At 38.0% G+C, this 116616-nt stretch overlaps 1 protein-coding gene, 1 long non-coding RNA gene and 1 pseudogene across 5 annotated transcripts; 2 read left to right on the top strand and 1 right to left on the bottom strand.

The window, feature by feature from the left end:
• Positions 1–12981: 12981 nt before the first annotated feature.
• Positions 12982–26885, bottom strand: LOC309621360 (M-phase phosphoprotein 6-like). 2 transcript variants are annotated; one of them, XM_082408879.1, is made up of 6 exons: positions 26796–26885; positions 24792–24868; positions 21612–21724; positions 16386–16476; positions 14193–14287; positions 12982–13733 (listed from the first exon to the last, which is right to left on the bottom strand). In XM_082408879.1, the coding sequence occupies exons 3-6, from the start codon at positions 21719–21721 to the stop codon at positions 13601–13603; spliced, it is 429 nt and encodes a 142-aa protein (XP_082265005.1). In that variant the 5' UTR covers positions 21722–21724; positions 24792–24868; positions 26796–26885; the 3' UTR covers positions 12982–13600. The 2 variants fall into 2 exon arrangements, with proteins under 2 accessions (XP_082265005.1, XP_082265004.1); XM_082408878.1 differs by lacking the exon at positions 24792–24868 and having other exon boundaries at positions 26796–26864.
• A 77-nt stretch (positions 26886–26962) lies between these two features.
• On the top strand, positions 26963–58804 carry LOC309621361. 2 transcript variants are annotated; one of them, XR_014239967.1, is made up of 4 exons: positions 26963–27242; positions 34074–34238; positions 53707–53790; positions 57544–58804. It is a non-coding gene; the product is annotated as an uncharacterized lncRNA (long non-coding RNA). The 2 variants fall into 2 exon arrangements; XR_014239968.1 differs by lacking the exon at positions 26963–27242 and having other exon boundaries at positions 33759–34238.
• A 35523-nt stretch (positions 58805–94327) lies between these two features.
• LOC309621362 (thioredoxin, mitochondrial pseudogene) lies at positions 94328–96168 on the top strand (annotated as a pseudogene). The gene is made up of 2 exons: positions 94328–94339; positions 94624–96168. The product of its transcript is annotated as a thioredoxin, mitochondrial pseudogene (transcript).
• The last annotated feature ends 20448 nt before the right edge of the window (positions 96169–116616 follow it).

The raw sequence follows: 116616 nt of genomic DNA, 5'->3' as shown, positions 1-116616 counted from the left end.
GAAGGGACTGAAGGTCTAGAGTGGTAATGGAGGACCTCTCTGAGGAGGTAACATTTAGGCTAAGAGCAAAGGTTGAGAGGAATTAGTGGACATAATCATTTCAAACAGAGATTTTTTAAATTGAGTATTATTTCATGTATGAGAAACACACACACACACACACACACAGACACACACACACACACACACACACACACCCCTTAAGCACATGGCTCAAAGAGTTTTGAGAAATGAATAGAGCTGTGTAGCCCACGCTGGTGGGAGTAGAGATCAAGGTTCCCTTTTTTCCATATAGACATCCAGGTGTTCCTGAACCATTTGTTGAAAAGACTTCACCTTCCCCACTGAGTTGCTGTCATGCTTTGTAAAAAATTTACTGGTCATATAGATATGGGTCTATTTCTGGATTCTCCTCTATTCCATTGATATATTTGTCTATCTTATGCCAATACCATGTGCTTTTTATTTCTTTTTTCCCCCTCTTTTTCTGTCTTTTATTTTTGGCCTCCTTTTTTTAACTTGACCATATTCTACTTCAATTCCTTTGGTGGTTAGTCAAAATTTTAACAGGTACACTTAAGGGTTTTTTTTTTTTAAATAAATTTATTTATTTATTTTTGGCTGCATTGGGGCTTTGTTGCTGCGTGCGGGTTTTCTCTAGTTACGGCGAGCAGGGGCTACTCTTCGTTGCAGTGCGCGGGCTTCTCATTGCCGTGGCTTCTCTTGTTGCTGAGCACGGGCTCTAGGTGTGCGGGCTTCAGTAGTTGTGGCACACGGGCTTAGTAGTTGTCGCTTGCGGGCTCTAGAGCGCAGGCTCAGTAGTTGTGGCACATGGGCTTAGTTGCTCCGCGGCATGTGGAATCTTCCTGGACCAGGGATTGAACCCGTGTCCCCTGCATTGGCAGGCGGATTCTTAACCACTGTGCCACCAGGGAAGCCCCTGGTGTTATTTTTTAAACCAGATAATTAGACTATTTACAATCAATGCATATTTAAAATTTTTAAATAATTACACAACTTACAATCAATGCACACGTAGACTGTCCAATCAATTTTTGCTGATTTCTGTCCTCACTAATTCTTCTTACATGACGCAACCTTTGTCTTTATTTTCCTAGTTTCATTCTTTAATACTGTTTTCAGGGAGGGTCTGTGAAGAATAATAGCTCTTGATCTCTGGGTTTCTGAAAATGAATTTCCATCCAGAGTTCTATGCTCAAATGAGCTGTCATCACGAGTGATTCCATTTCTAAGCATGAGTTCAAGGTGTAGTTCCCAAAGGATTTATCTTATGGACAGCCTCACATGAGTTACACAGCTGTTTTCTGTTTTTTTTTTAAGACAATTTTTTAGAAAGAAGTTTTAGGTTCACAGCAAAGTTCAGGGGAGAGTACAGAGATCTGTAATATAACCACCGTCCCCACACATACACACAGGCTCCCCCACTATCCATATCCCCCACCACAGTGGTACATTTGTTACAAATGATGAACCTACATTGACACGTCATAATCACCCGAAGTACAGAATTTGCCTCAGGTCTTACTGATGTCATACGTTCTACAGGTTTGGATAAATGTGTAATGACATGTATCCACCACTGTAGTATCGTACAGATAGTTTCACGGCCCTAAAAATCCACTGTGCCCTGCCTATTCATCCACCCTTCCTCCCTCCCCTGGCAACCACTGATCTTTTGACTGTCTCCATAGTTTTGCCTTTCCCAGAATGTCACAGAGTTGGAATCATCCAGTATGTAGCCTTTTCAGATTGATTTCTTTCGCACAGTAACGTACATTTACGTTTCCTCCCTATCTTTTCATGGCTTGATAGCTCATTTCTTCTTAGCACTGAATAACATTCCATTGCCTGGATGGATCAGTTTATTTATCCCTTCACCTACTGAAGGACATCTTGGTTGCTGCCAAGTTTGGGGAATTATGAATAAAGCTGCTGTAAACATCCGTGTGCAGGTTTTTGTGTGGACATATTTTCAACACCCTTGGGTAAATACCAAGGAGCGTGATTGCTGGATCAGATGGTAAGAATGTATTTTAGTTTTGTAAGAAACTGCCAAATTGTTTTCCAAAGTGGCTGTACCATTTTGCATTCCCAGGCCACATGGTTTTGATTTCTGCTTGTTACTGGGGCTAAGTGCCCCTGGTGGCCACGGGAACATTTTGCCTTTTGTTTTCAGGTTTCGCTATATGTTTTTAAACTTGGGGCGTAGTCTGTATCTGTTTAGTCCTCCATCTTGGGCAGACTTGTTTACACTCAGGAACAAGCACTACCGAGACAGAGGACAAAGCAAGTGCACAAACCCTACTGAGGCGAGAGGTTTGGAGAGAAGGCCGTCTGATTGTATGGTCATAAGAGACTGAAAGCTAATAAGGTGAGATTACAAAGGCAGGTCTGAACCACACAGGGCCAGGGTAAGGAGTTTTGAATTTATTCCCAGTGTGGTGGAAAACCATAGAAACATTTTAAGTAGAGAAAGTGACATGATTGATTTCGAGATTTAAAAAGTAATTTGGCATTTATTGCTGGCTTTCTCATTCTCTTTACTTATCTAGCTTCTGAGAGCTCCTGATTTTACTTTCATATACATATGGCTGTTTCCACAGCCTCCAAGCATTTACATTTTGAGAATGCCTTCCAAAATATAAATAAAAGTTTCCAACATTAGTCTGCAGAAAAGAAGAAATCATGGTAAAGAACTGGACTAACACTGGGTTATAAACTGCATGACTCAAAGGAAGCAAAAATGTAATTTGCATTAGTTTTAGCCAAATCTTAGTAAATTAAAATGTATCAAGTAATTATTTAATAAATGCAGTGCAAGAAAAAGAGTGAGATGGAGTAGGGAAACTGTAGATTAAAAGAGACTTAAAAGAAATATCAATGAGTGATTATGTGGACAACTTATTTGGATCTTGATTTAAGCAAACTGTAAAAAAAAAATATGACATTTGTTAGATAGTTGAATTGGATATTTTATGATATTAAGAAATTGTTACTTTACATGTGATAATAGTTATTTTAAAAGCCCTTATCTTTTAGACATATATACTAAAATATTTTCAGATGAAATGGTATGACGTGATATTTCATTCAAAATAATATAGAGTGGGGTAAGTGGATGGAAGTATAAATTTAACAAGATGGCTGTAAGTAAGTTGTTGAAGCTGGAAAATGGGTACATGGAAACTTATGATACTATTCAGTCTACTTTTGTATAGATTTGAAATTCCACAATAAAAATCTTTGAAAGAAATTTGCCATTTTTAAACATTCAGTAAGAAATATGAATGTAATCAATACAGATTTTCTAGATAAAAGTCTGTGATCCTTCTCCTTTCCAATCATTCTTTTCTTGATTTTATGTATTATCTATCTATCTATCTATCTATCTATCTATCTATCTATCTATCTATCTATCATCTATCTGTCTGCCTGCCAATCTACCCTTACATTGACAATAACAATTGTTCCAAAGTCTGACTCAGAGTTGCTGTCTCAATTTGGGTTCCCCCAGAAGCAGACCCTGAGATGAGGGTTCAAGTGCAAGCAGTTTATTTTGGAAGTGCAGGAAACATGCAAACAACGTGGATAAATCTCAAAACATTATGCTGAGCAAAAGAACCTGGGTACAAAAAAAAATGTACTATAAGATTCCATTTATATGAAATTTTAGAACAAGCAAAACTAACATAATGTGGCAGAAACAGATCAGTGGTTGCCTGAGACAGGAGATCAGGAATTGACCACAGGGAGGAATGAGGGAATTTCTAGGGTGGATGGAAGCAGTCTACGTCTCCATTGTGGTGATGGTTACCCAGGTGAATACTTTTGTCAAAAGTCATCAAACCATAGATTTAAAATGGGTGCATCTTATCACATACACATTATACCTCAATGTTGACTAAAAACAGAAATTCCTTTTACCAGTTGACAGAGTGTCAAAATAAAAGAGACATATAAAATGACCTGACCTTTTAAAAGAGTTACTTTCAAAATCTTCAGCTTGAAGCCAATCTCTTCCTTGGCCCCTTCTCAGGGAAGTTCAGTGAAGAAAGAGCTTTCCATACTTCCTCCACCTTTTCATTTTCTTCCTAAGGAAGAAAGTATTTATTCCTCATCAAGGAAATGAAGAGTGAATTTATATTCGATTTTTTACATTCAGAGTTGATTTAATACGAATTAGAATTTTTGGACTAAGACAGTACTAATTCTAACACTTTTAAGTATTAAAGCCAATAAGCTTCCAACACGCATAATTCACATTCACGAGACGGCTTTTCTTAGCTTCATAATTATTACTTCCTCACACCTTTGGAATCACTGGCATCTATTTCGTGTCTTTCTCATTTTTTGTAATCTCTTCATCTGGGAGAAGTAAGCTCAGGGAGACTTCAGGCATTTCTTAGTTTTGCTCTTCTGCTCCCAGGTATAAACACTTGGAAACATAGTTTCTGATTTGAAAATTACTGACTGCCAATCCATGGGTGCTGGAGGGTGTTTTGAAACCCTCTGCCGCCACCCAGCTGTCTCTGCCTCATCATGAGGACAGATGTTTCAGCCTCACTTTCTTTCACCAGCGAGCCTTCTGGCCCAGTGGTTTCCTACTCGATTCCTGCTGGAAGCTCTAGGGCTTCTGCTACTTTTGCTACGGAGGATAGAAGCCACCTCAGAATTGTACATTTGGCCATATGGATTGTAATGTCTAAAAATCCAGATGCCAGCTTTCCCAGAATCAAGGGCATAGAGGCCATAATCTGTTGAACAGTTCTGAAATCAGCTACAGTCTTACCACCATCTTGTGCAATAACTACCATCCTGCGTAATAACTGGCCAGCCAGCAACCTAACATTCTGGGATTATTTGCCTCCCTTCAAATTTCTCTCCAGCAATATCTGCACTGCAGTTTATCCCACAGAGTTGATTTCTCCTGGCTAATTCGGAGAAACATGTTTTTTCCCTTTCCAAACCTTATTATCCAATTTACAGCGGTAGGAGGTATTCACAGGGATTCAAGAAAAGATTCCCAACCCTCTCACCTGTTGGTGGGAATGTAAATTGGTGCAGCCACTATTGAGAACAGTGTGGAGGTTCCTTAAGAAACTAAAAATAGAGTTACCATATGATTCAGCAATCCCACTCCTGGGCATATATCCAGAAAACGTGAAAACTCTAATTTGAAAAGATACATGCACCCCAATGCATGTATAGCAGCGCTATTTACAATAGCCAAGATATAGAAGCAACCTAAATGTCCATCGACAAATGAATGGATAAAGAAGATGTGGTACATATATACAACAGAATACTACCCAGCCATAAAAAAGAATGAACTAATGCCATTTGCAGCAACATGGACGGACCTAGAGCAGGGGTCCCCAACCCCTAGGCCGAGGACCGGTACTGGTCCGCGGCCTGTTAGGAACAGGGCCACACAGCAGGAGGTGAGCAGAGGGTGAGTGAGCGAAGCTTCATCTGCTCCCCATCGTTCCCGATCACTCGCATTACTGCCTGAACCATCGCTTGTATTACTGCCTGAACCACGCCCCCTCCCATCCCTGGAAAAACTGTCTTCCACGAAACCAGTCCCTGGTACCAAAAAGGTTTGGGACCGCTGACCTAGAGATTATCATACTAAGTGAAGTAAGTCAGACAGAGAAAGACAAATAACATATGATAACACCTACATGTGGAATCTAAAAAAACGATACAAATGAACTTATTTACAAAACAGAAATAGACTCACAGACATAGGAAAAATACTTATGGCTACCAAAGGGGAAAGGGGTGGGGGGGAAGGATAAATTAGGAGTTAGGGATTAGCAGATGCATACTACTATATATAAAACAGATAAACAACAAGAACCTACCGTATAGCACAGGGAACTACATTCAATATCTTGTAATAACCTATAATGAAAAAGAATATAAAAAAGAATATATATATTGATATATATATAAAATATATATAATTGAATCACTTTTCTCTACACCTGAAACTAACACAACGTTGTAAATCAACTGTACTTCAATTAAAAAAAAAAAAAGATTCCCGGGACTTCCCTGGTGGTCCAGTGGGTAAGACTCCGCACTCCCAATGCAGGGGGCCCGGGTTCGATTCCTGGTCGGGGAACTAGATCCTGCATACATGCCGCAAGTAAGAGCCTGCATGCCGCAATTAAAGATCCTGCGTGCCACAACTAAAACCCGGAGTAGCCTAAATCAATAAATAATAAATAATAAATAATTTAAAAAAAAGATTCCCGAACTCACTAGCAGCCGGGGAAATGCAGATGAGAGAAACAAAGTGCCACACCTCTTACAGATAAGATTGGCAAACGTTTTAAAGTTGGTATTTTCATTAGGTATTGCTGCATAACAAAGTGCCCCCCTTAAGATTCTTGGAATCTCTCTTACATAACAAAGAAGATCTAGGAGACATACCTTTAAATCTGACAGCTCAAAATCAGAAAATGGTCTACAGCTGCATCCTTGACTTTGACGATTTACCTGAAAATTATTCTAAGACCAAATTTTATTGACAACACTCCAGATTTGATCTTTGCGTTTTCTTACTTTGAGGACCTTTTGCTTGCTAGAAAGACCACCCTTGTCCCTCACATTTCCTCTAAATTCTGCTACAAAACTAAACAGTTCCTTCTGTAGTTCATCTCTCTGGCTTTTTAAAACCATATTTACCTATTTTACCATAGGCAGCCAGAAGAAGCCATTTGTTGCTTTTAATTTTCTACCTGGGAATTTCCCCAGCCAGATCTTACCAGATGGGGTGGGCCCTGGAGTTAATTTCTGGGAAGAATCAGCCTCAGATGCCTTGCATCTTCTGCTTGACAGAGAGAGTAGAATCTGGTGCCTGGAACAAATCAGAAGGGAGAAGTAAATCCCAAACTAAGAATTTTATAATTCTAACCTCCTGGGGAAGGTACTGAAATTCTACTCCATTACTCTTGAAACTTCAACTAAAGACTTTGAGTTTGTGAATATATGCCTGCAGATAGAATTATCTTGCAAAACAGTGAAGTATGCAAAATCTTTGAGGAGCCAATGTTTATTAAATAAATTCACAGAGAGTCACTAAAAACATTTATATGAGGCTAGGTAAACAGAAAAAAAATTTTTTTTCCATTCAATTCACTATTATCTTTAAATACCTACTTCTTTACAAAGCCCTACATGAGGAACTTGGTTTGGAACCAAAGAACAGTGAGGCATAATCCCTGCTTTGAAATTAGGTAATATATCATAGAATAGGACCTAAATGAATATGTGATGACACAGTTATATTCCAAGCAAGCACTCATCAAATAATTGCTTTTCCAATTTTTTTGTTAGCATAGATTGACATGTGAAATCTTTCTTAATATGGGATCACTAATATTGAGAATACCCTATTTATGAAATTAATCGTTTACGTTGAAAACAGATTATTAATGTGAATTTAACCCATACCATCTGGAAAAAGTAAATTTAGAAAAAAGGAAATATTAAAAAAATACCAGGTAGTACAATATAATTCTGTGAGATTCTGTTTGGGAAAAATTAGGGTCTTATGGGGCTAGGTTATTTTATGCCTGTTTCCCAATCCTAGTCTTTTGCTTTCCCCTGTAGTGTGACATGAGAGAAAGAGTGTGGGCTTTGAGTTCAGTAAATCTGGGTTCATATACTGCTCTATCACTTAAAAGATGTGTGACATCAGGTGAGTTACAGAATGTCTTTGTACCTCAGTTTCTTCATGGATAAAATGGAGGCAATAAATGATATCTCCAGCCCACAAGTCAGTGCCTGGCTGAGTGTCAGAACTCAACATTTGTTTAACAAACAATCGAATAATATCAGAAATATTCCCGGCACATGGCTGACATTTAATGACAAATCTTCGCATGGCTATTGCAGTGGTATGAGTAACTGCTTCTACCTTGCTTCATTTTCCTCCAGGTAACATCTGGGTCCTCCATTACCAGCTCCCTTCTTGGTTAAATACCTGCTAGGGTTTCTGATGATCAAGTGTGGGTTTGTGCTTTATACTCCTGAGGTAGCTCAGGTTTTCTGTTACCACGGACTCCAGAATCTGGCCTATGGCTCAAACAGCACACTTGTTGTTCTCCATTTTTAAGTTGTTGCCATCCCAATGAGGTTAAATGAGAATCTGAGGTGGGAGCAGCGAAGGTTCAAGGACCGATCCACTTGACATGGGTGTCACATGTGGTAAAGTGACATCAGGGACAATGGTCAGAGCAGAGGTCGGAGATGGGGACGTGGGTGTGACAGCCTGCCATGAGTGGGAGAGGAGGAAGACAAGTTGCTGGGAATCATAGTCTGCCAATATTTGTCAGGTTGTCATCTTCATTACCTGGATGGTCTTGTTTGATCCTGCTGCAATTTTGCAACAACACACGATTACCCCTGCTACTCATGGGCAGACAGGCTTTTCTCCCACCCGGACAATGCGGATGGAAGAGAAATTAGCAAGGGATACCATCCAGATTAAATATGCCTTAAGGAGAACAGTGTGATTTTGTACAAGCGTGTCCATGGACTCCTACTTTACAACGAATGTCTGAAGCCAGTGCATCTTTTTTCCTGGGGCAAGTGAAAACACAGGGCCACATGGAAAACAAGCTAAATATGCTGGAAGGAAACTCCAGGATATAAAATTGAGCTGCTGGCTTGGAAAGTAGTATCCTCTCTGTGTAAATAGTTTCTTTGTCCAAAGAGGGCTAAACAGGGTCCATTTAAGTGTTAATGACTTTCATGATGATTAAAATTAAAATTAGAACTTACCGTGTAGTGAGAGGCTTATAGCTCTATAAAAACTTACAGAGACACCAAATAATTTTAGTAAACTGCTTATGGAAGGCTATGCCTACAGGGAGAGGGGAGGTCAGACCACAGACTCTCTTTTAAGAAGTTGCCAACACACCTTGGACTCAAATGATAAGGCACCTGTGTGTTCTCTGAAGCCAGGACTGGGAAAATGTATGAGTGTTTCCGTAGGCAAGTGGAGAAACTGGTATCTTCATAAAAGACATTAAACACTGGAAGTTCTCTGGAGATTTTCTTGCAATTACTATTATAGCTATATCTTCTCTCCCTCCCCAAATAGCCCACTTTGATAAAGTTCGTCAACCAACTTGAATGTCAGCGAATGGCTGGTTGTATATGCATGAAATGATGATTATCTTTTAAATTGAATTTTGTATCCATTAGCCAGTGGTATTCAGTTTTCTTCCCCAAGATCTGGGAGGGCAAAAAGTTTCAGTCGCCTGATTTGGTGGCTTTGTCTCTGTGGCATTAACCGCTGAAGGGTCTGCTTCCAGCACAGGCAGCTCCCTTAATGGCTGGAGCAAACATCCCTGATCCCACTGGTGGCATCCTCTTCTTAAGTTGGGTGCATGCTTCCTCAGAGACATGATCAAGTGGTTATATTTTATAGTACGATTAGAAATAAACCTGAGCATTGTGAGACTGAATACACAAATGGACAATGGCCAGACCACATACAAAAACAGAATTTTGATTCATAACCTGCAGCAACCAGCCCAAGAAATCAAACTTTATAATAAACAACTCAGGAAGCCAGCCTGCTACAAGCCAGACTTGGCAGGAAGTCAGATGGTTATCTCCAGGGGCAATCCAGGAAGCTAAAAAATAACTTTGTAACAATCAGCCCCAAATGGTCAGGACTTGGTTAATAACTGACAACTTCCTTAATTTTTGTCCCAATTTCCAATTTGGGATCAACTAGAGAAAGTAAAATACGAGACCCTAACCAATGATTTAGGATACCCTGCTGCTAGCTGGCCGCCTATAGCTTTCCCATGCCAACAGCCTCCAATCAAGGCACGCCTAACCCTTCCCTTTCTCCCACTGTAAAGCTTTCCCACTCTCTGCCTGCCTGAGTCTCTGCTAAGGCACAAGTGATGGTGGCTGACTCCCTAGCTATACAGCAAGCTCAGAAGAAAGTCTTTGTTTTTTCTCATTTGGTTGGTCATTACTTCCATAGCCGTGTGGTTTAAACATGCTCTGTAGGCCAATTGGTTCCCAAATCCATTCATTTAAGAAACATTTATCAAAGCCTTCAATATGAGCCATATCCCTTGCTAAGTGCAGGAGTCAATAAAAAAAGGTAAGATATAGTTCCTGCCCTAGAGGACAGTAAGTAGCTTGACAACTAAGGGGATGAACATGAATGACTCAGCAACCAAGCCGATGGGCATTACTGTGCTGGGCAGTGTTCTCCAAAAAGTGGTCTGCTAACTTCTGGTTACATGAGATAACTTCCAGGAAGTGGAAAGGGTTGAACGTCCTTACTTTAATAGTTGTAAACTTGAATGCAGATTAGAAAAAGCAGGGTTTCAAGCCGTACCAAGCCCATGATTTCAGATATTACTGCTTTAGGATGAGTCTGTATCTGTCAAAACCTAGTCAGGAGATAAAAGCCACCCTTATTTTAACAGGGGAAATCTAACATAAACAATTGTTAACGGGGTATTAAAAAGCTAAAAAGGCAAAAAGACAATGCTTAAGGTTATCATGCAGGAAGCTGCCACTCTCAGGGAAGAGGCTGAAATTGTTCAATTTTAGAAGCTTGGAGGGCCCTGGAGAGCTGAAACTCAAGACCTCTGACAAGAAGTTGCTGCTCAGGGTCTTGCCTGGCGGTCCAGTGGTTAAGACTTCGCCTTCCAGTTCAGGGGGTGCGGGTTTGATCCCCAGTGGGGAGCTGAGATCCCACATGCCTCAAGGCCAAAAAACCAAAACATAAAACAAAAGCAATATTGTAACAAATTCAATAAAGACTTCAAAAATGGTCCACATTAAAAAAAAAAAGAAACTTAAAAAAGCTGCTGCTCAGTTAAAACCAGTGTCTCTGAGCTGAGTAGGGGGCCCTGTGGGCCAGGGTACCAGGCAGAAATCTGAGGGGCACCAAGTGTTATCAACAACTGTGACTTGAATGAACGCCAGCCTTTGCTGGGGTGAAGAGGTATTGTTTGGGGGGGGGGGGTGGGGGGGGGCAAAGGAAGAGGAAGCAAAGAGGAATCAGACAGGAAGGGCCAAGCCCTTTCTTCCCCCTCTAGCTTTGCTGTCTCCTTCTGGGCTCCATTGGCTGATCCTAGTAAGGAGGCAGCTGGCGAATGAGAAATGGTGTTTGCCTAGTGCCAGCCCAGCATCAAAAGCTGAGTATAGAAGAGTGTTTGAATCTGAGAAACAACAGGTTAATATTTGCAACAGTCTGTCCCTTGGGCCATTCAGCATACACGCACGCATGAACACACGCACGCACACACACGCTTCTAAACGTGATTAAACTTCCCAGAAGAAAAACTCCGTTTCTACCTAACAAATTGCAAACATCCTTTGTACAAAAGATGTTCTCACTCATTCTCCAAAATCCCAGCAGACATTGTATCCGTTTCTGGGAAACAGTCACACTATTCATCTTATCTCCTGTCAGTTACACCTGGACTTTAGTCATAGACCCATCTGAATATTCTATTATCTCAAGGCTAGGAACAAAGTTAACACTCTTTAAAAAAATGTACACAATAATAAGAGGAAGGAGGGGAGAGAAGTTAGTACACACACGCACCAAGGAAGAAAAGATGTGAAACTGCTCCGTAACTTGTTCCTGTAATTGGTCGCAAGGCTGTCAGGGTCGCAAGTTAATAACCTTCATTCTTTCCCTACACACTCCATGTTTCCTCTTTCCTCAGCCAGCATCTCAACTGCTCAGGGTTGACACCTGCCAGGGTGACCCAAGACTTCATAGCCTAAAGGGTTGAAATCGTTCCCACCTCTGAGGTTGTAGTTGTCCATTAAAATGTGTCACTGGACATGGAAGTGCTAACCACGATGCCCTGGAGAATGCTCTGGGTTTGACAGCCTTCTTCATCACCCATTGTGTAGGAACAACGCAAACGTCCCTGTGCTCCCAAGGTCACATGCACCAGCCAGGAGAGTAAACTTCTTTGCCCACTGACTTACTGGCAAAATGACCAGATTGTTTCAATTTCTGTCTTAATGGGACCACTGTTGTCCTCCCTGGTGGGAGCACACCTTCCTTGGGAACCCAGATCTCCAAACAATGGAGGTCAAAACTGTGAGTGAGAGGAGCCACTCCCTCTGCCTCTGTTGATTCCAGACCATACATTCTGACCATGATGACAGCAACAGCCCCATCTGAGTGGTGAGTGGTTCAAAACATAAATTACATTTTGTAAGATGGAGTGTTGTACCCCACCTAGGGCTGTGACTGAATCTTCAGTAGACCCTTCCACCATCCTATTACACCCACCGCTCCTGGGTGTTGGGGTATGTGCTCAGACCAGTGAATTCCAGAGGCACAAGCCCACTGCTCCACTTCTTCTATTGGGAAATGGGTTCAGCTATCGGAAGTAAGGCTGTGCAGAATATCATGAGGGATTCCATAAATCCATGGATTGTGGTTCCGGCGAAGCACTGTGAAAAACTTCGAGCTTCTGCCCCAGGATGTAGGGAGCCAGAAGGTGCACTGTCCTCACCTTCACAATGAATTAGAGTCAGATTAACTTCAAAGTCACAACCTTTTCATAACTCACCAGAGAACTGAGGTCACAGAGTAATCTGAATCTAAGGAGATTCAGAGAAAGAGGAGAAATGCACCTCATTTAATTGCTGGGAACATAATTAGATGAAATCAGTATTTCCTAGATGTCCTAGGTACATATCTCCAGATGGACAGACACACTTACACACTTAATTCCATGGGCTTCTGTATTTACTACTTAGAATAAGGTTCAGATTAGGAGATGGTCTGCTTGGTGGTAAATTCTACTGGGCTGAACTATCAAAAATCGATAATTGTTTTTGACCCATAAAAGGCAATTTCTTATGGTTCAACCTAATACATCACCATATTCTAAATTAATGGCTGTTTTTTAGAAGTTACTAATTGGACAACAGCTCCAATACTGAATTAGACTAAAATTATTATTTGAAAGTATAAGAGAAAGAAAAGTACATGAAAACAGGTATTTATTACAGAACAATTTTTTTCCTTAATTAATTAAAGGCTTTAAACAAAAAAACATAATTCCACACACTGACATTGACTTGGTAGCATGGAAATACTTCAGCCTGGAGAGGCATGTTTGTTCTTGATGAATTTACATATAACAAATTCTCATGACGTTTGATTCCGAAATATATGTATGAATTGACTTGACATGATTATAAACATATGGGCAATTTAAACACTGGTATTAGTTTACATGAGTCAATTCAAGGTCAGTGACTGGAGAACTATATTAAAAAAAATCTGAGATAAAATATTCTTTAGGAAGCAACCACGTACCTATGTATGGTTGAAGATCAAGGGTTAAAAATCCACTCTTGATGAATACCATTAAGCAAAGGATGTATAACATCCATCACACATCTGTTCCAAAAACAGCATGTTTCCAAAATTATACATGTCTTTACAAATAAACATTACAGCATTAATAACTATAGAGGAACCAAAAGAATGAGTTCCAAAATGTGCTAATTCTCACAAGGCAACCCTGAGCCACATGTTAAGGCATCCGTTTTAATCTTGGGGCTTTAAGAACATCTTCCTTGTTTTAATTGGTTTTATGTCTCCATTTTCATCTTCTTCATAATTGGCACGGTCTCTTTTTTTGGCAAACTTTTTCCCAATTGTCCCCACCAAGGTCTCATATCTGTTAAGATGATATACAGAACAAGTTTAGTTTCAAATAAAAAAGGTAGGAATCAAGACTTGTCAAGAATATCAAACCAAATACGCAACAAAGAATAAGAAAAATCAAAACTTTGATGAAAAGAAACCATCTGATTTAAAATTTATGAACTTCTCTATGAACGATTAAATTCTTCACTGTTTTTTTTTTTTTGGTTTTGCATTATCCTAAATAAATTGAGATGTATATTTTAGAATATGTATTAGAAGCAGCACTAGAAATAAGCCCTCAATTTGCCAGCCTTTGACAGGTATAAATCCGCCCCAGGCCATGTTAGAAGATAACTAAGCCAAGATGACCTCCTGCTGGGGTATTCCCTTCAAAGGTATGGCAGACCAGTCACCGTGTGGAACGAGTGCACATGTGAGAGCCAGTGAATGCTGGGCTCAGATTATAAAGCTGGTCCAAGGTAACAGTTACCTTCTAGCCATTTCTTCATCTGACACATCGAGCTCCACTGTTTCCTCTTCAACTTCTTCTGCTTTGTTCTTAGCATTCATCTGAAGCATTAATTTCTGAAAAATACAACAATGGGGACTAGCAGGGCTGGAAAAAGCTTGTTAAACGAACTGGTGTCAAACGTATTTGAAGGCAGAGACACAGAAGCCACAGAATCTACACGACTAACCAAAATTTATAAGGGATTCTCTATAATACTTTATTCTACAATATGCTAATAGAAGCCAGCTCTGAATTAAAAAAAATAATAAGACAAAGCTCCACTAGATTAGACTTGCTGTTAATGAGTTTAAATGTATTTTAGATCATAAATTTATTAGTTACTTGTATCTAAAGCAGGCACAGTGCTGACACACTCTAGTGATTGGGGGAAAGAAGAAGTAAACTTTCAGATACCCTTTGAACTTCCCAACTTTGGGCCAAATGGGAGAAACACTACAGTCAAGAGTAATTTTAAATGCAGTTTTTGGTGGTGGTTGGGGAAGGGGAGCAGCAAACTGCTGGAAGAACTGGAAGGCTGGCTCTGGTAGAACTGGGAGACCTTCCTCACCCCTGAACACGCGGGCGGATAACGCACTGACTGCCACATGATGTCCACGTGTCATGGGTCTCTCCTTCATTTCTTTTTCTCACGTTAACCTTTTCTTGATAGTTATCCTCTGACAGACTTAAAAAAAAAAAAGTACACTACCTTCTTTATCACTAGAAACACATAGATATTAAAAAATGTGTTCTAAGTTTACCCTGCTTATAATAAAGTAAGTACTCTCAAGTTGGTATCATTCTTTTTATAACCAGGTACCTTGAACTTTTCTCACAATTTATGACAGCTCAGATCTGGAAGCCAAACAGTTCAAAACCTTTTCCCAGAGAGAATATATTCAGTGTTACAGAGTGCCAGTAATGAAAGTCATTTTCTAATAACTTCCCACATCAAATCTGGAGGGCCAGATCAACTCCTTTTCCCACTGTATCAGACATACTTTGGAGTCCTTGCCCGCCCAATACCCTAGTCTCTGGGTATCATCCATTCATAATCTTTGCTATCTTTTTTTCCCTTTTACCCCATTGTCCTCTTTGTCTTCCTAATCTAAAGCTTTAAGCAGGCCCAAACAAGGAAATATATTAAAAACGAACACTTTGTGTTGATTCTGTGTAAAGTAAAATTAACACCTTAATGATCATATCCCCTCAAAAAAGGAAAAAAAAGAAAATCAACCTACAATCTTTAAATAAACCCTGGCATTTAGTTTGGTTAACTGTGGTTCCTATAAGCATCCTGAGAGAACTGGTTTTCAACCAGGTTATGATTTTGCTTGCCAAGGGACCTCTGGCAATGTCTGGACACATTTTGGGGGCCCACAGCTGGGGTGTATATATGTATCTAGTGGATAGAGGGCAGAAGCTAGGGACGCTGCTCAACATCCTACAGTGCACAGGAAAGCCCCCACCATAAAGAATAACCTGGCCCCAAACGTCAAGAGTGCCAGGGCTAAGAAACCGTGGCTTCAAGTGACAGTTACAAAACGAAAGCTTTATACCACAAACCTCCATGTGGTTGGTCAAGTACCTGACAGGATGGCTTTCAATATATAAGCCAGAGTTCTAATAATTACTTGTTAAACGAAGGTTTGTGCTTCTCTACAAACCCGAGGCAGGAAAATTAAAATGAACATCTCAGTTATAAGCTGAATATTTCGTTTCCAGACAAACTTTCCAAAGATTCATTTAAAAATCTATTTACAAGCTTGGATTAAAACCTGTCCATTAAAAAGTCAAATTACTCAAATTTTAAGTAACATTTTTTCCACTAGAAAAGATACATTTATAGATGCCAGAAAATAATTTTTTGTAATAGCATCATATGAATAAAATCCTGACATTCCTGCAAAAGAACTGAGGTAAAATTCTAACACTTAACAGTGGCACTGTCCAGGACTGTACACTGCTATATTAAATTATCTACTCAATTCTATCATAAGACTAGACTGCAATGCCTATAATTTCTTTAAATAGCTATGGCAATATTTCAAGCTTGTTATTTTCTATATAATGAGGAGAAATGGTATCTGGTGGAGAAAAACCTAAACCCAATTATTAGCAGAAAGAATTCAATTGCAAAAATCTTAAATGTGAAGCAATTATATTTAATACCTCAACCTCAGGATTAAATCCTCTGAATGACATTCTTCCATAGAGAAGATCTTCACATAACAAGAAACTCTGCTCTTCTATTATGAAACTCCTAGACGAGAAAATAAACCTGTATTAATACCATGACTACTTATAACAAAGCACAGCAAATAAAAGTCAAGATTTCCAATGAAAAATAGATCTTATGGTTCTCAGCGGAATCAAGTAAAAATACAGTAATATTACTAACCTAGGATTAGAAACAAAAACTGATTAATTTGGTCAACAAAAGCATTAGGAGGCAAGAGCAGCAGGGCACCTGAGTTTTCCAAAAGTGAAGCAAAGGTTCCTTGACATTTATACCCCCCACCAAGTTTTTATTAAATCTGCAGAAATTAGTGTCCTAGGTGGCTTTAAAAGAGTGTTTCACTTGGAGCTCTTCGCTATAAATAACAACTGGCCCTGGATGACTTCAGCAGAGAAGTAATTTATTATAAGGATACTGGTATCTCACAGAATCAATGGGAGAGCTGGATGAGCAGAACTGGAGAATGGGCAGAAACAGGGTAGCTAGGTGGTTGACTCCAAACCACACTCATGCTACAAAACCACCCTGGTAAAAATGACACTGCTGCTGAGAGGGCATCCAGGAGGCACTGTTGCCCTGGAAATGTGATGCAAGTGTGAATGTTTCAGTCTCCAAAAGGGATTCTCCCGTGAGTCACCAGTTTATGACCCCAATTCCAGGTAAGCATATCCGACTACAGCCCGGCAATCAACCATAAAGCAAGCCAGGAAAGCAAATACTTAGCCTTTATGGCAGATTGTTCCTTGTCAAGCAATCTTGCCCTGCTTCTTGTCAAGATACGCTCATTCATTCACTCACTCCGCAAACACTTGTTAAACCAAACTGTGTGCCAGGTACTGTTCTAGAGCTGGGGAGACAGCCATTACTGAGAGGCTCTGCTCTCATGGAGGGTATATTCTAGAGGGGGGCCAGATAATAAATAACAGACTTATACAATGGATAAACATGAAGAAGGTTATTCCACTCCTGGCCACAGTGGAGCAACTGGTACCAAACCAGGCCTCCGACTGTAACCAATGAATTTAGGCACATGTTCTCCTGAATTTTTTATTCAGCCTCTTCCATAAACTAGGGATTCCCTTTCAACTGGCCAATCTTGTTTCTTGTAAAGTACAGGTGATAAAACATCACCAATGTCCCCAGTAAATCATCTCCCTCAGGGAAGCACCATACATATGCATTTAAGCATCCACTTAAGTCAAGAGGTGGACCCAAAGGCCAGGAAAGGATTCATAGTAGGGCCACTGGCCCCTCAGAGGGTTTTCCCATGGGTTTCTATTGGCCCAAGAACTGTAACATTAATATAAAAAGGAGCATAAGTGCTTTGTTATCTACAGCATAGTTTCAATGATGAGCGACACTAATTCAGTTAGCAAATAAGGGAAATATTCATCTATTTTTGCAGATGAGAAACTACTGCTCAGAAAAAAATAAACAAACTTGCCTAAAGCCACAAATAATATGCACGGCAAAACAGGGCAAAAACTCACTGCTGAGAAACAATTCTCTATGGGTCGCTCTTATTTTAGCACACCTTGTGAGTGAGGCGCTAAATGCCCTTTTGTTCCGAAGTATCTTTTTAAGGATATATGCACAGTGAACAGCTTTGAAAGGCAGAGCTTTGCCTTCATTCTTCCTCTGGAGCAAAGCGCAGACTTGCTTAATGCCCAGTATAATAAAGATAAGGCCTCCCTTGGAGCCAAGGGCAAGTCTGTCTGCAGTCTAGTATCAAAGACTCAGGTTTCCCTAAGCTCAGGACTTTGCTGTGATGCAAACCTACTGTGGGTGCCACATCCTCCTCCCTGGGATTAGGGGAAATGATGCCAATGTGATGCTCATGCTGCCTGCTGTACTGTGAGTAATAAAGTCCTCTGTCTCTGACTCAGGAATCTCGTACCTTCCACCAGTATCCATGAAACTGTGGCAGGCTAACTTGTCAGTTTGTTAAGTAGGGTCAATCTCAGACCTCACAGTTCTTGAAGTTCACCAGGCCACAATGCACAAGCACGAGAAGCACAGGAGGCAAAAATACTTTTTAAACAACATCTTATGGCAAAGGAGTAATTAAAATGGCTATACTCACATCCTCTCTACCAGGGCACATCCTTTGCAGAAAAACCATATAGCCACAACACAGCAAAATCTTGGATCTGGTAAATTCTATTCCTAGAAATTTACACCAAGTATTTTATGTCAGGTTCCCTGGAAACAGACTCTGAGACAGAGCTACGTGCAGAAGTTTTACTGGTGAGTGCTGCGTGGCAGATGCCCCTCTATGGAAATGAAGACCGCAAGGCTGGGCTGAGGGAGAAGCTAACTTGCAACGTGGCTATGCCAAGACCTCACCCCCTACCAGGAACTCTAGGAAGCCCTGCAGTTGTTCCAAGCTGAGACAAAGAAGCCAGATCCTCAGCCCCCTACATATCCTGGTCACTGGCTAGGGGTGTCCTATAAGGGGAGGTATGAACACTGAACGGCCCTCACAGTCACTGACTTATAGCCCAGTGCAGCTGAATGGCAACCTCTAGACTCCCAGAGCATATACACCATGGACTCTCCAGTGTCACAGATAGCAGTAACCCTCTGGAATAACTCAGATGACAATACCAAGTAAAGATTCACAGACACAAATGAGCAAAAAGAGTGGGTGAATTTCATAATATTCAAGTATAAGGAAACACATATACTGCTAATATTTCTTGTGCTTTATGCCGCGCACTGTGGTCACTGCTTCACATACATTATCTCATTTACTTCTCCTAATGTAAGTGACAGATACTGTTATCACACCCAATATACAAATGACAGAAGACAGGTTCAATAACTTGTCCAAGATCCCAAGTAAGCAAGTAGCATAGGTGGGCAGCAAACCCAGGTCTGCCTGTCTCCAGAGCCCATGCACTTAATTAACCAATCCATTCTACTGTCTCCTTATTTGGGGTGTTAAAACACACACACCCCAGGGACATACCATCCATTGACCCCTCCAGATCTACTCCCCACTCTCCCCACCATCAATGCCTTGGGAGGCTGATCTGAATGTAATACATGGAAGGGCTCCTTTGCTGTCTGGAACGGCTGGCTCCCTTCCTATGGGATTACTTGGGCTGGCCGTGCCCTCAAGTAAAGGTAGCAGCTCTTGTAAGATGCTCTCTCCACACAGCCTGCCTTTAGATTCAGTAACCATTCCCTCCCCTTGATCCTCCAGGCCTGGAGTGGGAATTATTTCTACTATACAAGCCACCAAGGTGCTGCACTGTCCACAGCGGCTTCCCTACACCTGCTCACACTTTGGTGGTCTCTGTTATACGCTCCTCAAATTACCCAATTTGACAGTGTCATCTCTTCCTGCCAACATCCTAAACTGATAATTCGTTCCTATACATAAATAGGACACTGAATGAGGGCAAAAGGTTATTATTTACTGCTATGGCCTGAATGTTTGTGTCCCCCCCACCCCCAAATTCGTATGTTAAAATCCTAACCCTCAAAGATGATGGTACTAGGAGGTGAGGCCTTTGGAAAGTGCCTAAGTCATGAGTGTGGGGTTTCATGAAGGGGTTTAGGGCCTTAGGAAAGAGACCCCACAGAGATCCCTAGCCACTTCCACCAGGTGAGGACACAGCAAGAAGGCGCTTGCTATGAACCAGGAAGAGGGCCATCATCAAAACATGACCATGCTGATATCTTGATCTTAAAATTCCAGCCTCCAGAACTGTGAGAAATAAATTTCTGTTGTTCATGAGCTTCCCAGTCTGTGGTATTTTGTTATAGTACCTGAACAGACTGAGACACCTACCTCCCTAGGAAAGGAATCTAGAGGTCATTTTTCTGGGACTAATATGCTGTGCTGGGGGAAAAAAAAACAATACTGAAAACAGGATACAAACTGTCTTGCTTTTCAATAAAAGTAAGTAACAAAACATGTGGCAAAACTTTGAGCAAGTTTAGCCAAGGCATAAAATTAAATTATAGCTCCTTACCAGTAATGGTCCCTTCCTACCAACCCCTGCTCCCAAATCCATACCATCTTCAGCATCATCTTCTCCCTCCTCACTAACATCTTGCTTCCTCTGAGAAGCAAGAGAAAAGCAAGTTGAGAAGCAAGCAGAGAAAACAAAGTACCTTCCTTCCATTCCTCCTGGTGGGACGTACTTTCTACCTTTAGAGAAGGATGTCTAACCTTCCAGAAAAGATTCAGAAAAAGTCTGCCAAATGAACCATGAAAAACAATGTGTTAAAAAGAAAAAAATAAATTATAAGGTATGGAAAGGAAAGACATAAATGGGCCTGGAGACAATAAGCAGCATCTTCAGTCATTTGACAAAATTTAAATAAAACTGCCATACCACAGAGGTTACCAAGGTAAGAAAAGCATCAAGGAGAAATGATAAATAGCTTCCAGAAGAATTCAGAAGAATTAATTGATGATGTGACCCGTCACTCCTTCATTCAAAATTTATCATGCATCAACCAAGCTTAGAGGTGGAAGAGAAATGATCTAGTGTGTTATCCAGCTTCAGTAACGACTAGCTGGTGACCCTGGCCTAGTTACCCTCCCTTAAGCTTCAGTTTCATCAACTATAAAATGGATGGAAGGATAGTAGCCAGCTCTCAAGTTTGCTATGAGGATTAAATAATTAAGAGATGTAAAGTGCTTAGCCCAGTTCCTAGAACACACTATAGACTCAATTCATCTTAGCTAAGATGACTGGTATTAAGAGCAAAAATTTAAAAAAAAGAAAATAAACAAAACATTCTTGACCTGCCTTTACAAAGCTCAGCCTAATGGAGAACTCTGTTACTGAAACAAAACTGGAGAGGCTTGAAGAACACATCTAATGTTCAGAACTTAATATGATACAGAGCACGTTACTGATTCTCATAAAAGGTCTCCAGTTATTACCAGAGACATACAGGCTGGATTCCTTTATTCAATGTAAAAAAAAGAATGATGTTTGTTATAAATGACGGCCGAGGACCAATAAAAATGTATAAATCAAACTAGAACTCTTATAGACTTAATAATTAAAAAAAAATTTGCAAGGCTAGTTCAAGAAACTGAATAGATACTATTTCATGGGTTTTATGTCATGCAATGATCAATCGCATTTAAAGGGATTTCCCTTTGAATGTCCAAAGTCTCATAAAAAACCTACTCTTTCTCTTTAAGCTCGGGCAAATCCAAGTACCAGTGCTCTTCACTAATGATTTTCTTTTCTTCCTCTTCTAGTTGTTTCTTGGTTTCTGAGTCCAGTCCCCTTTGCATGAACTGTCAAAACGAAACAAAATCAGTGTCAGCAACTATTTTTCCCAACTTCCAGTTGAGGAAAACTCAACCTGCCCTCCCTCATTTCTCTGGGAATCCCGTCTCGTGGGTGGGGGTGGGGTGACCAAGCAGCTTAGCCCTGCCCTTGATGACATCACTTCAGGAGGGAGCCTGCGAGAGCACAGAAAAAGCAACATGTGTACTTCCTTTAGAAGACTTTAAAAGAGCTTTACCACATTTTAGTTTTTCTGATTTAATGAAACAGGCAAAAAACCCCCACTGTATTCAGTAAGTATCACGTTAAATATTTCAGTTTTACATAATAGCCAGTGAGCAAGGGCTAAGACAAAAGACTGATCCACAGAGCAGGACAGGCAGCTTGAGACAGAAAGTGAGGGGGGCACAAAGGAGAGGATGCTCAGTACTATCTGAATGTCTCTCTGACCTGGGAAGCCCATCGGCCTTCGCACCTGCTGACCTGGATTCGTAATGCCCTTCTCAAGTCCTTCCACCTGGCCAACTTCTAGCCCTTCTGACATAGGTAAAGCTACTCCAACTCTGTAAAATTGTCCCTGACAGCTGCAGGCGAAATCAGCATCTCTTTCCTAGAAGCTTCCCATGGCAGCTTCAACTAGTCTCAGGACATTTTAATTTCTTGAGTATCTGTTTTTTCTGAAGACCTTCAGGGCAGGGACTGTGTTTGGATCATCTCCGTCAGTACCAGCACGACGAATGATGCATTGTAAGGGCTCTGTGAACACAGATGGCAGCAAAGCTGTATCTGTAACCCCGCTGCTCTTCACTTACATCTATCCTCTGAAACGCTCAACTCTATGGCTGCCCTTTACTCTAAAATCTGCAGAAACTCAACTCAAAACAGGCCAGTCCTGCTGTTAGTCTCTTCCTAGCACAAACAATAGCTATATTTCCTCAGGAGACAGATGAACAAACCAAGAAGTTAACTGCAGCAAAATGATAAAGTATCAATACGGGAAAAAATAAATTCAGAAAACATCCAGGAGCATCCCAGAAGTTAGGTCTAGGGGTCCACTGGTTTCCATTAATCCCCATTTATTTCCCTTATCCAGGCTCCATATTACTTTCCCCTCTACTCCAGCACTTCCAAAAACACAAGCATTTTTAGGCATAAGGGCTTTACCAATGGCTACAAAAAGAAATGAAAAAACTTGAAAAATGTTCACAAATAAAATACAGTGATAACATCAAGTTCTGATGATGATGTAGAGAAACTGGATCACTCCTACACTGCTGGAGGGAAAGTAAAATGGTATAACCTCTGTGGAAAATAGCTTGACAATTTCTTACACAAGTAAACATACACTTACCATAGAACCCAGCAACTGTCCTCTTGGGCATTTATCCCAGGGAATGAAAACTTACATTCACTCAAAAAGTTATACAAGAATATTCACAGCAGCTCTATATGCAATAGTCCCAAACTGGAAAGAACCAAAATACTCTTCAAGAGGTGAATGGTTAAGTATATGGTACGTCCATAGCATAGAATATTACTCACCAATAAAAAGGAACTACTGATTGACTCAATAACCTAGAAGGATCTCAAGTGAATTACGCTGAGTGAAAAAAGTCAATCTCAAAAGGTTACACATTGTAATGATTACATTTCTACAACATCTTTGAAGTAACACAATTATAGGAATGGGAACAGATCCGTGGTTGTCAGAGGTTAGGCATGATAGAAGGGAGTGGGCGTGGCTACAAAGGGGTCGGTCAAGGGAACTTGGTGGTGACGGAACAATTCTGTATCCTGAATGTGGTAATGGTTACATGAATCTACACATGATAAACACTCTCACATACACCTGCCCCCACACACGAAGGAGTGCAGGTAAAACAGTGAAATCTGAGCAGGCTCTGTGGATTGTACCACTGTCCATTTCCTGGCTTTGCACTGTACTCTAGCAATATAAGACAGGGAGGTGAAGTGGGCACGGCATCTCTCTACATTTTTTGCAACTTCTTGTGAATCTATCATTATTTTAAATAAACATAAAAGAAATGTTTGCAATCTATCTGAAGTGTTTTGTGGTCCTCATCCTTTCACCTCTGTGTCTATAGCCTCACCACAGGAAAGAAGAACTGGCAATTTCTGTAATGCATACCCTGTACTTCCCACTCCTTCTGCCTCTGCTACTCAACATCATGCTTCAATTTTCTGCCTGGCAAAATATTCCTCTGGGAAGGCCCAGAGCATGTGTCCTTTGGGCCTTCCCTGACTTTTTTGGCCAAGCTCTTCTCAGGTCTGTTCCCATAAAAGAATACCTTTCCCTACTTCTAAGACAGCCTTATGAACACTGGCTCATTATGCTTTTTCTGCGCCTCCCAAAAGACTAAGATTATGAAGAGTAGACCATGTCTTTTGTTCATCTTGTATTACTGGTACTCAGGCATAACTTGGTACCTGAGAAGAACTCAATAAATTTTCTCTGAACGTGAGTCTAGACTTGTCTTATTTTTCCAGACTCCCTTTCTTGGATGGTTCTCTTTAAACCTAGATGCCTCATTTCATCACTTATACTCTTGGTGGTGAAACTCACCAATCCTGCCCAACTGCCCTTTTACCTCCTAATTTTAGTCAGGTAGATATTATTTATGGTATACAAAATACACAAACACACACACACACACATTCTGTACACATGGAAAGGACAGATCATCCTGTGAATATGAATCAAGCAACTCCCCAATTCTCCTGACTCTACAGCATCTAAGAACATACTCTAAAGATAGTGATTTAACTTTACTCACAACTGACGGCCTAGGGCAGGTCTCACAAACTAGTACAGTCCTTAGGCTGGATGTATATTGTTGTGAATAAAGCTTTACTAGAACAAGGTCACATTCATTTGGTTCTGAGCCACAATGGAAGAGCTGAGTAGTTGTAACAGTGGCCGTTTGGCCCACAAGACTAAAGTCTCTTTACAGAAAAAATTCACTAATTTCTGTCTTAAGAGTCCAAAAGAGCTAAAATCACAAGTAAGTACCCTCTCTACAACCATTCCATCATACTGACAGACCTTCCACCTACCTCCTTTACTTTCTACTTCTGGTCAGGATCACCCTCCAGCCCCCAGTAGCTGACCAAGACAGAGGAAGTCGAGTACACTAGAAAACAAATGAGTCAATATTAAATCCTCAGCCCTCTCATTCCTACTCTACAGTTAGCTCTGGCTGAACAGCTACGCTAGATAAGGAAACCTAATGCAGCTGCTCCATTGCTTCTCAAAGGATACCCCACTCTATCTGTATATATTGTGTCTCCTGCTATCCTGCCAGTAAGTTCTTTCTCATCAATGGCTGAAGTTGCTAACCCACATAGAGAACCTGGGTAATTTTTTTCTCTTTCCTCTGCTTCCAATGTCCAGTTGTGTCTTCCCCAATCACTCAAGTAGGGGTGGATAATTTTTTTAAGTTAACTTCTTCCTTCCTAATTCCAGAGTCAGATAGTTGGTCTGAGCCCTAATTACCCAGCACATCTTCACTTGACTTATTCCAAGAGCTAAAACAACTGCTAAAATCTTTTCAGTGTCTGCTTTGCCAATCCACTTCTCTGAAGCTTACATGATGTTACAAACCATAAGCAAAAACAAAAACTCTGTTCAGTAAAGATTCAAATTTTGCTAATATGCTTGAAAGAAGTACTTTAGAAATGATAAATAATGCTATGATTTACCCTGCACCCTCACTCTCCCTATTCATCCCGAGTTACACCCTAGCTCAACTCCACTCATGTCTTGCACATGCAACGTTTACTCTCCAGTCTTTCAAAACGTTATTCATGCCTTGCTTCCTTTCACTGGAAATTCCATTATTCTGTAAACATGACAGCTAACAGTCTGCATCTATGAGTGGTGTTCAGCGACAAGCAGTACAGATAGTAATTAAGAGCAAGGGCTTTGAAGCCAGACTGACTGAGTTTAAGTCCTGCCAATACTCTTTATTAGCTGTGTAACTTTGGGCAAGTTACCTACTTCTTGTTTCAGGTGCCTCAGCTGTAAGAGAGGGATAATAATCGTGCCCACCTCAAAAGGTTATTACGTGGATTTCACACGTTATAATATGCAAAGCACTGAATGTCTACCACATAGCATGTTTGCCACTACTATTAAGTTTTAAGGTTTGGGTCTTTCTCTTGTTTTAATTCCTGTATTAATTTCATACACCCTTGTCTTCCCCCACACAACTCCGAAATTATTTGGTTAAACTGATTCAATTTCAAATCTGAAAATCACTTTTCTTTCAAGTTGGGTGACATAATTCACTTTCACCTCAACTCTTAAAATTCTCTCCATTCCCACCATCACCTGAAACCCCTCACCCAGATCATCACTTCTAGCTGGTCGTTATGACTGCAGTTTGGTCCCTTGTCGGGTCTTTCTTTCACCAATGTATTCTCCACTGGACAGTTAAAGTAACGGTGAAAAGTAAAAAGCACAGCTAATGATACTTTCCCCGGGGCTCAACTGCTTCCCAATGCTCACAAGATAAAGAAAAAAATCCTTAACCTGGCCTAAAATTCCTTGCATCTTGTGATTACTGTCTCCTTTTCCAGGCCCATTTCTTGCTACTTGCTTTCCAGACATACTGAATGACCTCTAGTTCTTGGAAATAACGGATTTTGGGGGTTTTACCTCTCAGGGTTCTGAACTCGCTTTCCCCACAGTCTATGCCGCTATGCACCCAACCCTCCCTCCTACCCTCCAGTCTCTACTAGACGCCACTTTCCTCAGAAGCCCAAGTTCCAGGGGCTTCCGGCGACTCTAGCATCACTGCACTTAGTACACTGCATTCTAATTGCCTGCTTAGGCGTCTCTACTATCCGGCCGCGGGCTTTAAAAGAGAATCCGACGGATTTCTAATCCGGTTCCCAGTGCCTAACGCAGAGCAGGCGCTAAGTGAATGAATGACCGCGAGAGCTGGAGGTCCTCCGGGGCCTCTCGAATGCCCCCATACGCCCGCCGCCTCGGCTCTAACCACGTCTGGAAGACCGGGTACTACCGCCGCCCGACCCGCATCCCTCGCGTCCCCGCACCTTCATGCGCAGCAGGTTCTTGGACAACTTCGTTTTGCACTCGGCCGCCATACTGATCACCCCAGCCGCCGCGCTCCGCCACTAGGTCCGCCGCGCCTGCGCAGTGCTGCGTGCGCGTCGGCGCCTTCTACGTACATCACGTCGTCCCGCCCCGTGGCACCGCCCCCGTGTCTCGCGCTTCAGCTTGGCCCGCGCTTTTCGCGCGTCGCCTCCGGGAGCGCTCGCCTAGTGAAGAAGCTCAGGGGAGAGGCGCGGCCGCCAAAGCAGGAGTGAGAGTGACTTGACGCGGGGAGGGAGACCCCCAAAGAGGCCTCAGCCGCAGAAGGCCGGAGTCCTGGCCGCTGTCGGCCTTCCCCGAGGGCTTCGACCGGGCCCCTCAGGCCGCGCACCGGCTGAGCGCCGCCCTCCTCACGGACCCCGTCCTGCCTCGCCGACCCAGTCGCCCTGGTGAGACCTTTGAGATAGTTGCCACACCAGCCGTCGCCCCCCCACCCCCCGACCGTTTCTTTCACGTGTTTCTGACATGGCTGGCGGGCTTTTTATGTTCTGCATCACTTTACATGTCATAAGTTCATTTTATATTCTCGATAACCCTATGGGGCGGTCATTATCCCCTTGTTACAGTTGAGTAAACTGAGGTACAGGCAGGTTCCAGAACTTAGCCCAAAGCCAGAGGGAGGGAGGGAGGTGGGGGATGCACCCAGGCGGCCTGGCCGCAGAATGGCCCTTACAAACAGTGTTAAATCCACCTGTTAAGTGGTGTGTGCGTCTCTGAACCTAAATGATCTGTGAACGAGGAAGAACAGGAAGAGGTAGATGTCAAAGACATACGAGCATGAGAACATGACCTTGTTTTAATCCGAGGAATTACAAGAACGTTGCCAAGATGATACTTTTAATGCTCCGTGTACCACCGAAAGACAGTTGTCACACCGTTCACAGCTGCCACACTTTGGAAAACACCCAACCTAATAGCTTTTCAGCTGATAGCGTGCACTGTATGCCGAATTCTTATGCTGGGTATCCCACGTGTATTATTTTATTTAATCCTCATAAGAACTCTGAAGAAGGTATTTGTTTGGGAACCTGAGGCCCAGAGAGGTTAAGGGACTTACCAGAGTTTACACAGCTAGTAAGTGTTAGAGCTGAGGTTGACCAGAGAGCTGACACATGAATAAAACATGGCCATGCCCTGGCAGGTTTTCTCAGAAAGTCATGATAATGTGGTAAGTGGTTATAGAAACTTACTCATTCGCATGTGCATGTGAAACGCTGGGCTAATCTCTGAGCTACACTAGCGCGTAAAACCACATGACCTCCCTTTCCTGGAGCTGACATTCTGGTGAGTGCCATGGCAGAAAGAAAATGATGATGTGATAGAGTGAGTTTTAGGGTTACATTAGATAAGGTGATCTGGGATGGCTCTTGTCAGATGATATTGCCAAGGCTTGAAAGCTGAGAAAAACCTGTTGGATGAAGGGTTGGAGGTAGAGTGTACTAAGAAGAGGGAATAGCAACTGTAAAGGTCCTGAGATTTTGATTCGGGTTGCATTGAATCTATAGATCAAGTTGGGAAGAACTGCCATATTGACAACATTGAGTCTTCCTATCCATGAACATGGACTATCTCTCCATTTATTTAGTTCTTTGATTTTGTAAGAGTTTTGTAGTTCCCTCATATAGATCTTCTACATGTTTTGTTAGATTTATACCTAAGTATTTCACTTTTGGGGAATGCTAATAAAAATGGTATTGCTGGAGATTAATGTGAATTAAAAGAGATAAGGCTAGAGTGCTAGCAAAGGTAAGATCACAGGGTGCATTTTATGCTCTGTTAAATGGCACAAACTTTATCCTACGGAACTTGGGAACCACTGATTACAAATATTTAAAATTTAAATGGAATAAGAAGACCTCAGAAAAGAAAAAGAAAACATTTCAAGTATGAAGAGAAATAAGAGTTTAGTTACATAGCAGTCATGAGCAGGGCGTTTCAATAATAATTAATAGAAAAAACATTTTAAGTTTCTGTGTATCCATTTTTAGTTTTATTTTTCTTGTGTACGTGCATTTTCTAATATGCATTTTGGAATGTACACTGATTACGTATTTAAAATTGATAGCTTTTATCAAAAAATGTAAAAGAAGATCTTTGCAAATAAATAATAGTTACTTAAATATAAAGGGCGAAGTGTAATGATTTCTTTTAGTCCATTTTTATTTACTTGGAATTCAAAAATGGCCTGACATACCCTAAGTGAATGACTTATCTGCCTAATATTGGTAGATCTCCAAAAATTATATTAGTTCTCTGGGAACTTCATAACTATTTGGCAGTCTATTTAACTTTACATATCAAATACATTCTTAAGATAAATGTATCTTAAAGATACATTTCTCCATAGAAATAATTTAGGGAATGAAAATTTCATGTAACTGCCAATTATAAAGGAACACCAGAGTATAAGGATTTTTGAGATGACCTTGACTAAGCTTTTAGCTTTCCTATTTTCAACTGCTATCTTATAATATTTGGAGTATGCACCCCAAATTTTGTATTCCTTCATTGGTAAAACTTTAAGAACCGGTTTTGACTAGTCAGGTCCCAATAGATATGAACTGTTATAAGCATCAATGTTAGAAATATAGTCAATTAAGAACTGGGATTAAAACTAACTAAAAAGCTGTAGTGATGCAAATTTCCCAATGACTGATTCATACTTCATGCCACAAAAGCAGAATAAAAATTTAAAGACAGGAATAAAGTAGTTGTTCAGCTACCAGATCACATCAGCATTTTGATTATTCAGGGAGAACTTTTACTTGACTGCAAATTGGTCTTCTTTACTTCCGAAGTATGAACAATCACTATCACATATAATATCTACATGTTTAATCCTTGACATCTGCATGTTGTATTTGAGCTGTGTATGCCTGTGAGTGTGTGTGTGTCTAAGGACGGACTTTGGCACATTAATTTAGCTAGTTGAAAACTTTATTCATTTCTATTTCTATTGTACTAACAGACAAATTGGTTGCAGCTGGTCACAATTGCTTTTGAAAAGGATTCAATAACATACTGTTTCAAATACAAATGTATATAGTTGAGCAATGATTAAACAACTGTACCACTCTATCCATTCATAAAGTATTTACTGTGAGCATCAAGCAAAGAGAAATACGCATATACTAAAATTCTGAGTTTTATCTATACTGTTTATTAGATAGGTAGGTAAATTTGTGTGGCATCTGTAAATGAATGAATGTCAATACTTTTTCAAAACTTCATGCTGATAATGTATATATAACTTTGGTAAAAAAATATATATATAACCTTTCCTATTTTCATTGAAACTGAAACTCTCAAAAACCCCCCAAAACCCCACAGGCTTATTTGGCAGAAGTTGACAAGCTGAATCTACAATTTTTCTCAAAGGGTGAAGAAACTAGGATAGATAGAACAATTTTGAAAAAGAAGAAAGTTTAAGAACTCACACTAGTTTATTTCAATGTCACTATAAAGCTACTAATCAAGATAGGTTAATATTGGTGAAGCATAGATATGTAAATCAGTGGAACAAAATATAAATTTCAGGAGTACTCCCAACAATGATGAATTGACTTTTTCTAATTAATAAACTTTACTTTTGGAACAGTTTAGATTTATAGAAAAAGTAACCAGATAGTACAGAGAATTCTGATATGCTCTCCACCTTCCCCACGCCACATAGTTTTCCCTATCATTAATATCTTGTAATAGTATGGTACATTTGTTATAACTGAAGAACCAATAATGATACATTAGTATTAACTAAAGTTCATGATTTGCATAAATGCTCACTCTAAAGTCTTGCTATGAGGTTGGTGTTATCCTAAAAACAAAAGCAGAGAAAAACAATAGATGTAACAAAACTACAATTACAGACCAATATCCCTTAGGAATATAGACACACAAAAATAACAAAATTGAAAAAACCAATAAACAAAAACAAAAAATTTCATCAAAATACTACCAAAACAGATCCAGCAATGTATAAATGAATTGAACACCATGACCAAAAGAGCTTCAAGTATAGAAAAGTTTCAAGATTGGTTCAACCTAAGAAAATTGATCAATGTAATATACCATATTAATAGAATGAAGGAAAAAAACAACAAATGATCATCTCAATTTGATGGAAATAAAAAGTATTTGACAAAATCCAACACATTTTCATGATAAACTAAAACTAAAGCCAGGAATAGAAGGGAACTTTTCAACCTGACAAAAACATTTATGAAAAATCCATAGCTAACATCATATTTAATGATGAAAGACTTAAGGATTTCCTCCTAACATCAAGAACAAGACAAGTATGCCCATTCTTACCACTTCTACTCAACATTGTACTGAAGGCTCTAGCCAGGGAAATTAGCCAGAAAAAAAAGAAATAAACGGCACCTGATAGGACAGAAGAAATTAAAACACTCTATTCAAAGATGGCGTGAGCTTGTATATAGTAAATCCTAAGTAATCCACGGGAAAAAACTATTTGATAAAAGAATTCAACAAGGCTGCAGGATACAAGATCAAGATACAAAAATCAACTGTATTTCTTACATTGGCAATAAACAATCAAAATTGAAATTAAGAAAACAGTTCCATTTACAATAGAATCAAAAACAATAAAAGCCTCAGAAATAAATTTAATAAAAGAAATCCAAGGTTTATACATTGAAAACTATAAAACATTGTTCAAAGAAACTAAAGAAGACCTAAGTCAATGGAAAAACATCCTGTATTCATGGACCTGAAGACTTAGTTTTGTTAAGATGTCAATAATCCCCAAATTTATCTACAGATTCAACACAATCCGTATCAAAATCCAAGCTTCCTTTTTTGCTGAAATTGACAAACTGTTCCTAAAATTCGTATGGAATTTTTGGGACCACTGAGAAGCCAAAGCAAGTTTGAAAAAGAACAAAGTTATAGAATTCACATTTCCTGATTTTAAAACATTACTACAAACACACAATAATCAATAGGATGTGGTATTTTCATATAGATAGACATATAGATTAATGGAATGTAATTGAGATTTCAGATGTAGACCCTTACATTTATAGTCAACTGATTTTTAACAACAGTATAAAGACAATTCAAGGGAAAGCAGAGAATATTTAATAAATGTCTGTGCAAACCAGATCTCCACATACAAAAAGAATGGATTTGGACCCATACCTCTCAGCATTTACCAAAAATATATCAAACAGATCAAAGACATAAATGTGAGATCTAAAACTATACAATTTGTAGAAAATGTAAATGCAGATCTTTGTGACCTTGAGTTAGGCAATGATTTCATAGATATGAAACCAAAAGCAGAACAACAAAAGAACAAAATAGATAAATTGTACCACATCAAAAAAATTTTTAACATGTGCTTTAAATTATACTCTCAAGAAAGTATAAAGTTAACCCACAAAAATGAAAGAAAATATATGCCAGTCATATATCTGATAAGGGATTTGTATCAAGAGTATATAAAGTACTCTTAAAACAAAACAATAAAAAGATAATATACAAAGGATTTGAATAGACATTTCTCCAAAGAAGATAAACAACAGGCACATGAAAAGTCACTCAATATCTTTAGTTATAAGGGCAATGTAAATTAAAACCACAACAAGCACCATTTTACACCTACTACTATAGCTCTAATCAAAAGGTCAGAAATAACAAATGTTTGCTAAAATATGAAGAACTCAGAACCCTCATATATGCTGGTGGGAATTTTAAATGCAACAGCCACTTTTGAACAGTTTGATAGGTCCTAAAAAATGTATGCATAGGGTTGCTAAATGACCTAACAATTCCACACCTAGGTATACACCCAAGAGAATTGAAAACATATAGCCACACAAAAACATGTACACAAATGTTCATAACAGCTTTATTAATAATAGCCAAAAGCTGGAAGCTATCCAAATATTCATCTCTTGATGAATATATAAACACAATGTGGTATATTGATGCAATGGAATATTATCCAGTCCTGAAAAGGAATGAAGTACTTATCCAAACTACAATATGGATGATATTCTTACACCGATACATACAGATAAATATATATATATGTATATATATATATATCTAGGTCTATATAGTTATTTAGATATATGGATATAAATGTACACTTGGTCATAAAGTAAAATATCTTTTTCATTGTGGGGTCAAAATAAAAAAACATTTGAAAATCATTGTTATATCCTGGCTGGTACAAAAAACAAAACACAAAAAAGGAATAATATTCATGGCATGTGAAAATTATAAGAAATTCAAGTTTTAGATTCCATAAATAAAGTTTTGTTGGAACGCAATAAGGCTCCTTTATTTACATACTGTCTATGGCAGTTTTTGCATTACAGTGGCTAAGTTGCGTTATTGTAACAGAGAATGCACAGCCTGTAAAACCTAATATTCACTATCTGTTCTTTTATAGAAAAAAAACAATTTTTAAACCATGGATTAGACAGTAAGTACTTGGCAGGAAAGTGAAGGAAAAGGTAGAATAATACTTTGGGGAGTCTCTATAAGTATATGTGGATTTTAAAAATAATCAGATAAATTTAATTGTGAGACTTGAAACAACAGAAGACAGCAAATTTTAAAAAGAAGAATTCAGTTATTATTACACAAGTTCTTGGAATGTTAATGGTTAATTTTAAAATAATAAACACAAAAGGATAAATTTACAGTTTGTGTAAATATATAGATTTCTTGAGCAACTACTGTATTCTGAAAATTGTACTGAGAGAAATGAATAGGATCTATGCCTCAAGACTTATTTAATATGGTTGAAGAGTCAGTACTTGTCATTCACTATTACTCATAATTTGTAAATTTTGATAATTCCCAGGGACTGCAGTCACATGTACTGGTATTTGAGGAATGGAGTTACTTCCCCTTAAAACCAATAATCCCACTGAATTTCAGATTCACTTTACTATGTTGTTCTATACAAATGACTAATTTCTAATTATATGAAATAAAAATTATGGACAGAAGCCTATGAGTAGGAGTTATACACCCATATTCCCAGTAAGACTCATTCCCTGATCCAGGGGCCAAAGGAAGCTAAGTATTTTGAATAATATCGATTATGGTTCCCAATTTCTCAGTGACCCCTTCCTTCTCATGCTGTTGACTAACTGCTAGCTCTTTTGAAAGTCAGGATAGTTGTGGTCTCAGCAGGAAACATTTATTCCAAATCTTCTTCTCTGGTTCTGCCTTTCCAGGTTGGATGGAGACAGAGAAAAAGAGAAAGAATCCAGGAATCCAGACGATCTGCAGAGAACACTGTATTCTGTGCACATGCACAGGAGGTACATGGTGGCATAAGCCCTGGACTGGGAGGCAGGAAAATCTGCGTTCAGCTCCCTGATCATCATCTAACTAGTTGTGTAAGTTCCTGCACATTTAATTTCTCAGGACTTTAGTTTCCTACTGTAAAATGAGATTATGGTAAATGGTCTATATTTTTTAGCTTTAAATTTATTTTTGAGTTGACCATAAAAATATAACCCTTATGTTTTAACACACTTCATAAACAGATTCAAAGAATGTAACTTATCAACACCATAGTATACGGCATATGTGATAATGTTACACGGAGAAGTTTCTGCACATTGTCAGCTTATAATTCCAAAATAGTATAAATGAATTGTGAAGCACTGGTGGAAGTTTTCTAAGTATAAATAAAAGAGCTTTTATAAACAAATGAATGCATTGTGACAGGCTTGAAAGATAGGTTAACATAGGTCAAAATACCTAATCTGAAAGATTAAGTTTACTATCTTTAGACAATGATCATATTAGATGAATTTAGTTAGGGTTTTTTCTATTATCATCCATAGGAATATAAACTTTACTGTAATTTCTTGGTTCTAATTAAAATGGAGTACAATCATCCAAAATCCAAAGCTACATTTAATCATCTGAGCTATTATTGTTTAAGGCATTCTGAGGTTCTGAGATCCTTGATAATAAACTTCTTAGGAATAAAAGGAGAAATATTAGCTTCTACATTTTAGAAAATTTGCTTCATGTTAGGCTATAGGAAAATTACTGGTATACATAATTTTCCCTCCATTGAACTGCAACCTTAGGTCATAAATGCATGTTTTATTAATAGTATTAATATTGACTAGATAAGTCTATATAATTAATTTGCATGCTTAACTATTCCCTCCCATCTTTCTCCAAATTTTGCATTTTCCCCCCTTATGTACTACTTTGAAACCTTCATTAATCTTCATGATTTTTTCTTTTCTATAATCTTTGGTTGAAGATTTTGGTTCTTAATCTTTAAGAACTGTACCATGATATCTAAGATTGTCCATCTATTCTACATCATCTTATATTCTTTTCTCATGTACCTTGTTTTTAAATCCTTTTATTGCTTGCTACATATTTGACCTAGAATATAGCTTAAGTAAGTACCAACCTCTCTAACTACTAAGACATTTACTGCTTTTATTTGAAAATATATAAGAAATTTCTCTCTTCAAAACAGCACGTTCATTCAAATTTAAAACCATGGAAAATGCTAAATTTACACAAGTCCAATAAAGATGCAATGTTGTAAGTCCTATGAAAAATATGAATCTGATTTTGTAATGTCATTAAGGAAATACTATCACAAAAACAGCATCAGGTGTGGCTGCAAGGCCATTAAAAAAGTAATATGCCAGGAAACATTTTTAGTAGTTTCATTGTCTAAAGTTAAATTGAACACTTAGTCATCTTGTGCCAGTAATAGAATTGTTCAATTACTCAACTAGAAATACTTATATATATGTATACACACACATTGCATAGTTTACTGTTGTGCATTTTATTTTATGCTAATTATAGCTCAATAAAACTGATAAGAAAAAATATATGAAATTACTGGAAAACTAAATGAAATTAAAAATAATAATATACTAATTGTTAAAAAATCGCTGTGTAGTATAAACTTAGGAAGACTAATATCAGGTAGAAATTTCTTTTTTTAAAAAAATGGAATTTCAAAGACAAAGGAGTCTTCCACAAGACATTAAAGCAAATGAAAGATAGGATTATATCTATGAGAGGGTAGTGAGATTTACAGAGGATAATACAAATGTTTAATTAAACTTTTATTTTACCTAAAAAGAAGTGAACCCACATATTTACTAGGTACTCATTATTAGCAGTTGACAGAATCGAATAAAAATAGTGTTATAATTTCTGAACTCAGCGTAATACAATGATTAAGAACAAGGTGTCTGAGGTCTGGTGACTTAGTTTTAAATATTTGCCCCAAATTCCCTAGCTCTGTGATTTTGGACAAATTATTTAATCTCTCTAAGCCTCAGGATTTTTATTTATAATATGGGAAAAACAGCAATACGTACTTTTGGGATTTGTGGTGAAGAGTCAAAGACAAAAAATACATAAACTACTTAGCACTGGGTTTGTTGAGAATAAAGGCTAACATATTTTTAATGGAAATAAGACACTGTGTTAGGTTGGGAAATGTTTACTAGCATAGTCTGTGTAGTAATATGATGAAACTGTATTTTTAAACATATTGCTTCACAACACTCCTCTATGCTAGGAAGCGATAAATGTAGCAGTGGGGAAAAGAAAAAGTAAGTAATTTCCCCATTAAGTAAAGTTCATATCAATGAAGAGGTAAATTTCAGTAGAAACTATAATATCTCTTGTGACATCAACTATATGTGTTTTCAGTGGTATGATAGCCTCTTCCTTATGAATGATATCTAGGCCATGTTCCTTAAAATCCCTCTGTGCAGTAGCCCAGTCTGATAGAATGAAAAATGAATGTCAAACTGCCATGAAAAATAAGAGTAGTGAAGAAAATCTGAGCACTACATGCACTAGGTTTTGCTTAAAGGGCATATAGAAAATAATTTGACATAAATATTGATATGTGGAAAACATTGATATGTGGGGAACTGTATTAACACAAAGCATCAGACATAGGGCTGCTAGATTTAAACAATATTTTGCTTTAAAAATGAGAAAAAAGAGGAAAATTCTGAAAAGGGAAAAAAAGCCAAAGCAGAAACTGATCATTTTGGAAAAGGTCAACAAATAGTGCAAACAAGACCCATGGCAGACTCTGAAATTTCCCATATGGGAAAGCCATTCGTATGTGCAGAAGTATCAACAGCTTTGAAGTTAAGTAAGAAGGATAATTATTGCTTTAACTAGATACATCTCCAAATGAAATCTAGGGTGAAATGGAGCTATTCCTTGCCATAAATTATAGGGACATAGTTCTCCTAGAACTCATGGTTCCTATGACTTATTTTCAGGTTGCTTCACAGAAACAGATTGTTGAATATACTTACTCATTTGCAGAGGTCTCAACAAGTCAATTCCACAAAATAATAAATACACAGAGAAAAAAAATAAAAGAGTAAATTGAGTTTCAATTTTTAATGACATGCACATCCAACTTAGAAGATAGTTAACCATGCCCTAAAAATTCTGTGATTTCTTGATATCATTAATAAAGTCATACTCAAATAACATTTTCTCATTGAAATTGTTGTTAACCTGTCTTTTCTTTCATCATTACGTATACTTCAGTGCCCATCAGGAACCCTGCTATCATCCACATTTTATAGTCATGGTGAACAGATTATATGGCAGTGGAAGATGATATACTATATACCAGCCTCCCTCTCCCTACTTTATTAATATATCGGAGACTAAGCTAGTTCTGACACATTAGCAGGCTCTCAGAACACATATAGGTTACTAGGTAGGTGAACATTAGATCTGGTGATTCTTCTGACATGTCAAAGCTTCTCTTTAAAGGCTTATTCATCTAAGTTTTCTCTCATAATCTATTTATAGGACTCAAAAGAGACTTTGATCAAAAGTGGTTGGATCATATCTTTAACAGTGTGAAAGTTAGATTTATTTTTTACATCTGCTAAACTGCTTTTTCATATACACTCCCCCAGTGACTTTCACAAGCATCACTCCAGTGCATATACCAGAGACTTCATGCTGCAAATACTGCTCCTTGTGCTTGAGGCAGAGATTCTACCACTAGGAGTCCTACTCAATCACTTGATAAGTATTAATATGTCAGCCATGAGAAGGCCTAAGACCCTTGCCATTAAATTCCAGGTTGTTTGTAAGGCACTATAGGGGGATGTATATCTTTTAAAGAATATGGGCAATATGTACATCATCTGAGTTAAATGAACACCATTTATACCCACGGATATTAGACATGTAGAGCCAGGAATATTAACAGAAGAGCTCTTATTAGATGTCAGAGTAACAATTGCCAAGTACCCCTGTAGTAGACCATTATGCCATAGTTTCCTGAAAATAGCCTCATGTCTTAGTTTCTTTCTTAGCTCTCCATTTTCCCCTTGTGAGCTATCTTCTATTTATTTGACACAGTTTATGTAATCTATCTCTACACTTGTTCTTGCTCTGTTGTCAGATATTAAGTGGCCTAAGCCACTTGACCTCCTAGTTCACTACACCCAACTTGCGACTATCTTATTTACTTGGACTAGTTTGGAGTATTTACTTGATTATTTACTTGGATTATTTACTTTATCCTGACACGACCAGTTCCATTCACCTTCACTTATTGCCAAGGTCCACTTTTTTTAATGTGGTTGATTTTTATCTATATTTCACAAGAAATGTTGTAGATTATAATTCATGGGGTAAAATGTGGAGTCTGAAAAGATCATGAAACACCATGGAGCATACCCAAAAGAGGAGAACAATTTTAGGTTTATACTGCTTCTGTGAAGGAACACTCTAGATCTTAATTGAGTTCACCCTAGGTCTTAAATACAAAGCCAGAGTTCCATGAAGAATGTCAGGGATACTGTTCACAAAAAAGGGGTAATGTATGTAGCACAGTCTGTCAATTTCACATTCTATCTCTTTGGCCTACACCTCAGGTAGTTTTCATAGAGGACTTAGACATACCAACAACTTCCTGCATCTCTGCTCTGGAGAGATCTCTGGCCATGGGAAGATGCTAGGCAGTCACACAAGGCAAGCTTAAAGTGCATGCAAGATAATTCACTGGAGCTCCTGGAGTCCCAGGGGTTGTAGGTAATTTCTCCAACTTTTATTTGCAGGGCAAGGGGTTATATATAAGTTCTTCAATTCCCTGCCCCTCAGTAGTCAAATTCTGTGGCATGTTTTGCACAGTGTTTTAGCGGCTTCTGGTGATATTAATCCCAATTGCCAACAGGGGTAACTTGCTCATTAACTCATCTTCTATTGACTTGACTCCATTCATTTCTCACTTCCCTTCTTTCTCAAGTAGTTCCAGGGTTCAACTCACAAAGAGATTTCTTGTATCTAAATTCCTGTGTTAGTATCTATTTATGGAAGAACCCAAATTAAGATAAAACATAAGGATTTGTTCCCCAAATTGATCATATTTATAGTTCATGTAGTCTAAATTGTTACCTAGTACTAGGTACTTTATTATTTTGACCTCTGCCTCAAGAGGTTAGAAAAGTAGTTGGAATATACTTGTTTAAATTAATAAGATACCATGTATCTCATACTAATTATTTATATATATTTTGTTGAAAGACATTTAGTATTTCCTCTTAGCAGTTTAGAAATTAAATTAAGGTTGTACCAGATTATCTTCACCCCATTGGCCTATAATCAGATAACAAAAGGGATCTGATTGTCAGTCATACTCACACAATATCAGAGACTTTACCTGATGTTATGAGTTGAATTGTGTCCCCCCCCCCAAAAAAAATATGTTGAAATCCTAACCTCTAGTACCTCAAAATGTAGAGACAGTGTCATTGCAAATGTAACTAATTGAGATTTGGTTATACCAGAGTAGGGAGGCCCTTAATCAAACATAATGAGTGTTCTTATAAAAGATGGCATGTGAAGACACACACAGAAAACGCCATGTAGTAATAAAGGAAGACAATAAAGCTACAAGCTAATGAATGCCAAGAACTGCCCACAAACCATAGGAAGCTAGGATGAGGCAAGGAATGATTCCCTTATGTCTCTACCAACACCTTGATTTTAGACACCTACCTTTGGAATATGTTTCTGTTGTTTTAAGCCATTCAATTTGTGGTACTTCGGCAGCCCTAGGAAATTAATATACTTACTATCAAGCTATATTTAAGAATTCAAGGATCCTAGTAATCACAAGGCACAGGCAAATAGAGATAAGTCCAGGTCAGGTACTGTAGCACTCCAGGTCTTTTCTTTCCATATCAGACACACTTTGACCAGATTAATATAGAAGTATCTAAGAAATATATGGAGCCACATTCATAATAGAGAAGGGAGCCCCTCAGTCATCTCCATTTTATACTTAAATATTTAAATAGCTAATGTGATTTTTCCAGGGATCCATGCCACATAAATTCATGGATTCCAAGTGTATTTACTTCAGGCACACTAGACAAACTAGGTAAACCCTGCTAAAACGATTCCACAGATAACAACTCTCCTATTGGCAAAACCATTAAACAGTTTGTCTGCAGATCTGTCATCAGCATGTTTACAAGGTTTGATAGAGCTTTTCCCCCCAGCAAAGGGATAGAGGAGATTCCTGACCTGCTGCTTAACCATTTTTCTTCCAACATAATAAAAGTATATTTATAATGTTTTAAACTTATTTTTAGCTCTCTGTAGATTTTCAAGATAAATTATTGGTTAATTAAAGGAAATTATAAGGAAGATAGTATCTGCTGTATTTCTGCTGTATTCAAACTTTTTTATATTATTGTTTTTTAAATGCTTCATCTTTAGTCTTAGGGAAACATATGTTAGAAAGACATGATTTTACCACGCAGTCACGTAGTCTTGAACAAGTTACTTAAACTCAGCTTATACTTTCTAAACCTGAAATGAGAATAACTAGTCCACAATTAAATTTTAATTATTGGGTACCGTGAATCTCACTATAAATGCACCATATATTAGTCCCTTCTTTCTCACCTTGGTCTCATCTCAATAATTTCTAGCGTCTCCACTCTGTCGTTTTAAGGTATACTTGCTGGATTGTAGACAGTATTCTCAGTGTAGATACTTCACATTTTGGTATTGTGTGTTGTTTTGTTTTTAGGAATAAATTTTCATAGTGCTTTAGATTTAAACTGAGAGTGAATTTCAATGTCTTCTTTGCATGCTATGTTTAAAAAAGTGGGAAAAAGCATTAAAATCTTCAAATATAGCTTTAAAATGTTGTTTGATTCATGTTTAAGTACATATTAGAAAGATGCAAAGCAATATAAATAGAAATTTAATCCTGGGGATAATAAAGAAGGGCTTTAATTATTATAACAGATGATATGAAATTTAGATAGGTTGATATATTTTATATATTTAAAGTGTGCCATTTATAGTTCTGGATCAGAAGAGTGGCATCATTTTTTAACAAAAGTTAACTCTTGGGTAAGTATCTAGCTGGGATATAATATATCTATTTCATATGTTTAATATAATTTTTTAGTTTAAATTAAATTTCAAGTCTGCATACCACAGCATATGTGTGAATACATAGTGTTCATATAACTGTGTGACTCACAGAATTTTCACAAACACATCAGAGCCAATTTAGTGGCTTTCTCCTGGGCTATAGTCCTCAGTTACACCCTGAATAGAATTTAAACTCTTATGCTGTGTGTCTTTCTTTAAGTCAACATACCTATCCAATAACTCTCCAGGGATAATCACTTCTGAATTCTAAGAGTAGAGATTAATTACAACACTTTTTGTACATTATAAATAAATAATTATTAATAAATACTCTTTTGTACCTGGCCTTTTAACTCAAGATTATGTTTGTGAGGCCCCATCCATATTTTTAAGTGTAGTCACTGTTCTATGTGGAATGTTTTGTTTGTTTATTTTTGCCATAGTCTTTTCATGCTTGACTCATTCTTATCATTCAGGTCTATCATGAAAAGATGTGATTTCAAAGGAGATGTTTTTAAATTCATCCAGTAAGTACTTACTGTACTTACTGTTATTGGAAATCATTTTGTATACTTACTTTTTATAATTTATTGAGGTGTAATTAACAAAATAAATTTCACATATTTAAAGTATAATTTTGACATAGGTATACACCTATGAAAACGCCAAAACTCCTCCATGAAAACATCATCTTTGAGGGGAGATAGTGATAGAGAAGGAACATGCAGGGAAGTTCCAAGATATGGATATTATTCTGTTTCTTCATCCAGTGTTGACTGCATACTTGCCTTTGTAGAGTTTCACTGAACTGAATACTGATTGATGATTTGTGCACTTTTTTCTAGTGTATGTTATATTTCAATTTTCAAAAATTATGCTCTGATTTGTCTTCAATCCCTATGCTTTCTTTACTTGAATCTTAATGTCTATTTTTGTGCAGTTCTTTTCTATACAAAAGTATTTTTCACATATTTATGAATAAAGACTCAAATCTTCCAGGCATTATAACAGACTCATGGAACTGCATGTTTAACTAACTCAAGGGTTAGATTTTAATATAAACAGCAATCTACTGTTAACCTAACTTAAAGCTGCATGATCTTACGTAGGAGTATCAAGAGTTAAAAGATTTTTTCCTGATTTATAAACTGAAGATTTCAAGTGACTAAAATTCCCTTAAAAATAATTTAAATTTTAGACAGTTTTTCTTTAAAAGACATACTAATTAGATCTCTAAAAAAGAACTAAAATACTGGTTATATTTTTCTTGCAAAATTCCTTATGTCTCGTGAAGAAATACCTTATGTTTCAGCATCCACTGAGTTCATAAACACCTCCTGAATGTTTTCACACTATGTAATTGTGTCATGTGAGAAAAGCAGTCCTTTTCACCCTTAATTGTCTTCTAATGTATGCTTACCATATGGCAAGCTGCTGAGTATAACAAAACAGTGATGCTAATGCTCTTTTATTTTATAGAAATCTGACAGTAAATAAGTCAATAATAATCGTAGGCATTCTTTAAGTAGAAGGGGTGTCTCCTGTCACCTCTCCAGAAAGACTACCAAAATAACCCACTGACTGAATATAGATTTATTGCTTACTGCAGAAAGGCAGTGAACTATCTTGACAGTTTTAGGAGTACTTGGAACAGAAAGGTCAGGACAGGATATTTATAAGATTTGGGGGATCCAATTAAAGGGGGTCCTTTCAGTGAGAGGGTATACTTGAAATTGGGTCAAATTTGTAAAATAATAATTTATTAGTAAGGGACTCAGTTGGGATTGTCGAAGTGAGCCTTGATGAGCCCATCTGAGAAGTCGATGGCTGTGAGAAGAGACTTGTACTTCAGGAGAGCTAGTGAAATATTCTATGCTTTGGGTGTCTGGATTTTCATGAAGTACTTAGAACAAACTTATCTGTAAATTAACCTTCTTGGGTAAGAGTTTCCTGGAAGAGCAAAATAATGTTAATGCAGACTGTTGGACAGTAATGTTAAAACAGACACTCAGCTTTCATTTCTCAAGGATTTTAAAGAAATTTATACTGAGAAATAGCTTCACCAATTATTAAAAATGCTCAAACTTACCACTAGTAATATGGTATAGTCCTTCCTAGAAATGCCACATGTTTGAGATGCTGAGAACTATATAAAATAGTAACTTAGTCAATAATATGAAAAAATCAAATAATTTAATAGTTAAAAGCATAAAAGCAGTACTAAGTACATGTAATGAAAAAGCACAAAATAATTTTACCAAAGTGTTCCTTGTAATGATTTTCATCATTTTCTCTTTCCAACATTTTATAAATTTTGTGATATTAATTATTTTAAAATATAGATCTTGTCTTCAGAAGGTTGTTTCCCATATTTACTTTTGTCTATGTATTTCTCCAGTTTATCATCTTTAGAGGTATCCATTTTTTTCACATTTATTTTACTTAAAATAGCAATGCATCTTACAAGTTAAGGTATTTAAAAATTACTATCAATCTGGCAGCACATGTAAAAAACCTATTTTCATTATCAGACTCAGTGGTGTTAAATTTGTTGAAATATTGGTATGTAGGTATATTTTAACATTAAATATTCAGGAATTCATTAAGTAATATCATGGATAAAATTTGAGGTTATCAGTCAGTGTTTATGGAACGAGTAATTTCAAATGCAAATTGATAATTATAGCTCAAGTAGCACAAAATACATTTTTAAACTAAAAATTATTTTAAGAAGTTAACATCAATATTTTTATTCCAAATATTATATGGTTTCTGAATTATGAGTTTGAGTTTCTTAAGTTAATCCATCAATTCTAGAAAAAAATATCCATTATTGGATCCTTTTTCGATTGACCTTGGCCTTAAATTATGTGCTTAAAGAGATTTCAGCATTTAAATGCTCATTGTAAATTAGATTACTGAAGCACAACATAGTGTCTTATTTCTGAGCAATTATTTTTTCCAAGTTTTCTACAGGAAAATTATTATTAGCACATTCTATTTTCCAAATAATTTGTCCTTCAAATTTACTGAGTTTAAGTACTTTCTTTATTAGTTTGCTTAATCATTTCATTCATCTTACAATCTAAGTGGAAGATACTTGAAACCAAAGGACTTAACTATATCTATTTGAGGAGAGATGACGGCTAGCTCAGTTCTCTTGGGTGTGAGCTCTGCATCAATCTTAGAGATTATTCCCTCTAATATTCACTTGAAATGGCTTTTACAGATAAGCAAATACCAGTAAAGAAATTCCAGGAATTCATTAGTTTGGTCTTCATGAAATAAATACATTATGTTTTAGACTTCAAATACTCATCTCATGCTCAAGGATAAAAATGAGTTTTTATCACCTCCTATCAGATGAAGACACATTTTTCCTTTTATTAATATGAGCAGTTGAGCTTTGACTCTAATATGTCTATTTTAGGATGTATACACAGCAGATAGTCTCAGCATATCTGTTCTATATTTATGTCTCTTCAAAGTTATCCAAATATTGTCACAGTGTATTTAACTCAAACAAATAGACATTTAAAATAAAATTGAATAGTAATTTTATAAATATTATGCTTAAATAATTTACAAAGCCTTAACTAATACAAAATTTTTTTAAATCAAGTTTTAGGCTTTAACTTGTCTAAATTCTGTTCTGTTTCTCCCCTCTGATTATGATTATAGAACATAAATTCTGTGGAGGGTATGTAAAGCATATAACTTATATGAAAGTTTTGTAAAAGGTTATTAAAAAAAACTCAGATAACAGAAATACAGTACTGCTGGACAAAGAGAATCAGTCATACTGGTGATACAGAAATTGGCAGTTATCACAAAAATGTTAGGACTAGTGATATTTGAATTTTAAGGCATTTCATTCAAACCTATCCTCTTAAGATTATTGAGGGACAACTGCAGCAGTTTTCAAATGGCTTTTCCCCCTACAGCCTGTTTTATATACTATCTTCTGAAACAGTGCTCATTATACCACTGACTATTGTAGATGCTGAGTAGTTTTCTAGTGACTGGAAACCTAAGTACAAAGAACCAGTAAGGAAAAAGTATATAGCAACAGCTTACTTTTCCAGACACATTTCTTCAATTTCCTTGAACCCAGTTCTTCTCCTCTGCATTATTCAAAGTCCACAAACATACCCGTCAATTCTCAGACTTGCTGCTTTCCTTCAGCACACAGTAATTTACATAAAATCCTACACTGGCCAACTGAAACCCATTTTGCCTTCACTTGCCATCTTACATGGCTTCTTCTATGCATGCATGCATTCCTTTATCACACAAACGCTTACTGAGTGCCAGCTATGTATCAGGCACCATAACCATCCTAAGTGGTTAGGATTTAGATGCATCAGTGAGCAAAATTGCCAAAGATACCTGGATTTGAACAGCTGATATTCAGGCTAGAGTAAACAGAGAATAAACAACAGGTATGATAAACAAGTAAATCATAATTATTAAGAAGGTAAAAAAATTCTATGGAAATTCCCTGGCAGTCCAGTGGTTAGTACTTGGCACTCTCACTGATGGGGCCCTGGGTTCAATCTCTGGTCAGGGACTTGTTGAATACCTCTGAATTAGCTGTTGATTTTTAAAGAAAATATCACCCACAAGCCACACAACGCAGCCAAAAAAAAAACACACTATGGATTTATATATATATAAGGGAAAAGTATAAGTAGGAGAAGGAGTGCTGAGGGAGGGCAGAAGCAGATGGAATTATTAAATCTGGATGTTCAACGCAGGTCACTGAAAATGAGACATTTGAATAAAATACAGAAGAAAATAAGGATGTTAGCCACAGGAAGAGCTGGGACCGTATCCGTGAGGAGGGAGCTTGCCTGGAATGCAAGAAAAGGCATATAGGCCAGTGAATCTGGGGTTGAGTTAGCTTACCAGGGTACTAAAAGAAAAAGCCAGAGGGGTAGGAGTGCAAATCTACAGACCAATGAGTGAAATGGGGACAAATGCACAGATTTATCAAAGGAATGAAGTTATCTGAGTTATATAGTTAAGGGATCATGTAGGCTTCTATGTAATTCTTTGGGGAAAGGAAGGCAGGTAGAAGCAGTAAGGTATGAGGAGCTAGGAAGTTACTGACATAATCAAGAAGTCCCATTACCCCCACGAGAAGAGAGATATTTTGGATATAATGGGGAAGATGAAGAATAGTGGTACTGTAAATGTTTGGACAATAAAGCCAAGAAGATTTATTCTATGAAATTTTCCCAAAGTCTATAGATACACACTTCTGTAACACTTGTTTCATATTGCATTATAAAATATATCCCAGCTCTTATTTTTCTAAATATTTTTGTCACAAGTTTGTGTCTTACAAGGGCAAGAAATATCTAATGACTTGTTGAATACCTCTGAATTTGCTTAATATTTTGAAGAAAATATTACCATAGAATATTTTTAGAGCAATTGAAATTAATACTATGTAAACATTTCTGAAACACAATGTTTTCAAAAGTATGTGTATACATAGAAACATATATGTATATAAATATATACATACACATGTACATATACATGTTGGGGAAATGTATGTATATATATACATATACACAGATATGTATATACAGATATATATATATATATATATACACACACACACACATACATATATACATGTATACGTGTGTATATATATATATATATATATATATATATATACATATACATATTGTTGGGACATATAATTTTTAAAAAATCTCTTCCCAACCTAGAAAACTTCTTCCATATACGTAGAAGAGAAAGAAAACAATTTTACTGTTGAATAAGAATTAAATCAGAATGTGATGTACATCACAGGTAATCCACTAAGAGATTTTAGAGACAATTTTTATATAGCCAAATGGCCAACCATCACATATATGTTCTCAAGATAAATAATAAATAGTCCTCAAGTAAAAGGATTTAACAGCACTATAGGTCACACACAATTCATCTGGTAATTGGAATGACCATCTGTGTTAGGAAATTGGTTTTATCTAAAGGAAAAATAAATTTCTCATATCTTTATGACACTAATGTCATACCTAAGTAGTTTTGCAACTTGGAGAGAGGCATCTACCCAAATTAGGCTCCTTCCTTCTCACAGAAACTTGGAGATAGTGGGGCTAGCTTCCTTGAAGATTACACTTCAAACAGATGGCTCCCAGGTCCTTGAGAAGGCATTCCTGGATCTTAAAACTGGCAATAAGCTTAATTAGCTTTTACAAGATTTATATATATTTCAAAGAGACAGTGAAGAGTTTACACATTTTCTAAAGTAAATGAGCTCAGAAAAAGGAGGGGAGAAGTCTCTTATTTATAACAGGAGAATTAAGCATTTCATTTTTATTTGTATTTGCTCTTGTGGCACACACACAAGCACACACAAACACATAGACCAAAACATAACATTGTGTTACACTAGCTCCTTCAAGAAACAGACACCAAGATAAGATTAAGTGTGCAAAACTTTATTAGCAAAAATGAATGTGAGAAAAAAAGGAAGGAGCTTGGAGAGCCATGATTCTGAGATGCAAGTCTGATCTCAAATGCAGGAGTGAGTGAAAGATGGAAGAAAATTTGGGTGCAAGCATCTTAGACTGATCTCAAGTGCTAAAGAATTGTCATGGAATCTTGGAGTCAAAGTCATTTATGAGGTCACAGGATTTCCTCGGACAGGCCTACCATAATATTCCTACCATGCTCAGGCACTGGCTTGGAATAGCTCATCAGAAATCTAGTTGAGGCACAAACATGGTAATGGATTTCAGAATGCAATAGTTTGGAACGTTGCTCAATGATGTTTGCTGTGGTCAGAGATCTGAGAGGCATATTCTCATGGCCACAGCATTCATATATTCATTTTTCATACCATTTTGGAAAATCCTTTGAACATTTATATATTTTTTAGGCTTGGGAATCTGGATTCCATGATAGAGGTTATTCTCATTGCCAGATTTTTTAATCTGATTAGTCCAAAAAATGATAGTTGAAAGAATACTTGTGCCCTGAAGATATTTAGTTTATCGTTTATATATGTTATATGTCTACTGAGAAGAGTTACTTGAAAGTCACGATTTATTTATTTATTTATAAAATAAACTTATTTATTTATTTATTTTTGGCTGCGTTGAGTCTTCCTTGCTGCGCACGGGCTTTCTCTAGTTGCGGCGAGTGGGGGCTACTCTTCCTTGCGGTGCGCAGGCTTCTTATTGTGCTGGCTTCTCTTGTTGTGGAGCACAGCCTCTAGGCACGTGGGCTTCAGTAGTTGTGGCACGCAGGCTCAGTAGTTGTGGCTTCAGGCTAAGAGTGCAGACTTAGTAGTTGTGGCATACAGGCTTAGCTGGTCTGCAGCATGTGGGATCTTCGTGGACCAGGGCTCGAAGCCGTGTCCCCTGCTTTGACAGGCAGATTCTTAACCACTGTGTCACCAGGGAAGTCTGGAAAGTCACTATTTAGAGTCAAGGAAAGTATCTGCTTTATTGGATGCTGTTGCAGAACAACAGTTTTCTTGATTATCATTTTTTATTCACATTCTTTTTTGCCCAAAACCATCACTTTAAATTTGTTCTACCTGGAAACATAAAGTAAATCTTGAATCTCTTGACAATTACAAAATCCAAAAATCTTTTAAAACTGAATGTATTTGTCAGATTAATGCAAAAATCTTTGGATGGCAAAACCTGACGTGTATTTAATGTGAACCTATTTAGTGTTTTTGTTTATGTCACTTGTCGATATTAATGTTTTGCTACACAAATAGTAATGTGTTTGTGTTAACTTTGCAAATTGTCAACTTGGCTTGACTGACCTATGTTTCCCAGAATTCCCACCAGTGGTTAGGACTCGGCCCTTTCACTGTGTGGGCCCAGGTTTGATCCTTGGTTGGGGAACTAAGATCCCTCATGCTGTGCAGTGCAGCCAAATTAGAAAAAAAAAAAAAAAGAAGAAGAAGAGCAGTTTAAAAGAAAAAAATGGATGAGCCACCAAAGGTGTTTCTCCACAGGATTTGAAGGGCAGAAGTGAAGCAGCAGCCGTTTTGTTTTTGTACTCAAGAGGTCAGGACAGAGACTATTTGTTGACTTTCCTCATTGGCCTGTGGCAGCTGCCTGGCCTGAAATTAAATCCACTTTTCCCAGAATCCTCCTTTCGTTTCTCTACTTCTGGGTCATATGTGCATTTATCTATATGATAAAAGATATCAGCTTCTTCTCTAAGATACTCTCTTCATCAAGGATGAAGGCCGTGTGAACTGACTTTGGTTCCAGTCTATTCTCATGGGTTCTTCTTCCGTTTGTGGGTTCCAGCTTATCCTGGCTTTCACTCACGTTACATTCATTTTTAATTCCTAACTGCCTGCCTTGTGAACTTTAAGCACATATAAAATAGGAAAGTATCACACTGTTGAAACAGCTCACAGAATTGTGTGAGGTCAAATCTCTGAAACAAATTCCTGCAAATATGTATGCATTTAAGTAGCAACACAAGTGATTCTATTTCTCTGATTGAACACTGACCAGTACAGAATTTGGTATCAAGAGTGGTTCCAAAGAAACATAATCTTAATTCATTCTATGTTACCTGTAATTGGGTCTCTGATCTTATTAGATTTAAATATATTAATACCTATGTTTTCAATTTTAATTGAATTGAATTTTATTTTTTTCCCCTCTGGTTGTGTAGATTTTTAAAAAAATTTTATTGTCGTATAGTTGATTTAATGTTGTGTTAGTTTCTGCTGCACAGCAAAGTGAATCAGTTATACACATACATATATCCACTCTTTTTTAGATTCTTTTCTCATATAGGTCATTACAGAATATTGAGAAGAGTTCCCTGTGCTATATAGAAGGTCCTTATTAGTTATCTATTTTATATATAGTAGTGTGTATATGTCAGTTTTAATTTCAGAAGGGACATTTATAGTCCACAATATGCAGAGGCAAAACAGTTCTGTAAGTTATCATTTGTAGATATTGTGAAAATAAATAAAGGTAAACCTCATTTAAAATGGAGTCAGGAAGCCCCTGAAGGGAGAGCTCTCATGCACATACCACTCATTGCAGCCTGCATAACCAGTAGGAAGAAGGAAAATAAGACTTTAACAAGGTCTGTTCGTATAGAATTCTCTGTATAAAGTTTTCTCAGTCTCAACTTCTTAACTTTGATGATAAGAATGTTACTTTTCTTCTGGTACAAGGGAGAACATTTTTCACAAGGGAATTTAATCTCCCGCTTTTAAGAAAAAGAAGGAAATGCCCCAGCAGCATTTCCTGCCCCAGCAGAAACGCACTAACCACCACTTGCAGCCAATAAGAAACTGCTGCAATCTTGAACTCTTGTTCTTCTTCAGTGAAATTTCATTCAAAACAACCCTCCCCAATTTCCTTCCAAAACCTAATAAAAGTAGACCTTCCCTCTGTTTCTTCAGATTTACCTGACTCACCAGCTTGCCTGTCTTGAATTGCAATTCTCTGCTATTTCTGAATAAATCCATTTTGCTGGTAAAATAATGGGCTACTTTATTTCTGTGGTTGATATTATTTGGTAATCAAAAGTGAGAGCCAAAGAAGACCCCAACAACTCCTAGGCACGTGAGCAAACAAATGCTAGTAACCACAAAGCTCATTGAGCTCAGGGCTTTCTCCCTAATCCTGGAGTTTGAGGGTCTCTCCTGGATCTGAGCTCCAGTCTCTTTGCATTTTGAGCTCGCCAGCTTTATTTGGGATCTGTGTTTATGAACCTTCTTGGTAAGTCACTCATTCTGTTCAAAAGAGGGAAAAACATGTGATTTCTGGTATTTTAGAACAGCTGTTGGAAAACAGGACCCATCATAATTAAGGTGTTTTAGGGAATCCAAAGGCAAGATAGGATCCACCTAGTCCTTGGACCAGGATCTTGTGCCTTTCTGAAAAAATGGATGAACTTTTGGATAATTTGGAATTATAATGGCCATTCTGGGGAATCTTTATTTTATATAAAATTTATAAGGGGCACCCTTAAAAAAGAGTATCCCAAACCTCTCAGAGACAATGGAATACATTCTTTGATTGGTACACAGAAGCTTCTAAGACAAAATGACTTACAGCATGCAAATAAAAAATCTTTAGTAAAAAACTTTGGCCATCTGAGCAAGTAAACTTAACTTACTGAATCTGCCAGAAACACAATTTGGATGCAACTATTCCTTTGAGTTTTCTACCTGAGACATGGCTAAAATTATTAAAAACAAAACCTGTAAGATGTATGCGTCTGTCTGTATATTATGTAAGTCTATATGTGTATAAGTATATAATATTTTTCTACCACTAGGTGGCATTGTCAAAATTAATTTGTAAAGAACACTATTTAATTGGCCTAAAGAAACATTAAGTGTTTATATAAATCAAGTATACTCTCAGAAACACAGAAACTAACCCAAATGTTTTTTTGAGTTCATATGATCTGAGGTAATCTTTGAGAAATAAAAGTTAGCTTAAATTTGTTGGTTTAATGAAAAAGGCATGTCTTCAGAGTCATCAATATTGAATATAATGCAAATATACAACTTTTTCTACCTGGGTTTACTGATAAAATTAGGTTGTGCTATTTCTGTCACAGAATTTGTCAACAAGAAAAACAACTTAAGATGATGGTTAACTATTTAATATCTAACCGAAGCATAGTCGCTAAAAACAAGTGTTTTAAAAATTATAAATAAGATAAAAGTTTATACTAAGTTACATTAAATAATGGATATTCATTGACTATCTAAATCATTTCCAGATAGGATGGTATACTGAGATACTGATTGCTAAACATAAATTTGTCTAGTTTTGGCTTTTTAATTTTTGCAGAGACAAGGGCTATTTGGGGCTCTTAATAAACATGTTTTATGCCACATTGAAAAAAGATTATTATGAGGAAGAACATACTTCTAAAAATTTTTTAACGTATTTATAATTTTTCTAATCTACTGCAGGATCCTAACATATGAGAGATAGTTCACAGTTGCCTGCTTCCTAGTTTTCACTGGAAAGCAAAAATTACAAATAATTTAAAAGGTTGAGAAAAGAGCTCAGAATACAAAATAGACCAAAGAGAAAGTGTCAAAACATATAGAGTAATAAGCGTAAATTAACTCCACATAAACTGTACGTACTGATGATGAAAGAATTCAAAGAAAGCAGCTAGTGCCGCTTTGGAAGATGAGAAACAGTGGAACTCCCATGAAAGCATTTTCCTGTGAGAGGATTTACTATAACTTTTCCTGTGAGAGGATTTACTATAACTTCTTGTTTTTCAAACTGTGTTCACATACTACTGGTTAATTATGATACACTTATTACCTGTATTTGTCTATATAAATAAATTGATAATATGTATCTTAAATTTTATCTATAATTTATAAATAGATTTGTTATAGATTTATTTACTATCCATATATATAAATAAAAGAGAGCAATTTCATAAGGTGCAAAACAGAATACATACATGGCATACACTAAAAATAGGAAATACATGTCAATTTATTAAACTTTTTTTGGTTAGTTTGTGATCTTTTTTTTTTTAACATCTTTATTGGAGTATAATTGCTTTACAGTGGTGTGTTATTTTCTGTTTTATAACAAAGTGAATCAGCTATACATATACATATATCCCCATATCTCCTCCCTCTTGCGTCTCCCTCCCACCCTCCCTATCCCACCCCTCTACGTGGTCACAAAGCACTGAGCTGATCTCCCTGTGCTATGTGGCTGCTTCCCCCTACCTATTTTACATTTGGTAGTGTATATATGTCCATGCCACTCTCTCACTTCGTCCCAGCTTACCCTTCCCCCTCCCCATGTCCTCAAGTCCATTCTCTAGTAGGTCTGCGTCTTTATTCCTGTCTTGCCCCTAGGTTCTTCATGACCTTTTTTTTAGATTCCATATATATGTGTTAGCATACGGTATTTGTTTTTCTCTTTCTGACTTACTTCACTCTGTATGACAGATTCTAGGTACATCCACTTCACTACAAATAACTCAATTTCATTTCTTTTTATGGCTGAGTAATATTCCATTGTATATATGTGCCACATCTTCTTTATCCATTCATCTGTTGATGGACACTTAGGTTGCTTCCATGTCCTGGCTATTGTAAATAGAGCTGCAATGAACACTGTGGTACATGACTCTTTTTGAATTATGGTTTTCTCTGGGTATATGCCTGGTAGTGGGATTGCTGGGTCGTATGGTAGTTCTATTTTTAGTTTTTTAAGGAACCTCCATACTGTTCTCCATAGTGGCTGTATCAGTTTACATTCCCACCAACAGTGCAAGAGGGTAAACTTTTATTTTTGTTACTTAGATGGTTTTATATATGTAAGTATATATACACATATGTATGTATGTATATACATAATATACACTATGTTTCTTACTAAGGAATGATTCAGCATGATTGAAAGCTACTGCTCTTCTACCACAATGAACTGAGCCACAAAATGGTTTGTGCAGCCAGCTGAAAAGGTCAGTTCAAAAACAACCACCCTTTCTGCCCTGTTCAAACTCAGTGATAATTCCTCAAGGTCAGACTGCAATAATTGTTTAATATGCTCATACCTGTTACCTGATCTTTTCAGATTTGTAGCCAGGCAGCAACCTTTGTATAAAAGAAATTCTCCCATTTCTTATAATTACTTGCAAGGCTGGGAATTCTGGTAGTGGTTTCCCAGATTTATAGATCTGCCATCAATTTGGAAGTTGTCTTCCCATTTTTCAAATCTTTATTCTGTCTACTCAATTTAGGACAACGCCCTTCGGCAGTAATGTGGGGATCCTGTTGCCTCTGTCTGTTCATTCATTCACTCTATCAGAGCAATGTCAGGATGAAACTGTAGACAGAGGTAAGACAGTGAATCTCATACTGTAATTTCCAAAAGTATATGCTTTATTTTAACTATATTATGTAGAAGGAATTTACATTCATTTAATATAGTGAATAGACAGTTATTCTCTCCTATAAGAGTAAATCTGTAATTATTCTATAACAACTACCTCGCATCATTTCTTTCCTAGATAAGCTTTGTAAGTTTTTGAAATTGAGAAGATAACATTTGAACTAATGAAATTGAAATTGTCAGCAAAAAAAAGGAGGAAAAAATTTTAAATACAAACCTGATTTGTAAAAGAGCTAAAAGGTTTTTGTTTTGTTTGTTTGCTTTTACAAAACTACTAGAAATAATAAGGATGAAAGAAAATGACTGTATATGAAAAGTAGGATATGAGTTTTCAGTGAAAGAAGGTATAAATAATGGAGATGCATTTTTGATACGGGAAAAAAAATTTGTCCTAAAATAAAATGATTGCTCCAGAATAAGAAAAGAAAAAAAGATAGGACAAAAGCTAAATGGATATAGAAAGTTGTAGAAGGTTTGTGGAAAAAGAATCCTGGGAAGGGAATTTTATGTATGATCAAGCTGAATAAGATTGAACAAATTGGTTATAAGGGTTTTTAAATTAACCTTTAAGATCAATAGTGTACTTAGATAAAACCGGAACTTAATTTTCTTTCATCTGCTAAAGAACAAAGTTTCGTTGGACTATTATTGGTCTGCTCCTGATATAAGAAAATCTTATGAAAGATTTTTCCCTACCTTTATAAGTAATCTGCTTAAAAGCAAAGATTTTATGTTTTACCAACTGTGCCTCACACTGTTTACACAGGTCTTTGATTACTTAAGGAAACTAGTCATCTTGATAATAAAAGAGCTAAGTTTTGCTCTACATTTCTGTGGAGCAACCTTCTATGTTTTCCTGTGAAGTCTTTAATTGTTGTTTTGGTCACCTAGATAACTAAGGATAGTTTCACAATGACTTATGATCCTATTTGACCAGGTGTTTTGAAACCTTTTGGTATTTGACAAATACCTCCCCCCCCAAAAAAATCAAGTTGTAAATGAAGTCTTTTTGACCTCCAACTAACTTTGGGATGTTCCAGAGGGCCTCTGGAACATCTCAAAAGATGTGTTCTCTCTCCTTATAAAAGGAGAGATGTTACACTAATTAGGCTTAATTGATTTGTTAAGTTATGTGGGAAACATTGTCAAATAAGTGATGCTAAACCTTTATTAGATTATATTTGTGTAGACATGTTATTAATATAAGTATTCCAGAATTGTATGAAAGTCCTAGAAATCTGATATGTTCTATTATCACTTGTAATTCTAGTTATTATCTTAAAGTGTTATGTGTCACAGAAATAACCAAATTTCTTCATAAATTGCAATTCTCATCAGATCTTTAACTGTGGCTATTTTAAAGTTATTTGTTCCTTACAGTTATTGTTTTACTCTGATGCTTTTACAAAAGTGTCCTTGCACAAGTGCTTCATCTACAGAGAAATTCATGGAAAGGGCTCTGACAGGTATTCTGGAATAGAGCTTTCTGATAACTTTTCTAATCATACCACTGAACTGGGTAAAAATTTTTGGAACTCTCATGGAGAAACTGATGGCTTCATAAAACTTCCAACAAAAGATTGAAATCAACAAGAATTAGTTACATGGGACTAAATAAACTGAGGAAGATGGTTATAATTTCTTGTATGACTTTTTATTTGAAATTGCTGATTTTTTTAATGTTTTGATTTATCAGATTTAAGAAAGCTTTTTCTCTTAAGCTATCTATGACTTTCAGCAATTTGATAAAATGTACCTTTGTAAACAAAGATGAAGCATTTACTTTTTCTCTCTGCCTGATCCCTTCAATATTCAGAAACTGTCAATGAGTATTTTTCTTTTAATGTCAATACAGTTGTTTGCATGAGTTTAATAAGAAGCTGTTCTCCTTGAAACAGGAAACAATTGGAAATATTGGCTATATTATCAAGTCTTTGACTGGAATGTCATATTTGAGAAAGCTATACATACACTCAGATACGACCAATTTTAAGAAACTGCCTGGAAAAATCACTCTAGTATCTTGCTTACAAGATTCCAGGAAAGTATTCTTTAAAAGAGCTTATGTGGTCACTTACTATTCTTGCTGCATTTGGGTCAATAATCAGGCCCAAATTAATTCAAACAAATGAGTTCTACTATGATTACCTTTGACAAAAGGAGGAATAATTATGGAGAGAAAAATTGTTTGCACGTTTGTAAATATTAGATTCTTGTCCTGTTAATTGTCTTTAAGGTTTTGTTATACATCTGTAAGCTGAACTAGACCCTAAGCTTTTCGGTTTCCTCAGGTATCTGACTACAGATTCCCAAACTAAACAGTTCCCCATTTTCTCACACCTTTCTGTTTTGGAATCAATAAGAAAAAATGCTGCCCTATATCTCCTTGGAAGGGACTATACAAGGTCCTCCTCACTACCCAGATGGCACCCAAGCATCAGAGACTCAAGCCTTAGATACACAGCATATAGCTAAAGAAGGCTCCATCTGATATACAGTCCTATGTGCACTGGGAACCTTCAAATCAAATTTACCGGGAATCGAAGCACATGACCGCTGAATGAGATAGCTCTCTCAATATGACCTTACCAGGCCTGTTTACTTTTTTCCCATGGTTACTTCCTACCCTAGTCTCTCTCCCTCCTTTTCTCAGACAGACAATGCTCTCATTTGTATTTCTCAATCTATTACAAAAGGATACTTATCTAATTGTTGGGTTTGCCACCAGAAACTCCCATCCATTAACAACAGTGGTGACCCTTCAGTCCACCCTGTAATAAATTTTTTCACTTGTCTCAAGTGCTTCCTAATTTCACCCAGCATCCCCTTGATATCAGCTACAAAGTAAAGCTTTTGAAACCTCCCATCGATCCACCCCATTAAGCCTCCACAGCCCCTTAAATGGGAAATACTAAGGGAATATATGACTCTGAGTTTGCCTCCACAGGGAGAGCCTTTCTCCTTTGGGTCAGAATAAGTGCCAGTGAACACATGATCAGAAATCTCTTTTTGACAGCAGGAGAGCTGGACGATTCCAGAGCCAAAGCAGTAGCAGCCCAACAACAATCACTTAATTCATTGGCTAAAGTAGTTTTGGACAATTGTGTAGCCCTTGATTACCTACTTGCTGAACAAGAAGGCATTTATACAATAGCAAATACCACAAGTTGCACACGAATAAATACCTCTGGAGAGGTAAAAATTTAATTACACATGATAAAGAAACAAGCACAATACAAATTGGACTAGTCATGTTAATTTTAATTCTGCTTTGCATAATTATTTTTAAGTTCTGTACCTGTTGCCTGTCTATCCTTTGTAGAAATGACATACTCATTAGATTGATGCTAGCTTCACACTTCTGAGATGATCTCCAATGTTTATGACCTTGAAAGGATATAGACTTTAAATGGGAAACAGCTGAAAGTTCTCCCTCCTGTCCCTCCTTGTTACTAAAATGGTTTCAAATCACAATGCGCTTTCCCTCAGATGGGAGACATGAAAACCAAGAAAGGTCATTCCTGGCACCAAGGGATAAAACCCACTAAATATGTACAACCTAACTCTTGACAAGCAATGCTTTCCAGGAAAAAGCTTGATAAAAAAGGGAAAATGTGAAAATAAATAAAGGAAAACCTCATTTAAAATGGAGTCAGGAAACCCCTGAAGGGAGAGCTCTCATGCACATACCACTCATTGCAGGCTGCATAACCAGCAGGAAGAAGGAAGATAAGAAGAGTTAACACCTATCCTTCTGAAACTACTCCAAAAAATTGTAGAGGAAGGAACACTTCTGAATATATTTTATGAGGCCACCATCACCCTGATGCCGAAACCAGACACAGATATCTCAAAAAAAAAAAAATTACAGGCCAATATCACTGATGAACAGAGATGCACAAATCCTCAACAAAATACTGGCAAACCGAATGCAACAAGACATTAAAAGGCTCATACACTATGATCAAGTGGGATTTATCCCAGGGATGCAAGGATTTTTCAATATCCACAAATCAATCAATGTGATACACCACATTAACAAACTGAAGAATAAAAACTATATGATGATCTCAATAGAGGCAGAAAAAGCTTTTGATAAAAATTCAACATCCATTTATGATAAAAAAAATCTTCAGAGAGTGGGCATAGAGGAAAAATATCCTGACATAATAAAGGTCATATATGACAAACCCATAGCTAACATCATACTCAATGGTGAAAAGCTGAAAACATTTCCTCTAAGATCAGGAACAAGACAAAGTTGCTCAGTCTCACCACTTTTATTCAACATAGTTTTGGAAGACCTAGTCACAGCAATCAGAGGAAAAGAAGAAATAAAAGGAATCTGAATTGGAAAAGAAGTAAAACTGTCACTGTTTGCAGATGCCATGATGCTGTACATAGAAAATTCTAAAGATGCTACCAGAAAACTACTAGAGCTCATCAATGAATTCAGTAAAGTTGCTGGATACAAAATTAATATACAGATATCTGTTGCATTTCTATACAATAATAACAAAATATCAGAAAGAGAAATTAAGGAAACAATCCCGTTTACCATAACATCAAAAATAATAAAATATCTAAGAATAAACCTACCTAGGGAAGCAAAAGATCTGTACTCTGAAAACTAAAAGACAATGATGAAAGAAATTGAAGATGACACAAACAGATGGAAAGATATGTCATGTTTTTGGACTGGAAGAGTCAATATTGTTAAAATGACCAAAGTACCCAAGGCAACCTACAGTGCAATCTACAAGGCAATCTACAATGCAATCCCTATCGAATTACCAATGGCATTTTTCACATAACTAAAACAAAAAAATTGAAGATTTATATGGAAACACAAAAGACCCCGAATAGTCAAAAAAATCTTGAGAAAGAAGAACGAAGTTGGAAGAATCCGGCTCCCTGACTTCCAACTATACTACAAAGCTACGGTCATCAAAACAGTGTGGTACTGGCACAAAAACAGACATATAGATCAATGGAACAGGAGAGAAAGCCCACAAATGAACCCATGCACTTACAGTCAATTAATCTATGACAGAGGAGGCAAGACGATACAATGGAGAAAAGACAGTCTCTTCAATAAGTGGTGCTGGGAAAACTGGACAGTGGAATCTAAAATATGACACAAATGAACATATCCACAAAACAGGAACAAACTTGTGAGAACAGACTTGTGATTACCAAGGGGGAGAGGGGTGGGGGAGGGAAGGATTGGGAGTTTGGGATTAGCAGACGCAAACTATTATATATAGGATGGATAAACAACAAGGTCCTACTGTATAGCACGGGAAACTATATCCAATATCCTGTGATAAACTATAATGGAAAAGAATATGAAAAAGAATATATATATGTATAACTGAATCACTTTGCTGTACATCAGAAATTCACACATTGTAAATCAACTATACTTCAATAAAATTTAAAAAATTAAAATAAAAGATGCCTTCTTCTGTATTTCCTTAGCCCTAGAGTCAAAAGAGACTTTTGCTTTTGAGTGGCAGAACCCTACACGCAATAAAAACAACAATACTGCTGGACAGTCCTGCCCCAAGGTTTCAAAAATTCCCCTACCATCTTTGGGGAAACTTTAGCTAAAGACCTAAAAGAGGTACATCTGGAAGAGGGAGCCCTCCATCAGTATGTAGATGGCATCCTGATCGTCAGCCTTACTAAGGAGGTCTTTGACAAAAATGCTATAACTGCTCTGAAACACCTAGCCCATAAAGGATCTAAGGTGTCCAAGAAAAAGGCTCAAATATCACAGACTTGGGTGACCTACCTAGGCTTCATTCTCACAGAAGGTCAGAGAAGCCTATCCCAGAAAAGAGAAGAAGCCATTTGTAGCCTCACCCCTCCTAAAACTAGAAGACAGCTTAGAGGTTTCTTGGGGATAGCCAGGTTTTGCCATATCTGGATCCCTAAGTATGGTATAATAGCTAGGCCTCTATATGAAAAGTTGAAAAGGAAGGATGATGATCCTTTTGAATGGAATTCAGAAGGCAAAGGGGCCTTTCAAGAATTCAAAAAGCAATTATTTCAGGCCCCTGCCCTGGTCCTCCCAGATTTAGCTAAACCCTTTGACCTTTACATTCATCAGAGAAGGGGAATCGCCCATGGAATATTAGCTCAAAAACTGGGACCTCTTAACTTGGGTGGTGTTTGTTTTTCTAAACAGTTAGCTTGAACCACTAAGGGATGGCCTCCTTGCCTACGAGAAGTAGCTGTTACTACAACCCTGCTAAAGGAGGCTGAAAAGTTAATGTTTGGTCAGCCAGTCACTATATGGACTCCCCACCAGGTTCGAGTAAGTTCTAAGGGAGCAGAAGGCCATCCCCTGGAAGGTCTATTCAAGTTCAGACTATGCTTATAGACAACCCAGTGGCTACAATAAAAATATGTCACATGAGAAATCCTGCCACCCTGCTACCCATGGAAACAGAGCCCCTGGAGCATGGCTGTATAGAAACCACAGACATGATCTATTCCAGTTCCCCAAACTAGGAAGCGAGCCTCTCCTGAATGCCAAAGAACAATGGTTCACAGATGGGAGCAGTTTTATGAGAGAGGAAAAAAGGTTGGTGGGATACATAGTGACCTCCCAGACCCAAGTCACAGAGGCAAGAAGCCTAACCCAGGGGACTTCTGCCCAAAAGGCAGAGCTGATAGCCCTCATCTGATCAGAGGTCTCATCTCTGGACCAAGAAAATCTTCAACGTTTACACAGGTTTCTCGGTATGCCTATGCCACCTTACACATATACTGGGTTATTTGGAAGAAAAGAGGTATGCTTACTGAAGAGAATAAACAGGTATAGCATGGCTTAAGCATGGCTTAAGCTTAAGTTTAAGCTCTTAGATGCAGCACAGCAAAAAAAAGGTGGCAGTGATTCATTGTAGGAGTCTCAAAAGGGGGATGCAGAGTTATTAAAGGGAAAAAACAAGGCAGAAGCAACTGCCAAAAAAGTGGCCCTAGAACCAGTCAGTAACTTGTCAACTACCCTCATACCTCGAAGGCTGGATCCATTCAATTATTCCCCAATCTACACAAAGGAAGAATTAGACAAAGCCCCCAAAGGCCATGGATGGCTCGTTAAGAACATGGGCCATGATTCTTCCCCCAAACTGAAGCTTGTCAAACCATCAGGGAAGCTCATCAAGGAACTCAGTATAGGAGGCAAGCCCTTAACAACTGGTTAGCTGAGGTCATCGTAACTCCTGTCATGAAAAGTATAATTAGTTGCATAGTTGAGACGTGCTTCATCTGCATAATGACCAACTCCAACACCAGACCCCCACCCCCACCCCCTCAGAAGCTCTCAGATAAGGCCCATTCAAACCAGAGGGACATATCCTGGAGAAGGTTGGCAGACAGATTTCACCATCATGCTGAGAGTACCAGTCAATTTCAGGTATCTCTTGGTGCTAGTAGACACATTTTCTGGGTGGATAGAAGCACTCCCTGCTAGAACTGAAATGGCAGCTGAAGTGGCTAAGGCATTAAAAGAAGTGGCTAAGCCTTAAAAGAAATAATTTCCAGGTTTGAGCTCCTAGAGTCCCTACAAAATGATAATGGTCCAGCATTTGTGTCTCAAGTGATGAAAGAGATAATGAGTATCCTGGGAATAAAATGGAACTTTCACTCAGCCTGAAGACCCCAAACATCAGGGAACGTAGGGCAATGCAATGAGATCTTCAAATGGGCCTTAGCCAAGCTATGTTAGGAACTTCAAGAAAATTGGATTAAGTTGCTTCCAATTGCCCTAATCTGCATGCAGTTAGCCCCAAGAGATAAGTTAAATCTAAGTGAATTTGAACTCATGTATGGTAGACCCATTCCCCAAGCCTAAGGGACACCTTAACCCCCTTGAGCCCCCTATACCTCAAGTATGCCTACCAGGTAGGTGAAACCATGAAAGCTCTCATAGAATATGGTAACTTAGTGCTGCCTGCACCCACTGACCTGGCCCAACACCCCTTCTGGCCAGGAGACTGGGTGTACCAAAAAAACCTGGAAAACTGGCAGCCCACAATCAGTTCACTCCTAAGTGGAACGGACCACACTTCGCGATCCTAACCACCCATTCTGCCCTGGAATTGCAGGGGATTATTCCATGGGCACATCACACTCAAGTGAAGGGGGCCCCTGAGCCCCAAACTCCAGAGTGACAACGTGGGGCAATGGACTCCCTTGACTACTCATGTGAACCTCTCTCTGGCCTGAAGCTTCTTTTCCAAAAAACAACAAAAGTGTCACCAGAGATATTCAGTCCTTGGCAGTGAGCCTCAACATCAGGGCATACTTTTGCCTACAGGCAAAAGATCTAGATACCCTCATTTTTAAGAAAAATTTGACATATGACCATTATTCTCTTGCTAGTATTTGGGCTATGTGTCTTAAATTGTCTGGTGTCCTTTGTCTCCAAAAGGTTAGACAAATGGTAGTCCCTCAGGGGTAAGAACAGTTAGGGCTGAGGCCTGGTGACAATCAAACATATCTAAAAGTAGCTGGAGAGAAGTTCTGCTTCTCTACCCGAGGTTATGAGGACGCCCCAGATCAGCAAGAAGCAGATACAGACGACAGACTTCGCTCCCTCAGAGCTCCTCAAGAATGAGGAGCAGGACAAAAGACACAGGAGGGACTTTTCACCAACAAAGCCCATTAAAATTCCTGGGAAATAAAAATAGAATCTGGGTAATAAAATCTAACCTTTTTTTTTTTTCCTTTTCCTTTGTGCTTCATCCAGTTTTACTTGCTCATAGGGGGCCACATGCGGAGGCCTCACACCTGGCACCTCAGACAGGGTTCCTAGTGTGAAACGACTATGCTGACACGTCAGCTCAGGTCGGGACCTTGTACAGAAGTGCTGAGCACAGCACGGCAATTCAAGATGGCGGTGGCAGGCCACGTCAGAGACGCCGTGCTGGCACCGCCACGTGGAATGTGAGCAGTGCAGCGGTGCCCATCAGGAGAGAACTCCGCTCCCTCCTCTCCCCTCTGACAAGAACCCTGTAAAGCAGCCTGCTCACAGCCTTTCGGGGAGAGTGTGTCCTCTAGAGCTCAGGCTTGCACCTCTCCACTCTTTGATCAAAGAATAAAGCTTTCCTTCTGAACCAAACTCTTTCTCATTCTATTGGTTCTAAAGACACCAAGCAGGAGGACACTTTTTCGGGCCTGACTCAAAAGGGTTGGTAACAATCGCACTTATTTGCTCTTGCACTTATACCATCACCATGAGAAGAACATGGCTGGGCTAGCAGCCTGATCTCTCCCGGTATGGATGGATCCTCCTCGGAAAAAAGACATGTGGAATGAGACATGTGGATGAAAGAGACATCCAGGATCACCCTAGATCAGGTGACCTAAGCCAGCTGTAAGTATGAAAATTATCTTAACCAAAATCATCAGAGCTGCCCAGCTGAGTTCAGACTAGATCAGTAGACTCTCCACCTATCAGCAGAGGCATGAAAAATGACTATTTAATGTTGTATGCCACTGAGATTTTGAGGTGATTTGTTATAAAGCAAAAGCTAATGAGTTCAGCAACATTTAATGACCAAAATTAGTGGAGTAACATCTACAGCATTCTCATGGGAATAAAGAAATTAATATCCAAGCTATTTGTCTTTTACATAAAATCACTACAGACAAATTACCTGAACATGCAATATCAAAGAGAATATTGTTAATATGAGACTTCTAAGAAAAGACAAAAGGAGTATTTCTTGTCATTCAAGTAAAACTTTGGAAATTTTAGCAAAATAAATGCCACAGGTTATTTAATATATTTAATTAAAGATCCTAGGTTCTCTTTTAGTTTTTTAAGGAACCTCCATACTGTTTTCCACAGTAGTTGTATCAATTTACATTCCCACCAACAGTGCAGGAGGGTTCCTTTTTTACCACACCCTTTCCAACATTTATTGTTTCTAGATTTTTTGATAATAGCTATTCTGATCAGTGTGAGGTGATACTTCATTGTAGTTTTGATTTGCATCTCTCTAATGATTACTGATGTTGAGCATCTTTTCATGTGCCTCTTGTCCATCTGTATGTCTTTCTTGGTGAAATGTCTATTTAGGTCTTCCTCCCACTTTTTAACTGGATTGTTTGTTTTTTTGATATTGAGTACCATGAGCTGTTTGTATATTTTGGAGATTAATCCTTTATCTGTTGTCTCATTTGTAAATATTTTCTCCCATTCTGAGGGTTGTCTTTTTATCTTGTTTATGGTTTCCTTTGCCGTGCAAAAGCTTTTAAGTTCAAGTCCCATTCCAAATGTAGAATAGTTGGCTGGTGGGAAGCAGCAGCATAGCACAGGGAGATCGGCTCAGTGCTTTGCGATGACCTAGAGGGGTGGGATAGGGATGATGGGAGGGAGAGGTCCAAGGGGGAGGGGATATGGGGACATGTGTATGCATATGGCTGATTCGCTTTGTTGTGCAACAGAAACTAACACAGTATTGTGAAGCAATTATACTCCAATAAAGATCTATTAAAAAAAAAAAAGATCTTAGGTTCTAAAACCAAAATGGGATAGGATGAAAGAATGAAATGCATACATTACAAACACTGACAATGTGGAAATGATATGTCTAAAAGAAAGAGGGAGAAAAATAAGAAAAATATATAGGAAAAAATAAAAATGCTTAATGCATGTCTCATTTATAATAACTGAGTCAAAGCTGACAAAACAAGTAGTAGAAATCTAAACTTATTCAAGAATACAGAAGTAAACTCTAAGAAATATAATACTAGCGGCAAAAATTAGGAGACGAAGCTAATTTTATTTTTCTTGTAGCAAGGATCTGATAGCTACTGTAAATAAAAAGGAAGAAAGTAGATATATAAAATCCTAAGTCTAAAGTTATGGAAGACATCTCTCTTGCCCTGTCTCACACTTTCTGAGCCTATATTTTACTCTAATTATTGCTATGACAACTAGTTTAATGCCGTTGTAACCAGATAGGGCCTTTTCCTCAGTTTTACAACTATTTCTTTCTTTCTGTTCCAGCACTGTCTCTGAAATCTACAGTTGTGTTGTGATTTTTTGTTAAACTAACATTTATTAAGTAGAACCCTGAGGTGGTGGAGGGTGAGCCAAGTTTCAATACAAGGGAAAGTAAAATAGAGAAGGTTATTACTCACAGGTCCTGGAGGAGGTCCATGGCCTCAAAGGACCACACAGAAGGTAAAGGCAGGGTGCCGACAGAGAGCTAGCAGCTGTACCTAAGGCACACATCTTTATTAGGATCCCTATTAGGTGGAGTGATTTGGAGTTTTCTGACTAAGAGTGAATTGGTTAATTCAAGCCCCAAAGAGTGGGGTTTTGGTAAGCTCAGTGGGGGTCTTTTTTTTTTTTTTAAGTATCTGTTGGGTGTTTTCAAGAACGTTCAGAAAGGAACATTGACAGTTACTTGTGTTTTAATTCACATTCATGTTTTAAACTTAAACTAGATATTCTTGTAGATCTTTTTATCTCAAATCTATTTTGTGAGTGAGGGTCTTCTTTAAGGGGTGCACAAGAGGAAGGAGTCAGAAGGCAGGAGAGACTGTTTATCACCAGGTGTGCTGGGGAACTCACATCAGGAATTTACATTTACTTATGGCTCTGCCAACTGTGATCTAGGGAATGTGGGAAAGTCCCACATTCCCATTCAAGGCCCCTGCATTACTCTTGGCCACACAGAGTGGACGCCAAGGCAACAATATTATAGAGTAGTTTAACTAAACTCTAAACAGGTTGGGACTCCTGAGAAGTCACAGGACTCTCACTCATTGAAAATCTGGAAGTGTTCAGAGGTTAACAGTTAGCACACCCGGAAGCAACTGCTTGACCAGTAGGGTTTGAGTGTTACTAGATGTATCTTCAGAACACCCTGGAGGAACTGAGCATCACTGCCCATTGCTGTGTGTATTCTTCCCGTCACTCCTTGTTTCACTCTTCCCAAACCCCCACTCTTGTTCCCTAGGATCAATTTCCAAAACAAACCTGCATGGGAAGCCCTTGTTTTATATGCCAATTTCTGATGGGAATCTAGGCTTAAAAAAATCAAAAGATAAGCACTAAAACAAATATATAAATATGAAAATTTTGTGATTATATAGGGAAAAATGTGACAGTTGCTGTTTATGCTACTGTGGTTTGTTACCTACTTTTGTAATTGAAGGAAATGCTAAATTTAAGGTCAAGGTTAAGAAAAACTAAAAATATTTTACTCCCATCCAACTTCATGGACTCACTGAATTCCATCTGTGGAACTCTAAGTTAAAAACTCCTGGTATAATAACTATTTGATTTTCATAACAAACCAACTCATGAGTTGATATAAACTTTAATACTATTAAAGAACTTAACATTGCTCACTCTAAGGCAATTTTTATTATGTAGGTAATTTTTAAAGGACTCTGGTTCATCTTTTTAATAACATTGATCATATATACAAAGTGCATCTACGTATTTTCTTAAGTATATACGACTTTGAAATTTACATAGGACAGGTTTTGCTGTTCATTATTTACAGAGGGAGGAAAAGGCAGCAAATGAATTCAACACTTGTCTAAAATGACTTGTCTAATAAGTGCAGGAAGCTGGCATAGACCCAGGTTAGCAGAAAAATTCCTTGCCATAGGTGGGTACAGCACGCTATGGCGTTTTCATATCTGGTATAATATCCTAGATAACCCACTTAACTATATATACTCTTTGAACCTTATTTACAAATTGAAGATGATATAATCCTTTTACAAAATCATGTTGTAAAGATTAAATGAAAAAAATCATTTATCAGAGTGTTTTTATTTATGCAAGACTTCTGAGAGTATAGAGGTGGTCACTGTTTTAAAGAAAATATTTTATTGGTGAGATGAGAAACCTTTACATGAAGCAAATGGAGGACTGGAATTTGTATAGACACTGAATGTGAAAAATGTGAATAGCTCATTAAATAGCTAGTCATAGTCAAGTCTAGACAAAGGAAACTATCTCCACCTTCTCCCCAAAGAACTAAAGTAGCCTAGAGAATGTCCTTACTGGAGAAAGTTAGATAATCCCTGCTCCAAATAAAGAGAGGAATGGGAAAAATGGGCTGACAATGCAGGCTGAGTTCCCCCACATTCACCAGTCAGAAAAGTTGTTCCTTCTCCTCTAAAAAAGATGCCCTGAATGGAATACTCTTCAAGTTAGGAAAATGCAGAATTGGGGAATAAGCACGCCATCTATTAAAAAATGGGAATTTTCAAGTCACTTCACATATGTAAGAATCAGATCAGCATTACAAAGTGAAGTAAAACATACTAATATATATTAAATAGCCGAATGAAACAGGAAATGAGACACAAGAGAAAGAATTGGTAGAACATTAGTATCATAAACCAAGATCAAAGCAAAACTCAAGTTCATTATTTCAATCCAGTCATGGGTAGAAGAGGAAGATAGGGAGGACTTAAAGAAAGAGGTAAACTTGACATACAGAGGACATATAAACTATTAGTGTGATGGTGAGTTCCTAAATGATGATAAAATAAACGTCCTGATGGAACAGTAATTTCACTGTAGTCTGAGCAGGGCAGTGATTTTAGCATGCAAGAGAAATTAGAAAACATAGAATCTGGACAATGCAGTTAATGAACTAGGAATTTATACATGAGATTACAAATGTCACAAACCCAACCTCTGATAGTTTACAACACAAGAGCCAGATCAGATAAACAGCAAAGTCGAGTTGATTCAGAGTCAGTGAAGTATAAAGAAAGGCTCCTTTCCAAGAGCCAGAATTTTGACCATATTTTTGTAGAGTTAGGGTTTTGTTTAAAGAGTTAAATTGGTATCCTTTGTAAGATAGGGCAAGGAGAAGAAAACAAGCATCTTTGACACTAAATAACACATTTATATTTTAAAATCAAAGAACTTCAGGTTTGGAAATGTCTTTAAAGGGCATATTCAATTCTTGCATTATGCAGGACTGACTCCAAGTTAAAAGAACATCATTGTGAATTGAAGTCTAGAGAAGGCATGAAATGAGTTCTTAAAAATAAAAACCTTTGGCTACATTAAAATAGCTTTTGAGTTATTTTTATATCCTGACTTAGCCAAAGAACTTCCAACATCAATAGATATAAAGGACTCAGGTTGCCATCTAACATTTTTCCCAATTGAATATGCAATGATAAATTTCCTTTTGATAAAAAGTTAAGATACTTTCTTAGATATGCTCCATTCTTCATAAGGTATAACTTACTAATCATTTAAATAGAACAACATTCCCATCAATCCATGTCATTTTAAAAAATGAATTATGTCAGCTGCTCTCAGTAAAAGGGACATTTTACTCAAATTTGTGTTTTTATATATAGGCAAAGTAAAATGAACAAGGCTCAATTATATCTATGCAATCCATTTTCCTTAAAGTGGAGGATTATGAAGGAAATGAATGTCTAGTCATATAATATCTTTTATGTTCTGTATTCAGAACAGTAGAACAAAGACTTAATAACATTATAATGGTTGATTAATTGCAATTATTTGATATTTTCATACAAGCACTATTCAAAAGCAGAGTATAAAGAGAAGCCGGAATTTCTTGGGTTATTATGTTATTCATTGTGATATAATAAATATTGATAATAAATGTGTTCTTTGTCCCTAGTTCCTGACACAGAGCTTCAAAATCCCTTGGAATTTCCTAAGTGATAGGAGTTCTTTTGTTTTTCATAATGAGCCCCTTTAGATCATACTTGAATTTATGCTAAGAGATGACTCATGGTGAAACTTAGTTTCAATAGTTTTGAGGGAAAGGTTGGCCATGCCAGAAAGACCAAGCACTTCATTAGAGGGTTGAAACTTTCACTTTTATTCCTCAAACTGTAAATAGGGGAGTGGGACTAGAGATTAAGTTCAATCACATGGTCAATGATTTCATCAATCATTTCTAATTAATGAAACCCAAATAAAATCTCTGAATACTGAAGCTCAGTAGGTTCTGGCTTGCTGAACACATTGATGTGCTGGGAGGGTGGCATACCTGGATGCTACAAGCAGAGGGGATGGGAGTTCTGCACCACCTTCCTCCCTTGAGACCTTGCCTTACTGATTTCTTCCATTTGGGTGTTCCTGAGTGTATCCTTTATAATAAAACTATAGTCATAAGTGTAGCACTTTTAGTGAATTTTTTCTAGTAAATTTTATCACCTGAAGCAGGGTCATGGGAATCCAAGAATTTGTAGTCTAAAGTAAGTGTAGTCTTGTTGGATGCTTTGCCATTTAACTTGTAGGACCTGACACTAACTCCAAGGTATTTAGTGTCAGAACTGAATTGACTTGCAGGACACTCAATTGATGCAAAGAATTGGTGACAGTATGTATTCATTAATGTTAGATCATATACCAATATTTTATTGTGGGCAAACAAATATATCTTTGTAGGCATGCCAGCACTTAACAATTAATTTTTTGAAAATAAAATTGCAGGTGAAGAAATTAACTCTGTACTTGGCATATCATAAGAACACAGAAATAATGACATTTTTATGGGTTGGAGGAAAGTCCAAAGACCTCACATGAAAGAGCATAAAATGGTCTCAATAGGATACATAAGAGAAAAAAAAAAAGCACAGCTAGTGTAAGAGGGAGACACAATGTTAATGGCTTCCATGCATTGTTTTACATGCATAGCTTTATATTAGCATCACCTAGGGAATTTTAGAAATACTGCTTCAAAGGATGCACTGAAAATCAAATACATTGATTCCATGAGAACCAAACATGTTTAAAATGTCCCCTAGTGATGATTCTAAAAATTCAAACTTGAAAATAACTGTTCTAGAGGCAAAATGTATATCCTATAAAAATCAAGAATTATACTTCATCAATCATCTATCTAAAATACTGGATGAAAGAAGATTATTATATAAACCAAATATTGAAGAAAAACAACTTTGAACATAAGTTTCTATAATAAATCTTATGTTAAACTGGATACATACTTTCTTTAAAGTGCACAAGACTCAAATACATTATCTCATAGAAACATGCTCTGAAAAAAATTGCAAAAAGTACTTCAGCTGAAGTAAAATTAATCTAGGAGGAAGACATTATATGGGAAGCAAGATTAATAAAGATTTTATTTAGATTTACTTTTATCTAAATTGACAGAACACATATTTAAGTTTAAGATAATTCTTAGATTGGATTTCAAAAAGCACTCAACAATGTGTTGTTTGGAAGTGACACAAAGCAAAAGGAAAAAAAATTAAGCTTAAAAAGATGTATACAGAGATATAAGGCAAATGTGGAGCAGATACCCCAAGAGGGCAATTTCATATCAGATAAAATATAACTCAAGATTAAGAATAACATAGAAGATTAAAAACAAATAGCTAAAAGAATAATTTAGTAAGAATATATTACATTTATAACATAGTCTTGATATCTGTAAGACAAAATTTGTTAGAAATACAGAAATTAATTATCCTAAAATAGTGGTTTCATCATAATTATCTTGAGAACTGATAGATGTAACTGATCAGAATAATCAAGGTGTTAAAAATGTGACTAAAAGAATAGAAATAAAAGGAATGTTTTTTTAATAAGATATGTACTATGTACTGCCTTGGACACATAGATTATTAACATTGACATTAAAAATAAAAACATTGTATAAGAAACACAGAAAGTCTCAATAAATCCCACAAAATCATTATAATCAATGATTACAAAGAAACTGAACTCATAAGCAGAAACATAATAGCTTGCAATATATGTTAATGTATAGATATGCTAGTGTCATGTTTTTAAATAACTCATAGCTTATACAGGACAGCAAGAGAAATTATAAAATATTTAAAACAAAAAATATTAAAAGTAATAAATTCCAAATTTCCAGACTGAATCCAAAGGGGTCATTGAAGAACACTGAGAGAGAGAAAGGGAGGGGGGGAGAGAGAGAGAAATTGATTTTAATGCTTTCATGAGAAAAGGAAGAATGAAAATAAAGGCAGTAATAGTGCACATTAAAAAAAACTTAAAAAGATGAGTACATCATATTCAAATAAATAAGAAGAAATGAAATAGGAGAATAATTTAAAAAATAAAAAATGATTATGTGATAAAACATTTTTTCTTTAAAATCTAATAAATCTTTGGCAAGACTGATAATGAAAAAAAGAAGAAATAATCATGTATCAGAGTTGCCTTTTTTGTTTGTTTTTGCAAGGATGAGAAATTAACAATGAATGAATTAAGTATAAAATATACATTGAAAAATATGGGAGAGTTCACAGAATTTACTTAAAGCACAAAAGAACAAGACTTAGAAATGAATGGGATAGAAGAGTCTAGATAGCAGGCAGGCCCACAGATTCGATTCTGCTGCTGTCAACACTAAACCCAAACAGCTACAGCTTGTATCACTGGTGCCAGTCCAAGATACTGGCACAACTGCTAAAGCCCTAACAGTTTGCCCCTCAAATTAATCACTTGGAGAATGAATCCTTTGCTTAATTTACTCCCTTGGCTTTCTGGCTCCTTATTCATAACCTACAATTAATGCTATTGATTGGATGAGGCTTCACTAGGTCAGGTTCACGTGAAGGAAGGGCAAGCAAGACTGAAAATGAAGTACCTGGAATTTCCAATATCAGTAGTAAATGAAAGAGGTTCTGCTTTCCACCTTATCAAAAAATAGTTTTTCCATAAACCTCACGTCTACGCTTCATTATCTAACAGAAAATATGTTTCCCAACAAAATATATTCAAAATTTCCTTGCTTTCAGTATCTAGAAACAAATCTCGGATTTTTAGGTAAAGGAAAGTCCTTTTCCCATTCTGTCGTGATTTCAACTGGATTATCTGTAAACAGTAGCCATGTGATATTGTGATTTATAATAAGACATACATATTTGGTCTTTGTTCCCTTTTCTGGCACAAAGCTCCTATATCCCTTATAATTTCCTGAGCACTGAGAGAGACAAAGGTATCTTTTGTTATGTTAATGAGGTGACTAAATGTTGGGGGCTGGTTGCTAGGAGAACCAAGCACATGATTAGAAACTTGGAACTTTCAGTCCCGCCCCCCGACCTCTGGGGAGGAGAGGGAAGAAGACAGGGAGATTGAATCAATCTCCAATGGTCGATGATTTAATCTATCATGCAAATATAATGAAGCTTTCATAAAACCCCAAAGAGAGTTTGAAAAACTTCCAGATTTGGGGATTTGGTGAACACATGGAGATTTGGGGAGAGTGGTGCCCCTGACAGGGCATGAAAGCTCTGAGTCCTTTCCCCATGCCTTGCCCTGTGCATCTCTTCCATCTGGCTATTCCTGAGTTATATTCTTTTATAATAAACTGGTAATCTAGTAAGTAAATATTGCTCTGAGCTCTGTGAGCTGCTCTAGCAAACTAATAGAACCCAAGATGGGTTGGTCAGAAGCACAGGTGACAATCTGCACTTGCAACTGGCACCTGAAGGGAGGAGTAGTGGCAGTCCTGTATAATTGAGCCCTTAACCTGTGGAATCTGATGCTATCTCTTGGCAGATGACATCAGAACTAGAGTGAACTGTAGGATACCCAGCTGGTGTCAGAGAATTGCTTGCTGGATGTGCTGGAACCACCCCCCCCTTTCCTCTCTACCCCTGCCCACGCCCATTGGCATTGGGTGCAGAATAGGAAGCCAAAATTGGTAATTTATATACCATGAACATATTTTATATAAAACTGTGTATACAAATGGGAGGAAAGAAAAGTGAAATTTATTTTAAATATATAAATATATTTTTATTACACACTTTGGAAGGAAATATATTCAGATATTGCTGTCCTTGTTTTTACGTATTTGTCAGGAGGCTGTAGGTAGTACTAGTAATTTTCCTCTTCAATTGTCCCTCAAGGCCACTCTTGAGGTTAGCCATAACACCGACACACTAACATACCTCTCCACATCTGAGTATGCCAGCATATTTACAGAATTCTCTGTAAAGCAGGCTTGATTTTTTTTTTTTTTCTTCTCTAACAGATATTCATAGAGGGAACATCCCATGTGACTATAGATAAATGCTGAAAACGCAGTAGCAGTATAGCAGATGTAAGCATACCAATAGTTAAGCCCAATGTCTGTGCACCTTCTTTTGCATGGCCCTTTGTGATAGTGGAATCTGCTTGTGTGCCCTACTTTTTGGCTTGATGATAAAAAAGCACTAGTTTATAAATAGAAACTTGGATTATACGGTCACCTGAATTTCCATAATCAGATCTTTGTTGTTTAACTGGAAACAGAGGAAGAACATTCCTCAGAGGTGAAGCAGTATATTGTCAAAGAGGGTATCATTTTGCTCAAAACCAAAATCCAAACTGGATTTTAACTAGGGATGCTCTAAGGGTCCTCACCCTTGATGATCTGGAATCTTTAATGCTGGCACTAGTATTTGTGATTCCCAATCTGCTTCTCTCCATCCCCACTCCCAGAATATAATAAATTTTTAGTTTAAATTTTGGTAGAGATGTAGCTTCATATTCTTGGCCCTTCACATAATAATACTCCTTAGTCTAAGGGCTGGAGTTGTTCAACATATTTATTCTTACTTTCTTAATCCCACCACCCTTCAAATACAGCTCCCTTTTTCTGCTCCTCTTTAGAAAAATATTTTTTGAAATAGTTGTCTGCATTCACTGTTCCTGATACATCTTCTATTTTCTCCTGAACTCAGTTTAACTGACAACAAAAAGAGTAAATTTAAGGATTAGGAATTAATTACACACACTCATCTGAAAAACTTTATATTGTTCAGGTATTAAAATACTTCAATGACTCCCATTAATTTTAAGATTAAAGCCAAACTTTTAAAAATGACATTTCAATGCTCTTAAACTTTGCTGCCCAAAATATATATCAAAATCAATTTCTTCCCATTCTTTCAATTGTTCTATGAACTTGCTATAAACAACCACCTGCCATACATTTCGAATGCTAACCTTATTACATTCTCTGCCATCATGCTTAATTTCTATAATTCCTATTTCTCCCTAAAGTTACAATTTATATATTGCAATTTATAATAAGAAATATATCTTTGATCTTCATCCCCATTTTTTGCAGAGCTCCTAAATCCCTTGTATTTCCTAAGTGATAACAGCTATGAAGGTATCTTGATATTTATAACCCCTTTCAACCACACCTGAGTTTATGTTAATGAGGTGACTTTTGGTATGCCCCTAAGGATAGGGGTTGGTTACAGTGATTAGAGGATTGGAATTTTCAGTTCCACTCTCTAATTTCTGAGGAGAGGAGAGAGACTGAAGGTTGAATCAATCACTAGTGGCCAATGACTTAGTCAATCATGTCTGTGTAATGAATCCTCCATAAAAACCAAAAAAAAAATGGGGTTCTGAGAGCTTTTGGGTTGGTGAACAAGTGGAGATTTGGGGAGAGTGGCATATTCTGAGAGCATGGAAGCTCTGCGTCCCTCCCTATATAATTTGTCCTGTGCATCTTTTCCATCTCTCTGTTGATTTGTGTCTTTTAATATCAGTTGTAATAAATCAGTAATTTAGTGAGTAATTTGCCTTCCTGAGTTTTGTGAGATGCTCTAGCAGATTAATCAAGCCTAAGGAGGTGGTCATGAAACCAAGCAGCACCCTGTGGGGCTCCTGGACAAGGAAGCCTTTCTGTGTTCTCTGTTTCTTGTTTGTAGGGAATAGACTCCAGCCTCCATGAACTTCCCTGAGTTCTGAAGGGCAGATTTGAACAGTTGCTAATCAGGGAAGGGAGGGATGCAGAGACAAGGGAGGAGCAGCCAAGAAACAACAGTGCAGCCTTGGGGCAGGGTCCTGGTTCCTCCTCAAGTGATGCCCATAACAATAGCTTTAAGCTCTTCTGCAGAACTAAAACCCCTATCAAATGGAGGATGTTAGCATTCTTCATTCCAGAGAAAAGGTCACAGTTTGATAGCCTCAAGAATCAAAGAAGCTCATCAAGAGATGACCTGAGGACAGATTAAAGGAACCAGAAAAGCTCATCAGGAGACTACTTGAGACCAGATTAAAGGAGTGCAGGCCCTGCCCACACCCTGATCCTTATAAGCAACCCCGCCCTTGAACCATTGCTATAAAACTCCTCATCACATCCTCCTGGATTGGGACCCACAGTTTTGAGAGCATGAGCTCACTGTGTCCCTCTTTGCCTGGCAAAGAAATAAAGATATTTTTTTCCACTTCACCCAAAACTCTGTCTCCGAGATTTGATTAGGCACCATTGCACAGAGGCCGAGTTTTCAGCATCAGTCATGGGAACCTCTGATTTATAGCCAGTCAGAAACACATGGACTTGAGACTGGTATTGTAAGCAGATAGGGTAGGGTAGGGGGTCCCCAGAGAAAGAGAACCAGGTATGGCTTTCCTGACAGAAGAGAAGCCATTTTTGGCCTAAGCCATTTTGTGATCTAAGCCTGCCTACAATGCTTGTCCTTGGACAGGTCTCAGTAATTAATGATCTTAAGAGAACAAAAGAATGCAGAAACAAACAACTGTTGTCATGCAAGAGAAGTAAAAATAGCAAAGATAATATATCAGTTGTAAAGACTCTCAGTTCTGTTTCAGTGGTAAAGATTAGCCTGAAGCACTCAACCACCAGATCAACTGGAACTTAAGGGATGATGATGTTGACCTTTTCTGACCCTCCTGACTTCAATCAACTAAAGCTTGGACTCTGTCCACAGCCCAGGTCCCTCCATGAATATGCATGTACCTTTAGCTTTAAACTTCTCCAATTTTGCTGTTCAGGGAGACACTGCTTTAGGAAAGATTCCCAGTGTTCTCCTTACTTACTTCAAGTAATACATCCTTCCTTATCCTGATCTTTGGCTTGGTTATGTCTTTTGGCTCAACACCCACCAAGAGGTAAACCCAGTTTTTGGGTAACAGTAACTGAAGTGGAAGACAGTCCTGTGGTACTGAGCACTTAACCTCTGAAATATGATGCTATTTCCAGGTAGATAGTGTCCAAATTGAGTTGAATTGTAGGGCACCCAGCTGGTGATGGAGACTTGCTTGGTGGTGTGGGGAAAAAAACCCACACATTGGAATTGGAATCAGCATTGTTACATATCTAACTTAAAGCATATGTTTCCATAGAAGCCTGTAGTAGCCCTAACCCTGCATTAATTATAATTTCTTGTTTCCATTTTTATTTCTCTCCATAACAACAATAGCAACTATAATTATAAATAAAATCTTAAGTTGGGGTTCAATGTCAATCAATTTTCATTGCATGAACTAAGGAATACATTTGAGAGGAATTTGATTCTTTGATTCATCTCTTTAATTACACATTTGTTCATACTGGTTTCATGTACTAGGATATATACTACATATAAGAAAACCAATACTGTAAAAATTAAATCTGTGTGTATTTTGAAATGCCACCTTCTACCTTGATGTGTGTGTTTGTGTGTGTGTGTGTGTGTGTGTGTGCACATGATTATATAGAATGTGGTGATCCTCAAGGCAGGGGAAAGCATTTTAAGTCTAGAGGAGGGGTAGGTGTCTTCTTCTTGATTCTACTGTATCTTTGTCTCTTGTCTTGGGGAATCTCTGTTTTCAAAACTGATTTGGAATCTAGTTAACATGAAAATCTGATATTCAAAATAGGGTTTTTCAATTGCAAAGTTCCAGGGGACATGCAAGTAAATACACATACATATCTCCTGCACACCTCCCATAAAGAAGTTTATCTTAACAGTTTTGTTGTGGTCAGCTTTGCTTTTAGTAAGAAAATCAATAAAATCTACAAAAACAAAACTTACACACTAAACAAAAATGACAACAGTTAACAAGCACTTAACTAGTAGCTAGGCTCTGTACTAAACACTCGACATTTATATTATTGTAAGAATAATTGAGATAGTAAATGTATTATTTATATTTAGGTTTTAGTTTGAGGAAATTGAAGCTTTCAGGTTGAGAAACTTTCCACAGATCACTCTTTTAGAAGGTAGTGGAGTTAAGTTTCTAATTCAGGCAATTTACCTTCAGAGCCTGCAAAACTGGTAACCGTATTGTGTTCTCTCCTATTAGACAAGACAGAGCATAGTTTCAGGTACTAGGAACAAAGCTGGGAAACCTTTATGAACAGTGAGTACTGAACAAGTGAAAGGGGAGGCATTTCCAACGGTGTTTCCAATTGAATGAGTGCCATACAACAAGTTTTACAGTTCATTAGACAATACATCCTAGCTGATTTAATTATCTCCTCCCTGATCATTTATTTTTTCCATCATGTTTTCACCAGAAGAGAATATATTTGATCTTGTATGAATAAACCATTTTATCAATAGGATGCACTACAGACAAAAGGTTTAGTTGATCTAGAAGTAGTGCATTTATTGGAATGTTAACTTTCATCCAAACTTGTCTTCAGTTAAGTACGTGTAAAACTGGATCTGCAGATACTCTTTGTCAGCATTTCATTTGTGAGTCAGTGAATCTATAGAAAACATTTATGAATTCAATGTTCAGTGTTTATGCATTCACTTAATTTTATATTTTACCCAATTTATCATGATATACTAAAGGAAACAGAAGAGTATTAGCTTCTGTTCCAGAGGAATTAGAAATGTTAATATATAATTATAATGCAGTGTGATGAGAACCATAAAAGAATAAACACAAATAGATGAGTAGCTAAAAACATCTGCTGGAGAACAGAAAGTAAGTCTAATTTTTTAACAAATAAATTGGCATCAATTTTCAATGAAATGCTACACACGAACAAGTTCCCCCACTACCTCTCATTCCAACCGGAATTCAACTGATAAATAAAATATCTGATAAATATAGGAAATGTTTAAGAACTACTGGGCAAATATTGAGTTTATAAAGACAGCATTTCTTATTAATCCTGACTCATTTTCTCTTTCTTATAAATCCTAGTTAGCAAGATAAGTTACACTTAATTCTCTGTCTGTTCCTGAAATCTAGGTGGAAACGTGGACTGAAAAGGAAGTATTTATTTTGAGTATTTGGATGACTTCATTAGAATAAGAATCTGTTTTTTCGATGCACAACTTAGAAAAATAGGTGAATTTTTAAGTCCAAAGAGAAAGAACTTACTTTTTTAACTTTTTATTTTATATTGGAGTATAGTTGATTAACAATGTTGTGTTAGTTTCAGGTGTATAGTAAAGTGATTCAGTTTTTTTTAAGTGGCTGGTAATTTTGGTATCTCTATAGAATGACACAATCAAGATATTGTTTTGTTAAAGCTAAAAAATCATTTGGCAGAAGCCAAGAGAGGTAATTAGTGTAAGTTCTCTTTAAACTAACAAATTTATAGGGTAATGGTCTTTTTGTGAAAGAAGTTCCTTGAGTGATATCTGAAAGCATTTGACTGAAAATGTGTACTATGCAATTTATCAATTTATGTTAATTTATTCAGCATATATCAAATATAGAGGTTGTTTCTGATTAGTTTGCATTATAATTACAACTTTTGATTTGTATAGACTTTAAAAGCCTTAAAAATAACTTTCTCATTAAACATTCTGATATACATGAAAAGAAATTGCAGTTTAAATTATTTTAATGCAGTTTGAAAAAATATAATAATATTTATATGAATATTACTAAATAGTGATTTAATACTACTTATTTGAAGGTATGTAAACTACAGTCTTACCATGAAATATGATCTTATTAAATTATGATAGACTAATAGTTTAAAGAATAAATCAATACTGTTTTTATTTTAAAATTTTGATCAGTTAGCAATGATGAAATATTTTTTTCCTTTTCATTGGTTATTTATTGCTCTTTCAAGAATTGTCTTTATATATTTTAAAAATTATTTTGTTGGGGTGACTGAAGGGTATTTAATTGATTTATCATGTCTCTTGTAATACTAAGATCATTAATGATACTTTTCTAGTATTTCTAGAAAGTATCTAGTAATGATACTTTTCTAGTATGTATCTTTCTATTTGCCACTTTACTATTTATCATTTACTGTTTTAATCATTTATATGGTGCTTAATCTAGAGATGTTTTCACTTTACATAGTTTACCCATCATTTTTTAGTTTGGAGTATTTTTTAATCCTTATAATTTCTTATTCTATATTTAGTTAAATTTTCACTAAAAGTGTCCTCTACCTTCAAATTTAATTTAGTTATATATATTTTTATTAAATATTTAATCTATTGGAATACTTTTAGTGTCTGGCATAGCAGAGACATCACTGTTTGGGTTTTCAAACTTTATTTTTCTATAATTTTGATACCTTACAAATATTTCTTCTATTGCTTCTGTTTTCTTCAATCCGCTATTCCTACATGAGATCTTCTTCTTATCATTTCCCATTGCTAATATGCCAACTGCTCTCTTGCTGCAAATCTGTTTATACACATGTTGACTTTTCCCACTGTTAGGAGGGTTAACTTCTAGAAAATCAAATCAGATCATTTAATTCCTCTGGGGAAAATGTAATAGCACCATTGGCTCTTCATTAGCCAAAGAATAAATAGCCAAAGGGTTTATCTCTTAACATGGAATGTAAGGTTCTTCACAATATGATTATTCAATTACCTCTCTGGAGAATATTATTTCATTTTTGTACCCTATATAGCAAACATGATACATATAATATCATTCCAAAATGTGCAAATGCTACTCCATGTTTTTGGACATTGTCTTCCCCCTGCTTAAAATGTCTACTACAACCCATTTACAGCTTTCTTTTCTGCTTGCAAAAGGCTACTCATCTTTCAAACCTGAATAAAATATCACCCCTTTTGTTAAAACCAATAGCGACATTCTTTTACCCTTAAGTAGTGCCTATTCCCTTTAAGATATCAACTAATATTTGTTTAGCACACCATGCTATATGTGCAGCATTTTGCTAAAAGATATAAAAAACTGAAGGTAATTCTAATATATTGGCAATGGCATACATGGAGCATGACAATTTCCAAAATCAGTTGACCCTTACTTTCCTTTATGAGGTATTCTTTTCAAAGTATAAGTGAACTTAATATATATCTGGCCTCCATTAAGTTGATTCACTTCTTTCATGAATGTAAATGTAGATACTGGCTAAGTTCACCAATTCTATAGAAAAAAGTTAGGTTGATATTAGCCTATGTTTAAAATCTAAGTTTCTCAGAAACAATGATTACAATTTCTCATTAAAATTCTATACCTCAAGAATGTACTTAGGCCCATGTTCCCACACAATCTCTCTTTATATGTTGATAGGCAGACCACATACTTATATGCTTATTTTCTTCATAATGTCTTATTTGCTGGATATTCTGGAGATACTTCAAATTCAACATACCCCAAATTGAATCTAGTCATTTTAAATCTCCAACTACTTCTTTTCTCTTTTGTGTTTGACATCATGAATCACAACATCATTTACCCTTAGACACCAAATCTTGAAACCTTGAAAGTTACTTATATTTGACCCATTTTCCCTCCCTCTCATCTTATACAACACAATCAAATAATCACCAAATCTTTACATTTTCTCCAGTAGTATCCTTCTAATTGCTTTCTCTGCTTTAAACCCTGCACCCTTACATAAATTTCCTCTGAGTAACCAGAATTGCTTTCCTAAATGACTAGCCCTACCAGTTCTTCTTACTCCTGTGGTGCTGTCAGGACTAGGTCTTTCCCATCTGGATACTCTCTATACTCAGAAGAACACCTGTAATATAGGAATAGTTTACAAGGGGCATTGGAGGTATACTTAGTATCAGAAAAGTATACTTTAGGAGTGTAATTGCATAAGACAAACATTTTATGAATATTAAGAACCAGCATGGACTGTGGGGAACCTCTGGAAAATCTTGGCTATTAAAAAAAATACAACTCACAGTAAGCAATTATCCAAAAATCTTCTCTCAGTGTTATGTTTGGTGAGGATTTCAAATCACATTCCCAGAGGTGGGACAAAGATGGTGGAGTAGGAAGATCCTGACTGCACCTCCTGCCCAAGACACACCAAAACTACAACTACATACAGAACAATTTTCTGAGAACAACCTGAAGTCTAGCAGAACAACTTTTCTACAATTAAGAATATAAAGAGAAAAACATATTGAGATGGGTAGGAGGGGCAGAAACACAATCGAGTAAAGACCCACACCTCCAGCAGATAACCCATAAACGGAGGGGATATCACACATTTGGAGGTCCTACCTAAGGAGTGAGGGGATTGAGCACACATTGAGTACCCCAGACTTGGGGACTGGCACTGGAAAGATAAGCCCCCTTAACTGGTTTTGAAAACTAGTGGGGCTTATGACTGGGAGAGCTGGAGAGCTATAGGACCAGAGACAGCGCTCTGAAAGGGCTTGCACACAAACTTACTATCCCGAGTTCCAGCACAGAGGAAGCAGAATGAAAAACACCTCATAATCTAGCTAGCCTGCAAAGACCACCCTAATATAACCGCCAGCCCATACCAAGCTCTGGATCCAGCCCCCACCCCAAGGTGATGGCCCCCAGCATACCCTGGAAGAGGCTCTGACCCACACCTGCTTCAGCTCCAGCCCTCCCACCAAAACCATTGAGCACACGTGGTGCATAGGTACAGTCCTACATAAGAATTCACCTTCAAGACTGAAGCTGTTTTGCCTAATTCATAGAAAAAAACACAGAAAGTCAAACAAAATGAGAAAACAGAGGAACCTTTTCCAAAGGAAAGAACAAGATAAAACCCCATAAATAAAACCTTAATGAAATGGAGGTAAGTAATTAACCTGATAAAGAGTTCAAACCAACAGTCATAAAAACGCTTACTGAACTCAGGAGAAGAATGAAGGAACAGAATGAGAACATCAACAACAAATAGAAAATATAAGAAAGAACCAATCAGAGCTGAAGAATACAATAACTGAAATGAAAAATACACTAGAGTGAATCATTAGCAGATTAGATGATACAGAAGATCATATAAGCAACTTGGAATACAGAATAGTGGAAATCACCCAGTCAGAAGAGCAAAAAGAAAAAAGAAATTAAAAAATCTGAGACTAGTTTAAGGAACCTATGGGAAAACATCAAATGTATTAATATTCACATTATAGGGTCCCAAGAGGACAAGAGAGAGAGAAAGTAGAAAACATATTTGATGAAATAATAGTTGAAAACTTTCCTAATCTGTGGAAGAAAACAGATCCCCAGTCCAGGAAGCACAGAGAGTCCTATACAAGATAAAACCAAAGAGATCCACACAAAGACACATCATGTTTAAAGTGTTAGAAGTAAGGGATAAAGAGAGTATTTTAAAATGGCAAGAGAAAAACAAAAAGTCACATACAAGGGAACTCCCATAAGGCTATCAGCTGATTTTTCAGCAGAAACTCTGGCCTGAAGGGAATGGCAAAATATATTTGAAGTCCTGAAGGAAAAACCAAAGACACATGGAACACTGTCCATGTAGATCACATGCAAGGCCACAGAACAAGTCTCAAGGATATTCAGCAAGTTTATCATTCAGAATTGAAGGAGCTGTAAAGAGTTTCCCAGACAAGCAAAAACTAAAATACCTTATCACTAGTAAACCAGCCTTACAAGAAATGTTAAAGAAACTTGTCCAAGAGGAAATAAAAGACCACAACTAGAAATATGAAAATATATAAAAGAAAAAAAATCTCACTGCTAAAAGCAAATATATAGTAAAGGCATTGGATCAACCACTTAAAAAGATAATATGAAGGTAAAAAGACAAAAGTGACAAATTCAATTATAACTACATTAAGTAGTTAAGGGACCCACAAAAAAGATGCACAATATGACATCAAAAACAAAATGTGGAGGGTAGGGTAAAAAATGTAGAGCTTTAGAACAGGTTTAAGTGTAAATGACTATCAACTTAAAGCAAATCTATCATCTATCTATCTATCTATCTATCTATCTTTCTCATGGTAACCACAACCACAAATCAAAAACCTACCATACATACACAGAAAAACAAGGGAAAGGAACTCAAAACTAACGCTAAAGAAAATCATCAAACCACAAGGGAAGAGACTAAAAAAAGAAGAAAAAAGACCAAAGAACTACAGAAACGACCAGATAAAAAGTAACAAAATGGCACTGAGTACATACATATCAACAATAACTTTAAATGTAAATGGACTGAATGCCTCAATCAAAAGACATAGGGTGGATGAATGGGAAAAAAAGAAAACCAGACCCATTTTTATGCTGCCTACTTCAGAGCTAAAGACACACACAGACTGAAAGTGAAGGGATGCAAAATGATGTTCCATGCAAATGGAAACAAAAAAGAAAGATGAGATAGCAATACTCATATCAGACAAAATAGACTTTAAAATGGACACTATAACAAAAGACAAGGAAGGGCATTACATAACAATAAAAGTCAAACCAGGAAGAGGATAGAACATTCTTAAGCATATATGCACTTAACATAGGAGCATGTAAATATATAAAGGAAATATTAATAAAGGCAGAAATTGACAGTAATACAATAATAGTAGGGGACTTAATGCCCCACTTACATCAATGGCTAGATCATCCAGACAGAAAATCAATAAAGAAACATTGGCTTTAAATACCATATTAGACCAAATGAACTTAACAGATATCTACAAAACATTTCATCCAAAAAGAGCAGAATATACATTCTTTTCAAGTGTACATGGAACATTCTCCACAACAAATCACACACTAGGCCCCAAAACAAGTCTCAGTAAATTTAAGAAGATTGAAATCATATCAAAGCATCTTTTCTGAGCACAATGGTATGAAACTAGAAATCAACTACAAGTAGAAAACTAGAAACAATACATTTGGAGACTAAACAACATACTACCCAAAAAATGGGTTAATGAAGAAATCAAAGAGGAAATAAAGAAACATACTGAGACAAATGAAAATAGAAACACAACTTTCTAAAATCTATGGGTTGCAGCAAATGCAGTTCTAAGAGGGAAGGTTATAGAGATAAAGGCCTACCTCAAGAAACAAAAAAAATGTCAAATAAACAGCCTAACTTTATACCTAAAGGAATTAGAAAAATCACAAACAAAGCCCAAAGTTAGTAGAAGGAAAGAATTAATAAAGATCAGAGAGGGAATAAATGAAATAGAGACCCAAAAAACAACGGAAAAGATCAACGGCACTAAGAGCTGTTTGTTTTAAAAGATAAACAAAATTAACAAACATTTAGCCAGACTCATCAAGAATAAAAGAGAGAGCACCCAAATATATAAAGTTAGAAATTAGAGAGGAGAAGTTACAACTGATATCACAGAATGCAAACAATCATAAGAGAATACTATCATGCTCCCTGACTTCAAACTATACTATCCATACAAAGCTATGGTAATCAAAACAGTATGATACTGGAACATAAAAATAGACACATAAATCAATGGAACAGAATAGAGAGTCCAGAAATAAACCCACTCATATATGGTAAATTAATCAATGACAAAGTAGGCAAGAACATACAGTGGGGAAAAGACCATCGCTTCAATAAGTGGTGTTGGGAAAACTGGACAGCTACATGTAAAAGAATGAAACTGGACCATTTTCGCACACCATATAGAAAAATAAACCTGAAGTGGATAAATACATCCATGTAAGACCTGAAGCCATAAAACTTTCAGAAATAAACAAAAAACACAGGTTTTACACTGTTTGACATTGATGATAGCAAAATTTTTTTGGATCCCTCTTCTTGGGCAAAGACAACAAAAGCAAAAATAAACAAATGGGACCACATCAAATGAAAAAGCTTTGGGATGGCAAAGGAAACCATCAACAAAATGAAAAGGCATTCTACTGAAGAGGAGAAGATATTTGCAAATGATATTTTTGATAAGAGGTTAATACTCAAAATATATAAATAACTCATATAACTCAATATGAAAACAACAAATAATCTGATTTAAAAATGGGCTGAGGACCTGAATAGGCATTTGCCAAAGAAGATATACAGATGGCCAACAAACACATGAAAAGATCTTCAACATCACTAATCATCAGGGAAGTGCAAATCATATATTACCTTACACCTGCCAGAATTATCATCATCAAGACAACAACTAAAAAGTGTTTGTGAGGATGTGGAGAAAGGGGAAACTTCCTGTTGTTGGGAATGTAAATGGGTGCAGCTTCTGGAAAACACTATGGGGGTTCCTCAAAAAGTTCAAAATAGAACTACCATATGATCCAGCAATTCCACTTCTGGGTATTTATCCAAAGAAGATGAAACACTAATGTGAAAAGATATATTCACCCTTACGTTCATTGAAGGATTATTTACAACAGCCAAGATATGGAAACCACCTAAATATCCATTGATAAATAAATGGATAAAGAAGAAGTGGGGTGTGTGTGTGTGTGTGTGTGTGTGTGTGTGTGTGTGTGTGTGTACTCAGCCATAAAAAAGCATGAAACGTTGTCATTTGCAACAATGGATGGACCTAGAGGGTATTGTGCTAAGTGAAATAAAGACAAATACTTACAAAAAAAGACAAATACTATGTTTTCACTTATATGTGTAACCTAAAAATACAACCAATGAACAAATATAACAAAACAGAAATAGACTTATAGATACTAAGAACAAACTAGTGTTTGCCAAAGGAGAGTGGTTTGTGGGGATGGTCAAAATAGGTTAAGGGGATTAAGAGATACAAACTACTAGTTATAAAATAAGTCACAGGTAAGTCATTTTCAGCCCAGGGAATATAGTCAATAATATTGTAATAACTCTGTATAATCCATATTAAAATATTGAATCACTATATTGTGCAATTAAAACTAATATTATATTGCAAGTGAACTATACTTCAAGAAAAGTAGAATTATTTTCCCACCCAGTTGCCAAGGCTATAATAATTGCATATTTGTTATCAAAGAAACATTTTCTCTTTTTAATTCTAAATTCAAATTAGTTTTTGTTTAGTAATGCTATCATCTTTTGTCAAATATGGCATGATTTAACATACCCTCTCCCCACTAACTTTAAATTGGTTGCTAAAGCAATACAATAGTTTGTATGGTGGATTTTTAAATTTATAGCTCATTAATATATTCTATTTATATAGCTATTGTTAGAAAGAATACATTTAACATTTTTGATAGCTTTTTCATTTTTTTTTTTACTTTCTTATATTTTATTTTATTTGTGCCATTTAGACATATTCAAAGGCAAATCCCAGAAAATATTAAGTTAAATTTGAAGTCTCAGTGGGAAAAGCATTTTAAAATGCTACTTGAGGAATTAAGTCAGACACCCTTTGTTTCTCTCTCTAGTTCTTTTATGTTTAAAAATATGAGACTAATGAATGAATAAAAACTGTAGTTTAGTTTATGATTCCCAGACACTCATTGTGACTTCCTTCATCTTTCTTTGATCCTTAAGAATGGCAAATTTATTTAAATTGCTCTTTTTTAAACTCATTTTATCCATTTGACACATCCCTTCTTCTTTGATATACCGACCTTGTTTATATCCTTAAATATCTTCTAAAATGAACAAGATCAAGCTTGCAGTATTGTGTTTAGATTGTAATTATGAATACCTGCAATTTTAGGATCTGTGTTATAAACATAATTAAATTACTTGAAAACTTCTCTTTAGCTTCATGTTATGACTTGTATTTGCTTTCCTTTTCCGATTTAATGGATTATTGGACAGAAAACCACAATCCTAGAAAAAAAAATAAACTAAGCCAAAGTTCAGGGCTTATGATGAACTGATGTTTTTCTTTTTCCAAACTACCTTATTTTGCTATGATGATGTATCCTTAAGAAGCAAAGCTGCCTTGTCAATAAGAAAATTCTTAATAGGCTGACCTTTAGTTTGTGGAGGGCCAGAACTGAAATTCAACAGGTTACTTTTCATCAGTTAAGATGTCATTTTAAAAAAATTGTGAAACAAACTCATGATTCTGGTAGATGTTTTGTTCAGTCGAATTTAGGAAAACCTGACAGGAGGCAATGCTGTCAAATTTTAATGGCTTCTTGAGCCTGAGTGACAACACGACGTTTCATTATAAGTAGGTCAAAATTAGGTTGTCACTCAGTGGCAACACAAATAGACACCACAATCCCTAGCACATATATCAGAATGAAATCAGCAAAACTAAGAAAAAAGAATTAATGTTATAGATTTATTTCTGCTTCCTGTCAATAATTTATAAAATTGTCAGAAGTAGAGTGCTGTAAACTAAAAAAAGTATAAAGCAAGATATAAAGATATTCATAATTTATGTATTTCTGTAAATGCTATTTAAAAAAATGATTAAATTGACAAACTCAGAAAATGTAGAGATTATTTTGTTTCTCAACTGTGGGAGAGATCTTAATAAGTTTACAGTTAGCAGTAAATTTTATTATATTATTAATATATTTTTTAAAAATTCCATCTTCTCCAGTTATTTGGTCAGAGTCAGAAAAACGAATATATTTATTAACATTTTATGAAGAAAGAAAGTTTACAATTTTGGAATTTGGAATTGTTGATGAACAAAGGCTAGTTTTTACTGCTACAGTAGTTTGTATCGTTATAGTAGTTTGTATTGCTATAGCAGATATATTTTTCTCCTGAATACCCACTTTTCTGCCACCTCCTCTCCAAATTTCTCTTTGACTTAAGACCAAGAAGGAATAGTTAAATTCGTCTTTATCTTACTGTTACTCAAAATTATCCCTCAAGCTCATTCTTATTCAGCTTTGTTTTTTCCCAAGCAATATTTTTCGTAATGACAATATTTGATATCAAGTAACAAAAATAGACAGCTGTAAGCAAATGCATGTATACATACATGAATATATACACATAAATTATATATAACTATATGTAATAGTCCAAGAAAGCCAAAATAAAAATAAAATCAACATAGACTCCACTCAGTTTTTAATTTTGCACCTGTAGTTACATTGCTTTATTTTCAGCTTCTTCTCGTGGTTTTCTTTTAATTAAAAAAAAAAAAAAAGTATATGTATTTTCTATTCTCTGAGGAAAATAGAGAGATTGAGAAAAAGTAATCATCCACAATCAAACCACTGTAAAGATTTTGCTGCCTTTCTGTCCAGTATTTATCATACCCTTTCATTGCAATCTTTGAAAATTCCTTTGGTGTCAATTTGCTCACAACTGAGTGGCAACCTCATGGGTAAATTCAGCTTTCCGTAACAATTCATAGAGTTGAATTTGCTTTGTTTGGGCTTGCAATGTCCTACAGACCAAACAAGATTGAGAAATGAAATATTCTAATTGCATTGGTTTTGGATGTGTGCTAATGATGTATCTCCATTGATTTTACTTCTGCTTCAGGTTGACACCAGCTGTGCTTAATTGATAGACATCTAGTGCATTATTTGGGTACACTAGAAAAGAGATGCTTACCCCAAATAAAATGTTTAGGTGTTTCCTAAGAGTAATCCTAACATCTGGTCATTCCTAAGCCAGAAGGAGGTGTACTTCCAATTCTAATTACAGAAGTTCAATGACTTCTATTGTTTCACCACCATAAACATAGCTATATCCAATTTATCTTCCCTCCCCGTTTTTTTGCTACTCTATGTCAACACAGATTGTGACCTAGAGTCGGTGGCAGTAGAATGTAACATGCTCTTTTATTGAAAAATGATATCGTTTGTTTATGTTATATCCAACTAAATGGAATAATTCCTAATTATTTCTTAATGTCAATAAATGAGTAAAAGAGCCCAGTGGTTCAGTTAGGGACATACATATCTTCAAAGAGGAAAACAGACTCTACCTCATAGATGGTTAGAACAGCATGTCTGTACAAAGAGGGAAGGGATTGCTGGCTGCCCTCTTTAAAGACAACCTGCCTTTTGTTCTTTTAAAACACCAATGTGCCATGAATAGTTGTAAGTGCTTTATAAATATTGATTAATTTAATCTTTCTGAATACACTGTGGTAATTATTATTATCATGAATCAAGAATATAAACATATACAATAAAATGGAAATAATGTTTAATTCTATTTATCAGCTACTTTTCCAGCTTCTTCCCTTTTGGAATTGATTTTCTATATAACCCCAGGACCATCAAAACATCAGTATTGGCTATTAGAGAGAAAGAGAGGGAACAATAGGCATTTTTTTCTCGTAGGCTTAATAGCAAAGAGTAATGAAAGGGAAAATACATGGAGTCACTGGCTTTTGAGATTTTATCTAAAACACACCACCAGATTTTATTTATGTCACAATGTTGACAATTAGACTTTGGATTTATTTTGTTTTCGTCTAACTGAGCCTTTTTAAGTCATTTCAGGTCAAGTCAGAGAGAGTATAACATCATTCCAACATCACAGCTATATGATGTGGCTGTGTGTATGAGGATGTGTGTGCATGCGTGTGTGTGTGTAAATGTGCTTTCAGCCTCTGGTGCTATAGCCTCTGGAAGCAGTAATAATACATAGTCAAAGGTAATCTAGAAATGTTTTATGTTTCCACAACTTCTTATATTGAAAAAAAAGGAATTTTTGAATTTTGTAGTGTATTGTAGACTAATTCACATAGTTTCGGGATTGATGGACAATACCCCAACACGCACACATACATACATACACACACACATGCAAACACACACATACCTGCTGGGTTATTTCCTAGGAAGGGTAATTAAACATATTTTCGCATATTTAAAACATACTAGACCTATATTGAAGTCAGCAAAGAAAATGTGTGCAAACTGATATACAAAGTTTTACCAACTATCCACCAGAGTTTTATTAGAATTTTGGACACCTAAATTTAATGCATAACATGTATTTGGAGAATAACCACAATGGTTTGGAAGAAGATTCAAAAAAATAAACTTAATAGAAATGATTTCTTTTAGCCTCAAGAATATAGGGCTTTGAAGTTTAATAATAGTTTTATATTGTAAAAACCCAAGTGTTTTTTGAAACATAATAGCAATAGATATTAATTGTCATAGGCACTTCAAAAACTTCTTTGTCCACGTGCTGTCTATTGTTCTTTTTGTATCATCCAATGTAGTTCAGTTTATTAAGTAACATTTTTTTAATTGTATAGAATAAAAATTTCTTAGATTCAGACAACTCTCATCATAAAAACCTGACGATAACACCCAAAGTGGGTTAGTCTCTGACTGCAAAGAAGGTCCTACGTATATTTAAATTTGAGGAACTATCTTCTTTACTAAGTAAATCAATTTAATAATACAATATGCTACAGTGGTAATCAGGACCTTCTCCTGCCCAGGGAAATGGATTTGCCTTTGTGATGGTTAATTTTATGTGTCAACTTGTCTAGGCTACGATACCCGTGTGTTTGATCAAACACCAGCCTAGATTTTGCTGTGAAAGCATTTTTAAAAACATGATTAATGAGTCAGCTCTACCCACCACCAGAGCCTCCCATCAAGCCTCTTAGATAACCTCAACCACCAGAGGGCAGACAGCAGAAGCAAGAAAAACTACAATCCTGCAGCCTGTGGACCAAAAACCACAGTTACAGAAAGATAGAGATGATGAAAAGGCAGAGGGCTATGTACCAGATGAAGGAACAAGAAAAAAACCCAGAAAAACAACTAAATGAAGTGGAGATAGGCAACCTTCCAGAAAAAGAATTCAGAATAATGATAGTGAGGATGATCCAGGACCTTGGAATAAGAATGGAGGCAAAGATTGAGAAGATGCAAGAAATGATTAACAAAGACCTAGAAGAATTAAAGAACAAACAAACAGAGATGACCAATACAATAACTGAAAAGAAAATTACACTAGAAGGAATCAATAGCAGAATAACTGAGGCAGAAGAACGGATAAGTGACCTGGAAGACAGAAAGGTGGAATTCACTGCTGCGGAACAGACTAAAGAAAAAAGAATGAAAAGAAATGAAGACAGCCTAAGAGACCTCTGGGACAACATTAAACGCAACAACATTCACATTATAGGGGTCCCAGAAGGAGAAGAGAGAGAGAAAGGACCAGAGAAAATATTTGAAGAGATTATAGTCGAAAACTTCCCTAACATGGGAAAGGAAATAGCCACCCAAGTCCAGGAAGCGCAGAGAGTCCCATACAGGATAAACCCAAGGAGAAACACGCCGAGACACATAGTAATCAAAGTGGCAAAAATTAAAGACAAAGAAAAATTATTGAAAGCAGCAAGGGAAAAACGACACATAACATACAAGGGAACTCCCATTAGGTTAACAGCTGATTTCTCAGCAGAAATTCTGCAAGCCAGAAGGGAGTGGCATGATATACTTAAAGTGATGAAAGGGAAGAACCTACAACCAAGATTATTCTACCCGGCAAGGATCTCATTTAAATTTGATGGAGAAATCAAAAGCTTTACACACAAGCAAAAGCTAAGAGAATTCAGCACCACCAAACCAGCTCTACAACAAATGCTGAAGGAACTTCTCTAAGTGGGAAACACAAGAGAAGAAAAGGACCTACAAAAACAAACCCAAAACAATTAAGAAAATGGTCAGAGGAACATCCATATCGATAATTACCTTAAACGTGAATGGATTAAATGCCCCAACCAAAAGACATAGACTGGCTGAATGGATACAAAAACAAGACCCATATATATGCTGTCTACAAGAGACCCACTTTAGACCTAGGGACACATACAGACTGAAAGTGAGGGGATGGAAAAAGATATTCCATGCAAATGGAAATCAAAAGAAAGCTGGAGTAGCTATACTCATATCAGATAAAATGGACTTTAAAATAAAGAATGTTACAAGAGACAAGGAAGGACACTGCATAATGATCAAGGGATCAATCCAAGAAGAAGATATAACAATTATAAATATATATGCACCCAACATAGGAGCACCTCAATACATAAGGCAACTGCTAACAGCTATAAAAGAGGAAATCGACAGTAACACAATCATAGTGGGGGACTTTAACACCTCACTTACGCCAATGGACAAATCATCCAAAATGAAAATAAATAAGGAAACAGAAGCTTTAAATGACACAGTAGACCAGATAGATTTAATTGATATATATAGGACATTCCATCCAAAAACAGCAGAGTACACGTTCTTCTCAAGTGCGCACGGAACATTCTCCAGGATAGATCACAATTTGGGTCACAAATCAAGCCTCAGTAAATTTAAAAAAATTGAAATCATATCAAGCATCTTTTCTGACCACAACGCTATGAGATTAGAAATGAATTACAGGGAAAAAAACGTAAAAAAGACAAACACATGGAGGCTAAACAATACGTTACTAAATAACCAAGAGATCACTGAAGAAATCAAAGAGGAAATAAAAAAATACCTAGAGACAAATGACAATAAAAACACGACGACCCAAAGCCTATGGGATGCAGCGAAAGCAGTTCTAAGAGGGAAGTTTATAGCTATGCAAGCCTACCTAAAGAAACAAGAAAAATCTCAAGTAAACAATCTAACCTTACACCTAAAGAAACTAGAGAAAGAAGAACAAACAAAACCCAAAGTTAGCAGAAGGAAAGAAATCATAAAGATCAGAGCAGAAATAAATGAAATAGAAACAAAGAAAACAATAGCAAAGATCAATAAAACTAAAAGCTGGTTCTTTGAGAAGATAAACAAAATTGATAAGCCATTAGCCAGACTCATCAAGAAAAAGAGGGAGAGGACTCAAATCAATAAAATCAGAAATGAAAAAGGAGAAGTTACAACAGACACCGCAGAAATACAAAGCATCCTAAGAGACTACTACAAGCAACTTTATGCCAATAAAATGGACAACTTGGAAGAAATGGACAAATTTTTAGAAAGGTATAACCTTCCAAGACTGAACCAGGAAGAAACAGAAAATATGAACAGACCAATCACAAGTAACGAAATTGAAACTGCGATTAAAAATCGTCCAACAAACAAAAGTCCAGGACCAGATGGCTTCACAGGTGAATTCTATCAAACATTTAGAGAAGAGCTAACACCCATCCTTCTCAAACTCTTCCAAAAAATTGCAGAGGAAGGAACACTCCCAAACTCGTTCTATGAGGCCACCATCACCCTGATACCAAAACCAGACAAAGACACTACAAAAAAAGAAAATTACAGACCAATATCACTGATGAATATAGATGCAAAAATCCTCAACAAAATACTAGCAAACAGAATCCAACAACACATTAAAAGGATCACACACCACGATCAAGTGGGATTTATCCCAGGGATGCAAGGATTCTTCAATATAGGCAAATCAATCAATGTGATACACCATATTAACAAATTGAAGAATAAAAACCATATGATCATCTCAATAGATGCAGAAAAAGCTTTTGACAAAATTCAACACCCATTTAGGATAAAAACTCTCCAGAAAGTGGGCATAGAGGGAACCTACCTCAACATAATAAAGGCCATATATGACAAACCCACAGCAAACATCATTCTCAATGGTGAAAAACTGAAAGCATTTCCTCTAAGATCAGGAATGAGACAAGGATGTCCACTCTCACCACTATTATTCAACATAGTTCTGAAAGTCCTAGCCACGGCAATCAGAGAAGAAAAAGAAATAAAAGGAATACAAATTGGAAAAGAAGAAGTAAAACCGTCACTGTTTGCGGAAGACATGATGCTATACATAGAGAATCCTAAAACTGCCACCAGAAAACTGCTAGAGCTAATTAATGAATATGGTAACGTTGCAGGATACAAAATGAATGCACAGAAATCTCTTGCATTCCTATACACTAATGATGAAAAATCTGAAAGAGAAATTATGGAAACACTCCCATTTACCATTGCAACAAAAAGAATAAAATACCTAGGAATAAACCAAAAAAAAAAAAAAACTGGTAAATGAAAACAACATTTAAAATTGTGTTGTCATTAGAGTATACACAAAGTAATTGAAGCTGTAGGTATAGAAGTGGTTGCCTTGAGAAGACATGTATAATAAGGAAAGGAAGAAAGGAAGGAAGGAAAGAAGGAAGGAAGGAGGGGAAGAAGGAAAGCAAGAAGGAAGGAAGAGAAGGAAGGGAAGGAAAGAAGAGGTCTTCAAAAATAGGGAGATTTAAGTGGCATTTAAGTAAACCTGCCAAAGGGAGCAGTGGCAATCAAGGGACCTGAGTATTAATTAGGAATGACTGATCACGTGAGTCCCATGAGGGTAGGGATCACATCTGCTTCTCATTTCTGGAGCAGAGCACCTAGCACAGTACCTGGCCAGTAGATGCTCCATTCGCAATTGCCCAGTGTTGTCCATGGGGCAGGAAAGCTACAAATACCATTGGCTGCGGCAACTGGGTGACTGGGGATGTGTGCAAGCTGGATGGCAGGCAGTGAGTAAAGAAATGAATAGGGAACAGAAGTGCCCTTGACCGGTGGGGAGGGCCGCGCTGTGCACCCCTCTGCTCTCGCTGCAGGGAGATGGCTTAGCGACTTCTCCTGGGGAGGTTCCTGGCCTCCATAATCTGCAGGAAGCCCTCTCAGAGTCAGTGGGCGCCCCTTGCCTCCAGGGCCCTGCAGACCCCACAGCGCAGTCCTAATAACCTGACAGTAACACCCAGCCAAGCCCAGTCAATATACACCACCAGAGTCTGTACAATGACCTTTAACATCCAGGATGGACCAGACTTTCAAGACTGAGTTGTCAACAGTGAGACACCAGTGGTTGTGGATTTCCATGCACAGTGATGTGGTCCCTGCAAGATCCTGGGGCCAAGGTTAGAGAAGGTGGTGGCCAAGCAGCATGGAAAGGTGGTGATGGCCAAGGCGGATATTGATGACCACACAGACCTCGCCATAGAGTATGAGGTATCAGCTGTGCCCACCGTGCTGGCCATCAAGAATGGGGATGTGGTGGACAAGTTTGTGGGCATCAAGGATGAGGACCAGCTGGAGGCCTTCCTGAAGAAGCTGATTGTCTGACAAGCAGGGAAGCGTCCTGACTGCCCCTGCCCACCTGGGCCCCGTGGTCCCGGGGGACCCAGATAGAACTCATAGCCCTTCTGTGCCGGCCCTTCCTACCTCCTCCCTCTGCCTGGCCCCTGTGGGTCCGTGCTTTGGAGACCAGGCCTCCAAACACAGGAGCCTCAAGTGCTCCCAACCTGGCTGACCGCCAGGGTGGCCGCCCAAGGAGCGGTGCCGCCACCGAGCTGGGACAGCCGTCTCCTCACCCACTCTCTGCTCCTTCTAGGGCTTGTTGCCGTGCTCCCAGGATGCTGGGACAGAGTCCCGGGGCCAGCCTGCAGTAACAGCTTGGTCTCCCTGCTCCCTTCTGATCTGAACCCCGGTGCCTGGCTCATCTGCCTCCTGCATTTTTCTTTCCTGCTGCTGTTTTGTAAAAAAAAAAAAAAAAAAAAAAAAAAAAAAAAAACAAACAGAAGAAGCAAAAAAGAAACCCAGGGCTTCCCTGGTGGCGCAGTGGTTGAGAATCTGCCTGCTAATGCAGGGGACACGGGTTTGAGCCCTGGTCTGGGAAGATCCCACATGCCGCGGAGCAACTGGGCCCGTGAGCCACAATTACTGAGCCTGCGCGTCTGGAGCCTGTGCTCCGCAACAAGAGAGGCCGCGATAGTGAGAGGCCCGCGCACCGCGATGAAGAGTGGCCCCCGCTTGCCACAACTAGAGAAAGCCCTCGCACAGAAACGAAGACCCAACACAGCCATAAATAAATTAATTAATTAATTACCAAAAAAAACAACCCATAGAATACAGTACCAACAGCGGACCCTAATACAATCCACGGTCGTTGGTGATAACGATGTGTCAATGTAGGTCCATTTATTGTAACAAATGTACCACTCTGGTGTGGGATGTTGATGATGGGGAAGGCTGTGCATGTGTGAGGGCAGGGGGAGTATATGAGAAGTCGCTGTACTTTCTACTCATTTTGCTAATGTTTTGTTATTTGTAATTTCTTCTTCTAAAAAAAAGAGGATATTAAAAAAAAAAAAGAAATGAGTTATCAAGCCATGAAAAGACACGAAGGAACCTTAAGTGCATATTGCTAAATAAAAGAAGCCAATCTGAAAAGGCTGCATACTGAATGACTCCAACTGTATGACATTCTGGGAAAGAAAGTAAAAAGATGTGATAGTCAGGGGTCAAGGGTCAAGGCGGGGTGAGGAAGTGATGATTAGGTGAAACACAGGAGATATTTAAGGCAGTGAAACTATTCTGTAGGATACCGTATTGATGGATACATGACATTATTTGTCAAAACCTACGGAACTGTAGAACACAAAGAGCGAATCCTAATGCAAACTATGGACTTTAGTTAGTAATGCTATATGAATATTGGTTCATCAATTGTAATAAATTGTAACTGCACTAAGGCAAGAGAACTAAGAGAGAACTAAGAACCGCACTAAGGAGAAACTGTGAGTGGGAAAAGGAGAGGATATATGGAAACTCTCTGTACTATCTGCTCAATTTTCTTTTTTTTAATTTTATTTTACTTTTTATTTCTTTATTTTTGGCTGTGTTGGGTCTTCGTTGCTGCACGCGGGCTTTCTCTAGTTGTGGTGAGCGGGGCCACTCTTTGTTATGGTGCACAGGCTTCTCATTGTGGTGGCTTCTCTTGTTGTGGAGCACAGGCTCTAGGCGCACAGGCTTCAGTAGTCGTGGCACGCGGGCTCAGTAGTTGTGGCTCACGGGCTCTAGAGCGCAAGCTCAGTAGTTGTGGCACATGGGCTTAGTTGCTCTGTGGCATGTGGGATCTTCCCAGACCAGGGCTCGAACCCGTGTCCCCTGCATTGGCAGGAGGATTGTTAACCACTGCACCACCAGGGAAGCCCTATCTGCTCAATTTTCTGTAAACCTAAAACTGCTTTAAAAAATTGTTTATTAATTTTGTAAAAAGTGCAACCCATGGCTTGACCAGTTCTGTATATACCACTTTCTCAGGCAGTAAGTTATCTTTGCAGAGCGCCTTTGGGCAACAAGCAATGATGCAGCATAGCCCACATAGACAGAAGGGTTTTGAAGACAACAAGCCTTCAAACTCATCCCCCCACTAGAGTGTGAGCAGGAATGACAGAAGGGGGAACAGAATGTGGTGTGTGGAACCCTGGGTCCCCCTTTTAGCTACAATCAAGGAGTCACTGAGCACATGAAGGCAGCCTCGCAGGGGTAGCACCGCTCTAAGAAACAAGCGACACTTCTGACTTGTTTTACCCAAATAACTTAAACAAGCAGATAATAACCAAGTGATTCATCCTACATGATCTTCAGTTTTCCCATTGATACAACTGACAGTATTATGCATTATAGATGCTGCTGTGTTGTTTTCAAGCCTTCCTTGAAAGCCTTAACAAAAACGTCAAAACATCCTCGCATATGATACTGATGATAAGGAAGTGGATATGTGTGATCACATATGAGATATCTTATTAAGGAAAGTGTGGGAGGGTTCTTCTTTAGAATATTTTCAAAAAGCTCTTCTAAACACTAGATATATTTTTTATTACTTTTACTGCTGTTATTCTCCTACTTGTTACCTGAAGTTTCGTCTAAGGACCGCAGGGGTTTTCTTAACCTTACAAGTAAGTTTCTGTTGAGTAGAACCTCGTCATGCTACTTGTTGCTATTGATAGAGTTTGTTAAGCCAACAGTGAAAGCAATCTGTCCTCTCAATGCATGGTAGCACTTCAATACTGGAGATTCTGTAATGAATTTTAAAATCAGAGATGAGAAGCATTTCCCCCACCCACCTGGGATTGGAAAGAGAAAATTCAGTAAGACAAAACAGGATGCAGAGCTTAAGAAGTGGGTTAGAGCCCACGACGTTCTAAGAATCACAACTGTTGAAGAAATATTAAGCAGACCAGAAAATTAGTGAAATGAGTCCAGGTTGAGTGAGACTGGATGCTTTCCCCAAGTCCCACATGGTAACTGCCTTTTTTCTTCTGTAGGGAGAGAAAGAATTGGGAAGAGATTTCAGATTTCTAGAGATTCACTTGAATAGTTCCTACTGCACTGCTCACTGGGACAATATTCTTTTTCCTCCCCAAGGTGGCCATATGCAGCAGCAGTTCACCCCATCCATTCACTCTCATCACTTAGAATGGAGCTGTCCCCATGCAAACATCGAGCAATGGCACCGTGAGAATTGAGAGGCTCATGAAAGCAAGGCTGATGGGAGCCCTGGGGTGCACCCCCAAACTAAAAGGACTCAGGTTGCAAGACCTGTCACTTAACAGTCACAGCAGGATATAGTTTTGGTAATTGAAGCCTAATTTGGATTGTGTTTTTGGAAAACGATGACATTAGTTTTCTAAAAACTAGAAAATTTTTTAGGGGGGAGTGGTGGTTCTCTCCAACTCCACTTTGAAGCTAAAATGGCAAACTGTTTAGAATACAAACGTTTTCTTCCCGTGGATTTATGTAGTAGATGTTTCAAAATGACTGGCAAATACATAGAATTCATACAAAGTTAGAGGCAAAAGGGTGCTCCAGAACCCTCTGGTTGAATCTCTTCACTCTATAGTTGAGGAGAATGAGGTCCAGAGAGGCTAAGTGTTATGCCCAAGGGCACACAGCTGGCTCACAAGATGAGACTTGAATCCGGATTGCCTATGTACTGGCCAATGCTCTTCCCTCTCTACTGTGCTCTACTTCCCAGCACCACAAGAGGACACCTACTGTGTCTTGCAGAATCTAGACTATTTTTTGAAAGCTTGGAACTAAACTTGTGACTAATTAGAATACAGTGTTCCACCACCTTTCAGTCACCAGCTAAAATCCACTGCTCCCCGTCGCAGCACGCCCGAGGCCTTCTGGGTAACCAAAGAAAGATTATTGTCTCAACTCAGTTCTCTGTGTCTAGGTACCCACAAAATGGAAATCACTTTACCTGGGGAAGAGCAAGAGGACAAGATGAGATGAAAAGGAAGCATGTTTAAAATGGATAAAAGGAGGCACTTTTTTCCTACTACACACAATTGAACTGGGGAACTCACTGCAGCAGGATATTAAGATCAATGGTGAAGATTTGTGTTTTAAAAGATTAGACATTTCACATGCATATCATCAACAGCGACACTCAGTGGGATGAAAGTAAGATGGATGAAAGTTCTCAAGCTTCAGTGCGTAAGCTGATCACCAACTGGGTCAGGTGAAAAGAAAACAAGTTGTCGACTGGATTAAAATTTCACAGAAAGGCAGATCTGGGGGGTTCCAGTCATTGCTGCTGTGTAACAAACCACTCCACAGTACTGGTGTGAACCAACAGGCATTTTATTATGCACATGGATACGGTGGGTCAGGAATTTGGAGAGGGCACAGCAGGGATGGCTTGTCTCTGATTCATGACATCTGGGGCCTCAGTTGGGAAGACTTGAACAACTAGGAATGACTTGAGGTTGGGGGCTGGAATCATCTGGAAGCTTCTTCACCTAACCTGGGATGACTTGAAGGCTCACTCAGCTGGGACTGTCAAGTGGAGCATCTATATGTAGGTGTCAAGAGGGAGTGTCCCAAGAAAAAGCACTTCCAAAAAACAAGTGTCCCAAGAGACCCAGGTAGAAACTACACGGCCTTTTATGACCTATCCATGGAAGTTTTAGAGCATCACTTCCAACACAGTCCATGGGTCAAAACCGTCACAAGCCCCCTGAGATTCAAGAGGAGGAGACTTAGGACCTCCTACATCCCTCCCCTATGGGGAATGGCAAGATCACATTGCAGAAAAACCTGTGGGATGGGAGAGGTTTTCGCAGCCATCTTTGGAAAATGCAATCCCCCAGGGAAGTGGTGGGTGATGTGAGGTTACAAGAACACACAATCTAGTGGAAAAAACTGACATATGAACAGAGAATCACAGTACAATAAAATAAATTTCAAGGTAGTTATTTCCCCCTCTTTTACAAGAATTCTTTTTCTTTCCCTTTGATAAGAGTCATCACATTAAAATTTTTTCATTCATTGTCTGTCTTCTACTAGATTGGAATCTCCATGCATTTAGTTTCCTACTGTAACCCCTGTGCCTAAAACACTACCAAGCCCAAAATAGGCACTCAATAAATATTTGCTGAAAGAGTATATGAGTAAAGTGCTGTAATAGAGAAGTAGTGGGAGGGCTGTGGGAGTACAGGCAATAACAAAGCACTCAGCTTGACAGAAATGACATTTGAGTGGGTCTTGAATGCTCTTGAAGGATAAACAACAATTTTTCTGGTGGAAACAAAAGGGAATAAATTTTTCTCCTTAAATCTCCTCCAGAGACTTCATTAGCCAAGTTTAAGTGGGCAGATCTCATCCTAAGTGTACAGACTGCATGTAGTAGTTACAATGTTCTTGGTTGCAAGTGAAAGAAAAGAGGGACTCAAACGTATTAAAAAATAAGCAGCGTATCGTATCACATAACAACAAGTCTGGAGGCCAACAGTTCAGGCAGCCTCAATGCCATCCTTCTTCACTGGGTCAACTTAGCTCCTTTGTGGTTGCAAGATGGTGCCCACAGTGGTAGGCATCACAGGCAGACAAAACAATACCCAGCAGGGGAGAGGACTACTTCTCCTTTGGAGTAAGATCTTTCCCGTAAGCCCCTGACAGACTTACCTCACACTGGCCCCCACACCACGCCTTATTGGCTAGAACTGTGTCCCATGCACGTAGGTAACCTAAACGCTGATAAGAAGAAGGGGAGAAACACGAGCGGTTAGACTAATCACGTGTTACTCCTTGGGGCTTGACCTGAAGCTCCTGCCTCTCCTGAAGCACAGGGCTATGCAGAAAAGGGTGGATTCCCCAACAAAACAGAACAAAACAAATAACGGGGGTTTTGTTAGGAAGGAAAAAGGGGAGATGACTCCTCGGCACATAATCAACAGTGTTTGCAACATTAGGCTTGGGGAAGGTTAATGTTCTGTTTTCTTTGTGGATGACTATTACCTAACAATTTTATTTATTCTTTTTCATGCTTTTTGCTCCTTTCCTTTCTCCTCTGCGCTAGTAGTCAGTTGAATAAATCAAGCGCTGTATCAACAGGAAAGAGTGTCATGTGTACAGTGTACATACGAATCTAATTAATCAAAAATATGTTGATTAGACGTGAGTGCACTTTCAGGTAAAAACCTTGATTCAGATGCTTCTGATAGCATAGCCATGCCCAGCTGTTCACCACTTGAATCGTGCTCTTTCATGGCCTTGTGCCCGTTACTTGTGCTGATTCCTCTGTCTAGGAAGTCCTTCTCAGTTTCCTTACCTATAGTGGATACTAGTGATTGCCTCTCCAGCGTCCATTCTATCCTTCTAGTAATTTGCTTGAAGAGATGGCGAACTGCCAAGCTACTTTTTTCAGACTCCCTTGCAGCTAGGGTCTTGATCTGAAATAAGTTCAGTCAATCAGGTGCACTTGTGTAAGATTTGGAGGCAGATGCAAGGAGAAGGCATCATTCTGTTGCTGTTGCTGTTGGCCAGCAAGGTTTGAGCAATAATGTTAAGAGGCATTTAATGCTGTTGGACTCAATGTCCTGTTTCAGTGTCTAGTCACCAGTTTCATGGGTGTGAAGAGCCCTTGCTGCAGCACCATCCCAACTTCTGGAACATAGCTACTGTGGTAGGCCCGTGAACTCAATAGCCCAGGGGTACCCCCCTGACTTCTGCCCCTCCAGCTCATCAATTTTGTAAGCCTCTGTTTGGTTCTCAGTATTAAATATTTCTCTGTTTGAAACACCTAGAGTGGTTTCTTCCTGTACTAAACCCTGACTCATAGATCACCTAATTCATATTCAGCCTTCCAGGCACAGCCTGGGTCTTCCCTGAGCCACCAGGTTGGGCCAGGTGCTTCCTCTGTGCTCCCACCACGTCCTGCCTGGTAAGCCCATGCCTCTTCATCTTTGCACCCCTGGCACCAGTGTTTGGCTCACAGCATGTGCAGCAATCAATATTTACCGAACTGAAGCTCCCTCTGCCAAGATACCAGACAGGTCCTGAAATCTAGTCTAAAGGGTGCCCCACCTCATGCCTGGTCTGCAAAGCCCAAAGAACAAGTGGCTCTAGACTTACACTGGATTCTAGATGAATCCAGAGCCCTCAGCTTTTCCGTACTTTAGTCCCCCACACAAGAGGCCACACCAGAATTGAAAATTTGACCTGGTCCCCAGGAAAAGGATGATAAGGAACAAGGGAAGTTGCTTATCTCAAGAGTTACCATCTGGTGGTTTTCAGGACCCTCTACTGCTGGGCCTACAACGAGGCCTGCAATCAATGGCAGCATAGTCTTTGGAGCGAGGAAAACCCAAGTTGGAAGGTGTGTGCCGTTGTGTAGCAAGTTACTTTCTGAACCTCAGATTCTTAATCTATAAAATGGGGTTGATAATATCAACCTCACAGGATTCTTGGGGGTAAAAGAGATTATATATGTAAAATGCTTAGCACAGTGCACGCACATGGGAAATGCCCGATACCCATCAGTTACTGTTACGGCCACCATTGTTGTTGACTGTGCCATCCCTGTACCACAATTCTGTTACATATTTTTTACTTCATATACATATACTTTCCTTCAGCCCAAACAGACTCACATGCAGTTAGACTAGAACGTACTTCTCTATACTTTCTCCCGAGGTGTTCCATTTTACATCATGATGTGATTAACCCTTTTCTGCAGAAGATCCAGCTAGGCCCAAGTTTGGGGCTGTGCTGAGGAAATAACAAAACCATCTATGTCAGTGGCTCTCGACCCTAGCTGAAAATCAGGATCACCTGGAGAGCTAAAAACAAAACGGCAACAAAAATAAACAAATAAAACGAAACCAAGAAACAATGTCTGGGTCCGTCAACCAGAGATTCTGATTCAGTAGGGCCCAAGCATCAGTAGATCTTAAGGCTCCCCAGGTGATTGTAATGTGCAGCTGAGAGCCATGGCTGAGAGTGGGAAAGATTAGCGCTTCCATCGCCTCTGGGAAAGAAGAAAGAAGCTCTTACTTTTCTAGAATCGCCACCACAGTGGAGGAGGGGAGAGGACTAAAGATTACAGTTGAATGATTCCACTTATAATGTGAACAAGGCATTCTTATTATGAACCTGGATAAATGACTCATCATGTTAATCCTCTGATTAGTGTCTGGGTTTCTCATCTAGAGGTGTCTGATCTGATGAGAAGAGGAGTTATCAGAAATGCTCTAGGACATGGAAAAAGCTAGCCTGGAAATACCTGTGAGGGATTTCAAGTTGGCTTGTGGGTGTCTGTCCTGTGCCAGCCCTGTGCACACTCGCACACTTGCGGGCTGGTTGCTGATGTCAGGTGTACGCACTTTGATCCAGGGCAAGTGAAATGATCCCTGCTTTGGCATAAAATCTAGCTAATATCTAAATGCTAGAGATAGCTGGTGACAGCTGGGAGTGTGCTCAGACATAAAGTACAGGCATACCTCATTTGATTGCGCTTTGCAGACTTTGCTTTTTCACAAATTGAAGGTTTGTGACAACCCTGAGTTGTCAGATGATGGTTAGCATTTTTTAGAAATAAAGTATTTTTAAATTAAAATATGTACTTTTTTTAAAGACAGAATGCTCTTGCACACTTAATAGACTGAAGAATAGTGTAAACATAAGTTTTATAGACATTACTGGAAAACCAAAAAATCCATGTGACTCACTTTATTGTGATATTTCCTTTATTGCAGTGGTCTGGAAGCAAACCCACAATATCTCTGAGGTATGCCTGTACATCTAAAAAATGTAACTTTTTTCCCATTATTAAAGTGATACACAAAAGAAAATAGAGTGAGAAAACAGAAAAATAGCATGAACCCAGTAGAAACTAATAACAGACTTACATAGAGTTACGAGGTGCTAGACATGGTTTTAAGCTCTTCACCATATAAATTCATTTACCCCTCACTACAACTCTATGAGGGGTAACTCCACTTTACAGATGAGGAAAGAGGACCTGGAGCTGTTGTGTGACTTGTCCAAAGTGGCAGCTAGTAAAGGAAGAGCCAAGGTTTGGACTCATGCTGCATTTAACAGGGTAGGGTCAACCTCAGAGATATATATAGCTCATAAGGTAAGCTTTATCCAAGGATTCAATGCCACTTGCTAAAGTTTAAAAAGTTAATCTCAGTTGCCATTTATTCACCCATTTATTTCACAAATATTTACCAAAGGCATCTATGGGCAGCACACTGTTCCAGGCTTGATTATCAAGATACTGAAGAGTATACAGAGGCTACCTGTCCAGTCATTCCTATAGCATTGAACTCTCAAGTGTCTCAATATGTATAATCAATACAAGTATAGTAAGATTAGAAATGCAATAACTATTCTCTGATTACAAAATCCAAAACCAATACTTCAAAACTTTCAAAATGTCACAGTCTTACTAGATGGAATGTTTGGCACGATCCTCCGTATTTTCATCAATTAATAAGTACACCTTGGACAGTAATTTAAGTTGAACCTCATGAATTCCACTTTGTAGCAACACGTTTAATATAACAGTAGTGTCTTCAAGTCAGAAATTTGGTGTTTTTGGATGGATGGATGGATGGATGGATGGATGGCTAGATGGAAGGATAGATGAGTGAATTAATAGCTAAGAATGCCTGGCAATGTTCTGGTTGCTTAAAAATTGCATCTTTAAAAATAATTCAGTGTTTTCCAGTTTGTTAAACAATAACTATGACTCAGAAGAAAATTGTGATTTCTGTCCTTTCCATGGACTAAATATGTAACTTCAAGGAAGCCATTATGATGCCAGTCCCATCTGATTGTTGTGAGGATCAAATGAGCTAACTGAAATGAATTATGTAGCACCCTGCCTAATACATGTTAAACAGCATATTTTAAACTGCCTTTAAAGTGAAATACTATATGCAGAAAAGCAAAAATTCAAATGATACAAAAAGCTATACAATGCAAAATACGTTTCTTTTGGCCAAGTTTTCCCGCTACTATTACTACTATTATTAGAGATCTCCAAGCAAAAATAACATCTCCCTGTTGATTAAGAAGGGAGAGGTTTACAGACTAGGAGATACCATCCTTTGAGTCAGAACCAAGTGAAATAACACATGTATTCTGGTTAAATTCCAGCATGAGTGATTAACATTCTCCAACTTCAAATAATTTTTATTATTAGCCAACACTTGTCCATCCCCAATAATACACATGTTGCATACAGGCCACAGAATGAGGCAGCCTCTCTTGGCATGGTCACAATCTGTGCATACTTTCCACTGAGGGTTTCCCTTTCTTTTTGATTGCTATTCCATAGCTTTCCAACTCCCACTACTTTCAACCCTGGGGTGTTTGCCGACACTGAGTGCCAAGTAGTTCCAAAAACACCAAAACAATATAAGCACCTGTAGAATCCCAGGGAATGAAAGAGGTAAAGTACATTTTAAACATATTTATTAACGGTTTTAATGTTTGTGAAGAGATTTATATTTATTTCTTTTAACTTTGAGGCTGGGATTAATACACGTATTCCTCATTATTTCTCACAAAGTCTTGTTGATAAGCAGGAGGAAGAGGGCTATTCTGCAATTTTGTCTCCCAGTCTGTGGAAGTGGGATCCAGGACACAAGAACGACTCAGCCCTAAAGTGCAGTCCTGAGTCCCTCAAGAACTCAGGCCCTCCTGCCTTTTTCCCGCCTTCTTCCAGTAGAAGGAAGGGGTGGGGGGAGCGGGAAACAATTCAAACCCTCTTTGTAAGCGTGTGAATGAATTTCAAGAATGTTAAACACCTCAGTCTTCCAACCTAATTAGAACATGTAGAAAAGAGGCATTTTTAGGACATTTAAAACTTGCAGAGTAATAACCCATCTGGAGAGCGCCACAGTGCGTCCCAGTGGTCGAGGCGCCCAGCAGGTCTTCGCGCGGGCTCCCGCAGCTCCGTGCGCTCCGGATCCCCGGCGGCGCGCGGGTGCGCAGCTAAGCAGCGGGTAGCCCCCGGCGGTGGGGGGGGGGGGCGGCCCCTGCCCATCACAGAGCCCGGAGCCAGTGTTGCTTTTCTCTGCGGGCGACTTCGAACTGCCTGGATTTTTAACCCGATAAACTGATAAAGGACTAACATGTCTGGAGTCTTCCAAAGACAGAAAGAAAATCACTTTCTTGTCGCAACAGTAAGATTTTGTTACGAAATGCAAAAGTAAAGGTTAAAGCCTGGGAGATAACCGGTCGCATATGGGGGGAGGGGGGAGGAGGTGGTAAAAACTGTGGCTGTCGCGTCCCAACTATCTCGGTTCGAATCCCGGGTTTGCCATTTGAGAGCCTACTCTGTGCTAGGCGGTCGGAATACCGCGCTGAACAAGATTATCTAGGTTGTGGCTTTCTTGGGGGAACTATCATTAGCTCGGTTCCCTTGGTATGCTTCTAAACTCTGTTTCTTCACCTATAAGAATTGTTGTAAGGATCTGAGACATCCTGTATTAAGATGAGAATGATTAACGCGCCGTCTGACACACAGTAGGGGCTCAGTAAGCATTTGTACTTCTCTCAATTTGAGCTCACCTGGTGAGGGCAGCGCAGAGAGGAGACAGGTGCCACGGTTAAGAATGATTCTTTGAGCAGTTCTTTTAAACAAGCGCTGGACTCTAAGGATGCTTAGCTGCAGATAGGAGAGCTGGTAGGTGCCCTGGAAGCTAGGGTTCATAAGCTAGAACATTACGGGAAAGTGAGCCCCGCACCACTGGACGCCAGCAGAGAACTCAGGAGGGACTTCTAGCTAGGGTTTCCCGCTCCGGGTCTCAAGAAGGCGTGATTAGCATTCGGCCCGCCCCCCCATAGCTTCCCGGCCGGCGATTGGCCCACGCTCCTCGGCTGCCAGCTCCAGGCGGGGCCGGAGGGCGCCTGGGGAGAGGCTGAGCCCGCGGGGCAGTGGGCGGGGACGCGCGGAGAGCGTGGCGGGGCGGCCCACCAACCGAGCCCCAGCGCGAAGGGGCGGGGCCGGGGCGGAGCCTCCCGGCGGGCATTAGAAGCAGGTGACCCAGGCTGGGCGGGAGAGGCCAGTCAGTCCGAGGCCGTGACTCCACTGCGGCCAGCGCGGCCGCCGCCGCCGCCGCCGCCGCCGCCGCGCGCAGTTCAATACCCGCCGGAGGTGGGCCAAAGGGTGCTAGAGCGCGGGGGAGGAGCGGAGCCCGGCGCGTCCCGGGAGAACCGCCACCGCCCCCAGGAGTCCGCTGGAGCGCGGATCCCCCTGCAGGGGAGGAGAAGAGCGGCGGGCGGGACGCGGCGGCGGGCGCGCACCATGCAGTCCTGTGAACAAACACTGGCAGCGATGGGGGAAAATAAGTGTCCCTGGACTTTGGACTAGATTACAGCCAGATATTCCAAAAGCATCGAGACACTGCTCTCTGCGGCCTCTGAAAACAAATGAGACCCATAACACCCTTGCATAAGCTTTTAAAACATGGATCAGTGTAGCAAAAGGAAAGCTGTTCCCCCCCCCACCTCAATATATTTTTCTCTTCCTCCTCTTCTGAGAAAGCCTATATAGTGATGAGCACACACTTTACTGTTAGAGAATTCTGTTTGCTTTTCTAATCTGTTGAACCATTCCCTCATTTATATATGAAAGCCTATGTATTGATGAATACACACGTACACACACCACGCATACATACTTTACTGTTAAAAATTCCGTTTGCTTTCCTAATCTATTTAACCATTCATTCAAGAAGAGTGTGAGGCCATTACTGGGGAAGGGGGTGACAGTGCATTGGCCAGCAGAATACCAGTGACCAGGACTGAGTGGGGACTAAATTTAAGAAGCTAAAATGGCAAAAACAATTAAAATTTGAGGATGTCTCCCTAGAAAAACAGCAAGTGTAGGGATTTGCGCTTCATTTATACCAAAGTTGGAAAAGTCAGATTTAAGCCCAGGTCAGTTTTTACATTATGGATATTAAGTAAACAAGTGTATAGTTTCCATAGTGTATTTAAGCACTTTGCTGGTGGAAAGAAGCCTGGTGTTATAGTTTTCATGGACTTTCAGAAGCTATTCACGTTTATAAAAATGCACTGCTCTTACAACACTCATCCTCTGAATCAAAATTTCAGTATATTCGACAAAACCTTGTACACAGAGCTACAGAACTTTTTGCACATCTAATTCCTCTACTTGTTCAGAAGCTTCTTAGAACCTTGAAATAGATCCCCTGCCTGAGGGCCAGTTCCTCTCTTGTTTTTCAAATGAGGAACTTTTCTGATCACCTTGACCTCTTCCCTCAGTTAACATGTCTTCCCAGAAAGTACATAGATTATTCTGCTGCCTTAGGTCATTGTGCCTAATTTGGGTTTGTCCTCTTCCTTTTTTTTTTTTTTTTGTGGAGGAGTGTAAAGATGATGCAGAATGTATCTAAAAGTCGTGGGATGATGTGGTTGAAGTGATTTAATTCTTCCTGTTAAAACAACTATTTTTCATTTTGGCAACATACCAAACCTAAAAAGAACAACCAATTTACTTTAAAAAAAAAAAAAAAGACAGTTAAGACAAAGGATACTAAGCCAAGGAGAGGCAATACAGGTAATGCATTTGGAGGTCTAGGTCCAGGCCAACTCTCAGAGCTGCCTCTGTTTTCAGCCTCTGTTCTCACCGCTGCTCTCCCCCTCCCTTCCCTCAAAGATGAAGCCCACCTGCTTCCCTCAAGTCTTACCTCAGCCACCCCTCCCGCTACCCAGGGCAGAGAAGCCCATCTATTTATGGTCGCCCCCTATTTCCATCTCATATGCTGTTTTCTTCTGATTTTTATTTTTATTAGGCAAACAATCCACACTCATGAAAACAATTATAAAATGGAAGGTTGTGGGGTGGTTTAGCAGCTTCTTCACAGCCAGCTCTGTGATTTTAGTGAGGATTTAAGGCCCAGTTTAGTTTCACATGTACAGCTTTTGGGCTGTCCCTTTCATGGTTCAATTGTAAGCAACGTCTCCCATCACAGATTAGGGGGTAAAGATTTAGAAGGAACTAATATGTGACCTCTCCGTAAATCAGTTGATAAGACTTAGGAAGTCATTTTAATTTCTATTATTAACCTCACACTTTGAAGTTGTCTAAATTGGCTGAAAATAAGTATTCTTGGTGCCTTATTGGTTTATCCTTGCAAACCTTTGTCTTGTTTTCTCGTAGTCATTTCCAGTGATAAGCCTGTGTGTGTGTGTTGTGTGTAATTGTGAGCAATGTACAAGCTTAAGTAACGTGCTGACACCACTGTTTCCAAGTTGGTATTCATTAGGCCGTTTCCTCCTGGGCTAGGGCTGCACTAATCCTGACACCGGCTGCCAGGAGAAAACCTCATGGATCCCACACCGCACCTTAATAACAGCATCCGTGACCTGCAGTCTCAAGTACAGAATGGGAACCCCAGAGCTAGGAAATGTAGTTGTATATTTTAATGAACTGCTACCCCTGCTAAAGAGGCTTCTTTCACTTTTGTGCTCTACAGAAAGACCAAGGGGGGTAGGAGGGACAAAGCTTTGAATAACTGCTTTCTAACACCGAATGTGGCCAACAGGACAGAGAACGTCACAAATCTAGGCAGGTGTGAGGTACAGTGGCTGAGGATTTCCTGCTCCCCCTGCATGCCCTTTCTTGCCTCCAAAGTCCGATCAAGTGATCCTGGGAAAGAAATACGCCTGGGTTGAGGAGGGTGGTTTTGAAAGAAAAAGCTACCAAGACATTAAAGCAGGGTGAATGAAGGGTAGGCAGGATGAAAGTAACTAAGTAACCTGGCTCAGAACTCTCAAAAGCTTCTAGCAGCTTGATGACAGTTACAGGATTTATTTCAGTCTGTGGTACATCATTTGAAGACAATATTACTTCATGTTGTTCCAAACTGTATGTATAGTGTGTATGTGTTGTGGGTGTGTATCTAAATAATATCTATTATCTACACGAGAGATGTAGTGACTGTTGATTCGGGTCTGGTGCAGGTGACTCTATTACTGAGCCGAGCGAGGCACATCCTGCGTCAGTGGTGCGAGTCCAGGGCGTTCAGCGCTTTTTCTGACTTCCACGTGTGCGTAGTGCCTGTCCCACGCGGTATTGTCAGTGTCACGTCAAACCCAGAACTCCCAAAGCAGAGCCAGCGATACTTTCTTTGTAGACAATCAACTAGAATCTATAAAATTATTACTGGCAGGTGATTATAATTCCAGATCCCTAACACTAGCAAAAGGAAACCCAGAGCACCTTGATAAGAAGTTTTCTGTTTTTGTTTTGTTCCTGGAAGTCAGTAGAATAGCAGTTGTATGTGGTTATATTAGTGTCAAGATACTTAATTTGCTGACCTTATTATTTCAGGAAAAAAAAATTGTATGTATTATATTTGTGGGAAGTTAAAATAATGCTTTGAGATTTTTATCAACTCTGGAGAGTAGTTATTTATGAAAAACAAAGAAATGTCTATTTTTGTTTCTTTGTTCCCAATTACTGTAGATAAATTTTAAAGTGCATTAAAGCAATGGTAAAGCAAATAAGATGCTGTACAAGTATTTTTCTCATGCTTTCATGGAGAGACACTGTTTTCTAAGAGTATCTGAAGGAGGTATGTGCATTCTAACTTCATGATCCGATTTCTCGGATGTACTTTGAATATAAGTGGCAACGTTTTTATTGATAATAAAATCAAAGAAATTCCAATCACCAGAAGGAGAACTAATGAAAACATGTTTTACCTGAATATACTTCCTAGGTTTCTCCTGCTGATCCTGTGATTGTTTCATGATTCACTTGAAGAAATGAAGGAAAACACACATAAGAACAGAGACATTACCTGAGATTGTGTTCTATTTTATCAACCCTCCATCTATACTCTGTACTGAAGCAATTTGGCTAGAAGTGCTGCTGTTGTTGTGTGTGTCTGGTTTGCAGTCAGAAACTCCCAAAACTTCATCATTCAGCAGTTAGATCCACAACTTTGTATTAAGGTCTAAATACAAGTCAGGGAACCCAGATAAGATAAGAGGATATATGGTTCTCCCTCTGTATTTGTGGGTAATTGGTTCCAGTCGTCTCCCTCCCCCCCGTGCCACCCCATACCAAAATCCATGGATGCTCAAGTCCCTTATAGAAAACGGTGCAGTATTTACATATAACCTACGCACAATCCTCCCATCTTCCCCCGCACCCTCCTTTATACTTTAAGTCATGTCTAGATTACTTATAACACCAAGTACAAATCCTAAGTAAGTAGTTGTAAATATAATGCAAATGGTTGGTGGTGTGCAGCAAATTCAAGTTTTGCTTTCTGTAACTTTCTGAAATTTTTTTCCCTAAATATTTTCAGTCCATGGTTGGTTGAATCCACTGATGCAGAACCTGTGGATACGGAGGGCCAACTGTAAATTGATTTAGAGTTGGCACTTCCCTGACAATCTGGACAGATGCTTAGTAAACCTGAGATAATTAATTTAGCATCAAAGTGAGTACTATGAGCATTATTAGATTGGTACATGTTAGGGCATTTGGGAGAAGAGAAAATACAGCAGTTGAGCTGGATCCTGGTGCGAGAGCCACTGTGCCTTACCCGTACAGGTCTCTAGTTGGCACATCTTCCCAATGCTTTCTCATTGTTCATTCCCCCCAGTGGAAAAGGGGGGCACTGTTGGACTTAGGAAGTTGGAGAAATAGGTAATAATGCTTCTTTTAGTGATTTAGTTACAGAGCTCTTACGTGCAACAGAATGAGAGGAAGTAGAATGGTTCTGTGCATAGATTTGGGAGCTAGACTGATTAGGGATTCAACTCCCAGCTCCATCATTCATGGGCTGTTGATCCTGAACAAATTACTTAAGCTCTTAGTACTTCACTTGTGTACTGCATCTGAGTACTTTCTCATCTGTGAAAGGGGGATAATGATAGTACTTATATTTTAGGGTTGAGAGGATCTAAAAGATTCAATCAGGTTAAGGTAAGTAAAACAAGGAGGAAGCAGCCATTCAGGCATGGAATGGAAAGGGAATTGAAAGACTAGTTTTCAAATTTGTGTCTGCATAAGAATCATTTGGGGTTCCTATTAGAAATGTAGATTCCCAGGCTTCAGCTCCAGGAATTGAGATTAATTTGGGATCCCAGAATTAGGTCTTTTTGTTCTGTTTTAGTAAACTTTTAGAATTATTTTAGGTTTACAGAAAAGTTGCAAAGATATATCCATTTTGCCCTAATACTAACATATTATCATAGCACATTTGTTAAACTAAGAAGTCAACATTAACGCACTACTGTTAACTCCAGACTTCATTTGGATTTCACCAGATTTTCCACTGATGTTCTTTATCTGTTCTAGGATTCCACATTGCATTTAGAGAAGCTTCATTTCTTACAGGGACTTTCAGCCCATGAGAGGCAGGTGGTCTGGAGACCACATCTTGAGAAACACTAGGACATGTCAAGGGCTGAGGAAGGTCAAATTGCCCCATCCTCACCACCATCCTGGTGGTGGGGGTGTTGGATATAGAAATTTGATTTGAAGAGTTGGGATGGAATCCTCTCCCTTAGATGAGAGGGGTTACCTTAAGAAGTGAGGCATCTATTCCTAATGCCAGATGAAATGAGTTTTGGAGTTTGGAAGGTGGGGTTGCTGCCTAGCCTGAGGAGATACATCTAGGGTTGTGGGCAGATCAGGGGAGTGAGTGCAGCAAATTGGGAACAACTACTTTGTGGGAACACAGGAGGGCTCAAGTAGTTGATTAAAGGGGATTACAAGGGGCCAGTTAGCCCGTGAGCCATATAAATCCTGTATTTCCTGGAACCTGGTGATAGTGTTTTAGAAATGGCTCATAGTAGTAACCAACATCAAGCACTGCCACATTGGACACGAGCAGAGAGTCAAAGGGTGAAGCTGAGATGACCTTGTTGAGAGAGGGCAGTGGGAGGTGGACAAAACACTGATGCCCTGCGTTTGGAAGAGTCGGTTCCCACAGTGAGGAGATAAAGGGCCACCATCTGGGGAGCTAGAAGTAAAGGTCAGTAGAATTGAGAACGGTAAGATGAAGGAATAGATGTTGTAAGAAAAAGCTAGCAGAGTAATTTGAGGTCTTGAAGTAGAGATCGACATATTCTTGAGGACCTTAGGTCCTGAGGCTGTCACTGACTTTCTCTAATCACATTCAAATTATTTAGCTGCCCTCACAGCAGTTAAGTAATCACCTAACCTGTTCCTTTTTTTTTTTTTTTTTTTTTTTTTAAAGAACATTAACCTCTTCATTTGACTCTGGATTTCTCTTAATTTCTATACTACTTCACTTTCCTGGTTCTTTCTGCATGTTAGAGATCCTAAACCATAAACCGGTATTCATAACATTTCTTTCACATGAAGTACATGTTATCTCATCTGCCAAACCCATTTAAAATGGACTAGTGGAAATTGCCTCAGAAGCCAAACAGATTGCACCTGTGTACAAGGGACCAGGTGTCTCTGAAGGGCTCCTAGATCTTTTGTATTCTTGCTGGCACGGTGTCAGGCTGGCCAGGCTGGTGAGTGGCTAACAGTTAAGATTTTAGGTGATCTAATCCTTAACTTGATAGATGCTGGGTGTAATCTACAGATTCTGCATAGAAATTAGCACTTACCCCTGGGAGAGCCCCTACCAGCTGTCAAGTGCTTTACCAAATAGCTCTATACTCAAGAATGCGGCTTCTGGGTGAGGGAACAGTCGTAGTCATTTTACATGTGGTTAGAGAGAAGTCTTGGGTGATGAAAGATTTTAGCTAACCTACACGCTATAGGTAAACATTTCCAAAAACATTGCATAACCTGAATACAGAGTGAATTGTTTTCCAGTAAATACTGGCTTCAGCATTTTTCAAAAATCAAGGAATGGTATATTTTATAGAATGGGAAAACTAAGAAATGAAATTTGACCTGTTGTAAAACTAGGATTTAGTGCTGTTGAATTTCAATAATGGGCATACAGGGTACATTAGGAGTAAATGTGAAAGAATAGGGTCATGATGGAATCTGATACAGGGTGGAAAAAATTTCTCTTAACCAGAAACACTGGGCCCTAAGAAGTTGTCTTAGGGTCAACCACATGAATTTAACATACAAAAATGGCAATTTAATTTGGTTCAAACATACATTTCAAACTTTTGTCTTTTCCTTGTAAAGAATAAAGTTCAGTTCACGGTATACCAGAGTTAAAATTGCACAGATGTCAGTATTCCAATAGAGAAAAATAATTTTTTTTAAAAAGCGAAAAAGTAAAATTTGAGTTCAGGTAGTCAGATATCCTTTTATAGTCTTACTACTTTAGGGAACCAACCCTTCCTCGGTATAAAAATCTGGAAAAAAATGCCATAGTTGCCACCCTCTTAATAACTAGTTTCCATGCCCCATATTTGTTGGAGAACCTACTTTGTGATGTTTAAATTTTTACCTTAAGTTGCCTCAACTTCCCATTTATTAAAATGGCTGTATTGCCTCTAGAATGAAAGCTGAAGGGGAAAAGCAATTTTTAGCGATTCCCCTTATTCTACCAACTTGTTCTTGAAGCTACAGTCATGCCCAATGTTCCTACCCCCAATTTTTTTTTTTTAAACCTTCGACCACTCGAGATATGTCAGCATTTCTGCTTAGTAACTGGCATATTACTACGCGGTGCAAACTATTGATATAAACAGTGACTTGTGATAGATTTTTTTTCCCTTCTGTACTAAATCAGATCATTTCTCCTCATCAGCAACTTAACAAGAACAAAGTTAAAGATGTGACCTCAGGAAGGTAACTAAGGTGGATGAAATACTACGGCAATACTATCAGGACTGATGGAATATTGCTCAAGTGCAGTGGCTAGGGTCTAAAAGAAACTTTAGAGATCTGGTATATTTTCCAACTGAATGTTAAGTGAAATAGCATGTTAAAGTCAAATTACGTGGCTTGTTTAAAAGTCACCCTCTTAACAGCAACCACAATTCTACTGTTTCCTGTTCTTCCATTTTCTTTCCTGTTCAATTGCTTGAAACCCTCAAACAACAAGTTCTGATTCTACAGTATTCCTGTAATTCCTTTCTCTGTGTATTTACCTACTTTTATCTTTCAATGTGCATTTCCATCTTGGCACCATAACAAACAATTCAAAAATGCCATCTAATGCATTATGCCACTGAGCACTGTAGCCAGTGATTTTAAGTGTACTAGATTATCTTCAGGTTGAAAAGAGCGTAAGCTGAAGAAATAAATGTCTACATCTTAACTAAAGGCAAAACAACTTATGAATGGTTAGTTTGAAAATGCTTTAAGGCCCGACTATCAGAGCTGACTGAAAACATTTGAGTTAGGCAGAGTTGTAATGTTATGTGAATAGTGAGAAGTGTTACAAACACAGTAGCCATATATTTTAATTAAAACAGAGTTTATTAGCTTTTCTTTTAATATAAACATGAGGAAGAAAAACCACATAAGTTGTAGCATTCTTTTCAAAATAAAACTGCAATCAGTACTTGAATTTCCAAGCTCCAAACTCCATAAACAATATTTTTTGAGGTGGTAGATTGTAGTATTTTATATACCATAATTTATCATTTATGTCTCTGTCCCTTAAAAATGATGGAACCTGCAGCACTCAGTATAATGTGAAGCCTTGCTATAAAGAGAGAAAGTACTTCTGGCCCAGAAATGCTTTGTTTACAGGCAAAATTCCTAGGATTACATTTGAGAAGGTAGGAGGAGAAAGATTTCACATAGTTGAGAACACTTTTTTTTTTTTTTTTAATATTTCGAGTTTAGGTGACATCGTTACCAATCTCCAAAAAGACTGATTACTGGACCTCCCTGCCTTTTAAAGCCTGAGGTAAGGGTTCCTAAGGTTTATATGCTTCCTCTTAAATAGAACTTGAAGTGAGACACCTACAGCCAGGTTAACACACAGGATAGAAAAGCTGTTTCGTATCACTTGCTCTCCTGTCCCTACTATTAGGGTCCAGTTCCTTTCAATTTATTACATGTGAATTAACACTGTTGTTCATAATTCCTTTACCAAATCTAGAAAAAAGAAACTTAAGTGATCAAGCAGGTAAGCAGCCCAGCCTTGCAAAGGACTATTTTAAAAAGAGGAGGGGAGGTATCCCCTCAAGTCTTAGTGCAATTTTAAGCTTTGATACTTGTAGAAGTATAAATGCCACAAACTTACAAAACATCATTTGAAAGTTTAATCGAATTTCTTCTAAACTCATTTAGTTTTGTAAATTTTAAACGTTAAGCGTTTATTGTTTTACTTTTTATTTTTTAAAATTTATGTATTTATTTATTTATGGCTGTGTTGGGTCTTCGTTTCTGTGCGAGGGCTTTCTCTAGTTGTGGCAAGTGGGGGCCACTCTTCATCGCGGTGTGCGGGCCTCTCATTATCGCGGCCTCTCTTGTTGCGGAGCACAGGCTCCAGACGCGCAGGCTCAGTAATTGTGGCTCACGGGCCTTCCCAAGCCAGGGCTCGAACCTGTGTCCCCAACAAGAGAGCCTGCGACAGTGAGAGGCCCGCGCAC

This window comes from Balaenoptera borealis (assembly GCF_965194805.1).
Source record: "Balaenoptera borealis genome assembly, contig: HAP1_SCAFFOLD_347, whole genome shotgun sequence".
Lineage (NCBI taxonomy): Eukaryota > Metazoa > Chordata > Mammalia > Artiodactyla > Balaenopteridae > Balaenoptera > Balaenoptera borealis.
This window is presented reverse-complemented; position numbering and strand designations above follow the sequence as displayed.

Excerpts from the sequence above, each read along its gene's own strand:
- LOC309621360 (XM_082408878.1), bottom strand. The coding sequence starts at position 26,846 with ATGGCGGCCGAGTGCAAAACGAAGTTGTCCAAGAACCTGCTGCGCATG. Across the intron at positions 21,725-26,795 it reads AGAACCTGCTGCGCATGAAG|TTCATGCAAAGGGGACTGGA; the intron begins GTGCGGGGACGC and ends TCGTTTTGACAG. Across the intron at positions 14,288-16,385 it reads GATTTAATCCTGAGGTTGAG|AAATTAATGCTTCAGATGAA; the intron begins GTATTAAATATA and ends TGTATTTTTCAG.